The 144,179-nt window shown below is 47.6% G+C and overlaps 1 protein-coding gene and 1 long non-coding RNA gene across 5 annotated transcripts; both read left to right on the forward strand.

The window, feature by feature from the left end:
• The first annotated feature begins 18,305 nt into the window (after positions 1–18,305).
• Positions 18,306–22,500, forward strand: LOC139276933 (uncharacterized). Its single transcript, XR_011595996.1, has 3 exons — positions 18,306–18,374; positions 19,488–19,613; positions 20,955–22,500. It is a non-coding gene; the product is annotated as an uncharacterized lncRNA (long non-coding RNA).
• Positions 22,501–37,710: 15,210 nt separating this feature from the next.
• Positions 37,711–89,550, forward strand: LOC139277313 (transcriptional regulator QRICH1-like). 4 transcript variants are annotated; one of them, XM_070895610.1, is made up of 10 exons: positions 37,711–37,827; positions 56,450–56,756; positions 63,879–64,844; positions 71,914–72,085; positions 74,396–74,550; positions 75,962–76,076; positions 80,286–80,394; positions 80,824–80,975; positions 85,725–85,815; positions 87,644–89,550. In XM_070895610.1, the coding sequence occupies exons 2-10, from the start codon at positions 56,469–56,471 to the stop codon at positions 87,831–87,833; spliced, it is 2,238 nt and encodes a 745-aa protein (XP_070751711.1). In that variant the 5' UTR covers positions 37,711–37,827; positions 56,450–56,468; the 3' UTR covers positions 87,834–89,550. The 4 variants fall into 4 exon arrangements, with proteins under 4 accessions (XP_070751711.1, XP_070751713.1, XP_070751712.1 ...); XM_070895612.1 differs by having other exon boundaries at positions 85,731–85,815; XM_070895611.1 differs by lacking the exon at positions 37,711–37,827 and adding an exon at positions 38,097–38,176.
• The last annotated feature ends 54,629 nt before the right edge of the window (positions 89,551–144,179 follow it).

Genomic DNA, 144,179 nt, shown 5'->3' on the forward strand with positions numbered 1-144,179 from the left:
AGAGAGAGTGATAGATACATGCGAGAGAGAGTGAGTGAGTGATACCCGGGAGAGAGAGTGAGTGAGTGATACCCGGGAGAGAGAGTGAGTGAGTGATACCCGGGAAAGAGAGTGAGTGAGTGATACCTGGGAGAGAGAGTGAGTGAGTGATACCCGGGAGAAAGAGTGAGTGATACCCGGGAGTGAGAGAGTGAGTGATACCAGTGAGAGTGAGAGAGAGTGAGTGATACCCCGGAGAGTGAGAGTGAGAGGGAGTGAGTGATACCCGGGAGAGTGAGAGAGTGAGTTATACCCGGGAGAGAGAGAGAGTGAGTGAGTGATACTCGGGAGAGAAAGTGAGTGAGTGATACCCGGGAGAGAGAGTGAGTGAGTGATATCCGGGAAAGAGAGAGAGAGTGAGTGAGTGATACCCGGGAGAGAGAGTGAGTGAGTGATACCCGGGAGAGTGAGTGAGTGATACCCGGGAGAGAGAGTGAGTGAGTGATACCCGGGAGAGAGAGTGAGTGAGTGATACACGGGAGAGTGAGAGTGAGTGAGTGATATCCGGGAGAGAGAGTGAGTGAGTGATACCCGGGAGAGAGAGTGAGTGAGTGATACCCGGGAGAGAGAGTGAGTGTGTGATACCTGGGAGACAGAGTGAGTGAGTGATATACGGGAGAGTGAGAGTGAGTGAGTGATACCCGGGAGAGAGAGTGAGTGAGTGATACCCGGGAGAGAGAGTGAGTGAGTGATACCTGGGAGTGAGAGAGAGTGAGTGATAACCGGGAGTGAGAGAGAGTGATTGATACCCGGGAGAGTGAGAGAGAGTGAGTGATACCCGAGAGAGTGAGTGATACCCGAGAGAGTGAGTGATACCCGGGAGAGTGAGTGAGTGATACCCGGGAGAGTGAGTGAGTGATACCCGGGAGAGTGAGTGAGTGAGTGATACCCGGGAGAGAGTGAGAGAGAGGGTGAGTGATACCCGAGAGAGGGTGAGTGATACCCGGGAGAGAGAGTGAGTGAGTGATACCCGGGAGAGAGTGAGAGAGAGTGAGTGATACTCAGGAGAGAGAGAGAGTGAGTGATACCCAGGAGTGAGAGTGAGTGAGTGATACCCGGGAGAGAGCGAGAGAGAGTGATAGATACATGCGAGAGAGAGTGAGTGAGTGATACCCGGGAGAGAGAGAGAGTGAGTGAGTGATACCCGGGAGAGAGAGAGAGTGAGTTATACCCGGGAGAGAGAGAGAGAGAGTTATACCCGGGAGAGTGAGTGAGTGATACCCGGGAGAGAGAGTGAGTGAGTGATACCCGGGAGAGAGAGTGAGTGAGTGATACCCGGGAAAGAGAGTGAGTGAGTGATACCCGGGAGAGAGAGTGAGTGAGTGATACCCGGGAGAGTGAGTTAGTGAGTGAGTCATACCCGGGAGAGAGAGTGAGTGAGTGATACCCGGGAGAAAGAGTGAGTGATACCCGGGAGTGAGAGAGTGAGTGATACCAGTGAGAGTGAGAGAGAGTGAGTGATACCCCGGAGAGTGAGAGTGAGAGGGAGTGAGTGATACCCGGGAGAGAGAGTGAGTGAGTGATACACGGGAGAGTGAGAGTGAGAGTGAGTGAGTGATACCCGGGAGAGAGAGTGAGTGAGTGATACCCGGGAGAGAGAGTGAGTGAGTGATACCCAGGAGAGAGAGTGAGTGAGTGATACACGGGAGAGTGAGAGTGAGTGAGTGATACCCGGGAGAGAGAGTGAGTGAGTGATACACGGGAGAGTGAGAGTGAGTGAGTGATATCCGGGAGAGAGAGTGAGTGAGTGATACCCGGGAGAGAGAGTGAGTGAGTGATACCCGGGAGAGAGAGTGAGTGTGTGATACCTGGGAGACAGAGTGAGTGAGTGATATACGGGAGAGTGAGAGTGAGTGAGTGATACCCGGGAGAGAGAGTGAGTGAGTGATACCCGGGAGAGAGAGAGAGTGAGTGATACCTGGGAGTGAGAGAGAGTGAGTGATAACCGGGAGTGAGAGAGAGTGATTGATACCCGGGAGAGTGAGAGAGAGTGAGTGATACCCGAGAGAGTGAGTGATACCCGAGAGAGTGAGTGATACCCGGGAGAGTGAGTGAGTGATACCCGGGAGAGTGAGTGAGTGATACCCGGGAGAGTGAGTGAGTGAGTGATACCCGGGAGAGAGTGAGAGAGAGGGTGAGTGATACCCGAGAGAGGGTGAGTGATATCCGGGAGAGAGAGAGAGTGAGTGAGTGATACCCGGGAGAGAGTGAGAGAGAGTGAGTGATACCCAGGCGAGAGAGTGAGTGATACCCAGGAGTGAGAGTGAGTGAGTGATACCCGGGAGAGAGCGAGAGAGAGTGATAGATACATGCGAGAGAGAGTGAGTGAGTGATACCCGGGAGAGATAGAGAGTGAGTGAGTGATACCCGGGAGAGAGAGAGAGTGAGTTATACCCGGGAGAGAGAGAGAGAGAGTTATACCCGGGAGAGTGAGTGAGTGATACCCGGGAGAGAGAGTGAGTGAGTGATACCCGGGAGAGAGAGTGAGTGAGTGATACCCGGGAAAGAGAGTGAGTGAGTGATACCCGGGAGAGAGAGTGAGTGAGTGATACCCGGGAGAGAGAGTGAATGAGTGATACCCGGGAGTGAGAGAGTGAGTGATACCAGTGAGAGTGAGAATGAGGGTGAGTGATACCCGGGGGAGAGAGTGAGTGGGTGATACTTGGGAGAGAGAGTAAGTGTGTGATACCCGGGAGAGAGAGTAAGTGTGTGATACCCGGGAGAGAGAGTGAGTGAGTGATACACAGGAGAGTGAGAGTGAGTGAGTGATACCCGGGAGAGATAGTGAGTGAGTGATACCCGGGAGAGAGAGTGAGTGAGTGATACACGGGAGAGTGAGAGTGAGTGAGTGATATCCGGGAGAGAGAGTGAGTGAGTGATACCCGGGAGAGAGAGTGAGTGAGTGATACCCGGGAGAGAGAGTGAGTGTGTGATACCTGGGAGACAGAGTGAGTGAGTGATATACGGGAGAGTGAGAGTGAGTGAGTGATACCCGGGAGAGAGAGTGAGTGAGTGATACCCGGGAGAGAGAGTGAGTGAGTGATACCTGGGAGTGAGAGAGAGTGAGTGATAACCGGGAGTGAGAGAGAGTGATTGATACCCGGGAGAGTGAGAGAGAGTGAGTGATACCCGAGAGAGTGAGTGATACCCGAGAGAGTGAGTGATACCCGGGAGAGTGAGTGAGTGATACCCGGGAGAGTGAGTGAGTGATACCCGGGAGAGTGAGTGAGTGAGTGATACCCGGGAGAGAGTGAGAGAGAGGGTGAGTGATACCCGAGAGAGGGTGAGTGATACCCGGGAGAGAGAGAGAGTGAGTGAGTGATACGCGGGAGAGAGTGAGAGAGAGTGAGTGATACCCAGGCGAGAGAGTGAGTGATACCCAGGAGTGAGAGTGAGTGAGTGATACCCGGGAGAGAGCGAGAGAGAGTGATAGATACATGCGAGAGAGAGTGAGTGAGTGATACCCGGGAGAGAGAGAGAGTGAGTGAGTGATACCCGGGAGAGAGAGAGAGAGAGTTATACCCGGGAGAGTGAGTGAGTGATACCCGGGAGAGAGAGTGAGTGAGTGATACCCGGGAGAGAGAGTGAGTGAGTGATACCCGGGAAAGAGAGTGAGTGAGTGATACCCGGGAGAGAGAGTGAGTGAGTGATACCCGGGAGAAAGAGTGAGTGATACCCGGGAGTGAGAGAGTGAGTGATACCAGTGAGAGTGAGAGAGAGTGAGTGATACCCCGGAGAGTGAGAGTGAGAGGGAGTGAGTGATACCCGGGAGAGTGAGAGAGTGAGTTATACCCGGGAGAGAGAGAGAGTGAGTGAGTGATACTCGGGAGAGAAAGTGAGTGAGTGATACCCGGGAGAGAGAGTGAGTGAGTGATATCCGGGAAAGAGAGAGAGTGAGTGAGTGATACCCGGGAGAGAGAGTGAGTGAGTGATACCCGGGAGAGTGAGTGAGTGAGTGATACCCGGGAGAGAGAGTGAGTGAGTGATACCCGGGAGAAAGAGTGAGTGATACCCGGGAGTGAGAGAAAGTGAGTGATACCCGGGAGAGTGAGAGTGAGAGTGAGAGGGAGTGAGTGATACCCGGGAGAGTGAGAGAGAGTGAGTGATAACCGGAAGAGTGAGAGAGAGAGAGTGAGTGATACCCGGGAGAGAGTGAGAATGAGGGTGAGTGATACCCGGGAGAGAGAGTGAGTGGGTGATATCCGGGAGAGAGAGTAAGTGTGTGATACCCGGGAGAGAGAGTGAGTGAGTGATACACAGGAGAGTGAGAGTGAGTGAGTGATACACGGGAGAGTGAGAGTGAGAGAGTGATACCCGGGAGAGAGAGTGAGTGAGTGATACCCGGGAGAGAGAGTGAGTGAGTGATACCCGGGAGAGAGAGTGAGTGTGTGATACCTGGGAGAGAGAGTGAGTGAGTGATACACGGGAGAGTGTGAGTGAGTGATACCCGGGAGAGAGAGTGAGTGAGTGATACCCGGGAGAGAGAGTGAGTGAGTGATACCTGGGAGAGTGAGAGTGAAAGAGAGTGAGTGATACCCGAGAGAGTGAGTGAAAACCGGGAGATTGAGTGAGTGATACCCGGGAGAGAGTGAGAGAGTGATACCCGGGAGAGAGAGTGAGTGAGTGATACCCGGGAAAGAGAGTGAGTGAGTGATACCCGGGAGAGAGAGTGAGTGAGTGATACCCGGGAGAGTGAGTTAGTGAGTGAGTCATACCCGGGAGAGAGAGTGAGTGAGTGATACCCGGGAGAAAGAGTGAGTGATACCCGGGAGTGAGAGAGTGAGTGATACCAGTGAGAGTGAGAGAGAGTGAGTGATACCCCGGAGAGTGAGAGTGAGAGGGAGTGAGTGATACCCGGGAGAGTGAGAGAGTGAGTTATACCCGGGAGAGAGAGAGAGTGAGTGAGTGATACTCGGGAGAGAAAGTGAGTGAGTGATACCCGGGAGAGAGAGTGAGTGAGTGATATCCGGGAAAGAGAGAGAGTGAGTGAGTGATACCCGGGAGAGAGAGTGAGTGAGTGATACCCGGGAGAGTGAGTGAGTGAGTGATACCCGGGAGAGAGAGTGAGTGAGTGATACCCGGGAGAAAGAGTGAGTGATACCCGGGAGTGAGAGAAAGTGAGTGATACCCGGGAGAGTGAGAGTGAGAGTGAGAGGGAGTGAGTGATACCCGGGAGAGTGAGAGAGAGTGAGTGATAACCGGAAGAGTGAGAGAGAGAGAGTGAGTGATACCCGGGAGAGAGTGAGAATGAGGGTGAGTGATACCCGGGAGAGAGAGTGAGTGGGTGATATCCGGGAGAGAGAGTAAGTGTGTGATACCCGGGAGAGAGAGTGAGTGAGTGATACACAGGAGAGTGAGAGTGAGTGAGTGATACACGGGAGAGTGAGAGTGAGAGAGTGATACCCGGGAGAGAGAGTGAGTGAGTGATACCCGGGAGAGAGAGTGAGTGAGTGATACCCGGGAGAGAGAGTGAGTGTGTGATACCTGGGAGAGAGAGTGAGTGAGTGATACACGGGAGAGTGTGAGTGAGTGATACCCGGGAGAGAGAGTGAGTGAGTGATACCCGGGAGAGAGAGTGAGTGAGTGATACCTGGGAGAGTGAGAGTGAAAGAGAGTGAGTGATACCCGAGAGAGTGAGTGAAAACCGGGAGATTGAGTGAGTGATACCCGGGAGAGAGTGAGAGAGAGGGTGAGTGATACCCGAGAGAGGGTGAGTGATACCCGGGAGAGAGAGTGAGTGAGTGATACCCGGGAGAGAGTGAGAGAGAGTGAGTGATACCCAGGAGAGAGAGTGAGTGATACCCAGGAGAGAGAGTGAGTGATACCCGGGAGAGAGAGTGAGTGAGTGATACCCGGGAGAGAGAGTGAGTGAGTGATACCCGGGAGAGTGAGAGAGTGAGTTATACCCGGGAGAGAGAGAGAGTGAGTGTGTGATACTCGGGAGAGAAAGTGAGTGAGTGATACCCGGGAGAGAGAGTGAGTGAGTGATACCCGGGAGAGAGAGAGAGAGAGTGAGTGAGTGATACCCGGGAGAGAGAGTGAGTGAGTGATACCCGGGAGAAAGAGTGAGTGATACCCGGGAGTGAGAGAGAGTGAGTGATACCCGGGAGAGTGAGAGTGAGAGGGAGTGAGTGATACCCGGGAGAGTGAGAGAGAGTGAGTGATACCCGGGAGAGAGTGAGAATGAGGGTGAGTGATACCCGGGGGATAGAGTGAGTGGGTGATACTTGGGAGAGAGAGTAAGTGTGTGATACCCGGGAGAGAGATTGAGTGAGTGATACACAGGAGAGTGAGAGTGAGAGTGAGTGAGTGATACCCGGGAGAGAGAGTGAGTGAGTGATACCCGGGAGAGAGAGTGAGTGAGTGATACACGGGAGAGTGAGAGTGAGTGAGTGATACCCGGGAGAGAGAGTGAGTGAGTGATACCCGGGAGAGAGAGTGAGTGAGTGATACCCGGGAGAGAGAGTGAGTGAGTGATACCTGGGAGAGAGAGTGAGTGAGTGATACCTGGGAGTGAGAGAGAGTGAGTGATAACCGGGAGTGAGAGAGAGTGATTGATACCCGGGAGAGTGAGAGAGAGTGAGTGATACCCGGGAGAGTGAGAGTGAGAGAGAGTGAGTGATACCCGAGAGAGTGAGTGATACCCGGGAGAGTGAGTGAGTGATACCCGGGAGAGTGAGTGAGTGATACCCGGGTGAGTGAGTGAGTGATACCCGGGAGAGAGTGAGAGAGAGGGTGAGTGATACCCGAGAGAGGGTGAGTGATACCCGGGAGAGAGAGTGAGTGAGTGATACCCGGGAGAGAGTGAGAGAGAGTGAGTGATACCCAGGAGAGAGAGTGAGTGATACCCAGGAGTGAGAGTGAGTGAGTGATACCCGGGAGAGAGCGAGAGAGAGTGATAGATACCCGCGAGAGTGAGTGAGTGATACCCGGGAGAGAGAGAGAGAGAGTTATACCCGGGAGAGAGAGAGAGAGAGTTATACCCGGGAGAGAGAGAGAGTTATACCCGGGAGAGAGAGAGAGTTACACCCGGGAGAGAGAGAGAGAGTGAGTTATACCCGGGAGAGAGAGAGAGAGTGAGTGAGTGATACCCGGGAGAGAGAGTGAGTGAGTGATAACCGGGAGAGAGAGTGAGTGAGTGATACCCGGGAGAGAGAGTGAGTGAGTGATACCCGGGAGAGAGAGTGAGTGAGTGATACCCGGGAAAGAGAGTGAGTTAGTGATACCCGGGAGAGAGATTGAGTGAGTGATACCCGGGAGAGAGAGAGAGTGAGTGAGTGATACCCGGGAGAGAGAGTGAGTGAGTGATACCCGGGAGAGAGAGTGAGTGAGTGATACCCGGGAGAGTGAGTTAGTGAGTGAGTCATACCCGGGAGAGAGAGAGAGAGTGAGTGAGTGATACCCGGGAGAAAGAGTGAGTGATACCAGTGAGAGTGAGAGAGAGTGAGTGATACCCCGGAGAGTGAGAGTGAGAGGGAGTGAGTGATACCCGGGAGAGTGAGAGAGTGAGTTATACCCGGGAGAGAGAGAGAGAGTGAGTGAGTGATACTCGGGAGAGAAAGTGAGTGAGTGATACCCGGGAGAGAGAGTGAGTGAGTGATATCCGGGAAAGAGAGAGAGTGAGTGAGTGATACCCGGGAGAGTGAGTGAGTGAGTGATACCCGGGAGAGTGAGTGAGTGAGTGATACCCGGGAGAGAGAGTGAGTGTGTGATACCCGGGAGAAAGAGTGAGTGATACCCGGGAGAGTGAGAGTGAGAGGGAGTGAGTGATACCCGGGAGAGTGAGAGAGAGTGAGTGCTAACCGGGAGAGTGAGAGAGAGAGAGTGAGTGATACCCGGGAGAGAGTGAGAATGAGGGTGAGTGATACCCGGGGGAGAGAGTGAGTGAGTGATACCCGGGAGAGAGAGTGAGTGGGTGATACTTGGGAGAGAGAGTAAGTGTGTGATACCCGGGAGAGAGAGAGAGTGAGTGATACACGGGAGAGTGAGAGTGAGAGTGAGTGAGTGATACCCGGGAGAGAGAGTGAGTGAGTGATACCCGGGAGAGAGAGTGAGTGAGTGATACCCAGGAGAGAGAGTGAGTGAGTGATACACGGGAGAGTGAGAGTGAGTGAGTGATACCCGGGAGAGAGAGTGAGTGAGTGATACCCGGGAGAGAGAGTGAGTGAGTGATACCCGGGAGAGAGAGTGAGTGATTGATACCCGGGAGAGAGAGTGAGTGAGTGATACCTGGGAGAGTGAGAGTGAGAGAGAGTGAGTGATACCCGAGAGAGTGAGTGATATCCGGGAGAGTGAGTGAGTGATACCCGGGAGAGAGTGAGAGAGAGGGTGAGTGATACCCGAGAGAGGGTGAGTGATACCCGGGAGAGAGAGTGAGTGAGTGATACCCGGGAGAGAGTGAGAGAGAGTGAGTGATACCCAGGAGAGAGAGTGAGTGATACCCAGGAGAGAGAGTGAGTGATACCCAGGAGAGAGAGTGAGTGAGTGATACCCGGGAGAGAGAGTGAGTGAGTGATACCCGGGAGAGAGCGAGAGAGAGTGATACCCGGGAGAGAGAGTGAGTGAGTGATACCTGGGAGAGAGAGTGAGTGAGTGATACCCGGGAGAGAGAGTGAGTGAGTGATACCCGGGAAAGAGAGTGAGTGAGTGATACCCGGGAGAGAGAGTGAGTGAGTGATACCCGGGAGAGAGAGTGAGTGAGTGATACCCGGGAAAGAGAGTGAGTGAGTGATACCCGGGAGAGAGAGTGAGTGAGTGATACCCGGGAGAGAGAGTGAGTGAGTGATACCCGGGAGAGAGAGTGTGTGAGTGATACCCGGGAGAGAGAGTGAGTGAGTGATACCCGGGAGAAAGAGTGAGTGATACCCAGGAGTGAGAGAGTGAGTGATACCCGTGAGAGTGAGAGGGAGTGAGTGATACCCGGGAGAGTGAGAGAGAGTGAGTGATACCAGTGAGAGTGAGTGATACCCCGGAGAGTGAGAGAGAGTGAGTGATACCCGGGAGAGAGAGTGATTGTGTGATACCCGGGAGAGAGAGTGAGTGAGTGATACCCGGGGGAGAGAGAGAGAGAGAGAGTGTGAGTGATACCCGGGAGAGTGAGAGAGAGAGTGAGTGATACCCGGGAGAGAGTGAGAGAGAGGGTGAGTGATACCCGGGAGAGAGTGAGAGAGAGGGTGAGTGAGTGATACCCGGGAGAGCGTGAGTGCGTGATATCCGGGAGAGAGAGTGAGTGAGTGATACCCGGGAAAGAGAGTGAGTGAGTGATACCCGGGAGAGAGAGTGAGTGAGTGATACCCGGGAGAGAGAGTGAGTGAGTGATACCCGGGAAAGAGAGTGAGTGAGTGATACCCGGGAAAGAGAGTGAGTGAGTGATACCCGGGAGAGAGAGTGAGTGAGTGATACCCGGGAGAGTGAGTTAGTGAGTGAGTCATACCCGGGAGAGAGAGTGTGAGTGATTCAAACCCGGGAGAAAGAGTGAGTGATACCCGGGAGTGAGAGAGTGAGTGATACCAGTGAGAGTGAGAGAGAGTGAGTGATACCCGTGAGAGTGAGAGGGAGTGAGTGATACCCGGGAGAGTGAGAGAGTGAGTTATACCCGGGAGAGAGAGAGAGTGAGTGAGTGATACTCGGGAGAGAAAGTGAGTGAGTGATACCCGGGAGAGAGAGTGAGTGAGTGATATCCGGGAAAGAGAGAGAGTGAGTGAGTGATACCCGGGAGAGAGAGTGAGTGAGTGATACCCGGGAGAGTGAGTGAGTGAGTGATAACCGGGAGAGAGAGTGAGTGAGTGATACCCGGGAGAAAGAGTGAGTGATACCCGGGAGTGAGAGAGAGTGAGTGATACCCGGGAGAGTGAGAGGGAGTGAGTGATACCCGGGAGAGTGAGAGAGAGTGAGTGATAACCGAGAGAGAGTGAGAATGAGGGTGAGTGATACCCGGGGGAGAGAGTGAGTGAGTGATACCCGGGAGAGAGAGTGAGTGGGTGATACTTGGGAGAGAGAGTAAGTGTGTGATACCGGGAGAGAGAGTGAGTGAGTGATGCACAGGAGAGTGAGAGTGAGAGTGAGTGAGTGATACCCGGGAGAGAGAGTGAATGAGTGATACCCGGGAGAGAGAGTGAGTGAGTGATACCCGGGAGAGAGAGAGTGAGTGAGTGATACACGGGAGAGTGAGAGTGAGTGAGTGATACCCGGGAGAGAGAGTGAGTGAGTGATACCTGGGAGAGAGAGTGAGTGAGTGATACCCGGGAGAGAGAGTGAGTGTGTGATACCTGGGAGACAGAGTGAGTGAGTGATACCCGGGAGAGAGAGTGAGTGAGTGATACCCGGGAGAGAGAGTGAGTGAGTGATACCCGGGAGAGAGAGTGAGTGAGTGATACCTGGGAGAGTGAGAGTGAGAGAGAGTGAGTGATACCCGAGAGAGTGAGTGATATCCGGGAGAGTGAGTGAGTGATACCCGGGAGAGAGTGAGAGAGAGGGTGAGTGATACCCGAGAGAGGGTGAGTGATACCCGGGAGAGAGAGTGAGTGAGTGATACCCGGGAGAGAGTGAGAGAGAGTGAGTGATACCCAGGAGTGAGAGTGAGTGAGTGATACCCAGGAGTGAGAGTGAGTGAGTGATACCCGGGAGAGAGCGAGAGAGAATGATAGATACCCGGGAGAGAAAGTGAGTGAGTGATACCTGGGAGAGAGAGTGAGTGAGTGATACCCGGGAGAGAGAGTAAGTGAGTGATACCCGGGAAAGAGAGTGAGTGAGTGATACCCGGGAGAGTGAGTGAGTGAGTGAGTCATACCTGGGAGAGAGAGTGAGTGAGTGATACCCGGGAGAGAGAGTGAGTGAGTGATACCCGGGAGAGAGAGTGAGTGAGTGATACCCGGGAGAGAGAGAGAGTTATACCCGGGAGAGAGAGAGAGAGAGTTATACGAGAGAGAGAGAGAGAGTTATACCCGGGAGAGAGAGAGAGTTATACCCGGGAGAGAGAGAGAGTTATACCCGGGAGAGAGAGAGAGAGAGTGACTGATACCCGGGAGAGAAAGTGAGTGAGTGATACCTGGGAGAGAGAGTGAGTGAGTGATACCCGGGAGAGAGAGTGAGTGAGTGATACCCGGGAGCGAGAGTGAGTGAGTGATACCCGGGAGAGAGAGTGAGTGAGTGATACCCGGGAGAGTGAGTGAGTGAGTGATACCCGGGAGAGAGAGTGAGTGAGTGATACCCGGGAGTGAGAGAGAGTGAGTGAGTGATACCCGGGAGTGAGAGAGAGTGAGTGAGTGATACCCGGGAGAGAGAGTGAGTGAGTGATACCCGGGAGAGTGAGAGAGTGAGTGATACCCCGGAGAGTGAGAGTGAGAGGGAGTGAGTGATACCCGGGAGAATGAGAGAGTGAGTTATACCCGGGAGAGAGAGAGAGTGAGTGAGTGATACTCGGGAGAGAAAGTGAGTGAGTGATATCCGGGAAAGAGAGAGAGTGAGTGAGTGATACCCGGGAGAGAGAGTGAGTGAGTGATACCCGGGAGAGTGAGTGAGTGAGTGATACCCGGGAGAGAGAGTGAGTGAGTGATACCCGGGAGAAAGAGTGAGTGATACCCGGGAGTGAGAGAGAGTGAGTGATACCCGGGAGAGTGAGAGGGAGTGAGTGATACCCGGGAGAGTGAGAGAGAGTGAGTGATAACTGGGAGAGTGAGAGAGAGAGAGTGAGTGATACCCGGGAGAGAGAGTGATTGGTTGATACTTGGGTGAGAGAGTAAGTGTGTGATACCCGGGAGAGAGAGTGAGTGAGTGATGCACAGGAGAGTGAGAGTGAGAGTGAGTGAGTGATACCCGGGAGAGAGAGTGAGTGAGTGATACCCGGGAGAGAGAGAGAGTGAGTGAGTGATACCCGGGAGAGAGAGAGTGAGTGAGTGATACACGGGAGAGTGAGAGTGAGTGAGTGATACCCGGGAGAGAGAGTGAGTGAGTGATACCTGGGAGAGAGAGTGAGTGAGTGATACCCGGGAGAGAGAGTGAGTGTGTGATACCTGGGAGACAGAGTGAGTGAGTGATACACGGGAGAGTGTGAGTGAGTGATACCCGGGAGAGAGAGTGAGTGAGTGATACCCGGGAGAGAGAGTGAGTGAGTGAAACCTGGGAGAGTGAGAGTGAGAGAGAGTGAGTGATACCCGAGAGAGTGAGTGATATCCGGGAGAGTGAGTGAGTGATACCCGGGAGAGAGTGAGAGAGAGGGTGAGTGATACCCGAGAGAGGGTGAGTGATACCCGGGAGAGAGAGTGAGTGAGTGATACCCGGGAGAGAGTGAGAGAGAGTGAGTGATACCCAGGAGAGAGAGTGAGTGATACCCAGGAGAGAGAGTGAGTGATACCCAGGAGTGAGAGTGAGTGAGTGATACCCGGGAGGGAGCGAGAGAGAATGATAGATACCCGGGAGAGAAAGTGAGTGAGTGATACCTGGGAGAGAGAGTGAGTGAGTGATACCCGGGAGAGAGAGTGAGTGAGTGATACCCGGGAAAGAGAGTGAGTGAGTGATACCCGGGAGAGTGAGTGAGTGAGTGATACCTGGGAGAGAGAGTGAGTGAGTGATACCCGGGAGAGAGAGTGAGTGAGTGATACCCGGGAGAGAGAGAGAGTTATACCCGGGAGAGAGAGAGAGTTATACCCGGGAGAGAGAGAGAGAGAGTTATACCCGGGAGAGAGAGAGAGTTATACCTGGGAGAGAGAGAGAGAGAGAGAGAGAGTGAGTTATACCCGGGAGAGAGAGAGAGTGAGTGACTGATACCCGGGAGAGAAAGTGAGTGAGTGATACCTGGGAGAGAGAGTGAGTGAGTGATACCCGGGAGAGAGAGTGAGTGAGTGATACCCGGGAGAGAGAGTGAGTGAGTGATACCCGGGAGAGAGAGTGAGTGAGTGATACCCGGGAGAGAGAGTGAGTGAGTGATACCCGGGAGAGTGAGTGAGTGAGTGATACCCGGGAGAGAGAGTGAGTGAGTGATACCCGGGAGTGAGAGAGAGTGAGTGAGTGATACCCGGGAGTGAGAGAGAGTGAGTGAGTGATACCCGGGAGAGAGAGTGAGTGAGTGATACCCGGGAGAGTGAGTGAGTGAGTGATACCCGGGAGAGAGAGTGAGTGAGTGAGTGATACCCGGGAGAAAGAGTGAGTGATACCCGGGAGTGAGAGAGAGTGAGTGATACCCGGGAGAGTGAGAGAGAGAGTGAGTGATACCCGGGAGATAGTGAGAATGAGGGTGAGTGATACCCGGGGGAGAGAGTGAGTGAGTGATACCCGGGAGAGAGAGTGAGTGAGTGATACCCGGGAGAGAGAGTGAGTGAGTGATACCCGGGAGAGAGAGTGAGTGAGTGATACCCGGGAGAGAGAGTGAGTGAGTGATACCCGGGAGAGAGAGTGAGTGAGTGATACCCGGGAGAGAGAGTGAGTGAGTGATACCCGGGAGAGAGAGTGCGTGAGTGATACACGGGAGAGTGAGAGTGAGTGAGTGATACCCGGGAGAGAGAGTGAGTGAGTGATATCCGGGAGAGAGAGTGAGTGAGTGATACCCGGGAGAGAGAGTGAGTGAGTGATACCCGGGAGAGAGAGTGAGTGAGTGATACCCGGGAGAGAGAGTGAGTGTGTGATACCCGGGAGACAGAGTGAGTGAGTGATACACGGGAGAGTGAGAGTGAGTGAGTGATACACGGGAGAGTGAGAGTGAGTGAGTGATACCCGGGAGAGAGAGTGAGTGAGTGATACCCGGGAGAGAGAGTGAGTGAGTGATACCTGGGATTGAGAGAGAGTGAGTGATAACCGGGAGTGAGAGAGAGTGAGTGATACCCGGGAGAGTGAGAGTGAGAGAGAGTGAGTGATACCCGAGAGAGTGAGAGTGAGAGAGAGTGAGTGATACCCGAGAGAGTGAGTGATACCCGAGAGAGTGAGTGATATCCGGGAGAGTGAGTGAGTGATACCCGGGAGGGTGAGTGAGTGATACCCGGGCGAGAGTGAGAGAGAGGGTGAGTGATACCCGAGAGAGGGTGAGTGATACCTGAGAGAGGGTGAGTGATACCCAGGAGAGAGAGTGAGTGAGTGATACCCGGGAGAGAGCGAGAGAGAGTGATAGATACCCGCGTGAGAGAGTGAGTGAGTTATACCCGGGAGAGAGAGAGAGTGAGTTATACCCGGGAGAGAGAGAGAGAGAGTTCTACCCGGGAGAGAGAGAGAGTTATACCCGGGAGAGAGAGAGAGTTATACCCGGGAGAGAGAGAGAGAGAGTGAGTTATACCCGGGAGAGAGAGAGAGTGAGTGAGTGATACCCGGGAGAGAGAGTGAGTGAGTGATACCCGGGAGAGAGAGTGAGTGAGTGATACCCGGGAGAGAGAGTGAGTGAGTGATACCCGGGAGAGAGAGTGAGTGAGTGATACCCGGGAGAGAGAGTGAGTGAGTGAGTGATACCCGGGAGAGAGAGTGAGTGAGTGATACCCGGGAGAGAGAGTGAGTGAGTGATACCCGGGAGAGAGAGTGAGTGAGTGATACCCGGGAGAGAGAGTGAGTGAGTGATACCCGGGAGAGAGAGTGAGTGAGTGATACCCGGGAGAGAGAGTGAGTGAGTGATACCCGGGAGAGAGAGTGAGTGAGTGATACCCGGGAGAGAGAGTGAGTGAGTGATACCCGGGAGAGAGAGTGAGTGAGTGATACCCGGGAGAGAGAGTGAGTGAGTGATACCCGGGAGAGAGAGTGAGTGAGTGATACCTGGGAGTGAGAGAGAGTGAGTGATAACCGGGAGTGAGAGAGAGTGAGTGATACCCAGGAGAGTGAGAGTGAGAGAGAGTGAGTGATACCCGTGAGAGTGAGAGAGAGTGAGTGATACCCGAGAGAGTGAGTGATATCCGGGAGAGTGAGTGAGTGATACCCGGGAGAGTGAGTGAGTGAGTGATACCCGGGAGAGAGTGAGAGAGAGTGTGAGTGATACCCAGGAGAGAGAATGAGTGATACCCAGGAGTGAGTGAGTGATACCCGGGAGAGAGCGAGAGAGAGTGAGTGAGTGATACCCGGGAGAGAGAGAGAGAGAGTGAGTTATACCCGGGAGAGAGAGAGAGTGAGTTATACCCGGGAGAGAGGGAGAGAGAGTTATACCCGGGAGAGAAAGAGTGAGTTATACCCGGGAGAGAGAGAGCGAGAGTGAGTGAGTGATACCCGGGAGAGAGAGTGAGTGAGTGATACCCGGGAGAGAGAGTGAGTGAGTGATACCCGGGAGAGAGAGTGAGTGAGTGAGTGATACCCGGGAGAGAGAGTGAGTGAGTGATACCCGGGAGAGAGAGTGAGTGAGTGATACCCGGGAGAGAGAGTGAGTGAGTGATACCCGGGAGAGAGAGTGAGTGAGTGATACCCGGGAGAGAGAGTGAGTGAGTGATACCCGGGAGTGAGAGTGAGTGAGTGATACCCGGGAGAGAGTGAGTGATACCCGGGAGAGTGAGTGAGTGAGTGATACCCGGGAGTGAGTTAGTGATAGAGGAGAGAGAGTGAGTGAGTGATACCCGGGAGTGAGTGAGTGGGTGATAACCGGGAGAGAGTGAGTGAGTGATATCCGGGAGAGAGAGTGAGTAATACCCGGGAGAGTGAGTGAGTGATAGAGGAGCGAGAGAGAGTGAGTGATACCCGGGAGTGAGTGAGTGAATGATACCCGGGAGTGAGTGAGTGAATGATACCCAGGGATACCCAGGAGAGAGTGAGTGAGTGTTACCCGGGAGAGAGTGAGTGAGTGTTACCCGGGAGAGAGTGAGTGAGTGATACCCGGGAGAGAGTGAGTGAGTGATACCTGGGAGTGAGTGAGTGATACCCAGGAGAGAGTGAGTGAGTGATACCCGGGAGTGAGTGATACCCGGGAGAGTGAGTGAGTGATACCCGGGAGTGAGTGAGTGATAGAGGAGAGAGAGAGTGAATGATACCTGGGAGTGAGTGAGTGAGTGAATGATACCCGGGAGTGAGTGAGTGAGTGTTACCCGGGAGAGAGTGAGTGAGTGATACCCGGGAGTGAGTGAGTGGTACCCGGGAGTGAGTGAGTGGTACCTGGGAGAGAGTGAGTGAGTGTTACCCGGGAGAGAGTGAGTGAGTGATACCCGGGAGTGAGTGAGTGGTACCCGGGAGAGAGTGAGTGAGTGTTATCCGGGAGAGAGTGAGTGAGTGAGTGTTACCCGGGAGAGTGTGAGTGAGTGAGTGTTACCCGGGAGAGAGTGAGTGAGTGTTACCCGGGAGAGAGTGAGTGAGTGTTACCCGGGAGAGAGTGAGTGAGTGATACCTGGGAGAGAGTGAGTGAGTGATACCCGGGAGTGAGTGAGTGATAGAGGAGAGAGAGAGTGAATGATACCTGGGAGTGAGTGAGTGAGTGAATGATACCCGGGAGTGAGTGAGTGAGTGTTACCCGGGAGAGAGTGAGTGAGTGATACCCGGGAGTGAGTGAGTGGTACCCGGGAGTGAGTGAGTGGTACCTGGGAGAGAGTGAGTGAGTGTTACCCGGGAGAGAGTGAGTGAGTGATACCCGGGAGTGAGTGAGTGGTACCCGGGAGAGAGTGAGTGAGTGTTATCCGGGAGAGAGTGAGTGAGTGAGTGTTACCCGGGAGAGTGTGAGTGAGTGAGTGTTACCCGGGAGAGAGTGAGTGAGTGTTACCCGGGAGAGAGTGAGTGAGTGTTACCCGGGAGAGAGTGAGTGAGTGATACCTGGGAGAGAGTGAGTGAGTGATACCCGGGAGAGAGTGAGTGAGTGATACTCGGGAGAGAGTGAGTGAGTGATACCCGGGAGAGAGTGAGTGAGTGATACCCGGGAGAGAGTGAGTGAGTGATACCCGGGAGAGAGTGAGTGAGTGATACCCGGGAGAGAGTGAGTGAGTGATACCCGGGAGAGAGTGAGTGAGTGATACCCGGGAGAGAGTGAGTGAGTGATACCCGGGAGAGAGTGAGTGAGTGATAGAGGAGAGAGAGAGAGTGAGTGATATCCGGGAGAGAGAATGAGTTATACCTGGAGAGAGAGAGAGAGAGAGTGTGAGTGATACCCGGGGGAGAGAGAGAGAGTGAGTTATACCTGGGAGGGAGAGAGAGAGAGAGAGTTATACCCGGGAGGTAGAGAGAGAGAGAGATATACCGGGAGAGAGAAAGAGAGAGAGAGAGAGTGTTATACCCGGGAGAGTGAATGAGTGAGTTATACCCGGGAGAGAGAGAGAGAGAGTGAGTTATACCTGGTGGTGGGGAGTGGGTGGAGGCGGGAGGGGGGGGAAGAGAGAGAGAAAGAGAAAGAGTGTGAGTTATACCTGGTGGTGGGGAGGAGGGGGAGGCGGGAGGGGGGGAAGAGAGAGAGAAAGAGAAAGAGTGTGAGTTATACCTGGTGGTGGGGAGGAGGGGGAGGCGGGAGGGGGGGAAGAGAGAGAGAAAGAGAAAGAGTGTGAGTTATACCTGGTGGTAGGGAGGAGGGGGAGGCGGGAGGGGGGGAAGAGAGAGAGAAAGAGAAAGAGTGTGAGTTATACCTGGGAAAATTCTAATTCACCACCAGCATCCACATCCACAGCCTTTGGGGAGAGAGTTCCAGATTTCCACTGCCCTTTGTGTGAAAAATTACTTCCTGACATCACCCCTGAACGGCCTGGCTCTAATTTTAAAATTGTGCCCCCTTCCAAGTTGCGTGTAAGCAGCGAGGCCACGTGGAGCTGTGAGCGTCCCGCCCAGCCAGCTCACTGGGTAACCGTGCATCCACACCCGAAACACATTAACGGGAACATTGCCCCCGGTTTGCGGATTCCTCCACCAGAGGAGATAGTTTCGACCTACCCTCCCTCAACCTTCTCAACTTGAGAATACAAACCAACTTGATGCAACCCGTCCTCGTAATTTAACCCTTTTTGCTCCAATGTCGGTATGAAAAACATGATCTCTTTTGCACTGTCGACTGTTGATTCAATGTTTTTAAAAGAAAAGCTCTGCACTGCAGCCCTCCAAGGCCTTCCTGAGGTGCGGTGCTCGGAACTGAACAAGGTTACTCTGGGGGGGGGGGGGTCTGACCACCTGAAGCATCACTTCCTGCGCTTTGTATTCCAGCATGCGCCCCCTTTTCACCCACCCATCCCCCCCACCCTCCGGGAGATAAAGCCCAACTCACAAATCTTCGCTCCTCCACAATTTCTAGTTTCCCACCAACAATTTCTCGTGTCAGGGCGAGGAGGGGGTAGCCTTTATTTCGAAGAGAGGGAGGGGCTGTTGCATGGAGTTGAAATCTTGATCCTAATGTTTGTACTTTTTTTTCCAGCTTCCTCCATAAATGTCCTGAGGACCCCAACGAGGTTCCTGGAGGGTTCCTGACCGATATTAACCCAGTGAGTATTGTACGGCTGAACCGTGGCCATGGAGGCAGTTCTATTAAACCAGGGAGCGGTTCAGACAGGATGCAGAGCAGGGCCCAGGGGCCAAGCAGCGTTTCTCCCCGGCACAGGGTTGTGGAACATACTCCCGGCGATGGGAGCTGTGTGGAGGTCAGTTGTCACTGGATGCAGATGCAGAACTGGATCGAGCTGTGGTGCAGAGGCCCGAGGGTTCGAGAGGCCTTACCAGCACCACTGGACTGTTGCTGGGAGATACAGGGATATACTTGCAGTGGCAGCAGTTCAGAGAAGGTTCACTAGGTGGATTCCTGAGATGAAGAAAGGTTGAGCAGGTTGGGCCTATACTCATTGGAGTTTAAAAGAATGAGAAGTGATCTTATTGAAACATATAAGATTCTGAGGGGGCTTGACAGGGTCGATGCTGAGAGGATGTTTCCCTCTGTGGGGAAATCTAGAACTAGGGGGCATAGCTTCATAATAATGGGCCGCGCATTTAAAACTGAGATGAGAAATTTCTTCCCTCAGAGGGTCTTGAATCTTTGGAATTCTCTGCCCCAGAGAGCTGTGGAGGCTGGGTCATTGAATATATTTAAGGTGGAGATAGACAGATTTTTGAATGATAGGGGAGTCAAGGATTATGGGGAGAGGGCAGGGAAGTGGAGTTGAGTCCATGATCAGATCAGCCATGATAGAAACATAGAAAATAGGAGCAGTAGTAGGCCATTCTTATTGAATGGCAGAGCAGGCTCGAACTGCCCCTCCGACAGTGCAGCGCTCCCTCAGTACTGCCCCTCCGACAGTGCAGCACTCCATCAGTACTGCCCCTCCGACAGTGCAGCACTCCCTCAGTACTGCCCCTCCAACAGTGCAGCGCTCCCTCAGTACTGCTCTTCCGACAGTGCAGCGCTCCCTCAGCACTGCCCTTCCGACAGTGCAGCATTCCCTCAATATTGACTCTGGGAGTGACAGCCCAGATTATGGGCTTAAGTTCTGGAGTGAGACTTGAGCCCACAACCTTCTGAATCAAAGGCTAAAGTGATACCCACTGAGCCACACTGACACTGTGGGGATGAATATTAAGTGAAGGTCATTTATCTCTCTCCCTAGAACTCGCTGCAAGTAATTGGAGACGCGATGCTGGATGTGTCCGTACAAAACGTCAAGCCGTTTGACAAGTTCCAGTTTGAGCGTGTCGGTTATTTCTCCGTGGATCCGGACAGCACTGGTCAGAAGGTGGGTGCAGAGTTATCGCGTACCATCTTCGTACCATCAATCCACTGCTCACTGCGAGAGTTTAAGCTGATGTCACAGTGCGTGGTGCCAGGGAGCTGCCCAGTGAAGCTGGTGCTGTTATAGTGCCCCCTCGCTCACACACCCTCCCCGCCCCTCCCCTCGGTGCCCTCACACCCTCCCCTCCCCTCGGTGCCCTCACACCCTCCCCTCGGTGCCCTCACACCCTCCCCTCCCCTCTGTGCCCCCACACCCTCCCCTCTGTGCCCCCAACCCTCCTCTCCCCTCAGTGCCCCCTCGCTCGCTCACACTCCCCTCCCCTCGGTGCCCTCACACCCTCCCCTCCCCTCGGTGACCCATCACCCGCTCACATCCATCCCCTCGGTGTCCTCCTCGCCCACACACCCTCCCCTCGGTGCCCTCACACCCTCCCCTCCCCTCGGTGCCCCCCTCGCCTGCTCACAGTCCCCTCCCCTCAATGCCCTCCTCGCCCACACACTCTCCCCTCAGTGCCCTCACACCCTCCCCTCCCCTCAGTGCCCCCTCGCCCGCTCACACTCTCCTCCCCTTGATACTCTCCTCGCCCGCACACCGTCCCCTCGGAGTGAGAGACCAGTGCTCTCCTCGCCTGCACACCCTCCCCTCAGTGCCCTCACACACTCCCCTCCCCTCAGTTCCCCACCTCTCCCTCACACACTCCCCTCGGAGTGAGACGGGGGATGCCTGTTGGAGGCACACTAGGCTTCCCTTTCCTGGTGATTTCATTACCAGTTTAACGTTGACCCCTGTGTGACCTCCCCACAAGCACTGTCTCACCTCCCCGTGAAGGGTTCTGTTAGCCAAGATGCCAGGAATCAGCACACCAACCTGCAGCAACTTCACTGAGTCTGTTTCCTTTCATTCATTCTGGGGGTGTAGGCGTCACTGGCGAAGCCGGCATTTATTGCCCATCCCTAATTGTCCTCGAGAACGTGGTGGTGAACCGCCTTCTTGAACCGCTGCAGTCCGTGTGGTGAAGGTGCTCCCACAGTGCTGTTAGGAAGGAAATTCCAGGATCGTGATCCAGCGACGATGAAGGAACGGCGATATATTTCCGTCAGGATGGTGTGTGACTTGGAGGTGATGGTGTTCCCATGCGCCTGCTGCCCTTGTCCTTCTAGGTGGTAGAGACTGCGGGTTTGGGAGGTGCTGCCAAAGAAGCCTTGGCGAGTTGCTGCAGTGCATCTTGGTGGCTGTTTAAACCAGTGTTCACATTGTTGCTTATCCAGCCTCTGCTGAATTGTACGAATTAATTACTGCCTTGAGTTGCCTCCTGTGAATGTTTCTTCCATTCTTCCCCTGCAGTTGGTGTTTAACAGGACTGTGATGCTGAAAGAAGATCCCGAGAAGATCTGAAGCACGGCAGGTCTACGTGGCTCCACGCTCAGAACTCCAGCCAAATGCTTAAACCTTTGATTTTTACCGAAAGATGCCGCATTTCCCTGACTTTCCTGGTGAAAGGAGTAAGAACAATCGCTCGGCTCCTGCTCGCTGCCCTGCGGACAATCGCACAGTAAATAAGTTCAATAATCTCAGCTCGGTAGTTAGGTTGAAGCAGTGACAGCGCCCTGCTCTCTTGAAAATATCCTACACTGTAATACTCGAGTAATCTGCCCTCCCTGATATCCGTAAATCCAGCCAGTGTAACTGGCTGTGATCCAGATTTGAACCCACAACAGACAACAAACCACAGCAAAATGGAGCAGCTTACATCGACTGGTTGTATCGTGATCAGATTTTATACGAGCTTTAAAGTGTTGAGAAGTAAAAAAGAGTTTTGAAAATACACAGCGGGCCAGTGAGCCCCGAGGGAGAGGGATGCCCGGTTCATGGTTTGGGCTGAGTGTGTGGAGCATTTTCTGATCTTTAGTTGAGCCAATCTGGGATCTCATGAACTGATTCACTCTGCAGTCAGGCAGCTGTAACTGAAAGCAGTCAGTGTGTCTGCCGGGATGCAGTGGAGGTGCCATGCTCCGTGGAACTTTCTCTTGTTACCTCTGGCCTTTGAGATGATGCAGAGCCTTAAAGGGACGGGCGGGGAGGGGCAATATTCGATCAGGCCGGTGACCACAGAGATGGGCCGATGGACACCTCGGGGACTTGCCTACAGGTCGCACGCACTTCTCTCCATCCCCACCTCCATTCGCTGTGAGCTGGGGGAGCGATACTGTGGGTGTCCCAGCAATGCTCCACTTGAATTTTAAACAAAATGACTGATTCTCTTGCAAACAAAATGCGAATGAAGCCAATAAGGGAGACATTAAAAGTCAGTATTTGAAGCACTGTGTATTGCAATGCTAGAAAGATGCCTCGTCTATTTCATACGTTCACCAACAGCTGGTGGATTTGTCGAGTCTTGGACCACAGATCCGCCTCGGTTTCGACAGTGCGACTAATTCACGGACACCCCACGGCCACTTCACCTTTCCATTTCACTGGCGACAGCCCCCTCCACCACCCCCCCCCCCACCCCCCTGAGAATAACCACAAACCGCCTTAAAGAAAACTTGCTTTCACTGCTTTCTCCAAGTGCAAACAAGTGTTTGTTCCCATGATCCCCGAATAATCAGACTCCGCCTTCCCGCTCACTCCTCCCCCTCCCTCCCTCTCTCTTCTCCCCTCCCTCTCTCTCCTCCCCCTTTCTACCCCTCCTTTCCTCTCCACCTTCCTTCCTCCTCGCATCCCTCCCTCCTCGCATCCCTCCCTCCCTCGCTTTCCTCCCTTCCCTCCCTCCCTCCTCCCTTCCCTCCCTCCTCCCTTCCCTCCCTCCCTCCTCCCTTCCCTCCCTCCTCGCTTCCCTTCCCTCCCTCCCTCCTCGCTTCCCTCCCTCCTCCCTTCCCTCCCTCCCTCCTCCCTTCCCTCCCTCCTCGCTTCCCTTCCCTCCCTCCCTCCTCGCTTCCCTTCCCTCCCTCCCTCCTCGCTTCCCTCCCTCCCTCCTCGCTTCCCTCCCTCCCTCCTCGCTTCCCTCCCTCCCTCCTCGCTTCCCTCCCTCCCTCCTCGCTTCCCTCCCTCCCTCCTCGCTTCCCTCCCTCCCTCCTCGCTTCCCTCCCTCCCTCCTCGCTTCCCTCCCTCCCTCCTCGCTTCCCTCCCTCCCTCCTCGCTTCCCTCCCTCCCTCCCTCCTCGCTTCCCTCCCTCCCTCCCTCCTCGCTTCCCTCCCTCCCTCCCTCCTCGCTTCCCTCCCTCCCTCCCTCCTCGCTTCCCTCCCTCCCTCCCTCCTCGCTTCCCTCCCTCCATCCCTCCTCGCTTCCCTCCCTCCCTCCCTCCTCGCTTCCCTCCCTCCCTCCCTCCTCGCTTCCCTCCCTCCCTCCCTCCTCGCTTCCCTCCCTCCATCCCTCCTCGCTTCCCTCCCTCCCTCCCTCCTCGCTTCCCTCCCTCCCTCCCTCCTTGCTTCCCTCCCTCCCTCCCTCCTCGCTTCCCTCCCTCCCTCCCTCCTCACTTCCCTCCCTCCCTCCCTCCTCGCTTCCCTCCCTCCCTCCCTCCCTCCTCGCTTCCCTCCCTCCCTCCCTCCCTCCTCGCTTCCCTTCCTCCCTCCCTCCTCGCTTCCCTCCCTCGCTTCCCTCCTCGCTTCCCTCCCTCCCTCCCTCCTCGCTTCCCTCCCTCCCTCCCTCCTCGCTTCCCTCCCTCCCTCCTCGCTTCTCTCCCTCCCTCCCTCCTCGCTTCCCTCCCTCCCTCCCTCCTCGCTTCCCTTCCTCCCTCCCTCCTCGCTTCCCTCCCTCCCTCCCTCCTCGCTTCCCTCCCTCCCTCCCTCCTCGCTTCCCTCCTCGCTTCCCTCCCTCCCTCCCTCCTCGCTTCCCTCCCTCCCTCCCTCCTCGCTTCCCTCCCTCCCTCCTCGCTTCCCTCCCTCCCTCCTCGCTTCCCTCCCTCCCTCCTCGCTTCCCTCCCTCCCTCCTCGCTTCCCTCCCTCCCTCCTCGCTTCCCTCCCTCCCTCCTCGCTTCCCTCCCTCCCTCCTCGCTTCCCTCCCTCCCTCCTCGCTTCCCTCCCTCCCTCCTCGCTTCCCTCCCTCCCTCCCTCCTCGCTTCCCTCCCTCCCTCCCTCCTCGCTTCCCTCCCTCCCTCCCTCCTCGCTTCCCTCCCTCCCTCCCTCCTCGCTTCCCTCCCTCCCTCCCTCCTCGCTTCCCTCCCTCCCTCCCTCCTCGCTTCCCTCCCTCCCTCCCTCCTCGCTTCCCTCCCTCCTCGCTTCCCTCCCTCCTCGCTTCCTCCCTCCTCGCTTCCCTCCCTCCTCGCTTCCCTCCCTCCCTCCTCGCTTCCCTCCCTCCCTCCTCGCTTCCCTCCCTCCCTCCTCGCTTCCCTCCCTCCCTCCTCGCTTCCCTCCCTCCTCGCTTCCCTCCCTCCCTCCTCGCTTCCCTCCCTCCCTCCTCGCTTCCCTCCCTCCCTCCTCGCTTCCCTCCCTCCCTCCTCGCTTCCCTCCCTCCCTCCTCGCTTCCCTCCCTCCCTCCTCGCTTCCCTCCCTCCGCCTCCCTCGCTTCCCTCCCTCCGCCTCCCTCGCTTCCCTCCCTCCCTCTCTCTCGCTTCCTCCCTCTCCCTCCCCTCCCCTCCCTCCCTCTCCCTCCCCTCCCTCCCTCTCCCTCTCCCTCCCCTCCCTCCCTCTCCCTCCCCTCCCTCCCTCTCCCTCCCCTCCCTCCCTCTCCCTCCCCTCCCTCCCTCTCCCTCCCCTCCCTCCCTCTCCCTCCCCTCCCTCCCTCTCCCTCCCCTCCCTCCCTCTCCCTCCCCTCCCTCTCCCTCCCCTCCCTCCCTCTCCCTCCCCTCCCTCGCTTCCCTCCCTCCCTCCCTCCCTCCCTCCCTCCCTCCCTTCGCTCTGTCTTTCCCCCTCCCCCTCTCTCCCTCCCTCCCTCCACCCCTCGCCATTAATGCCACTGTTCAACTCCAAATTATCAGAGCGACAGGAAGTTTAATGTCAGGCTTTGTAACGGGTTTGCTGAAATAAAAAGTAATTTTTGGAGCTCTGTCTTTGCCACGGTGTCAATTTTCTCTTCTTAGGCAGTCCCTCGGAGTCGAGGATGACTTGCTTCCACACTAATATGAGTTCTCAGGTAGAGACCAATGCGGGGGACCTACAGCCTCTGTCACAGGTGGGGCAGACGGTGGTTGGAGGGATTGGTGGGTGGGGTGCCTGGGTTGTCGTACGCTCCTTCTACTGTCGATGCTTGGCTTCTGCTTGCTCTCGGCGAAGCGACTCGAGGTGTTTGCCGTCTTCCCAAATGCTTCTCCACTTAGGGCTGTCTTGGGCCAGGGATTCCCAGGTGTCTCTGGGGATATTGCACTTTTTCAAGGAGGTTTTGAGGGTGTCCTTGAACCGTTTCCTCTGCTCACCTGCGGCTCGTTGCCGTGATGGAGCTCCAAGTAGAGTGCTTGTTTTGGGAGTCTAGTATCGGGCATGTGGACGATGTGGCCCGTCCATCGGAGCTGATCGAGCGTGGTTAATGCCTCGATGCTGGGGATGTTGGCCTGAGCGGAGACACTGACGTTGGTGTGCCTATCCTGCCGATGGATTTGCAGGATCTTGCGGAGGCAGCATGGATGGTACTTCTCCAGTGCTTTGAGGTGCCTTCTGTACATAGTCCATGTCTCTGAAGCATATAGGAGGGCAGGTATCACCACTGTTCTGTAGACCATGAGCTGGTGCCGGGTTTGAGGTCCTGATCTTCAAACACTGTCTTCCTCAGGAGACCAGAAGGCTGCACTGGCGCACTGAAGGTGGTGTTGGACTTGATCATCGACGTCTGCCCTTGTTGACAGTAGGCTCCTGAGGTATGGAAAATGGTCCACGTTGTCCAAGGCCTCATCATGGATCTTGATAATCGGGGGGGCAGTACTGTGTGGTGAGGACAGGTTGATAGAGGACCTTTGTCTTACGGATAAGAACATAAGAAATAGGAGCCATTTGGCCCCTCGAGCCTGCTCCGCCATTCAATAAGATCATGGCTGATCTGATCATGGACTCAGCTCCACTTTCTATAAGTATATAAAAAGGAAAAGAGTGGCTAAAGTAAATGTTGGTCCCTTAGAGGACGAGACCAGGGAATTAGTAATATGGAACGTGGAGATGGCAGAAATTCTGAACAAATATTTTGTATCAGTCTTTACGGTAGAGGACACTAACAATATCTCAACAGTGGATAGTCAAGAGGCTATGGGGGGGAGGAACTTAACACAATCAGTAAGATAATGGGACTAAAGGCAGATAAATCCCCTGGATCTGCTGGCTTGCATCCAAGGGTCTTGAGAAGTAGTGGCAAGGATCATGGATGCAGTGTTTATAATTTACCAACATTCCCTGGATTCTGGGGAGGTCCCAGCAGATTGAAAAACCGCAAATGTAACCCCAAAGAAGGAGGCAGACAAAAAGCAGGAAACTATAGACCAGTTAGCCTAACATCTGTGGTTGGGAAAATATTGGAGTCTATTATTAAAGAAGCAGTAACAGGACATTTGGAAAAACATAATTCAGTCAGGCAGAGTCAGCATGGTTTTATGAAAGGGAAGTCATGTTTGATAAATTTGCTGGAGTTCTTTGAGGATGTAACGAACAGGGTGGATAAAGGGGAACTAGTGGATGTGGTGTATTTGGACTTCCAGAAGGCATTTGACAAGGTCCCATATGAAAGGTTACTGCATAAGATAAAGGTTCACGGAGTTGGGGGTAGTATATTGACATGGATAGAGGATTGGCTAACTAACAGAAAACAGAGAGTCGGGATAAATGGTTAATTCTCGGGTTGGCAATCAGTAACTAGTGGGGTGCCGCAGGGATCAGTGCTGGGACCCCAACTATATACAATCTATATTAATGACTTGGAAGAAGGGACAGAGTGTAATATAGCCAAGTTTGTTGACGATACAAAGATGGGAGGAAAAGCAATGTGTGAGGAGGACACACAAAATCTGCAAAAGGACATAGACAGGCGAAGTGAGTGGGCAAAAATTTGGCAGATGGAGTATAATGTTGGAAAATGTGAGGTTATGCACTTTGGCAGAAAAAAAAATCAAAGAGCAAGTTATTATTTAAATGGAGAAAAATTGCAAAGTGCTGCAGTACAGCGGGACTTGGAGGTACTTGTACATGAAACACAAAAGGTTAGAATGCAGGTACAGCAAGTGATCAGGAAGGCTAATGGAATTCTGGCCTTTATTGCAAAGGTGATGGCGTATAAAAGCAAGGAAGTCTTGCTACAGTTATACAGGATATTGGTGAGGCCACATCTGGAATACTGCATGCAGTTTTGGTTTCCATATTTAAGAAAGGATATACTTGCTTTGGAGGCAATTCAGAGAAGGTTCACTAGGTTGATTCCGGGGATGAGGAAAGGTTGGGTCTCTACTCATTGAAATTCAGAAGAATCACGTATAAGATTGTGAGGGGGGCTTGACAAGGTGCATGCAGAGAGAATGATTCCACTGATGGGGGAGACTAGAACTAGGGGGCATAATCTTAGAATAAGGGGCCGCCCATTTAAAACTGAGATGAGGAGGAATTTCTTCTCTGAGAGTTGTAAATCTGTGGAATTCACTGCCTCAGAATGCTGTGAAAGCTGGGACATTGAATGGATTTAAGACAGAGATAGACAGTTTCTTAACTGATAAGACGTTATGGGGAGCAGGCAGGGAAGTGGACCTGAGTCCATGATTGGATCAGCCATGATCTTATTAAATGGCTCAAGTGGCCGTATGGCCTACTCCTGCTCCTTTTTCTTATATTCCCTGCCCGCTTCCCATAATCCTTTACTCCCTTATTGCTCAAAGAGCTGTCTATCTCCGCCTTAAATATATTCAATGACCCAGCCTCCACAGCTCTCTGGGGCAGAAAATTCCATAGATTTACCACCCTCTGAGAGAAGAAATTTCTCATCTCAGTTTTAAATGGGCGGCCCCTTATTCTACGACTATGTCCCTTAGTTTTAGTTTCCCCGAGGAGTGGAAATATCCCCTCTGCATCCACCTTGTCGAGCCCCCTCATTATCTTATAATTTCAATAAGATCACCCCTCATTCTTCTGAACTCCAATATGTATTGACCCAACCTACTCAACCTATCCTCATAAGTCAACCCCCTTATTTCCGGAATCAACCGAATGAACCTTCTCTGAGCAGCCTCCAATGCAAGGATATCCTTCCTTAAATACAGAGACCAAAACTGTAAGCAGTACTCCAGGTGTGGCCTCACCAATACCCTGTACAGTTGTAACAGGACACCTCTGCTTTTATACTCCATCCCCCTTGCAATAAAGGCCAACATTCCATTTGCCTTCCTGATTACTTGCTGTACCTGCATACTAACCTTTTGTGTTTCATGCACAAGGATCCCTAGGTGTCTCTGTACTGCAGCACTTTGCAATTTTTCTCTATTTAAATTATAATTTGCTTTTCTATTTTTTCTGCCAAAGTGGATAACCTCACATTTTCCCACGTTATCATCCATCTGCCAAATTTTTGCCCACTCACTTAGCCTGTCTTATGTCCCTTTGCAGATTTTTTGTGTCCTCACAATTTGCTTTCCCACCCATCTTTGTATCATCAGCAAACTTGGCTACATTACACTCGGTCCCTTCATCCAAGTCATTAATATAGATTGTAAACAGTTAAGGACCCAGCATCGATCCCTGCGGCACCCCACTAGTCACTTTTTGCCAACCGGAAAATGACCCATTTATCTTGACTCTCTGTTTTCTGTTAGTTAGCCAATCCTCTATCCATGTTAATATATTACCCCAACCCCTCTATTAGGTCACCCCTCAGCCTTCCTTTTTCAAGAGTAAAGAGACCCAGCCTGTACATCCTTTCCTGATAGAAATGCAAGGGGAAACCTGTTATCATCTTTGTAAATATTCTCTGCACCCTCTCCTGTGCCTCTATATCCTTTCTATAATATGGTGACCAGAACTGTACGCAGTGCTTCAAGTGTGGTCTAACCAAGGTTTGATACAGGTTTAGCATAACTTCCCTACTTTTCAATTCTATACCTCTCGAAATAAACCCTAGTGCTTGGTTTGCTTTTTATGTCCTTACTAACCTGTGTTGCAACTTTTAGAAATTTGTGTATTTATATTCTGAGATCCCTGTGTTCCTCTACCCCACCTAGACTCACACCCTCCAAGTAACCTCCCTATTCTTCCTACCAAAATGTAATATCTCACATTTATCTGTGTTGAACTTCATTTGTCAATTATATATGCCCATTCTGCAAGTTTATTAATGTCTTCCTGTAATTTGTTGCAGTCCTCCTCAGTATTGACTATTCCCCCAATTTGGTGTCATCCTCAAATTTAGAAATTGTGTTTTTGATTCCAAAGTCTAAATCGTTAATATAAATTGTGAAGAGTGGTCCCAGCACTGATCCTTGTGGAACATCACTACCCAACTTCTGCCATCTTTTACCCCTACTCTCTGCTTTTTGTCTTGAAGCCAGCTAGCGATCCATTCTGCGACTTGTCCCCTGACTCCGCAGTCTCTGAGCTTGTTCATGTCTATTATGGGGTACCTTAGTGTAGGCCTTTGAAAATCTAGATAAATTACATCTACTGCATTACCATTGTCTACTCTCTCTGTTACCTCTTCACAAAATTTAATGAGGTTGGTCAAGCACGACTTTCCCTTTTGAAATTCATGAAATAATATTCATTATATTTTTGGTTTCTAGATGTTCTTCTATTTTCTCCTTTAGTAGGGATTCCATTATTTTTCCTACCACCGATGTTAAGCTGACTGGTCTATAATTCCCTGGATATGTTCTATCCCCCTTCTTAAATATAGGTATTACGTTAGCTATCCACCATTTTATAATGAGATTTACCACAAGAGGTTGACATAGGACCTTCCAATACATTTTGAAATGGAATGCACAGCCCCTGTACTTTTAAAGATCTTATTTCACTACGTGGATTTCTGCAGAACCTGGTTTACTTTGAGAACAGAAAATGCTGGAAATCCACAGCGAGCCCATCAGCGTCTGAGAGGAAAGTTGCCGACTCTGTGAAAATGCCACAGCCACGAAGTCTGCCCCGGGCCGGATGCGCACCAGCTGACCCACTGGCTGTGTACTTTCAGCATTCACTGCTTTGCTTTGATATTTTTGGCAGCACAGCGCCAGTCTACAGTGGCACCATTAGCACTACCGGCACAGTAGCCCAATGTGGAGCAGGGCAGCACGGCACGGCTCAACGTATGTCCAGCATTGTACTACAGTGGCGCTATCGTAAATATCTGCCATTTTATAATGAGACTTACCACAAGAGATTGGTGTAGAACCCTACTAAAGGAGAAAATAGAACATCTAGAAACCAAAAATATAATAATGAATAGTTTTCAGCATAGATTTCAAAAGGGAAAGTCTTGCTTGACCAACCTCATTGAATTTTTTGAAAAAGTAACCAAGAGAACAGAGTGTCCACAATGCCTGGTCTGCCCTCAAGGCCTCCATAGTTAGCAACTGTGAAGAGACGTTTGGTTACTCCACCAGGAAACACCAAGACTGGTTCGATAAGAATGACCAGGAGATCCAGGAGCTAATAAGCCACAAATGCAAGGCATTCTTGAACTGGAAACAGCAACACAACTCGAGAGCAAGAAAGCAGCTCTATAGATGACTGAAGGCCGAGGTCCAACATAAAACTCGTGACATAGAAACATAGAAAATAGATGTAGGAGTAGGCCATTCGGCCCTTCGAACCTGCACCACCATTCAATATGATCATGGCTGATCATGCATTTCAGTACCCCATTCCTGCTTTCTCTCCATACCCCTTGATCCCTTTAGACGTGAGGGCCACATCTAACTCCCTTTTGAATATATCTAATGAACTGGCCCCAACAACTTTCTGTGGTGAGAATTCCACATGCTCACAACTCTGAGTGAAGAAGTTTCTCCTCATCTTGGTCCTAAATGGCTTATCCCTTATCCTTAGACTGTGACCCCTGGTTCTGGACTTCCCCAACATTGGGAACATTCTTCCTGCATCTAACCTGTCCAACCCATCAGAATTTTATATGTTTCTATGAGATGCCCCCTCATTTTTCTTAATTCCATTGAATACAAGCCTAGTCGATTCAGTCTTTCCTCATATGTCAGTCCTGTCAACCCGGGAATCAGTCTGGTGAACCTTCGCTGCACTCCCTCAATAGCAAGAATGTCTTTCCTCAGATTAGGAGACAAAAACTGTAACAATATTCAAGGTGTAGCCTTACCAAGCCCTGTACAACTGTGGTAAGACCTCCCTGCTCCTATACTCGAATCCTCTCGCTATGAAGGCCAACATGCCATTTGCTGCCTTCACCGCCTGCTGTACCTGCATGCCAATTTTCAATGACTGATGTACCATGACACCCAGGTCTCGTTGCACATCCCCTTTTCCTAATCTGTCTCCATTCAGATAATATTCTGCCTTCCTGTTTTTGCCACCAAAGTGGATAACCTCACATTTATCTGCATTTGCCCACTCGCCTAACCTGGCCAAGTCACCCTGTAGCCTCTTAGCATCCTCCTCACAGCGCACACTGCCACCCAGCTTAGTGTCATCTGCAAACTTGGAGATATTACATTCAATTCCTTCGTCTAAATCATTAATGTATATTGTAAATAGCTGGGGTCCCAGCACTAAACCTTGCGGTACCCCACTAATCACTGCCTGCCAATTCCTGAAAAGGGCCTGTTTATTCCTACTCTTTGCTTCCTGTCTGCCAACCAGTTCTCTGTCCACATCAGTACATTACCCCCAATATCATGCTTTAATTTTGCACACCAATCTCTTGTGTGGAACCTTGTCAAAAGCCTTTTGAAAGTCCAAATACACCACATCCACTGGTTCTCCCTTGACAATTCTACTAGTGTACATCCTCAAAAAAATTCTAGAAGATTTGTCAAGCATGATTTCCCTTTCATAAATCCATGCTGACTTGGACCGATCCTGTCACTGCTTTCCAAATGCGCTGTTATTTAATCTTTAATAATTGATTCCAACATTTTCCCCACTACTGATGTCTGGCTAACTGGTTAATCCTCAAGAGAATTACTTCCCTCATTACTTTTCGCTTAAATAGTCTAAGAGGAATGCAAAGGCGATTGGTGGAAATTATTGGAGGAGAGGGCTACAAGCTGGCATCATGTATATTTCCAATGGAAAGTTGCATTTTACAACCAGCTCCTGAACCTGCCTTACACAGGCCCGCACTTAGGGTCCAATGTGGAATGGAATTTGGGTTCATAAAGCTCTACTAAACTAAATGTATGGGGAGATAGACTCACACTACGTTTGATCTACAGGAAGCACTGCACCAACTCAACAAGATTATTTCCACAGCACCTCCCTCTCCCACAGGGGAGCTTCTCCTCTCCACTGACAACATCCTCCCTCAGCCAACATCACTGAAGAACAGATGAGCCTGTTCTATATCTCATTGCTGTTTGAAGATTTTGCTGTGTTCGATTGACCAATGCCCCTGTCACCAGGCTCAATATCCGTCACTGACACACCGTGGTCGCAGTGTCTCCAATCTACAGAATGCACTGCAGCAACTCACCAAGATTACATCAACAGCACCTCCCAAACCCACAACCTCTACCATCGAGAGTAGCAATGTGGGAACATCATGATCTCCAAATCATACGCTCTGCTGACGGTCGTATATCGCTGTTCATTGCTGGGTCACTCTGCTGGAATTCCCTCCCGAATACCAACATGGGAATACTTTCACCACACAGGACTGCAGCGGTTCAAGAAGGCTCACCACCTTCTCAGGGCAATTAGGGATGGACAATAAATGCCGACCTTGCCAGCAACCTTACATCACGAGAATGAATGAATCAAACCCTAGCCCATATGATGCGTTTTTCAGCACTGCTTTGCAGTGTTGTGATTACATTTTGTCTATACAGCAAGTCTGCCTTTGATAAATGGCACTGAGGGTCACAACAGCTGTGAACAGCGAATCAAAGTGAGATTGAGCATTACCACCGGCAGCTGAAAGCAAGATAGAAATATTTGGATCTCTGCAATGCAACCCCACCCCAAATAGCCAAAGGGAAGAGGCAGATCGATCTTCAGTCACATGGACTGGGAAGATCCCAAATGGAACTCTGATAGACGTGTGGGTACTGATGAGGTGGGATTGGTCTATCGCAGCACCCGAGAGATACTGAAATGAAGGTGCTCTGATTCAACTATCTAAACAAAATTAACTCAGGTTTCAGCTCCTGACTGATACCCATTGATGCCCCTCCCCCCACCTGAGAGAAAGTGGGTGGTGGGGGGGGGGGGGGGGGGGAGTGATGCATTACAGGCTGCAATCAAAATGCCTGGAAACACTCGCCATGCCCCAAGGCAAGGAGGGAGGAACATTATCAGTTAGAATATGATTGCTCAGCCATGCATAATGGCACCACAATGTTACTGAACAGTTTCCTGGGTTTATCAAGTGTAGACCTATAGGCTGTGAAAGTTTTCCCATTATCTTGCTTCACACTCCTCGCCCAAAACTTCCCACTATTCCAGGATAGCCCATCCCCCATCTCTGAGGTCAAGGAGAACCCCAGAATCCTTTTTTCTATGGCCAATCGTCTCTTCAAATACTCTCCCCTGCTCTCTCTCTCCACCTCACCTCAAACATCGTGCAAGGAGCTCTTGGACACCTTTGACACCAAGATCCAAGACTTGCAACTGCCTGTCCTGCAGCCTCCCCTCTTCGCCCCAGTATCCCACCCGCTGTCGCCCTGAACCCCCATTTCTACATTTTCACTTCCATGTCCAATCTCCTTATCTATGAGATCCAGACAAGATTCTGTTCCCTCACTCACAACTGACCACCCAACTTCCCTCCGTGGCCCAATGGTTTTCTCTCCTCAGCACCAACAGTCTCCCCTTCAAAACTCAGTGCCTATCTCTCCCATAACTTGGTGTGAAACTCTCCAGTCCAGCTGCCGCCCTAAACCAAAGTCACAAACAATATCCTTCGTGGCTTCCTTATTCAACACCTCTCCTTTGTCATAAGCTTTGTGGGTACTGGCCCCACACAGTTACATTCCTGCCTCTCCAAATATAGATAGTACACCTCTAACAATGGCTTCTCTTCCCTCATCATAGGCAGTCCCTCGAATCGAGGATGACTTGCTTCCACGTCAAGAAGTTCACAGGTGTTTCTATGAAGGACCTAAAATTCCAGGTCCTGAACTCAATCTTGAAGGGAGGAAGATGCCTGTGCGTGGATTTTTTTAACGTGTGGTGGCCGTTGCACACCAGCCACCACATGGGCTTGACAGAGCTAGGCTTTAGTCCAGTGGCAAGGGTTATCTAAGATGACTGGAGACCAGCTCTGCTGCAAGGACCTAGCGCACACACATATCGCAGTGTGGGCTAGCCTGTGCTGCCCCTACCCTCACATTGTCACTTCCAAATTCCTCCAAAAATCTGATTTGCCCACCCCACCTCTTTCTCATCTGCACCTGCCATGCTGACACCTTCTGCAGACATGGTGCCAGCTTCCACATATGTGCCAATGATATCCAGCTCTACCTCTCTACCATCTCTCTTGATTGGCTCTGTGCTGTCACACCACTTGTCCAAGACCCAGTCTGGCTGAGTAACAACCTCTTGCCAAACATAGAGAAGACAGAAGTCCCGCCTTCAGCCCTTGACATGAAAACACCTTCATTACCACTGATTCCATCCTCCTCCCTGGCAACTGCCCCAGGATCAACAGTTCACAGCTCTGGTGCCTTGTTCAACCAAGTTCAGGTTTCAACCCCCAATTTTTCCATCGCAAAATTCCGAAACACTCTCCCCTGTGGATGTTGGGTCAATTAATAGATTTTTGTGAGGTAAGCGTATCAAGCGATATGGATCAAATGCGGGAAAATGGATCTGAGGCACAGATCAGCCATAATCTAATGAAATGGTGGAATAGGCTCGAGGGGCTGAATGGCCTCCTCAGCCAGAACTGCCAAACACATCCTGCCTGACACCAAGTTCGGCTCACCCATCACTCTCATTCCCCAATGCATCATTTTAAAAACCTTATCCTCTTTAAATCCGGAGGGTGGGGTTTGGTTGGTTGTGAGGCCTCATGTAGTGAACATCTCACCTATACACACGTAGCTCAGTGTGGTTATTTGGGTGAGGTGCAGAAGGGACAATACCCGTATTAAGCGGGAGGGGGAAAGAGCCATCTGACAAGAAACAAAACTCCACTTCCAATGGACTCCTCCTCTGTGCAGCTGTTTTTTTAAACAGTTGCTAATTCAAACTCTTCTTCCCACATAAAGTTATTTTGGTTAATTATAATTCTTTGTTTAAAAAAAAAATAATTTCTACAGCGCCTTTCAGAACTTCAGGATGTCCCAAAGTGCTTTACAGCCAATGAAGACTACAAGTGTGGTCACTGTTGTAATGTAGGAAACGAGGCAGCCAATTTGCGCAAAGCAAGCTCCCACAACAGCAATGAGATAATGACCAGATCATCAGTTTTAGTGATGTTGATTGAGGGATAAATATTGGCCCCAGGACACTGGGAAGACCTCCCCTGCACTTCTTCGAAATAGTGCCATGGAATCCTCCAAGTCCACCTGAGAGGGCAGACAGGGCCTCGATTTAACACCTCTTCCAAAATACAGCACCTCTGATAGTGCAGCGCTCCCTCAGTACTGCCCCTCCGACAGTGCAGCGCTCCCTCATTACTGCCCCTCTGATAGTGCAGATCCCTCATTACTGCCCCTCCGACAATGCAGCGCTCCCTCAGCATTGCACTGGAGTGTTGGACTGGAATGTTGTGTTCAAGTCTCTGGAGTGGAACTGGAAGCCACAACCTACTGAGCCACGGATGACACAAATGTAGCACAGCAGGGTTGCATGTACAGTAGACACCTCAAGTCGCTGGAGAAATACCACCAACGATGTCTCCGCAAGATCCTACAAATCCCCTGGGAGGACAGACGCTCCAACGTTACCGTCCTCAACCAGGCCAACATCCCCAGCATTGAAGCACTGACCATACTTGATCAGCTCCACTGGGCAGGTCACATAGTTCTCATGCCTGAAGCATGCAGAAATCAAGCGCAAACAGCGGAAAGAGCATGCAGCAAACCAGTCCCACCCAGCCTTTCCCTCAACGACTATCTGTCCCACCTGTGACAAGGACTGTGGTTCTCGTATTGGACTGTTCAGCCACATAAGGACTCATTTTTAGAGTGAAAGCAAGTCTTCCTCGATTCCGAGGGACTTCCTATGATGATGATTGGGTGAGTCTTCAGACTTAAAACGTTTCACCGCAGTGCAAGTACTAATTATGAGCATGCCCAACCCTCGAGGGGCTGAATGGCCTCCCCCTGTTGCTGTGCAACAGGCTCGAGGGGATGAATGGCCTCCTGTTCCTAACGCAACAGCCTCGAGGGGCTGAATGACCTCCTTCTGTTCCTGTGTATCATAGAATGGTTACAGCACAGAAGATGGCCATTTGGCCGTTCGAGCCCGTGCCAACCCTCAGCTGGTCCCACTCCCCTGGCCCTTCCCCGTAGCCCTGCAAATTGTTTTCCTTCAGGTACTTATCCAACTTCCTTTTGAAAGTTAAGATTGAGTCTGCCTTCACCACATTTTCAGGCAATGCATTCCAGACCCCAACCACTTGTAAGAAAAAACTTTTTTACGCAACATCACCTTTGGTTCTTCTGCCAATCACCTTAAATCTGTGTCCTCTGGTTCTCGACCCTTCCGCCAATAGGAACAGTTTCTATCTACTCTGACCAGACCCTTCATGATTTTGAACACCTCTATCAAATCTCCTCTCAATCTTCTCTGCTCCAAGGAGAACAACCCCAACTTCTCCAGTCTATCCACGTAACTAAAGTCCCTCATCCCTGGAATCATTCTCGTAAATCTTTTCTGCGCCCTCTCTAAGGCCTACACATCCTTCCTATAATGCGGTGCCCAGAATTGGACACAATACTCCAATTGGGGCCGAACCAGTGTTTTATACAGGTTCAGCACAATTTCCATACTTCTGTATGCTATACCTCTATTTATGAAGCTTAGGATCCCGCAAGCTTTTTTAACTGCTTGCTCAACCTGCCCTGCCTACTTCAACAATTGGTGCACATATACCCCTGTTCATGCACCCCCTTTAGCATTATACCCTTCAGTTTATATTGCCTCTCCTCATTCTTTCTACCAAAATATATCACTTCACACTTTAAACTTTTCTGCATTAAATTTCATCTGCCACGTGTCCGCCCATTTCACCAGCCTGTCTATGTCTTTCTGAAGTCTATCACTCTCCTCCTCACTGTTCACTATATTTCCAAGTTTTGCGTCATCAACAAATTTTGAAATTGTGCCTTGTACACCCACGTCCAAGTCATTAATTATATCAAGAAAAGCAGTGGTCCTAGAATCGACCCCTGGGGAACACCACTGTATACATTCTTCCAGTCCAAAAAATAACAGTTCACCACTACTCTGTTTCCTGTCACTTAGACAATTTCATATCCATGCTACTGTCCCTTTTAATCTATGGGCTTCAACTTTGCTGGCAAGCCTATTATGTGGCACTTTGTCGAACGCCTTTTGGAAATCCATGTACACTAAGTCAACCACATTGCCCTCATCAACCCTCTCTGTTACCTCGTCAAAAAAGTAAGTTGGTAAAACATGATTTGCCTTTAACAAATCCGTACTGGCTTTCCTTAATTAATCCACCCCAACCAAGTGACTGTTAATTGTGTAATAGGCATGAGGGGCTGAATGGCAGCCTCCTGTTCCTGTGTAATAGGCTCGAGGGGCTGAATGGCCTCCTCCTGTTCCTCTATTGAGCAGCAGCAGCCCCTTTAAGAGGCGCCAGGCTGGCGCTGAGGCCTCGCGATATAGCAGATGAGCGTCGCGGATTGGTTGGTATGGGAGGGCGGCGCCGATTGGCTGGTGCGGGAGAGTTGCGCCGATTGGTTGGTGCGGGAGGGCGGCGCCGATTGGTTGGTGCGGGAGGGCGGCGCCGATTGGTTGGTGCGGGATGGTTGCGCCGATTGGTTGGTTAGGGAGGACGGCGCTGATTGGTTGGTGCGGTAGGGCGGCGCCGATTGGTTGCGGTGGGAGGGCGGCGCCGATTGGTTGCGGCGGGCTGGCTGTAAGATGGCGCTCTGTGAGATTTAGGAGGAGAGTGAGCAGCGGACAAAGGCCGGGCGGAGCGCGGGGCCCATCAGGGGACTGAGGTAGGCGGCGGGCGGGGAGCCATGCCGTGAAGCGGGGGCAGACGGCGCTCCGACAGCCGGCTCCTCCCCCCTCGGGCCTAGCGTTTACCCGGGTGGCGGGCGGAACGGCGGGAGCTGGGCCCGGGCCGGGGGGCGTGTGTGTGTGTGTGCGCGCCGCGGGGGGAGGGAGGAGAAGCAGAGGGACTGCGTGCGCGCCCTCCGAGAGGCGTGCGGACATCGCGTGCGCGGCCCCGGGGCGGCGCGCTGACGCCAGGTTGCGGCGGGCGATCGGACGGGATCGCGCGGCTCGGCCACACCGGGGAGCGGGGCCTGGCGGGCGGCAGAGCCAGGGGAGTGGGACCGGGGCAAGGTGAGTGTGACCCGGGGCCCCGCCGGCCTGGGGGAGCGGCCTCTCCCCACCCGGGGCTCCGGGCCCAGGCCGCGGCGCCGAGTGACGGCTGTCCCCGCCCGGGAGCTGCGGGGTGAGAGCCGCCTCACCGGGCTGGGTCTCCTGGCAGTAGCCCCGCCGCGTTCCACAACCTTCATTTCTATAGCGCCTTCACTGCAGTGACTCGGCCCAAGGCGCTGTATTATGCGATAAAGCATTTGATACCGAGCCGCATAAGGAGAAATTAGTACAGGTGACCAGAGGTGGGTTTTATGGAGCGTTTTGAAGGAGGTTCAGGCAGGGAGTTCCAGAGCTTGGGGCACAGGAGGGTAAATCAGACAAAAATTGACACCGATCAACGTTAGGGGTATTGGGACAAATAACTCAAAGCTTGGTCACAGAGCTGTTTTTTTAATCAACACAACCTTGCATTTATATAGCGCCTTTATCATAGTAAAATGTCACCAGCCGCTTCACAGGAGCGTTACGAACATTTACCACATGGTGATATTGTGACAGGCAGGCTGGGCCAGATGGCTGTCTCCTGTGTTCTATCATTCTAGAACAGGTGACCTAAAGCCTGGTCAAACAGGTAGGTTTTGACAAGGAGAACGAGGTGGAGAGGTTTAGGGAGGCAATTCCAGAGCTTGGGGCCCAGGCAACAGAAGGCACTGCCGCCAATAGTGAGCGGTGACAATTGGGGATGGGCAAGAGGTCAGAATTGGAGGAGCGCAGAGATCTCGGAGGATTGTAAACAATGTGCCTTTTCTTTAAAAAAAAATTTGGCTGAGCGGCCCATTCAAATTCTTGCTCGTGCAGTTTAAAGGGAGCATTGGTTGTAGGGGTGAAGGAGATTAGAGATTGCAAGGCCATGGACGGATTTACATTTGAGTTATTTCTCATGTTCTGAGTCATTTGGGTTGAATATATCAATGTGGAAACTACAATATAATGTGGCTTCTATGCTCCATTAGTGCAGAAACCAGTGAGAAAGAGGAGAGGTTTGTTGATCCCATTGATGCCCACTCATCTGAACATCTCATTCCTCTGAACGCAGTATCCCACACACTTCCTTCACCTGCATACTTACCGTATCGTTCATCACACCACCTCATGCTTTTCTGATCTTTTTAGGTGGAACTCCTTAGCTTTCAGTCAATATTCGAGTTTAAAATCTACAGAATTATAAAACTCGATTGATAGAATTTTTTTTTCTTGAAGTAACTGAACGGATAAATAGAGAATGCAATCTTTAAATGATTATCGATTTTCAGAAGTCATTCAATAAGGTCTCTTGGGGCTTGAGAAAAAAAATCAGCCAAAGAGGAAATATAACCGCATAGCTCGAAAGTTGGTTGATGGACAGGATTGGTGCTGGTGATTAAAGCTGAGATGAACACTGATGTGGACTGGTTGAGCCGAATCTCCTGCTTGCGTGTTGTAATTTTGATGTAATTCTATGGAAAGGGTTGATGTGGTGAGTCAGTGCTGGAGTCATTATTGATTCCAGTTTATAAGTAGATAGTTCTGACATGGCTAGGGAACACAATCTCCAAATTTGCTGACTACAAAACTGCAGGTTTGGCAAACAGTGAGAACTGTAAAAGTAATAGGTGGCAGATGCAATTAAATGTGGAGTTTCGGGAGAGAAAAAAATAATGGGAGTATACACTGAAGGAGATCTAGGGGTTCAAATACATAATTCCGTTAAAATGTAGCATGAATGGTCTACTCCTTGTGTTCCTATAAAGCTATAAAAAAGTCACTAGAATTTTGGGTTTTATAAATCGGGGACGTAGACTACAATAGTAGAAGTAGTAATGATGAGGCTATGGGCCCTCACAACATCCCGGCTGTCGTGCTGAAGACTTGTGCTCCAGAACTAGCCGCGCTTCTAGCCAAGCTGTTCCAGTACAGCTGCAACACTAGTATCTACCCGACAATGTGGAAAACTGTCCAGGTATGTCCTGTCCACAAAAAGCAGGACAAATCCAATCCGGCCAATTACCGCCCATCAGCAAAGTGATGGAAGGTGTTGTTGACGATGCTATCAAGTGGTATTTACTTACCAATAACCTGCTCACTGATGCTCAGTTTGGGTGCTGCCAGAACCGCTCGTCTCCAGACCTCATTACAGCCTTGGTCCAAACATGGGCAAAAGAGCTGAATTACAGAGGTCAGATGAGAGTGACTGCCCGTGACATCGAGGCATTGTTCGACTGAGTTTGGCATCAAGGAGCCCTAGTAAAATTGAAGTCAATGGGAATCAGGGAAAAACTCTCCACTGGCTGGAGTCATACCTAGCACAAAAGAAGATGGTTGTGGTTTTTGGAGGCCAATCATCTCGGCCCCAGGACATCGCTGCAGGAGTTTCTCAGGACAGTGTCCTAGGCCAACCATTTTCAGCTGCATCATCAGTGACCTTCCCTCCATAAGGTCAGAAATTGGGTTGTTCGCTGATGATTGCAGTGTTCAGTTCCACTCGCAACTTCTCAAAAAAATGAGGCAGTCCATGCCCGCATGCAGCAACACCTGGACGACATTCAGGCTTGGGCTAAGTGGCAAGTAACATTTGTGCCACACAAGTGCCAGGCAATGACCATCTCCCTATGATATTCAACGGCATTACCATTGCTGAATCCCTCACCATCAACATCCTGGGGGTGGGGGGTCCCGCCATTGATCAGAAATTAACTGGACCAGCCACATACATACTGTGGCAGCCAGAGCAAGTCAAAGGCTAGGTATTCTGCAGTGAGTGTTTCACTTGACTCCCCAAAGCCTTTCCACCATCTACAAGGCACAAGTCGGGTGAGATGGAATACTCTCTACTTGCCTGGATGAATGCAGCTCCAACAACACTCAAGCAGCTCGACATCATCCAGGACAGAGCACCCCATCCATCACCTTAAACATTCACTCCCTACATCACTGGCGCACCGTGGCTGCAGTATGTGCCATCTACAAGATGCACTGCAGCAACTCATCGAGGCTCCAAGTAGAAATAGCAGGGTAGCTAAGATGCATACGGGGCTTGAGGAGTGGTGCAGGAGGAGGGGATTCAAATTTCTGGGACATTGGAACCGGTTCTAGGGGAGGTGGGACCAGTACAAACCGGACGGTCTGCACCTGGGCAAGACCAGAACCAATGTCCTAAGGGAAGTGTTTGCTAGTGCTATTGGGGAGGGGTTAAACTAATATGGCAGGGGGATGGGAACCTATCCAGGGGCAGAAGCAAAAGATAGAAGAAAAGTAAAAGTGGAGGGCAGAGAAACCCGAGGCAAAAATCAAAAAAGGCCACATTACAGCAAAATTCTAAAGGGGCAAAGTGTGTTTAAAAAGACAAGCCTGAAGGCTCTGTGCCTCATTGCGAGGAGTATTCGTAATAAGGTGGACGAATTAACTGCACAGGCAGCAATTAACGAATATGACATAATTGAGATTATGGAGACATGGCTCCAGGATGACTAAGGGACTTAACATTCAGGAAGGATAGACAGAAAGGAAAAGGAGGTGGGGTAGCGTTGCTAGTTAAAGAGGAAATTAACGCAATAGTAAGGAAGGACATTAGCTTGAATGATGTGGAATCTGTATGGGTAGCGCTGCGGAATACCACAGGGCAGAAAACGCTAGTGGGAGTTGTGTACAGACCACCAAACAGTAGTAGTGAGGTTGGGGATAGCATCAAACAAGAAATAAGAGATATGTGCAATAAAGGTACAGCAGTTATCATGGGTGACTTTAATCTACATATAGATTGGGCTAACCAAACTGGTAGCAATACGGTGGAGGAGAATTTCCTGGAGTGTATTAGGGATGGTTTTCTAGATCAATATGTCGAGGAACCAACTAGAGGGCTGGCCATCCTAGACTGGGTGATGTGTAATGAGAAAGGACTAATTAACAGTCTTGTTGTGCAAGGCCCCTTGGGGAAGAGTGACCATAATATGGTAGCATTCTTTATTGAGATGGAGAGTGACACAGTTAATTCAGAGACTAGGGTCCTGGACTTGAGGAAAGGTAACTTCGATGGTATGAGACGTGAATTGGCTAGAATAGACTGGTGAATGATACTTAAAGGGTTGACGGTAGATAGGCAATGGCAGACACTTAAATATCACCTGGATGAACTTCAAAAATTGTACATCCCTGTCTGGAGTAGTAATAAAAAAGGGAAGATGGCTCAACTGTGGCTAAGAAAGGAAATTAGGGATTATGTTAAATCCAAGGAAGAGGCATATAAATTGGCCAGAAAAAGGAGCAAACCTGAGGACTGGGAGAAATTTAGAATCCAGCAGAGGAGGACAAAATGTTTTAATTAGGAGAGGGGAAAATAGAGTATGAGAGTAAGCTTGCTGGGAACATAGAAACTGACTGCAAAAACTTCTATAGATATGTGAAGAGAGAGATTAGTGAAGACAAATGGCAGACCAATTGAACACATATTTTGGTTCTGTCTTCACGAAGGAAGACACGAATAATCTTCCAGAAATACTACGGACCGAGGATCTAGCGAGAAGGAGGAACTGAAGGAAATCCTTATTAGTCAGTGAATTGTGTTAGGGAAATTGATGGGATTGAAGGCCGATAAATCCCTATAGCCTGATAGTCTCCATCCCAGAGTACTTAAGGACGTGGCCTTAGAAATAGTGGATGCATTGGTGATCATTTTCCAACAGTATCGACTCTGGATCAGTTCATATGGACTGGAGGGTAGCTAATGTAACAACACTTTTTTTAAAAAAGGAGGGAGAGAGAAAATGGGGAATTATAGACCGGTTAGCCTGCCATCGGTAGTGGGGAAAATGTTGGTATCAATTATTAAAGATGAAACAGCAGCGCATTTGGAAAGCAATGACAGGATCGGTCCAAGTCAGCATGGATTTATGAAAGGGAAATCATGCTTGACAAATCTTCTGGAATTTTTTGAGGATGTAACTAGTAGAATGGACAAGGGAGAACCAGTGGATGTGGTGTATTTGGACTTTCAGAAAGCTTTTGACAAGGTCCCACACAAGAGATTGGTGTGCAAAATTAAAGCAAGTGGTATTGGGGGTAATGTATTGACATGGATAGAGGCCTGGTTGTCAGACAGGAAGCAGAGAGTTGGATAAACAGGTCCTTTTCAGAATGGCTGGCAGTGACTAGTGAGGTGCCTCAGGGCTCCGTGCTGGGACCCCAGCTATTTACAATACACATCAATGATTTAGATGAAGGAATTGAGTGTAATATCTCCAAGTTTGCAGATGACACTAAGCTGGGTGGCGGTGTGAGCTGTAAGGAGGATGCTAAAAGGCTGCAGGGTGACTTGGACAGGTTAGGTGAGTGGGCAAATGCATGGAAGATGCAGTATAATGATAAATGTGAGGTTGTCCACTTTGGTGGCAAAAACATGAAGGCAGAATATTATCTGAATGGTGGCAGATTAGGAAAAGGCGAGGTGCAACGAGACCTGGATGTTATGGTACATCAGTCATTGAAGGTTGGCATGCAGATACAGCAGGTGGTGAAGATGGCAAATGGTATGTTGGCCTTCATAGCTAGGGGATTTGAGTATAGGCACAAGGAGGTCTTACTGCAGTTGTACAGGGCCTTGGTGAGGCCTCACCTAGAATATTGTGTTCAGGTTTGGTCTCCTAATCTGAGGAAGGATGTTCTTGCTATTGAGGGAGTGCAGCGAAGGTTCACCAGACTGATTCCCGGGATGGGAGGACTGACATATGAGGAGAGACTGGATCGACTAGGCCTGTATTCACTGGAGTTTAGAAGGATGAGAGGGGATATCATAGAAACATATAAAATTCTGAATGGACTGGACAGGTTAGATGTGGGAAGAATGTTCCAGATATTGGGGAAGTCCTGAACCAGGGGACACAGTCTAAGGATAAGGGGTAGGCCATTTAGGACTGAGAGGAGGAGAAACTTCTTCACTGAGTTGTTAACCTGTGGAATTCCCTTCTGCAGAGTTTTGTTGATGCCAGTTCATTGGATATATTCAAGAGGGAGTTAGATATGGCCCTTACAGCTAAAGGGATCAAGGGGTATGGAGAGAAAGCAGGAAAGGGGTACTGAGGTGAATGATCAGCCATGATCTTATTGAATGGTGGTACAGGCTCGAAGGGCTGAATGGCCTACTCCTGCACCTATTTTCTATGTTTCTAAGTCACACACCACCTTTGACTTGAAAATATATTGCCATTCCTTCATGGTTGCTGGGTCAAAATGCTGGAACTTTTGGGAGTACCTTCGCCACATAGATTGCAACGGTTTGCTATTGAGGGAGTGCAGCGAAGATTCACCAGACTGATTCCCGGGATGGCGGGACTGACCTATCAAGAAAGACTGGATCAACTGGGCTTGTATTCACTGGAGTTCAGAAGAATGAGAGGGGACCTCATAGAAACGTTTAAAATTCTGACGGGTTTAGACAGGTTAGATGCAGGAAGAATGTTCCCAATGTTGGGGAAGTCCAGAACCAGGGGTCACAGTCTGAGGATAAGGGGTAAGCCATTTAGGACCGAGATGAGGAGAAACTTCTTCACCCAGAGAGTGGTGAACCTGTGGAATTCTCTACCACAGAAAGTAGTTGAGGCCAATTCACTAAATATATTCAAAAGGGAGTTAGATGAAGTCCTTACTACTTGGGGGATCAAGGGTTATGGCGAGAAAGCAGGAAGGGGGTACTGAAGTTTCATGTTCAGCCATGAACTCATTGAATGGCAGTGCAGGCTAGAAGGGCTGAATGGCCTGCTCCTGCACCTATTTTCTATGTTTCTAAGGCGGATCACCGCCGCCACCTCGAGCAATTGGGGCTGGGCAATAAATGTCGGCCTTGCCAACGACAGCCACATCCCAGAAGGAGCTCGCTAAGCCTTTCGAAGATGTTTCTACTTCTGGGGAGTCCACTAGGGACATTAAATATATGGTAGTCACTAATAAATCCAATAGGGAACTCAGGAGAATCTTCTTTACTCAGCGGTGAGAATGTGGAACTCACTACCACAGGGAGTGGTTGAGGTGAAAAGCAGAGATGCATTTAAGGGGAAGCGAGACATGTACATGAGGCAGAAAGGAATCGAAGGATATGTTGACAGGGTGAGATGATGTCGATAGAATGAGAAGAGGTTGGTGTGGAGCATAAAGACCGGCATAGACCAGTTGGGCCGAATGGTTTGTTTCTGTGCTGTAGATTCTGTGTAATTAATGTAGAAAATGCCCCACGGCATTTCTCCGAAGTGTAATCAGGCAAAAATCGACATTGAGCCAAAGAAGACATTAGGAAGGGAGACGGAGCTTGGTCAGAGGTGCATTATAAGGAGGGTCTTAATCAAGGGGCGGAAGCTGGAGAGGCTTGGGGAAGGAATTTCAGAGCTTGGGGTCGGGCTAGCTGAAGGCACGGCCGCCATTAGTGGGGACAAACAGCCAGAGTTATATAGAATCTTGCAGCACAGGAGGTTGCCATTCCACCCATCGTGTCACTTTGAAAGAGCTATTCACTCCCTGTTCTTGGAGGGTTGTGGTGCTCAAGAAGGTTGGAGATCGGAAGGAGGGAGGGCATGAAGGGTTTTAAACAATGGGTGAGAATTTTAAATTGGAGGTGTTGGAGGACTGAGTCAGTGTCGGTCAGCAAGCACAGGAGTGATGGGTGAGTGGAACTTTCTTTTTATTCATTTATGGGATGTGGTTACCGCTGGCAAGGCGGGCATTTATTGCCCATCCCTAATTGCTCATGAGAAGGTGGTGGTGAGCTGCCACCTTGAACCGCTGCAGTCCATGTGGTGAAGGTATCCCACAGTGCTGTTAGGTAGGGAGTTCCAGGATTTTGACCCAGCAATTAAGGAACAGAGGTACATTTCCAAGTCAGGATGCTGAGAGACTTGGAGGGGAACTTCCATTTGATGGTATTCATATGCGCTTGCTGCCTTTGTCCTAGGTGGCAGAGGTCGTCGGTTTGAGAGGTGCTGTCGAAGAAGCCTTGGTGAGTTGCTACAGTGCATCTTGTAGATGGTACACAGTACAGCCACGGTGCGCCGGTGGTGGAGGGAGTGAATGTTTAAGGTGGTAGATGAGGTGCCAAACAAGTGGGCTGTTTTGTCCTGGGTCGTGTCGAGCTTCTTGTGTTGTTGGAGCTGCACTCATCCAGGAAAGTGGAGAGTATTCCATCGCATTCCTGATTTATGCCTTGTAGATGGTGGAAAGACTTTGGTGAGTCACTCGCTACAGAATACCCAGCCTCTGACCTGCTCTTTTAGCCGCCAATGTTCCCTTCGATGGTGATCCCCAGTTGATGGTGAGGGATTCGGCGATGGTAATGCCATTGAATGTCAAGGGGGCAGTGGTTAGACTCTCGCTCGTTGGAGATAATTATTGCCTGGCACTTGCGGGCGCGAATGTTACTTGCCTCTTAACAGCCCAAACCTAAATGTTGTCCAGGTCTTGCTGCATGCGGGCACGGACTGCTTCATTATCTGAGGAATTGCGAATGGCACTGAACGCTGCAGTCATCAACGAACATCCCCACTTATGAGGGAGGGTCATTGATGAAACAGCTGAAGATGGTTGGGCCGAGAACACTGCCCTGAGGAACTCCTGCAGCGATGTCCTGGGGCTGAGATGATTGATCAACAAAAACCACAACCATCTTCATTTGTGGTAGGTATGACTCCAGCCAGTGGAGCGTTTTCCTCCTGATTCCCATTGACTTCAGTTTTACTCGGGCTCCTTGATGCCACACTGTCAAATGCTGCCTTGATGTCAAGGGAAATCACTCTTGCCTCACCTCCTGGAATTCAGCTCTTTTGTCCATATTTAGACCAAGGCTGCAATGAGGTCTGGAGCCAAGTGGTCCTGGCGGAACAGAAACTGGGTATCGGTGAGCAGGTTATTGGTGAGTAAGTGCCACTTGATAGCACTGTTGACAACACCTTCCATCACTTTGCTGATGATTGAGAGTAGACTGATGGGGCGGTAATTGGCCGGGATTGGATTTGTCCTGCTTTTTGTAGACCGGACATACCTGGGCAGTTTTCCACATTGTCTGCTAGATGCCAGTGTTGTAGCTGTACTGGAACAGCTTGGCTAGAGGTGCAGCTAGTTCTGGAGCACATGTCTTCAGCACGACAGCTGGGATATTGTCAGGGCCCATAGCCTTTGCTGTATCCAGTGCGCTCAGCCGTTTCTTGATATCAAATGGAGTGAATCGAATTGGCTGAAGACTGGTTTCTGTGATGGTGGGAACCTCAGGAGGAGGCCGATATGGATCATCGACTTGACACTTCTGGCTGAAGATGGTTTCAAACACTTCAGCCTTGTCTCTTGCCCTCATGTTCATGGAGCCTCCTCCTGCTGTTAGTTGTTTAATTGTCCACCACCATTCATGACTGCATGTGGCAGGACTGCAGAGTTTTAATCTGATCAGTTGATTTTGGAATCGCTTAGCCCTGTGTATAACATGCTACATCTGCTGTTTAGCATGCATGTAGTCCTGTGTTGCAGCTTCCCCAGGTTGGCACCACATTTTTAGTTACGCCTGGTGCTACTCTTGGCATGCTCTCCACTCCTCATTGATCCAGGGTTGTTCCCCTAGTTTGATAGTAATGGCAGAGTGGGGAATACGCCACTCCATGAGGTTACAGATTGTGGTGGAATACAATTCTGCTGCTGATAGCCCACAGTGCCTCATGGATGCCCAGTTTTGAGCTGCTAGATCTGTTCTAAATCTATCCCATTTAGCGTGGTGCTATGCCACACAACACGATGGAGGTTATCCTCGTTGTGAAGACGGTCACACCTATCAGTGCTGTCATGGACATGTGCATCTGCAACAGGTAGATTGGTGATTTCGAGTAGGTTTTTCCCCTCATGTTGGTTGTCTCGCTACCTACTGCAACCCCAGTCTGGCAACTATGTCCTTCAGGACAGGGTCAGTACTGGTGCTACCGAGCCACTTTTGGTGATTGACATTGAAGTCCCCCACCCAGAGTGCATTCTGTGCCCTTGCTACCCTCCGTGCTTCTTCCAAGTGGTATTCAGCATGGTGGAGTGCTGATTCATCAGCCAAGGGAGCGCGCGGTAGGTGATTCTATGGGTATGACTGGTCAAACAGCCCAACAATCTGTGGAACAACTCTCCCAATTTTGGCACAAGTCCCCAGATGTTCATGAGGATTGGGATAAGTGTCCCTTTGTCGTGTCGAATCTGATGCCAAGGTCGATGCCGGGTGGTCCGTGCGGTTTTATTCTTGGTCTCCTTTTTGTCATAGTGATTTTGTACAACTGGGTGGGTAGCTAGGCCATTTCAGAAGGCAGTTGAGAGTCAACCACTTTGCTGTGGATCTGGAATTACACACGGGTCAGACTGGGTAAGGACAGCAGATTTCCTTCCCTAAAGGACATTAGTGATCCAGATTGGTTTTTACAACAATCTGGTAGTTACATGTTCACCATTACTGATGCTAGCTTTTTATTCCAAGATGCAGGGTAGTATATGTGAGCAGGGTGATGGAGTTGGGGCAGCAGGGTGGTGGGTGAGGAGGGTGTGATCGCAGTTTTGAAGCCTTTTACAATGTCTGCTGGCATGGGTACTACTTGACTGAAGTGGCCTCAGTTGTATCAAACTGCTCACCTTCGCCACAGGGATTTCAGTGATTCAAGGAACGGATCCATCACAGCGCAAGGAGGGATAGGCAATAAATGCTGGCCTTGCAGGTGATGCCAACATCCTGAGAGAGAATAAAAGTTGTGAGTACAAGTTTTAGGTGTGAATGCAGAGGGCTATTAAGTAGAGGATGCAGGTTTGAACCAGTTTTCTGCATCTTTGGATGGGTGTCTTTTTCTAATTTTTCTATCTCCCATAAAAATGTTGAATGTTGCTGGGGAGTGCGACGTTGAATGTTGCCGGGGAATGTCGTGTGAGAGAGTGCAGGATGATCAGCAATAAGGATATCTGAGCTGAGTGTGCACGCATTAACTCTCGGGTCACTGGTTAGGAAATCTTGATTATTTTTTTCATTCCTCCCATTCCCCAGTGCCGAGGCCAGTTGCAAGGCCCATACTGCTGCCCAGTTGCAATCAACCAAGCTGAGACTGGAAATGGAGCACGGAATGTTTTTGGGTACTTGCATTATGAAAGGGACCAATTGACGCATCAGCAGTACATTGATGAAGCTGTTACAGGATAAATTGTATGTTGGGATCTCCAGAGATGACACATTACACTTCAGACAGAAATGCTAACAATGTTTTGCCAAAGAGCTGTTGCAAATGATAAATTATATGATTATTGCTGACTGATCTGGCATCGGTGATCATGTGAATCTTTGCTGAGATTCCAAGAAAATATTTGGCCCACTCACCGGCAATAAGAAGGGGCAAGTTTTAAACTGAACCAGCAATTTATGGAGTTATTTTAATCAAGAAATTATGCTCTTATAGATGTCTTCAATGTTTACACTATGAAGGTGAAAAGTAATGGTGATGGGAAAGGGGACTATGCCACGATAGTTGATCCCGGATACTGTTTCATTATGTGCTGTATTGCGCCACGGAATCCAGGAGCGATTGGTCAGGATTGGCCACCACACAGTCAATGCGCTGGAGGCGACGGGTCCCCGATGCCCGCGTGCCGGGGGCGACCGATGCCCATGGTCAGCGCGCTGGGGGCAACCGGTCCCCGCAAGGAATTAATGGCTTCAGGAGACTTGGGGGGGGGGGGGGTGCAGGGGTGATTCTTAGAACTGTTGATTTGCAGCTACTGAACAAGTCCAATTCTGTAAGTAAATAGGGTTCCTGGATTTGTATAGGTATTTCGGGACTGTGCTCAACAATTCTCTCCACTTCTGAAAACTGAAAACCAGTGTCTTCAGTTAAGAGTAAACTATTGTTGGTATCTGAAGACTATGGGGACTACAGTGGGATGAGGACAGAATTGGCTAAAGTAGACTGGAAACAAGGACTAAACGGTGGCACAATTGAGGAACAGTGGAGGACTTTTAAGGAGCTCTTTCATAATGCGCAACAAAAATATATTCCAGTGAAAAAGAAGGGTGGCAAGAGAAGAGATAACCAGCTGTGGATAACCAAGGAAATAAAGGAAAGTATCACATCAAAGACCAATGTGTATAAGGTGGCCAAGGTTAGTGGGAAACTAGAGGATTGGGAAGATTTTAAGCAACAGCAAAGAATGACTAAAAAAGCAATAAAGAAAGGGAAGATAGATTACGAAGGTAAACTTGCGCAAAACATAAAAACAGATAGTAAAAGCTGTTACAGATATATAAAACGGAAAAGAGTGACTAAAGTAAATGTTAGTCCCTTAGAAGATGAAAAGGGGGATTTAATAATGGGAAATGTGGAAATGGCTGAGACCTTAAACAATTATTTTGCTTCCGTCTTCACAGTGGAAGACACAAAAACCATGCCAAAAATTGCTGGTCATAGGAATGTGGGAAGGGAGGACCTTGAGATGATCACTATCACTAGGGAGGTAGTGCTGGACAGACTAATGGGATTGAAGGTAGACAAGTCCCCTGGTCCTGATGAAATGCATCCCAGGGTATTAAAAGAGATGGCGGAAGTTATAGCAGATGCATTTGTTATAATCTACCAAAATTCTCTGGACTCTGGGGAGGTACCAGCGGATTGGAGAGCAGCTAATGTAACGCCTCTGTTTAAAAAAAGGGGGCAGGCAAAAGGCAGGTAACTATAGGCCGGTTAGTTTAACATCTGTAATGGGGAAAATGCTTGAAACTATCATTAAGGAAGAAGTAGCGGGACATCTGGATAGGAATAGTGCAATCAAGCAGACGCAGCATGGATTCATGAAAGGGAAATCATGTTTAACTAACTTACTGGAATTCTTTGAGGATATAACGAGCATGGTGGATAGAGGTATACCGATGGATGTGGTGTATTTAGATTTCCAAAAGGCATTCGATAAGGTGCCACACAAAAGGTTACTGCAGGAGATAAAGGTACGCGGAGTCAGAGGAAATGTATTAGCATGGATAGAGAATTGGCTGGCAAACAGAAAGCAGAGAGTCGGGATAAATGGGTCCTTTTCCGGTTGGAAATCAGTGGTTAGTGGTGTGCCACAGGGATCAGTGCTGGGACCACAACTGTTTACAATATACATAGATGACCTAGAGGAGGGGACAGAGTGTAGTGCAACAAAATTTGCAGATGACACAAAGATTAGTGGGAAAACGGGTTGTGTAGAGGACTCAGAGGCTACAAGGAGATTTGGATAGGTTAAGCGAATGGGCTAAGGTTTGGCAGATGGAATACAATGTCGGAAAGTGTGAGGTCATCCACCTTGGGGGAATAAACAGTAAAAGGGAATATTATTTGAATGGGGAGAAATTACAACATGCTGTGGTGCAGAGGGACCTGGGGGTCCTTGTGCATGAACTCTTTTTGGGGGTCCTTGTGCATGAAACTCTTTTGGAGTCCTTGTGCATGAATCCCAAAAAAGGTTAGTTTGCAGGTGCAGCAGGTAATCAGGAAGGCAAATGGAATGTTGGCCTTCATTGCGAGAGGGATGGAGTACAAAAGCAGGGAGGTGTTGCTGCAACTGTATAAGGTATTGGTAAGACCGCACCTGGAGTACTGCGTGCAGTTTTGGTCACCTTACTTAAGGAAGGATATACTAGCTTTGGAAGGGGTACAGAGACGATTCACTAGGCTGATTCCAGAAATGAGGGGGTTACCTTATGATGATAGATTGAGTAGACTGGGTCTTTACTCCTTGGAGTTCAGAAGGATGAGGAGTGATCTTATAGAAACATTTAAAATCATGAAAGGGATAGACAAGATAGAGGCAGAGAGGTTGTTTCCATTGGTGGGGGAGACTAGAACTAGGGGGCACAGCCTCAAAATACGGAGGAGCCAATTTAAAACCGAGTTGAGAAAGAATTTCTTCTCCCAGAGGGTTGTGAATCTGTGGAATTTTCTGCCCAAGGAAGCAGTTGAGGCTGGCTCATTGAATGTTTTCAAGTCAAAGATAGATAGATTTTTAAGCAATAAGGGAATTAAGGGTTACGGGGAAAGGGTGGGTAAGTGGAGCTGAGTCCACGACCAGATCAGCCATGATCTTATTGAATGGCGGAGCAGGCTCGAAGGGCTAGATGGTCTACTCCTGTTCCTTATTCTTATGTTCTTATGAAGGTGCCAACTCTCTTGTATTTAAAAAAAAAAAAATTGTAAACTTAATCCTTAAGAACTTAAGGATTCTTGCTCTTCAGTGACCTCTTCCCTTCTGTGCTGTGTACCCAAAGCCAGTACGGGTTTTGTTTGGCTGTGATGTCCTATATGTGTGAGTAGCCTGCCAGCACTCGCTCAATAAATACCCACTTAGGCAAGATACTGGAGAGCCTGTGGAATTTACCCCACCAAGAGTCAGCACCTTCAGGGAGGAATGAATAATATCAATCGATAATACATTGTGCATAACTCTATACAATGTGTACTGGCACATTACACTGGAGCCAGGTGTTTTAGTTGCAGCTGACTGACAAAGTTTTCATGTTCCTTCCTCTCCACCCTCCCCTCCACAGGATTCCTCTCACTGGCCAAATTGTTACTTGGAAGCTTGCAGTGCAAGTATCAGTGTCTGGGTGACTCGCTTTCATTTAACATCCTGATTTGATCCCTGTCATTTTGGCCACAGCGTTGAGTTTGGCTATAATCATAAGCTGAGATTTGATTTATTTTTGAATCCATTGTTGGTAACTGAGCCGCTGGTGAGTTGCTTGATACTGTGTTGAGTCTGTGAGACGCTGCTCCAACCAAGTACTGCAATTCCACATGAACCTAAAGAACTGTAATGATGTTGGAAACTCGGTGAGCATGCTCATTACGGAGTTGTCAGACCATCAATCGGCTGAGGGCGAAAGTTAAAATATTACAGCTTTAAATCTTCCCGTCATTGTGGAAGCTAATGTTGTGCTGCCAATTATGTGTACAAAATAGATGGATTGTGATTAGCTAACTGTATTGTATGGTGTCCTGAGCCATACAAAGTAGATGGTTCCCTCAAACTGAGCACCAGTGGGATGCTTGGATTGACATTGGTGCGGGAGGAGCGAATCAGCCTGGGTTTTCACTCCTGATTACCCTGTGTTCTGCTGGAAACTGGACATAAGGCGAGGACAGATTCGTGATATTCCAGTCAAATAGCTGGTCAGGGCCTGCCTTCTCGACTCGCATCAAGATGTCTATCTTGGCAGAATTCAGGAGTGGTCATTAAATCCCAGTGCAATTTGGTACCTTCAGTAAAGGGGGGTGGACTGTCTGTGCTGGCACACGGTATCTGACACATGTACATGAGCTAATTATTGTGGCTGAGGAGCAGGTCCCACTGGGAGGCAGATGTGCGATCAAAGCCATTCTGCTTGGTACCCATACTGGGCAATGATCTCTCAGAAATACAATATTATTCCTGTAGCTAACAATTGCTTGTTCCCATCAAATGCTGCACACTATTGAATTTTTAATGACATCTTTCTCCCTTCCCCTTGGTTGACTTCTTGCTGGGGAATAGTTTCAAATGTACATGGTACTTTGTGAGCTCAGACTTCTTGCTGGTAGGCACTTCATTTTGTGTCGTCATCCCCCCCCCCCCCTGATTTTTTTGCTAGCTCCTCACCAGTAAAATGTTGAACACCTTTACTTGACTTTTTGGGGAGAGCTTAACCCATCGTCTGGGGCAACTTGTGTTGTATTTACAATAACCGGATGTGGTTTTCAGGTTCTCCCTGCTGCGACGTGCAACATACTCTATATTTTCCTCTGGCTTTTATTTTTTTTCCTTGTTTTATGGCTCTGTCCTCACTGTCTTATCGGGGAGCAACAGGAAATGATATCTGATGTGGCGATAATGGCTCCGAATCACAGACCATGTTACAGTAACACTTGTATTAACCTGGTCATCCACCTTCGCTCGGCATTTGATGCATTGTAAGCATTTTTTAAAACTTAAATCAATCTAGCAGGATGCGTGGCAGATAAAATGCTCACTGCGATACGTAGAATTTAAGAGGAAACAGGAGAGTACACCTGTTGCCCCTTGGAGCTCATAGCAGAGAGCAATGAAATGGGCCTGTTTCATTCCCCGTGTCCCAGCTGTGTCTGCCGGGCTGCTGGAAGCGCTGATGTGTGAAGCAGTTATTGTTGCTCACTTGTTTTGGATTGCTTGCATCGTGACAAGCAGACATGTGTTCGCCCCACAACACATCTCTGCTGTTTGAAAAGCTGCTTTTGCAATATCTGACGGGTCGCAGGTGAATTATTTTTTGTTGAAAATTGGGAATCCTAGACACTTGATCCTTCCATCTTTTTGATAGGAAGAATAAGGAGTCCACATACTCCTTGGAAAATAAGTGTCTAAATGGGATAGAGGGATCTAGAGGTAGAGATTTACAAATCACAAAGTGGTGGTGCAGGTTAGTATATTAATCAAACCAAGCATGGGGTTCATTTCTAGAGGTATGCAGAATTAAAAAGCAAAGAAGTTATATTACACTTGTATAGAATCTTGGTTAGACCACACTTGAAGTGGTGTGCACTTTCTGGTCTCCATATTATATTGAGGATAAAGAGGCACTAGAGATGGTGCAAAAAGAATGATACTCAGAATTGAGCAGGAAAGACTGAACAGGCTGGGGCTCTTTTCTCTAGAAAAACAAAGACTGAGGGGGTGACCTGATAGAAATCTTTAAAATGATGAAAGAGTTTGATGGGGTAGATGTAGAGATGTTTCCATTGAAATAGTGTGACACCGTGTAATGCAACATAGTTATAAGGAGAAGTCCAATTTAAGAATAATATGCTACATGTGCAAAATTGAAGTACTTATGGCTATTTTATCAGACTAGTTAGTGTAGGGGTGCAATACTAAATTTCAATGGGCTCACATTTAGACTCTCCTCCCTAATGTGGCACCTGGAGCTTGAAAGCACAGGACCCCAGCAGCTAATGCACATCTCCAAATCACACCCATCTACTTTCCACAGTACTCCTAAAGTGATGTGCATCTGAAGAAACCTTCCCTGGTTTCAGCAAAGTATTTGTGATTCCTTTGGTCAAGATGATATTCCCAGGTGTCTGGATGCAAACAGATTGTGATGATAGCACTGAGGATCTTTATGATGCTCTCTGGCTCTGGCTTTTGCGCTCGCTCTCGCTCTCTGTCCTGTGTGGCTGAACCTGTCCAGAAAATGTCGATCACCCACAACCCCTCCAATATGTTGCCAGATTCCAAGTGCTGGAGAAACACTGATGCATGATTGGACCTGTTGATTTTACAGAATCCTAAAACCTTGAACATCCCTCTTCCAATATTTGAAAGCCACTGCAGACTAATGGCCCCCATTATACGATCAGTCTTAGTGCCTCTTCCAAAGAGGTGCTGCACAAATTCACTGGGGCGTTCCAGGAATTAAGGTTACAGTTAAGGAGAGAGAGATTGAAGTTGGAGCTCTTTTCATTAAAGGTGAGAAGATTAAGGGGTGACCGAACGGAGCTCTCAAAGTAGTGATGGATTATCAACAAAAGGGCACAAATTTAAGACAATCAAAGAATTAAAGGGGAAAATGAGAGAAAATGTCTTCTTTCCAGGGAGGGTGTGATTGCATTTCTGTCATGGGTTAAAGCAGAGTTCATAAACTCCTTTTTAAAAGGAATTGGATATGGAGTGTGAGCAGGACAGTGGATTAGATAAGGTAGCCTGTGGAGAGCCATATCGACTCCGCTTTGACCAAATGGCCTGTTTCTGTGCTGTAACATTCTGATTCTCTGCCTTGCCAACTAAGAAATCCCACCCACTATTTGGAACAAAAAGACATTAATTTATCTGCAAGAGCTAGGGGTGACTTGCTCATTAGCCAGGTGTCCTGGAGGGAGGCACTCTGTTATATGTGGGAGGAGTTCACCAAGCATTGGTCCTGCTGGGAACTGGGTAAGCGTAGTACCAAGGGAAAATCAGACTGACACCCCAAGGTTTCAGTGTATGCAAGTTCTAATCGTACTGATCAATTTTTATTCTGTTTAGTTCCTTTTTAATTGAGGTTCTGCTTTTGAGATGAAATGGTGTTTGTTGGAGGAAAAGCCATGAGCATGTTAACCTGGGCCTATTTTGTGCCCATCTTGCTTGCCATTCTGAGTAGCGAGGTGCTGGAAGCGGATCATCTTCCTGCTTCCTGGCGGAGGTATGGTGTTGAAAAAATAAAAGTATCCTTAATTTTTTTAAACCTTTGTCTAGGAATCCAGGAAAACTAACCATGAATAACTCGTTGGATAACACTATGTCATTTGAGGAGTACATTCGATTGAAAGCACGCACTATTCCCCAACACCGAATGAAGGAGTTCCTGGAGTCACTGGCTGCAAAAGGACCTGAAGCCCTGCAGGAGTTCCAGCAGACCACCATGACTGTGTACCAGCAGGGTGGCAACTGCATCTACACAGACAGCACCGAGGTGGCTGGCTCCCTACTGGAGCTTGCTTGTCCTGTAACCTCGAATGTACAACAGCAGGAGCACCAGATCCAGCAGGCACAGCAAATCCAGGTACGGCCTCAATGTGCATCATCTAAATGGCACGCTGACAACTAACTCAACATCCTTGAGTGGCATGTCCAGAATTTTATGTCCAAGTTAAATTTGAGTGAATTTAAAAACTAGTAGCTCTAAAATGGCTGCTGACGGCCAGACTCTGGCCGTGCGAGTGCGCAAGAACGTGTGTATTAAAATAGGCAGCTGAGAAATGGTAATGTCGCCAAGCAACAGCATGTAGACGAGGAAGGGGGTCCAAGGATAGATGTGGTTGGGCGGCGGGGGGTGGGGGGGGAAGAATTGCCAGAGGTAACAGTGTGGAAAAGGGAATAGAAACCATTGCTGGAGATTCTCTGCCTATGATTGGATGGGTAAGAGTGGAACCAAGTGAGGGCATCCCACTGAACTGGACCATGGAGAGGCCGTGGAGGATGGTGTGGCAAATCATATCCAAGGCTGCAGAAAGGTCGAGGAGGAATAGTCAAGGAGAGTGTCATTTGTGACTTTGGTTAGTACTTTGGTTCAGTGCTATGCGGAGACCTGATGTGGAGAGATTCAAACATGAAGTTGCGTGAAAGGTGGATGTGGATTTGGGAGAAGACAACGCGTTCGCTCAAGAACTTGGGAGAGGAAATGGAGGTTAGATTTGGGGAGATAGTTTGCAAGGGCATAAGGTTATTGAAAAGGGGGTCGATGGCAGTTTTGAAAGCGAGAGGGACAGTACCCGAGCAGTGGGAACCATTTACAATATTGGGTAGTGGGAGGACCAGGAAGGATGTTGGGTCGTCAGCAGTTTAGTGGGAATGAGGTCCAGGAAGCAGGAGGTGGACACTATCTGCTTAGAGTAGTAATGAGGGGAGAAACTGGAGGAAGATGCAGGTTTAAGGCCAGGGCAGGGGGAACCTCCGGGCAGATGGTCTCCATCTAAGTGACAGCGGTGTCTGTGAGCTTCTCGCTTGGAGGCAAGGGTGGAGGGGTTTAAGAGATAGAGGTCAATGGATTATCCTGTTATGTGCGGTTTTGACAGAAAAAAGTGTGGCCTGATGGTACTTGTGATCCAGCCGGATCTGGTGGTGAATGGCTAAACCATTTATGTAACAGATAGGCTCAAGTCTGCGCCTCTTGGACTTGAGTGACCAATGATGGGGGGCTGTAGCAGGGTGAACGACTGACACAGGAGAGAGTAAAGATTTTACTGGGGGGAAAGCCATCAAAGGTGGGCGTGAGGAAGTGGTTGAGTAGGTCGCTAGCTTCAGAGGTATTCTGGTGAAATGAAGGATCCTAGGTTAGGCAGTCTGCTATCACTGGCACTAACTCATTCTTACAAATCATTTAAATGTTAGTCCTTCCTTCATAGCAGTTTTGATTATAGTCCCAGCCATGGAAGTAATGAGTTTGCACTTCAGCCTCCCTACCTTGTACTGCCACATTTTTGTGCAACACACCCATTGTTTCGACTTGAATACATTTCACTAACTATTGACATGTTGCCTGTCATCATGCTTCTAAAGTGATGGCTTCCAGCCTGTTTTGTGAGATATATAAGCGGCCAACTAATTTCTGGCTCAACACCAACTTCCTGCTCACTGACGAATGTTTAGAAAATGGTCCTGGTCAAGTAGATTAGGCATTCATTTTAGGCCTTGCTGAAGAGGTCGAAAAGGGAGATTTTCTCTCTGATTTTAGGAACTAAAGAGCTTGCACTCACGCCGCCTTTCATTTCATGTCCTCAGTACGTCTATTTTATAGCCAATAACTTCCTCTTAAAACCAGCCACAGTAATGTAGGTAAATTATACTCAACAAGGCCTCCCAAGTAAATAAATGATCAGATAATCTGCTTTTGGTGTTGGTTGAACAATGAATATTGACCAGGGCAAAAGGTGCCGAGAGATCTCTTGCATCTGCCTGAGAATTACTGATGGCCGTGCTTCTCAACATCTTGGCTGAAAGACAGCACTTTGGACAATGCAGCACTCCAAGATTGTGCTAAATTGTCAGCCTTGATTATATCAAGTCATATTGCGGATTAAATCCACAATCTTTTTTGACTTGGGTGATCTTGCTGGCATCTGAACCAAGCTGACCCGTTCCGTTTGATGAAACCAGATAGCGACTGGTGTGGGAATTATACTGTCTAAAACTCCCGGTGTTTGGGCTGAGAAATTGTGACATATCCGGAATTGATGGCATTGTTTGTAAATCGGAATTATTCTTTGTAAATCTCTCAATTACGTGTTAACAAAGGCTAATGGTGTATCTATTTGGTTACGGTTTCAAAAAATGTTTTATATAATTAAGAATTCACAGTATAGTTTTAACAAAAATAACCAATTTAATTTTGACGTGCTTTAAAGTTCTGAAATATTTCAGAATGCAAAAGGAGAGGATCTTTGACGTGTTCTCGCCAATTGGGACAAATGTGAGTGAAAAATGTTTTGTTTCTGGGGAAATGATTGCAAGTTGTTGGCAGATTTACTTTTTACATTTCTCGAATCCCAGTGGGTAGCCTGTCTCAGTCGGCCCTTATTGTCAGATATACAACTGCTGTTGCATAATCACCTGTGGGTCTGCTCCACACTTGCTCACTGTGCCAGGAGTAATGGTTCTCAATTTTACACACAATGGGCCCAAGTTTCCACACACACCTAGAACGGCGCAGTCCCGACCTGGACGCCCGTTTTTCGCGCCACAAAAATCCTCCGTATTCTCTACCTACCTGCAGGTCCTCTGGCTCTCGGCGCAGCCAGCACGAGCTATGGGGGGGCGGAGCCAGGTCCCTGCGCTGAAAACAGTGCCAGGACCTCTGCACATGCGCGCTACAGTGGGCACGCAAGTGCAGTAGCTCCAGGCGCCGAACTGTGTGGGAGGGGCCCGAAGCACGCAGCACCTAGCCCTGGCCCAATGGCCTCACTGGGGCTGCGTGAATAAGGCTCCTCCCATGGCCAGCTCCTGCCCTCCCCCGACCAGACCCAACACCCGCTCCCCGCTGCCTCCGGACCAGACCCGACACCCGCTCCCCGCCCCCCCCCCCCCCACTGCCTCTGGACCAGACCCGACACCCACTCTTCCCCCCCTCCCCCACCCCTGCCTCCGGACCAGACCCGACACCCGCTATTTACAATCTATATTAACGACTTGGAAGAAGGGACAGAGTGTAATATAGCCAAGTTTGCTGATAATGCAAAGATGGGAGGAAAAGCAATGTGTGAGGAGGACACACAAAATATGCAAAAGGACATATACAGGCTAAGTGAGTGGGCAAAAATTTGGCTGATTGAGTATAGTGTTGGAAAGTGTGAGGTCATGCACTTCGGCAGAAAAAAATCAAAGAGCAAGTTATTATTTGAATGGAGAAAGATTGCAAAGTGCCACAGTACAGCGGGACCTGGGGGTACTTGTGCATGAAACACAAAAGGATAGTATGCAGGTACAGCAAGTGATCAGGAAGGCCAATGGTATCTTGGCCTTTATTGCAAAGGGGATGGAGTATAAAAGCAGGGAAGCCTTGCTACAGCTATATAAGGTATTGGTGAGGCCACACCTGGAATACTGCGTGCAGTTTTGGTTTCCATATTTACGAAAGGATATACTTGCTTTGGAGGCAGTTCAGAGAAGGTTCACTAGTTTGATTCCTGGGATGAGGGGGGTTGACTTATCAGGAAAGGTTGAGTAAGTTGGGCCTCTACTCATTGGAATTCAGAAGAATGAGAGGTGATCTTATTGAAACGTATAAGATTATGAGGGGGCTTGACAAGGTGGATGCAGAGGGTGTTTCCACTGATGGGGGAGACTAGAACTAGAGGGCATGATCTTAGAATAAGGGGCCGCCCATTTAAAACAGATGAGAACTTTCTTCTAAGAGTTTTAAATCTGTGAAATTCGCTGCCTCAGAGAGCTGTGGAAGCTTGGATATTGAATAAATTTAAGACAGAAATAGAAAGTTTCTTAAACAATAAGGGAAGTGTGCGGGGAAGTGGAGCTGAGTCCATTATCAGATCAGCCATGATCTTATTGAATGGCAGAGCAAGCTCGAGGGGCCAGGTAGCCTACTCCTATTCCCTTATTTCTTATGTTCTTATGACATCTAACCTAGATAAATGTAGTGTCTTACATGTTGGTAGGACCAACACAGGATATACTTACAGGGACTGATACTGAAAGCGGCCGAATGAGAAACTGGTCCAAGTGTTGTGCCCAGATCACTGAAGGTTCACGGCCAATGCAAAGAAGCTGTAGCTAAAGCTAATAGCAATGGATTGTATTAATAGAACCCTTCAGTACAAATCAAAGGACACCATTCTGTCATTATACAGATTGCTGGTTAGACTGCATCTGGACCACTGCACCTAGTTTTGGTGTCCTTGTGTGCTGTGTGATATAGTGGCCTTGGGGAAAGGTTCAGAGGAGAGCTAAGAGAATAATTCCTAGCTTAAAAGAGCCTTCGTTACTCCAGTTTAGAAGCTGGGTCGATTTACTTTAGAGCAGCGTAGACTTAGACGCGACCTTATAGAGGCTTATAAAATAAGGGGCTAGTTGGCGTGCCTATTGATAAATTATTCCAGTTTGATAGATTGGGGAGGACTGAGGGGCATGCATTTAAACTATATTAAAGTAGAAATAGACTCCCAGAGAGTAGTGATCCTCTGACAAGCCTTCAGGGGCTGGGGCAGAGATCGCAGCATATGGAAGGCAAGTGGTAACACTCTGACCGTGTGATCTCCCGGACTGGTTTCAATCGTCTGAGGGGGCCGGAGAGGAATTTTCCAGAGTATTTTTAGAACAGGTGGACATGACATTGGATCATGAGATTAGTAATGAAATAACTGCATTTAAAATAAAAAGGATATATATTCAATAAACTAATCAAACTCAAAGAAGAAAAAAAAACCTGGTCCGGATGGATTACATCCGCATACTTTAAAATAATCTAGGGAAGAGAAAGCAGAGGTATTACTACACACATTTAATTAGACAAAGATGTAGTGCCAGAGGACTGACGGATAGCTAACACAATATCTATATTTAAGAAGGGGGATAGAACATGTCCAGGGAATTATAGACTAGTCAGCTTAACATTGGTGGTGGGAAGAATAATGGTATCCCTAAAGGAGAAAGGAGAAAATAGAACAACAGGAAACCAAAAATATAATAAATAGCATGGATTTCAAAAGGGAAAGTCTTGCTTGACCAACATGGATTTTTTGAAGAGTTAACAAAGTAGACAATGGTAATACAGTACATGTAATTTATCTAGATTTTCAAAAGGCCTTTGATAATCGACTAATGGACAAGGTCAGAGAATGCAGAGTCAGGGGACAAGTAGCGGAATGGATAGCTAGCTGGCTTCAAGACAGAAAGCAGAGAGTGAGGGTAAAGGGTAGCTGTTCATAGTGGCAGAAGGTGGGTAGTGGTGTTCCACAAGGATCAGTGCTGGGAACACTTGTTCACAATTTATATTAACGGTTTAGACTTTGGAATCAAAAATATCTAAATTTGTGGATGATACCAAATTGGGGGAGATAGTTAATACTGAGGAGAACTGCAATAAATTACAGGAGGACATTAATAAACTTGCAGAATGGGCATATAATTGGCAAATGAAGTTCAACACAGATAAATGTGACTTATATTTTGGTAGTAAGAATAGGGAGGTCGCTTATTAATTGGAGGGTGTGAGTCTAGGTGGGGTAGAGGAACAAAAGGACACAAGTCACAAAGTAGTGACACAGGTTAACCAGGCCATTAAAAAAAAAAAAATAGGCACGAGTTTATTTCTGGAAGTATAGAATTAAAAAGTAGGGAAGTTATGCTAGTCTTGTATTGAACCTTGGTTAGACCACACTTAGTACTGCGTACAGTTCTGGTCGCCATATTATAAAAAGGATATAGAGGCACTGGGAGAGGTTGCGGAGAAGATTGACAAGAAATGTGAGGGTTTACATATCAGGAAAGGATGAACAGGCTGGGTCTCTTCTCTTCAAAAAAAAAAAGCTGAGGGGTGCCCGAATGGAGGTCTTTAAAATTATGAAAGGTTTTGATAGAGTGGATACAGAGAGAATGTTTCCACTTGTGGGGAAAGCTTAACTAGAGGCCATCAGTATACGATAGTCACCAAGAAATCCAATAGGGAATTCAGAAGAAACTTCTTTAACCAGAGAGTGGTGAGAATGTGGAACTCACTATCCCAGGGAGTGGTTGAGGCAAAAGGGAAGAGAGGGTTATGCTGATAGATTTAGAAGAGGAAAGACAGGAGGAGGCTCGAGTGGAGCATAAACACCGGCATGGACTGGTTGGGCTGAATGGCCTGTTTTCTGTGCTGTATATCCTATGTAATTTGTTTCTGTTACTGACCTGTTCTCTTTGAGCCTCCTAGGAGATGTGGTGGAGTCTGAAGTGTTTAATTATGATGCTCCAACCATTGCGAGGGTGGAGCAGCTCGTCCTTTCCTGCCCGTCAGCTTCTGATGTTTGTGTGCTGAACGTGCACTTCAGTGGGCACGGGGAGGATAGGACTGGGCTTGGCTCCCATTTCTCTCTTCACAGATGGGCTGCCAACATTCAGTATAGCCTCACACCTGTCGAATGTTCTCTCGGCCAAGCTGGTGGAGGCCTGTGGATCGGTAGCCCAACATCGGCAACTTTAGACAATTGGCAGGAAGGAGAATGAAGCAACACATTTTATGAAGTGTCTTTTTCTGAGTAACTTCCTTTGTGCATCTGACAATCTTTCCCTCCTGCTGGACAATTGAAGCAATCGGTGTCGAGCATGATTGAATGTATCTCCTGCCTAGTTAGTTCAACTTGGCTGTGTGTATTAATTAGGAGATTGGTTAGGATTATATTTTCCTTTCTTGTAATCTTTCCTGCAATGTGTTAAACGAGTCTAATTATACAAAATTAAGTGGGGAAAATTACCCAAAAGAGCTAATCATTCAGCAAAAGCTTTCAAGATCACCCAAGGTCATTGTAGATTTCAGGTTTAAGTCAAGTTTTACTGTGCATTAACTTAAACTCCTGCCTCTCCTCCATCACCCCAATCCATGTTTTTAAATGGCTACAGAAATATGGCTAGGAAGTTAAAAGGATAACATTCTGAATCCTTTTTCCTAATGCCTGTGCTTTTCTTGTTTGCCCAGGTCCAGGTTCAGGTGCAGCCATCACCGCAGCATGTGTCCGTGCAGCAGCTGTCTCCCCAGCTTCATCCCTCATCCGATCAGATTCAGGTTCAGGTGCAGTCACAGCCGGTCTCAGCTCAGCAGCAACAGTCTTCACAGCAGCTTCAGACCATGCATAGTCCGACCACAGCTCAGCAGCTGCAGGCCACTCAGATCTCCGTGCAACACATTCAGCCTTCCCAGCAAATGCAAACATCCGAGATCTCGGATGAACACATTCAGCACCAGCAGATCCAAGCGCAGCTGGTCTCTGGCCAAACTCAGCAGATTCAGATTCAGACAGTGGGCACCCTCTCTCCTACTCAACAGCAAGGGTCCCCTCGTGACGGGGACCGGCGGTCCAGTACGTCAAATGTACTCCAGCCAGTCAAGAAACGCAAGGTGGACATGCCAATCACTGTTTCGTACACCATTACTGGGCAGCCTGTCGCCACCGTGCTGGCTATTCCACAGGGGCAGCAGCAAGGGTATGTGTCTCTGAGACCTGAACTTTTGACAGTGGACAGTGCGCACCTCTACACAACAGCAGCTGGTACAATCACCAGCCCTAGTGGGGAGACCTGGACCATCCCTGTGTATTCCACACAACCTCGCACTGATATGCAGCAGCAGACTGCCACGCATGTCGCCATCCCTCAGGAGGCCTACAATGTGGTGCATGTCAGCGGCTCGCCCACCACTGTCGCGGCTGTGAAGTTGGAGGACGATAAGGATAAGTTGGTGATCTCCGGATCTGTGATGAAGAACTCTCACGAGGAGGTGGTTCATGCGTTGGCCAATACCATCTTTCCAGCGCAGTTCATGAATGGGAACATCCATATTCCAGTGGCAGTACAAGCAGTCGGAGGCTCGTACCAGACACAAGCACAGTCGGTGCAGCTGTGGGATCCACAACCGCAGCATCACCAGGTGCAGCAGCAGCTACAGGTGAGGAAGAAAGCAGTGTCACTAAACGTTGGGGAAAGTACAGAGCGGTTGTAATCTGCTTGCATTCTGCTATCTGTGTGCTCCCCGATTCCACCCTGCTCTGTGCTGAGTTAGCTGGGGGAGGAGCTGCTATTAATGCCTCCTGGATTAAGGAGGGGAGGGGGGGGAGAATAAAATCAACTTGATTTCCAGCTGATCACTGACATGTGGCTCCCAGTTTAAAGTGTGGCTGTTGGACAAGGAAACGATCAGCTGTGACCCTGCCCTGAGTCCAGCCCCCTGGCAGTAATGACTTGCTCGTAGTTAAACATTGGCCACTTCGCTGTGATGCTTGATGCTACCTGACATTGACAAACTGGTGAAATGGGAAGACACACGGTAATTACATTTAATGCAGAGATGTGTGAAGTGATTCATTTTGATAGGAAGAATGAGGAGATGCAATATAAACTAATTGGTATAATAAAGTGGGTGCTGGAATCGAGAGAGCTGGGGTTTTACGTACACAAATCATTTGAAGGTGGCAGAACAAGTTGAGAAGGTTTTTATTTTTAAAAAGCATGAGAGATCTTTGGCTTTATAAATAGAGACATAGGGTACAAAAGCAAGGAGGTTTATGGTAAAGCTTTATAAATCACTGGTTAGGCTTCAGAGTACTGTGTCCAGTTCAAGGCCTTGGAGAGGCTGCAGAGAAGATTTACTAGAATGGTACCCAGGGATGAGGGACTAGAGAAACTGGGATTGTTCTCCTTAAAAGGTTAATGGGAGATTTGGTAGAGGTGTTCAAAATCGTGAACGGGTTTGATAGAGTAAATAAAGAGAAACTATTTCCAGTGACAGGAGGGTCTGTAACCAGAGGACACCGATTGAAGGTGATTGCCAACAACCCCAGGGGAGGATGAGGAGCATGTTTTACGCAGCGAGTTGTGATCGGGAACACACTGCCTGAAAGGGTAACTTTCAAAAGGGAATTGGATAAATCCTTGAAAAGGAGCAACGTGCAGGGCTGAGAGGAAAGAGCAGGGGAAGTGAGACGAATTGGATAGCGAGCCTTCACAGGCACGATGGGCTGAATGACGACCTTCTGTGCTGCAAGATTTCTGTGACTTTGATAATGAAATTATCCACCTGTGTATAAAGATCTGATTTATAGACCATTGTCTTCTCTTGTACTTGTCATTTTGCTAAAGATCCATAATCTTGTATCTGATTTACTGAAGTTCCTGTGGTTTGTGCTGCTTCCAATCTTCTCTCTCGTACTTCCTGACCTCCATGTATGTCATTCCTAATCCTCTCTCCTGCCTGAAGCTCCCATCGCTGGCTCCTACTCTTAACACCTTCTCCATGAACCTCAAAACGTTGGAACTTCATCTCTCTCGGTCTTCCCTCCCTCCTCCAATCGACAGGCCTTTAAACGCAAACCGTGTCCACCTAATCCTTTCCTCTTGGTTTACTCCATCTGCTCTAATGTATCTGTGTACAATACGTGCTGTGTGTGTACAATACGTGCTGTGTCAGTTGTTGTATCACTTGCTGAGAGCCTTTCAAATGAATAGGAAATGGCCCGGATGCACGTTTATATCGTGTGTTTTTTAAACTTTAGCTGCTTTTTCAGATTACTGTTATGTGTAAGGACTTGATTACATTTCTTCTTTCTTTTTGATCTGTTGGCGATGATTAGTTGGTTGCAATGGGCAGTCATTCATTAAGTACTAAAACCCACTGGTTATCATTGGCTGCCATGTGACCATATAAAACACACACCTAAAGTATAGTCCATACCAGTATATGATTTAACATAGAAACATACAAAATAGGTGCAGGAGTAGGCCATTCAATAACATCATGGCTGATCATTCCCTCAGTACCCCTTTCCTGCTTTCTCTCCATACCCCTTGATCCCTTTAGCCGTAAGGGCCATATCTAACTCCCTCTTGAACATATCCAACAACTCTCTGCGGTAGGGAATTCCACAGGTTAACAATTCCGAGTGAAGAAGTTTCTCCTCCTCTCAGTCCTAAATGGCCTACCCCTTATCCTAAGACTGTGTCCCCTGGTTCTGGACTTCCCCAACATCGAAAACATTCTTCCTGCATCTAACCTGTCCAGTCCCATCAGAAACTTAGATGTTTCTATGAGATCCTCTCTCATCCTTCTAAACTTCAGTGTATAAAGGCCCAGTTGATCCAGTCTCTCCTTATATGTCAGTCCAGCCATCCCGGGAATCAGTCTGGTGAACCTTCATTTCACTCCCTCAATAGCAAGAACGTCCTTTCTCAGATTAGGAGACCAAAACTGAACATAATATTCCAGGTGAGGCCTCACCAAGGCCCTGTACAGCTGCAGTAAGACCTCCCTGCTTCTATACTCAAATCCCCTAGCTATGAAGGCCAACATACCATTTGCCGCCTTCACCGCCTGCTGTACCTGCATGCCAACTTTCAGTGACTGATGTAGCATGACACCCAGGTCTCGTCACACCTCCCCTTTTCCTAATCTGCCACCAATCAGATAATATTCTGCCTTCGTGTTTTTGTCACCAAAGTGGATAACCTCACATTTATCCACATTATACTGCATCTTCCATGCATTTGCCCACTCACCTAACCTGTCCAAGTCACCCTGCAGCCTCTTAGCGTCATCCTCACAGCTCACACCGCCACCCAGTTTAGTGTCATCTGAAAACTTGGAGATATTACACTCAATTCCTTCATCTAAATCATTAATGTATATTGTGAATAGCTGGGGTCCCAGCACTGAGTCCTGCAGCACCCCACTAGTCACTGCCTGCCATTCTGAAAAGGACCCGTTTATCCCGACTCTCTGCTTCCTGTCTGCCAACCAGTTCTCTATCCATGTCAGCACATTACCCCCAATACTGTGTACTTTAATTTTGCACACCAATCTCTTGTGTGGGACCTTGTCAAAAGCCTTTTGAAAGTCCAAAATACACCACATCCACTGGTTTTCTCTTGTCCACTCTACTAGTTACATCCTCAAAAATTTCCAGATGATTTGTCAAGCATGATTTCCCTTTCATAAATCCATGCTGACTTGGACCGATCCTGTCACTGCTTTCCAAATGCGCTGCTATTTCATCTTTAATAATTGATTCCAATATTTTCCCCACTACTGATGTCAGGCTAAACCGGTCTATAATTCCCTGTTTTCTTTCTCCATCCTTTTTTTAAAAAGTAGTGTTACATTAGCTACCCTCTAGTCCCTAGGGACTGATCCAGAGTCGATAGACTGTTGGAAAATGATCACCAATGCATCCACTATTTCTATGGCCACTTCCTTAAGTACTCTGGGATGCAGACTATCAGGCCCTGGGGATTTATCGGCCTTCAATTCCATCAATTTCCCTAACACACTTTCCCGCCTAATAAGGCTATCCTTCAGTTTCTCCTTCTCACTAGACCCTCGGTCCCCTAGTACTTCCGGAAGGCAGAACCAAAGTATTTGTTCAACTGGTCTGCCATTTCTTTGTTCTCCATTATAAATTCACCTGAATCTGACTGCAAGGGACCCACGTTTGTCTTCACTAATCTTTTCCTCTTCACATATCTATAGAAGCTTTTGCAGTCAGTTTTTATGTTCCCAGCAAGCTTCCTCTCATCCTCTATTTTCTCCCTCCTAATTAAACCCTTTGTCCTCTGCTGAATTCTAAATTTCTCTGTCCTCAGGTTTGCTGCTTTTTCTGGCCAATTTTTATGCCTCTTCCTTGGATTTAACGTTATCCTTAATTTTCCTTGTTAGCCATGGTCAAGCTACCTTCTCCGTTTTATTTTTACTCTAGACAGGGATGTACAATTGTTGAAGTTCATCCATGTGATCTTTAAATGTTTGCCATTGCCTCTCCACCGTCAACCCTTTAAGTATCAATTGCCAGTCTATTCTAGCCCATTCACGCATCATACCATCGAAGTTACCTTTCCTTAAGTTCAGGACCCTAGTCTCTAAATTAACTGTGTCACTCTCCATCTTAATAAAGAATTCTACCATATTATGGTCGCTCTTCCCCAAGGGGCCTTGCACAACAAGATTGCTAATTAGTCCTTTCTCATTACACATCACCCAGTCTAGGATGGCCAGCCCTCTAGTTGGTTCCTCGACATATTGGTCTAGAAAACCATCCCTATTACATTCCAGGAAATCCTCCCCCACTGTATTGCTACCAGAGTGGTTAGCCCAATCTATTGTAGATTAAAGTCGCCCATGATAACTGCTGTACCTTTATTGCACGCGTCCCTAATTTCTTGTTTGATGTTGTCCCCGACCTTACTACTACTGTTTGGTGGTCTGTACACAATACCCACTAGCGTTTTCTGCCCTTTGGTATTCGGCAGCTCCACCCATACAGATTACACATCATCCAAGTTAATGTCCTTCCTTACTATTGCGTTAATTTCCTCTTTAACCAGCAACGCTACCCCACCTCCTTTTCCTTTCTGTCTTTCTTTGCTGAATGTTAAATACCCCTGGATGTTGAGTTCCCAGCTTTGGTCACACTGGCGCCATGTCTCCATGATGCCAATTATATCATATTCATTAATTGCTGCCTGTGCAGTTAATTCATCCACCTTATTACGAATGCTTCTCTCATTGAGGCACAGAGCCTTCAGGCTTGTCTTTTTAACACACTTTGCCTTTTTGGAATTTTGCTGTAATGTGGCCCTTTTTGATTTTTGCCTTGGGTTTCTCTGCCCTCCACTTTTACTTTTGCTTTCTTTCTATCTTTTGCTTCTACTTCCCTCTGTCTCCCTGCATAGGTTCCGATCCCCCTGCCATATTAGTTTAACTCCTCCCCAACAGCACTAGCAAACACTCCCCCTAGAACATTGGTTCCGGTCCTGCCCAGGTGCAGACCATCCGGTTTGTACTGGTCCCACCTCCCCCAGAACCGGTTCCAATGTCCCAGGAATTCGAATCCCTCCCTTCTGCACTACTCCTCAAGCCACGTATTCATCTGAGCTATCCTGCGATTCCTACTCTGACTAGCACGTGGCACTGGTAGCAATCCTGAGATTACTACCTTTTGAGGTCCTACTTTTTAATTTAACTCCTAGCTCCCTAAATTCATCTTGTAGAACCTCATCCCATTTTTTAACTATCATTGGTACCTATATGCACCTCGACAACTGGCTGTTCACCCTCCCGCTCCAAAATGTCCTGCAACTGCTCCGAGACATCCTTGACCCTTGCACCAGGGAGGCAACATACCATCCTGGAGTCTCAATTGCGGCCCAGAATCGTCTTATCTATTCCCCTTACAATAGAATCCCCTACCGTGATAGCTCTCCCACTCTTTTTCCTGCCCTCCTTTGCAGCAGAGCCACCCACGGTGCTGTGGACTTGACAGTGATTGTGTTGCCCTCCTGGGCTTGCACCCTGTTCTGGACCTGAAACGGGTGCTGTCCTGTGATCAGTCCAGTATTCATTCTCATTCTCACTACCTGCAGGAAGCTCCAATGGAAATGCTTTCATTCAGATTTCACTGCACATGAAACATTGACCTTGCACAGTGCATTGTTCCGGTGGTTGCAGAGCTTGAGGTTCCTAAACAGCCTGCATTCAAATCTGACCTGACTGACCTTCAATCCTGCCGAGCCAGTGATGGCCCACAGAAATATCCTGCATTCCCCAATTCTGACATTGGTAGCAATGGTCCATCCAAAGCCTACAGCTGGAGGTGCAATCCTGGTCACTGCAGACAGTAGTTGTGAACATTGTATGTAATGGCTACCCAGTCATTTTGGGGCAAATTCCTGACTTTTTCAAGTCAAATGCAAACCGTCTTTAGGCATCACTACTCGTTGTCTAATACACAGCAGCTTTGCAGAGAGTGCTCTGATGTTAAGCGTACTATTAGCACAGAGGTAATGGCGTTGAATGCACCACTTGTACATGACTCTTCTGCACCATTTGCTTCTCCAAAGTCAAGCCTAAAGCAGGCGAGGCTTTCCGATATAATCGCGAGAAGTAATCGGATCTCCGCTCATTAGTTAATCTATCATCGCCTCCGTACCTCGACACAATCTATGTGGATTTGGCTATTCATAACACACTTTCCTCCATTTTATTGATAGATTATGTTGGATCACATTCTGGCTGTTCAAACCAAATAGGGACCGTTTTAAATTTCTGAACAAGTGGTTTGCTGATGTTTAAATGAATGCGAGTGGAATCGAGGTAAATCATGGGGATCCTGTGAACATATGAGCGAATGGTTTACTGGGTTTTGAGCATCAAGTAAGGTGTCCAGACACACACACACACACACACTCCCGCTGACTGGATTGTGGAAATATAATTAAGCTTGCATGTATGTTGTATATAATCTAAATGTATGAGGTATTCATAGGTTTGTGGCTCTTGTATTTGAAAAGTAATATTGAGTAAAACTGTGGGCTTTAAACCAGGGTGCTGAAAAAATGCACTCAAATCCTGGTGACTGACAGCAATCGAGAAGTGGCGTTGGATCCGTGAGCATGGGAAAGCAGTATGGGGGGGACCAATTCCAACAGACCGAGTTACTGACTAACTTTGTAAAATCAAAGGCTATTTATATTCAGAAACCCTTCCATAGAATTATTAGCACATTTTTCATTTGCTTCATGTCTTTGTTAGTGTATTTTTTCGTATCTCTAATTGTAAATATTATTGGCAGTCTGTACAAGTTTATAATGTCTGCCAATCTGAAGTGAGTGTAAGACATAGCATGGAACTAGTTAATTCAAAAAACAGATTATTAAGCTGTTAACTCCAGGATCTCAGCTCTGCAAGGGCAGGTTACATCAACAAGATGTTTATGGACAGCGTTGAGAGAAAATGCTTCTAGAAAACACAACATTGTAAAGGAGCAAAGTTACAATAGAAGTGAAGCTAAGATGTGTGGGTCTCACTGGGCCTAATCCATTCTGTGCTGACAGGGTAAAGTGACATGAAATGCAGAATGTGTATTTGGTTAGTAGCCTCTGCTGTTTCTATGGTTATTGTTCAGACTGTACGTGTTTCCTGAATCTACACATTGTATTGGTCCTGAAAGATTTTCCTTTCTTGTCACTAGGCGCAGACAGTGCAGGTGGCTGAAGTTGAACCTCCACCCCCGCCAGCTCCAGAAATGTTTTTGCGAAACACCTTGAAACCAGAGGAAGGCCTTGGTGTCTGGAAAAGTTGGGCCGAGACCAAGAATGCAGAGTTTGAGAAGGACTCTGAGAACAGGCCAGCTCCCATTGGTAGTAAGTACTATCACAGCTGAAATAACCTGCCAAAGAATATTGATCTACAGATAAATGCAGCAATGTTTTAGGCTGGAGGAGAGTGATCTCAAACATCTGGAATTGAAAACCTCCCAAGTGGGAAACTGTTGAAACAGTGGACTGGGCTGGGCTGCAATCGTGCCGTGCACTTGAGCGTGCTGTGGCGCGGTAGATCGCTACCAAGGGTCTTGCCCATCTCTATCAGTCAAATGGTTGCTAAGAGATACGCAAGAACATTCTTGCAACAATTCTTTCTTCCCCCATCCCCATGGTTTAGCAGTGTGGTTGAGCAGACGAGGGGTTGAGTTTGAACACTGATGTATGCACCATATATAGGTTTTGTTTTTACCTTGCTGTAAGGCTGTCTGCCATCGAGATTCGACTGGTGAAATGTTGGGTTTATTCACTGGGCTAACTCATGTGGTGTATATTCTATTAAAGCAATGATGGTTTTACATCAGAGCCGAATACCTTGATGGCATTTCTCAAAGTAGGGATAAACCAAATATTGGGTGCACTGGTGGGCGTTTATTTGGTTGTCTGTTTCCAAAACTGTATGCAGTGCTATGATTGAAGGTATTTCCTCGGAGCTCATAATCAAGTGGGAAAATGATTTATAAACGTCTTCAAAAATAGCATTAATATTGAGTGTATAGGGCGGGCAGGCCTCCAAGTTCTCCAGAAGTGTATGCCAGTGCAATCCTAGGTTAATTTGACCTTTTTTTAATCCGAGTGGGGCAGAAGGAAAAAGTGACTCATGCCAGGCTCTTCTATTGAGCCCTCTGGTTTGTCCTTTTCCCCACCATTTCATCTACTCCGAATAACAAGTGTATTGGTGTTTGTTCAGGAGTACACGGGTCACACTTCTGAACTACAAGGCTGATAACAGAATTTTGCACGCACAAATTTGCTGCAGACCCAGCGTATACAGGCATGGCTCGCACGCACACCATTGTCCCTCCTCAACACCCTGGTCCATTCCGCAGTCACCCCCTCCCCTTCCCATGGCATCTTCCCATGCAAGTGCAGGAGATGCAACACCTGCCCTTTTGCCTCCTCCCTTCCCACTATCCAGGGCCCCAAATACTCCTCCCAGGTGACAGTGATTTACTTGTACTACTTTCAATTTAGTATACTGTATTCGCTGCTCACGATGTTGTCTCCTCTACATTGGGAAGATCAAGTGTAGATTGGGTGACCGCTTTGCGGAGCACCTCCGTTCAGTCTGCAAGTGTGACCCCGAGCTTCCGGTCGCCTGTCATTTTAATTCTCCACTCCATTGCCACTGTGACCTCTGTTCTCGGTCTCCTACACTGTTCCAACGAAGGTCAATGTAAGCTCGAGGAACAGCACCTCCTCTTTCATTTAGGCACTTTACAGCCTTCTGGACTCAACATAGAGTTCAACAATTTCAGAGCATAACCGCTGCCCATCTTTGGCTCCCTTTCTCCCCCCTCAGAGCCTGTTTCTTTCGTTCTATTTTTCTCCTTGTCCCTAATGGCAGTTGGTCATAATCCCACCATTCACAACCGATCTTGACTAATCTTTTTCTAACTCCTCGCATTACCATTTGAATTTGGCCCCATCGTCCCTTTTGTCTCTCTGATCTCTCCTGTCTTCCACCCTGTCACAGACCTTCCCTTTTGTTCTTCCCCTTCCCCTTTCGGTGCTTGTTAAGAATCTGTTCTTTCCGAACACACTCCAGTTCTGACAAAGGGCCATCGACCTGAAACATTAACTCTGCTTTCTCTCTGCAGATGCTGCCTGACCCGCTGAGATTTCCAGCATTTTCTGTTTTTCTTCCAGCATCCGCAGTATTTTGTTTTTGCACCATTGTTTCTTATGGTTTGTTACCTCAATTAGAATCAATCGAGATTAAAGGAAACCAAACAGAAAATGCGACCAACACAGGTGCAGCAGTGTCAGTAGAGAGAGGGTTAGTGTGCAGGTGGAGACCCTTTGGGCCATTTTTTGTTTGTGGCCAATGTTTTGGGGAGAGACCTTCCTGCCAAAATGTTAACCAGTCTTCCTTTCTCTCTTTAGATGGTGACAGATTTGTGTGTTTGCAATATGTTCCACTTTTACTCCAGGCAGAGCCAGTGTTTGGTAATGTGTGAAATTGGAACTTAGAACAAATTATTTTTTGGATGTTAATTTGTGTACATACCCTGCCCATCATTCCTAGTTGTTTCTGACCTGTAATTTCAGAAATCTTGCACAATGACTTTATAGAAGATGTAGCTATTAAAACAAACCCGCTGGGTAATTGTGTTTTCTTCCCCCTCTAAGGACGTCAGCCGTTGCGCTTCCAGGAGGACCTTCTCTCATCAGCGGTGGCAGAACTGAATTACGGACTGTGTCTAATGCTAAAAGAAGCTCGCAATCCGGAGGGTGAGGCCTACGATCCGGACATGCTGTACTATATATGTCTCTGCATACAGAAGGTACAGCCAGCTGACCAATGTGTGAATATACTCAACGGCAATCGCTGCAGTCCTGCATTTTCAAACTAACCTTGCCATTTTGGCATTCAATATGGTGAAGAATATTTGAAGAATTGATTGTCAAAATAGGGGGGGTGTGAACGGGAAAGGTACCCTTGGCAGAAGCTGCTTTAACCTGTAAAATTTGGAGTGAGTGCTCCTTTTTCTTTGCAGTGCCTGAGGCTTGGTAGTGGCTTGGCATTGGGCAGACATGTGCAGGGTACTGCTTTATACAATGCCGCCCCTTCTAATGGGTTCCAGTGGCAGTTTTCACATAACTGGTTCCCTTTGTATAAATAAAGAAAACTGCAAATGTTGAAAATCAAAATATAACAAATTGTTGGATATGCACATCTATGAAGAGGAAAAAGATGGGTTAACATAATATTGAAGAAAGTCTTGCACCCAATACATTAACCTTTCTTTTCTCTTATTTCCAGTGATTTTGGTCTTGAACTCCTTCATAAATCCGTTTTCTCTGACACAATAGAGACTCTGCATTATGTTATCGAGCACTAAAAACATTGTGAGCCATGCTTCTGCAGGGTTATTCCAGATGGCCGCACTGCCCACTACCAAAGCTAAATGGCTTTTTCTGTCTTGTCTGTCATCTGGGGTCTGGCCACTGGAGCTAGCAGAAGTGTACAGTAGAAATGGGGCACAGTTCCATAGAACCTACAGCACAGAAACAGACCATTCAGCCCAACCGATATGTACTGGTGTTTATGCTCCACAAGCTTCACCTCGCCCTAGCAACATATTCTATTCTTTTCTCCCTCATGTACTTATCTAGCTTCCCGGCACAGGGACAATAGGCCGAATGGCCGCCTTCTGTGCTGTATAATTCTATGATTCTAAATGCATCTATGCTATTCACCACAACCACTCAGTAGTAGCAAGTTCCACTCTCTGGGTAAAGAAGTTTTTCAGAATTTCCTATTGGATTGACTAGTGACTATCTTATATTTATGACCTAGTTTTGGAAATTCCCACAAGCGGAAACATCTTTACGTCTACCCTATCGAACCCCTTATTATTTTAAATAATTTCACAAATTGCTATCAGCAGGATTGATTTCTTTATGGAACTACTTCCAATAGACTTGTGAACGGGACCAATGGAACCTAACCATCGCAGAAGAAGTGACAGAGTAGAATGTATTTCATGAACTACTTCCCCTCCATCAGTTTAGCCAGCTCCATGTATCTGCAGCACAGTACAGGGTTTGCATCGGCTGGGTTCAGTATGACCATAACCCCCACACACACCCCGATTGCACAAGTGTTAAAAGTTGGATTTATTTGTTTGTTTTACAGAAAGATTGTGAAACTGGAAACTTTCTCATTCAACATTTTTATTTTTTGTTTTTCAGTACCTATTTGAAAATGGCAGAGTAGATGATATATTTTCAGATATCTACTATACAAAGTTCACTGAGAGGTTACAGGAGGTATTAAAGGATTGGCAACCTCAGATCAGCACCCTGGGTAAGTGAATTTTCGAGTTTATGTATTCCTCGATCAGGTCTCGCATGAGGTGGGGATGGGTGTTTTTTAAGCAATGTTTTATTTTTTTTTTAAATGTCCTTAATGCTAAAGCGATGACCCCAAAAGACATGTCCAAGTGTTTATAAGAACATAAACAGGAGCAGGCCACCTGGCCCCTCGAGCCTCCTCTGCCATTTCATAAGATCATGGCTGATCTGATCATAGACTCAGCTCCCCTTCCCTGCCCGCTCCCCATAACCCTTCATTCCCTTATCGCTCAAAAATCTGTCTATCTCTGCCTTAAATATATTCAATGATACAGCTCTCTGGGGCAGAGAATTCCACAGATTTACAACCCTCAGAGGAAATTTCTTCTCATCTCAGTTTTAAATGAGCGGCCCCTTATTCTGAGACTATGTCCCTAGTTTTAGTTTCCCCTAAGAGTGGAAATACCCTCTCTGCATTCACCTTGTCCAGCCCCCTCAGTATCTTTTAAGTTTCAATAAAATCACCTCTCATTCTTCTGAACTCCAATGAGTATAGACTCAACCTATCCTCATAAGCCAACCCCCTCATTTCCAGAATCAATCTAGTGAACCTTCTCTGAACAGCCTCCAATGCAAGTATATCCCTCCTCAAATACAGAGACCAAAACTGTATGCAGTACTCCAGGTGTGGCCTGGACTTCTCTGCTTTTATACGCTCTTCCCCCTTGCAATAAAGGCCAACATTCCATTTGCCTTCCTGATTACATAGAAACATAGAAAATAGGTGCAGGAGTAGGCCATTCGGCCCTTCGAGCCTGCACCACCATTCAATAAGATCATGGCTGATTATTCACCTCGGTACCCCTTTCCTGCTTTCTCTCCATACCCCTTGATCCCTTTAGCCGTAAGGGCCATATCTAACTCCCTCTTGAATATATCCAATGAACTGGCATCAACAACTCTCTCTGCAGTAGGGAATTCCACAGGTTAATAATTCTCTGAGTGAAGAAGTTTCTCCTCATTCCAGTCCTAAATGGCTTACCCCTTATCCTTAGACTGTGTCCCCTGGTCCTGGACTTCCCCAACAGCGGGAACATTCTTCCTGCATCTAACCTCTCCAGTCCCCTCAAAAATTTATATGTTTCTATGAGATCCCCTCTCATCTGTCTAAACTCCAGTGAATAAAGGCCCAGTCGATCCAGTCTCTCCTCATATGTCAGTCCAGCCATCCCGGGAATCAGTCTGGTGAACCTTCGCTGCACTCCCTCAATAGCAAGAACGTCCTTCCTCAGATTAGGAGACCAAAACTGAACATAATATTCGAGGTGAGGCCTACATACTAACTTTGTTTCTTGTTGTCCCTCTGTACTGAAGCACTTTGCAATTGTTCTCCATTTAAATTATAATTTGCTTTTCTATTCTTCCTATCAAAGTGGATAACCTCACATTTTTCCCACATTATACTCCATCTGCCAAATTTTTGCCCACTTAGCCTGTCCTTCTCGCAATTTGCTTTCGCACCCATCTTTGTATCATCGGCAAACTTGGCTACATTACATTCAGTCCCTTCATCCAAGTCATTAATATGGGCTTTGCCAGGTTTTCTTATGCTATCAAACATGATAACCGGGCACTTAGAAAATCATCATGTGATTGGACAGAGTCAACACGAATTTATAAAATCGAACCATGTTTGACATCTGTTATTTTTGAGGATGTAACTAGCAGGGTAGATGAGGGGGAACCAGTGGATGTAATGTATTTGGATTTTCAAAAAGCATTCGATAAGGTGCCTCAAAGAGGCTATTACACAAAATTAGGGCTCATGGGATTGGGGGTGATATGCTAGCATGGATTGAGGATTGGTTAACGGACAAAAGAGAGTCAGAATAAACGGGTCATTTTCGGATTGGCAGGCTGTAACTAGTGGGTACCGCAAGGATCAATGCTGGGGCCTCAGCTATTTTCAATCTATATTGAGTTCGATGAGGGAACTGAGTGCAATGTATCCAAGTTTGCTGACGACACAAAGCTAGGTGGGAAAGAATGCTATGAGGAGGATGCAAAGGGATCTAGATAGGTTAAGTGAATGGGAAAGAACATGGCAGATGGAATATAATGTGAAGTTCTCCATTTTGGTAGAAAAAATAGAAATGCAAGAATATTTTTTAAATGTTGAGAGATTGGGAAATGTTAGTATTCAGAGGGACCTGGGTGTCCTGGTACGCAACTCTCAGACAGTACACATGCAGGTGCAGCAAGCAGCATCATCAGCCTAGGAAGTCCCTCAGAGGATGACTTGGTTCCACTCTAAAAGTGAGTTCTCAGGTGACTGAGGAGTCCAATGCGGGACCTACAGTTGTCACAGGTGGAACAGACAGTGGTTGAAGGAAAGGGTGGGTGGGGAGCCTGGGTTGACACTGCTGTTTACGCTTGGTTATGCTTGTTCTCGGTGATGGGACTCGAAGTGCTCAGCGCCCTCCTGGATTCTCTTCCTCCGCTTTGGGCGGTTGAAGGCCAGGGATTCCCAGGGTGTCAATCGGTATGTTGCAGTTTATCAAGGAGGCTTTGAGGGTGTCCTTGAAGCATTTCCTTTGCCCACCTGGGGCTCGTTTGCTGTGTCGAAGCTCCGTATAGAGTGCTTGCTTTGGGAGTCTCATGTTGGGCATGCAGACAACGTGGCCCGCTCAACAGAACTGATCACATGTGGTCAATGCTTCGATGATGGGGATGTTGACCTGAGCGAGAACACAGACGTTGGTGCGTCTATCCTGCCAATGCAGGAGCTTGCAGAGGCAGCATTGGTGGTGGTACTCCAGCGTTTTGAGGTGTCTGCTGTGTATGGTCCAGGTCTCTAAGCCATATAGGAGGGCAGATATCAGTACTACCCTGTAGACCATAAACTCGGTGCCGGGTTTGCAGTCCTGGTCTTCAAACACTCTCTTCCTCAGGCGATCGAAGGCTGCACTGGCACACTGGAGGCGATGTTGGACTTGGTCGACATTCTCTGCTCTTGCTGATAGTTGACTCCCAAGGTGTGGGAAATGGTCCACCTTGTCACAATTAGGATAGTAAATAGTATATTGGCTTTTATTACAAAAGGATTGGAGTATAAGAGTAAAGAAATCTTGCTACAATTATATAGGACCTTGGTGAGACCACACCTGGAGTATTGTGTACAGTTTTGGCCTCCTTACCTAAGGAAGGACATACTTGCCATAGAGGAAGTGCAATGAAAGTTCATCGGACTGATTCCGCGATGGGGGGGATTGTCCTATTAGGACAGATTGAGTAGACAAGGCCTATGTTCCGTAAAGTTTAAAAGATGAGAAGTGATCTCATTGAAACATAGAAAATTCTTAAGGGGCTTGACTGGATAGATGCAGGGATGATGATTCTCCTGGCTGGAGAGTTTAGAATCAGGGGTCACAGTCTCAGGATAAGGGGTCGGACATTTAGGACTGAGATGGGGAGAAATTTTGTCACTCAGAGGGTGGTGAATCTTTGAGCCTCCACAGCCCTTTGGGGTAGAGAATTGCAGTCATTGAGTTTATTCAAGACCGAGATCGATAGACTTTTGGATATTGAGGGAATCAAGGGATATGGAGAGAGTGCAGGAAAGTGGAGTTGAGGTAGAAGATCAGCAGTGATTTTATTAAACGGCAGAGCAGGCTCAAAGGACCAAATGGCCTACTCCTGCTCCTAATTCTTATGTTCTTATCACCCAAATACACTGCAGTTTAAATTTCTGCACTGCAGATTGGGGAATTATTGATATTTGTAGTGCGATTATCTCTTGGAACTTCTACCCAAGGCATTCTGAATGTGCATGCAGGCTATAGTAAGTATTCTATTATGTTTACATTCACCATTTTGGCCTTTTTTAAAAAAGGATTGGATTATATATTTGTAGTGTAACTCCAATAGCTGCATTCTCATTAAAACACATTTGGTTTCAACACATTTGGTTTCAACACCTGCTTGGCACCTTTGTTGACTGGTTTGGTGCTCTACATGAGGTGCAGTGAATAATTCAGCCTCTGGGCTGAGAGCTGGCTGAACTGGTTGTGAGAAAATCTTAATCCAACACCTGAGGTGGGCACAGGTATTAACACCCTAGCTGGGAGTTCAGCACTCTTACCAATTAGACGTACAGCGCCACTCGCAAAATAGTTAATGTCAAGTTGTGTGAAAGTAAGTGTAGCACTGTATTGTTCAATAGGTTACATGATCCCCAGCCACATCACCGAGGAGATGCTGTGGGAATGCAAACAGCTTGGTGCTCACTCGCCTTCCACCCTCCTGACAACTCTCATGTTCTTCAACACTAAGTGAGTGCCCCTTTAACTTAAACCTGAAACGCTTCATTATGATCTATTTGCTCATTTCTGTACTTTGAACTTTAAGCAATTTCAACCGAACAGAAGGAGCATAGCTGTGGATTCAAGAAATGTAAAAATGCCTCTTCTGTGCCGTAACATGCTTTTGGCTTCAGAGGGTGTGTGGGCTGTGCTAGCTGAAAGTGCTGCTCTTTAATCTCGTCTGGGATAGATGGACAATGTCTGTTCCTGCACCTCTCGGCAGAATGCTGAATTTTGTCTAGGGCTTTGAAGACATGGCCAGGTGTGCTTGAGTGCTGGTCAACTTTGACTGAAAATAATGAGATTTTTGGGAAGTCCTTGCATGACTGGTGTAGGGGGTGGGCGCAGAGGTGGCCTGGAAGCTTTTACAGCTCTGTGATCATGGTTCTTTCAATGCAGGTACTTCCTGTTGAAGTGTGTGGAACAGCACATGAAACTGGCATTCTCAAAAGTAGTTCGACAAACAAAGAAAAATCCAGTGAACCCCAAGGACAAAAGCACAAGTATTCGCTACCTGAAGGCATTGGGTTTGCACCAAACGGGGCAAAAAGGTCAGTGTCTGTGGAGTTTAAACCGTTGCTACACACCGGGTTCTGACTTGAGATGGAAGCAGCTACTAAGTGGATTGAAGAAAAAATATGAACTTTGTGGGTATTTTTACATATTGTTAGACAAAGGAATACTGGAGATCTGATGGGGTTTTTTTTAAACCCAGCAAATGCTGAATATACAACTGGTCAGTCAGCACCTGAACAAGACAGGCGGCCATTTCACGTGAACACCTTCTTGGGAAACATTAACCTGGTCTTTTTCAGTTGTGCACATCGAGCATTCTGTTTTATTTATGTTTTTTAGAATGAAGGAATAATACAGCACAGAAGGAGCCCATTTGGCCCATTGAGTCTGTGCTGACTCTTTCGAAGAGCAATCCAGTTAGTCCTCTTCCCCATATCCCTACAATTTTTTTCCTCACAGGTATTTATCCAGTTCCCTTTTAAAAGCTACTATTGAATCTGCCTCCACCAACCCATCAGGCAATGCATTCCCGATCATAACCACTAGTTGTATTAAAAAGTTTTTCCTCATCGCCTCTGTGTCCTCTCGTTATCGACCCTGCATCCATTGGAAACCCTTCATGATTTTAAACACCTATCAAATCTTCTCTTTGCCTTTTCTACTCCCAAGGTGAACAACCCCAGCTTCTCCAGTCTATCCACATAATTCCTCATCCCAGGAAGCATTTTAGTAAATCTCCTTGCCCTCTCCAAAGCCTGCACATCCTTTCTAAAGTGCAGTGCCCAGAATTGGCCATAATACTCCAGCTGGGGCCGAACTAGTGTTTTATTTAGGTTTAGCATAACTTCTTGGCTTTTATAATCTATGCCTCTATTTATATAGCCCAGGATCCCATATGCTTTATTCATTGCTTTGATAACCTGTCCGGCCACCTTCAAAGATTTGAGCGCGAGCACCCCCAGGTCTCTGTTCATGCCTACGATCTCAATGCCTTTGACATTTACTACAGATGCACTAATCATTTGCTGCCACGACTCTGAAGCTGTAAAGAAAGTACTATGAGCTAACAAGAACATAAGAAATAGGAGCAGGAGTAGGCCATTTGGCCTCTTGAGCCTGTTCTGCCATTCAATAAGATCATGGCTGATTTGATCATGGACTCAGTTCCACTTCCCTGCCTGCACCCCATAACCCTTCGCTCAAAGATCTGTCTATCTCTGCCTTAAATATATTCAATGACCCAGCCTCCACAGCTCTCTGGGGCAGAGAATTCCACAGATTTACAAACCTCAGAGTAGAAATTCCTCCTCATCTCAGTTTTAAATGGGCGGCCCCTTATTCTGAGACTATGCCCCTAGTTTTAGTTTCGCCTACGAGTGAAAATATCCTCTCTGCATCCACCTTGTCGAGCACCCTCGGTATCTTATATGTTTCGATAAGATCACCTCTCATTCTTCTGAACTCCAATGTGTATAGGATCAACCTATCCTCATAGGTCAACCGGAATCAACCTAGTGAACCTTCTCTGAACAGCCTCCAATGCAAGTATATCCCTCCTCAAATACGGAGACCAAAACTGTACACAGTTGTAACAGGACCCCTCTGCTTTTATACTCTATACCCCTTGCAATAAAGGCCAACATTCCATTTGCCTTCCTGATTACTTGCTGTACCTGCATACTAACTTTTGTGTTTCATGCACAAGGACCCCCAGGTCCCTCTGTACTGCAGCACTTGCAATTTTTCTCCATTTAAATTATAATTTGCTTTTCTATTATTTCTGCCAAAGTGGATAACCTCACATTTTCCCACATTATACTCCATCTGCCAAATTTTTGCCCACTCACTTAGCCTGTCTATATCCCTTTGCAGATTTTTTGTGTCCTCCTCACAATTTGCTTTCCCCCACCCATCTTTGTACCATCAGCAAACTTGGCTACATTACACTCTGTCCCTTCATCCAAGTCATTAATATAGATTGTAAATAGTTGAGGACCCAGCTTCCTGGGAAGATTTGTCTGGTAATGTTCAAGGTTAATGGATCCTATTTTATTCAGAGTGCTACAGATCTGGGTCATGCTGTGACCAATCCATGTTGGAGAAGAAATGCCATTGATGCATTTTTCAGAGAATCATAGAAACTTACAGCACAGGAGGAGGACATTTGGCCCATTGTGCCTGTGCTGGCTCTCTGAAAGAGCAGTCGTGCTTAGTCCCACACCCCTGCTTTTTGTCGGTAACCCTGTAAGTTCATCAAGTACCTGTCCAACTCCCTATGGAAAAAATTATTTATGGAATCGCATCCACCACTTTTGTAGAGCGTTCCTGGTCTCGACAACTGAGTGAAAATCTTTCTTCTCATCTCCCTTCCAGAGCTTTTCCAATGATTTTGAATCTGACCTCTGGTTATTGACCCACTCACCAACAGGAATAGTTTCCTCTATTTACTCTATCGAAACCTCTCATCATCTTTAAAACCTCTATTAGGTCACCTCCTAACCTTTGTCCCAAGGAGAACAGTCCTAACTTTTCCAACCTTTCAACTGTAGTCCCTTATTCCAGGTAACATTCTGATAAACCTCCTCTGTACCCTTTCTTAAGGCCTTTACATCTTTCCTGAAGTGTGTTTTTCTGTGCTTTCTCTCCTTGCATCACAGATACAGGGCTGGAAATACTAGCACTGTTCAAAGTATTTAATGCACTGCACCTGAAGGAAAGCAACTGAACTGAGCATTTCCAATTCTGTCTGAATAAATATTACATTAAAATAATGTGAAATATTTCTGCTGGCCCAGTAAATGCCATTTTACAGTGCGAAGTTTAATCATATGTTGCAGGTTGAAGATTAGGCCTTGAATATTCTAAGAATCTGCATCAACCCACTCGGTAAAAGACATTTCAATTTAGTACTGAGGCCTCCAAGTGTAAAAATATTTATGAAAGCTTCTTTCCAGAGCAGCTCCATGCAAGCATTGGTTTGGCACGGCAACTTATGTTGGTTCAGGCACACAAGCTGGCTGAATAAATAAGTTTCTACACCTGAAGCGCAAGTACTGAAGGGAGAATGAGCCCGAGAGCCAGTTTTGGTTGAATTGAAGTTCAGAGAATGTGAGACCATCAGTAGAGCATCTGAATAGTCAAGTCTAGAGGTCACAAAGGCGTGGATGAGAGTTTGCAGCAGATGTGCTGAGGCAGGTGACGTTGGAGGTAGAAATGGGTGGTTTCCGTGATGGATTTATAAATACACCGCCTGAAAGGGAGCAGATTCAGTAGTAACTTTCAAAAGGGAATTGGATAAATACTTGAAAATAAAAATGTGCAGGGGAATGGGCCTAATTGCATTTCAAAGAGCCAGCATAGGCACGATAAGCTGAATTGCCTCGTTCTGTGCTGTACCCATCACCCCTGTGCTCGCTGATCTACATTGGCTCCTGATCTGACAACACCTTGATTTAAAAATTCTCATTCTAATTTTCAAATTGCTCCATGGCCTCGCCCCTCCCCATCTCTGTAACCTCCTCCAGCCCCATACCTGCCCCGCGCACACACACCCCCCCCCCCCCCCCCCCCCCCCGAGATCCTGCGCTGCTCCAAATCTGGTCTCTTGAGCATCCCTGATTTTAATCGCTCCACCATTGGCAGCCATGCCGTCGGCTGCTTGGGAGCTACATTCTGGAATTCACTCCCTAAACCTCTTCACTGCTCCACCAATGTTCCTTATAATTTTTGGGGGGTGCATGACTCCTTTAACGGACTGCGTGAACCGAAATCAGAATTCCACATGTACAGTTTTTCATATTGCCAAGCGGTCTGCATGTGGCCTCCAGACAGCTGCGCAGCTTAACGGGAACCTTGCTCTCTAACCCTCCCTCTCCACCTACTTCTGACCACCTGTCCTAATACCTCCTTATGTGGTTCAGTGTCATAATTTGTTCATGCTCCTGTGAAGCGCCTTTGGATATTTTACTATGTTAAAGGCGCTATATAAATGCAAGTTGTATGATTCTATAAAAGGACATTACATTGGAATCAGAAGAGGAGGGGCGCCAAGGATAGATCTTGGGAGGACCTAGGAGGGAATGGTGCAGGGTCAAGAAGAGAAGCCATTGCTGGAGATGCTCCTGCTTCGATCTGCCATTTAAGAATGGAATCGAGCGAGGGCAGTCACTCCAAGATGGACAACGGAGCAAAGTTTCCAACTCGAATACAAGCCAAATTTCTGCAACCATCCCTTTAAGCCCCTGAATCATTCTCGTGATTCTGTGCTGTATCCCTTCCACGGTCAGTATATCCTTCCTGAGGTTACAGTGCCCAGAAATGAAATAGTCTGACCAAGGTTCTGTACAACCGAAGTATCACTTTCTCACTTTTGAATTCTAACCTCCTCGAGGTGAATGCCAACATTCCATGAGCCTTTTTGATTGCTTTCTGTATCTGGGCACTCAAATCTCTGCTCCTCCACAGTTCCTAGTTTCTCACAATGAAGAAACATCCAAAGTGGATGACCTCACACTTCCCCATATTGAACTCCCTCTGCCACATTTTTCCCATTCAGTCTGTCTTTCTCCCTTTGTAACTTGCTCCCTTCCACACAACTTGTTATGCCTCCTGGTTCCATCTGCAAACGTGAATAAGCAGCTTTGCTAGGAAACCTGAATGGAGAATCTGTGTTTCCCTTTCTTCCCCCCGCCCCCCCCTGCCCTCCAAAAACCCATCTTGCTTGGTTGACATGTGATGGTGTATTGTTAATTAATAGCCTGAAATCTCATTTTGACTTGTTTCAGTTACAGATGATATGTATGCGGAGCAGTCTGAGAACCCAGAGAACCCACTGCGCTGCCCCATCAAACTCTACGACTTCTACCTCTTTAAATGGTGAGAATATTTGCCTGTCTCATGTTAGCTTTTCAGACTATGGCTGTACATAAAGGAGAAGCTGCTACAACCCAGTACTTATTTCCTCTTGTTTTGTGATTTTTAACTGGGTCAAATTTATTAATTATTTCTCCTGCTTTGCTTCTGGCTTTTAGCGCCAGATATATTCCTTGTTCAGCATCACCAGCCATTCCCATAAGCGAACTTCATATCCCTTATGAATCAGAGTGCTCCTTTACCTGTCTGATATCTGGGTAACTGGTAGACCCAGGGATCAAACCAAGAACTCTTGCCACTGTACTGCAGTTTACTGCAATATGTCATGTCCTGTCACGTGGCCACCACGACTTCGCAAGGCACATTCTGACTGGCTCAGGCGATGAACCAACAGGCAAATTTATTTCATACTAAGTACAAACATTCACTTACATTAATACAAACGTTTGCCCTCAATGGGGAAAAACATTCACTTCTTGCGTGCGAATCCCCAATGTAAAGGATCTTTATGGTCGTTCATACCTCGTGGCTAAATGCTACCAACTAACCTCTGAATATCTTTGTATCTCTGCTCGCATCAGACTTCATGCTAACTGGGAGAAAGTCGGCCACAGACCATTTGCATAGAACGTACAGCACAGAAACAGGCCATTCAGCCCAACTAGTCTGTGCTGCTGTTTATATTCCACACCACCCATTACATCTGCCTCATCTCAGCCTTTTCAGCAGATCTTACTATTCCCTTTTCTCTCACGTACTCATCTAGTTTCCTTTAGAATGCATCTATGCTATTTACCTCAAACACTTTCTGTGGTAGCACGTTCCACATTCGAACCTATCTCCGAGATTTCTCCTTATTTCCCTATTGGATTTATTTATAACTATCTTGTATTTATGGCCCCCAGTTTTGGATCCTCCCACCGGTTTCCCCACAGTTCACATAGACACCGTGTGAAAGGTTCATGTCCCACTGTTGTACTGTGCAGATACCTCGGTGGCGATGCTGCGGCTAAACCCCTATTTTATTTGCCAGTTGTATTTCCGAGTCTAGTTTACTTCTTTCTGTAGAGAGCCCCTCATCCTTACACCAGAGTGACAAATGGCTGATGTCAGCCCTGTAATATTGCTGAGGGTGACCGGCAATATTCCCCCTCATTTTTTTTTAATGTGCAGTCCCTTTAATTGGTTCACGCATGCACGGTTTCTTCTGTGTAAAAGCCGGTGAGTGGTCTGCACGTGACCTCCAGACCACTGCCCAGCCTCGCGGGAAGGTTGGTGACCAGGAACCCCCCACCCTCACCGGCTGCCTGACACTAGTCCCCTGCCGATTGTGATATGGTCTGCTCTTGGCAAACTGAGCGAGATACCTCGCATTGTTGGAGGGGAAAACAATGTACAGGTTGGACCTCCCTTATCCGGGACCACCCTTTGTCCGGCATGATTCCGGAGGCACATGCGCAGAACGCGACCAACCTCCACCCCGACTTTGGGGCCGTGGCCCGCCGACACTTCGGGCCTGCCTGGGGCGCCAACCTCCTCCCTTCCCCCCCCCCCACCCCCCGACCTCGGGCCGCTGACCTCCCCTCATTCGATAAAATCCCTTATTGGCACAGGCCAGGCCCTGAGGGTGCCGGATAAGGAGGTTCAACCTGTACATCTCTTCCTGCCGCTAGTCATTCATGGCTCTTCTGCTAAACACACATCATTACAGCTATTGCAAATATATGGGAAAACTGTTCCTGCATTTGTGAGGAAAGTTCTCATGTGTTGAGAAGAGATGAGGGAAGAGTTCTGTGTTTCCCGCAATAACCTGCAATCATAACTTGTTTAGTCCCCAGAGTGTGAAGGGCAGGAACGACACTTTTTACCTGACGCCGGAGCCAGTGGTGGCACCCAACAGCCCGATCTGGTACTCCACCCAGCCAATCAGCAGGGAGCACATGGAACAGATGTTGACTCGGATTCTGGCTGTGCGAGAGATCCAGGAAGCGTTTGCCATAGCTGCTCCAAACCTGCACTAGACCCTGGCCAGAAACGGAGTGGAAAGGAATGCACCTTGTGCACTGCGAGCAATGCAGGAATCGTTCAGCCATGTTTCAGTGCAGCTTCAACAGAGTCTTCGGAGGAGGAGTTATCGGATGTCTATCCGTGGATAATCTAGTATAATCGGGTTTCGCTACCAGATACAAGGAGTCTGGCAACCACTTCTGTCAAGTGGGCGATTTGTTTTTTATTTTCTGTTTTGAACCTGTAGCAGCATTTTGTGGGTGCAGAAACTTCTGCTGACATTTGGAAACCCTTGTCATGAACTCCAGCACAAGGACTGCCGAAACCCTCAGGGTGAACTCATCATGTGATTGGTGTGAGACAGACTGGTGCAGTAATCTTTCTGCCAATTGCTCGCTTAAACTGGGCCTCCACTGAAGAGAATTTGACAAAGGGAGAATGGAAAGCTGATGAAGGTTTATATAATTAAAAAGTTTTTCAGTACTTAAAAAAAAAAAATGATGTTTTTAGACAGTGACTAGAACTGAAGATTTTCACACATCTGGCCTTGTGCAGAGGCCTTAACTCCAGGCAAAGTGCACAGAGAAATGATTGTAATATACTCCTACCATTATAAAGAGACCTTTCTGTTTCTCTATTCCTGTTCTAATAGTCTGTACAACACAGCAGCTCTTTCAGCCTAGGATTATGCAAGGCGTTTTCATTGTGGCAAACTGAAGTCTGTGTGCTTCAGGAAGAGGGGGGCATCTTGCACATGCTCACTTCCTGTGTCCAGCGCTCGTTCCTTGGGTAGGCTGCTGGTATACGTATGTTAATCGTTAAAGCTCTTAAAGTGAAATGACGTCACCCACCAGGTCAAATCATTTCCATTCGTTGTTTCCTATCATCAATTCCAGTCCAAGTGTGGTTGCTTCTCTCCATTACTGCCACGGTTAGGCTGTAGCATTGTTGAAGTCTGAGGATGGTGCAACATTAGGACTTAGTGATTTGGCATTAATGAGAGTACTGTATTTATTGTGATACTGAAAATATCAGTCCTAGTGTAAAGATACAGTAACTTTATTTTGGGAGAAAATTCTGATTTTATACTTTTTTTTGCTAGAAAGGAGATTTGTAATTACTATATTTGCGATATTTGGAGTGTCACATGATCCAAAATTTGCAGTGTTTCCCAATTCTATACAGGGTTATAAAGTTAAATTACAATTCATACCTGCTAATACTGTGAAACTGATCTTGAACATCACCCCCAATGTAAGAAGCAAACTGTGCTAATGTTCTGTAACGGTTTGAATTAACCCCAGGCATGGCTGCTCTAGTTTTGGGATCCAAGTGTTTTGGAGATGCAGAATGCTCTGCGATCTGTCTTTCAGTTTGTGTTCGGAAAAATACGCTTTAGGGCCGACTGCTTTGGTACAGAGCTTAAAACCTGTTTCTCTTAGTTGTGTTTTGTTCTTGCTATGACTGCATGCTTAGATTCAGCAGGATGCAAGTTCCGTTTACAGTCATACAAGGGAACTGTTTGTTGAAATTCTTGCTTTTTTAGATTTGGTCATCTGCAGTAATGAAGACTGCCCAGCAGTACCTGCTATCGGTTAGTTTGGGTACGTGCATTAGATTGGGTGTTCTGGGAGGTTAGAGACGGCCCGGATGATTCACCCTCGATCTGGCAATCGGGGTGTCTTCCGATTCCTATTTAGCAGCTACATTGCTGGAGTGCTGGATGGTGATGGGCGGGGCAGGGAGTCGGGGGTGTCTGTGCGCAGCAGGGAGGCCGGGGGGTGGGGGCAGCTCTGCACCAGTAGCGATGGAGCTGTGAGCTCTGCACCAGTAGCGATGGAGCTGTGAGCTCTGCACCAGTAGCGATGGAGCTGTGAGCCGCAGCCTGTTCGGACTCAGTTCCATTACAGCTGTGTTTCTTTGACCCTCTTTGCCCGCCCTCCTCCACTCACTGAATTGGTGCTGTCCATTCACAAGTGTCACTGTCATTAACATTTGTGAAGGTGAGTCTCATCTTTAGATCAAACACAAGATTCAGAAAATGCTGCTTTCAGCTTTAAAGCGAAAAAATGATGGTTGTGCATATTGGATTCTGGAGGGTGACCGAAAACCTGCTCAAACTGTTTTTAACTTGGTTATTTGATGATGGAGCTGTTCCTGTAAATACGTTCCCTGAGCAATCGTCCCCGATGGGAACAAGGCATGGCTGCTTCTATCTGACTCCATCTTCTGTACAAATGTTTTACATTGCAGGATATTTCCTGTTCTGAATTTATTCAGCGTTGTATAGAAAGTATAGCCGTTGAGATTGTCATGTGTGCGATATTAAAGGGGTTAAGTTAAAGTTAGTAACATCAGTTGTTCTGAAATTGGACTTGGGACCCAGGGAAATGAGGCCAATCTGCTCTCCTGCCCCAGTTACTAATTGTTGACCGATATCCATTCGCAGTTTGCTGATCAATTTGTTCATTGCAGCTTCACATGGTATCAAGATCCAGCAAACTACCTCTCCGCAGGAGCTGGCCAGAAAATTAAAGGAATGAATCCCATTCACTTGCAAGAGGAGCGCAGACACACGCTCGCATCCTGTCATTTAACATTTCCTAGGTTCTTGTCTAGTTAAAATACTCATGGTCCAAGGGAACTTCCTAACTTTACCTAAAATTGCTTTTCTTTTCGGTTTTTTAGTTATTCCTGTTGCATTCAGTAAGAGCCAGGCAGCTTCTCCGGGATTTCAGCATTTAACTACTCCAGCCCACTCCAATCTATTGATAGAACTGCTTCCTCAAAACCACAAATAACTGACCGTTAGCTTAAATATTTACAACTCTCCATCTTTTATTCCAATGCTTGGAGGCCGAGCTGGATTTATAAATTCATGTTAATTTACCGAGCTGCCATTACCTGGGAGCATTTCCTCCACATTCCTTTATTAGACTGTGTTCTACACAGCTGCAGTGCATTCCTGAGCAGACCATATTACCATGGTAGAAGGATGAATGTCTCCTCCCTCTGCCACACTGCCATGAAGAAACAGGAGACCATTCAGTCCCTTGATTCCACCGTTTAGTTAGATCATAGCTGATCTGTACCTCAACTCCATTTCCCCACCTTGGTTCCATAACCCTTAATAACCTTGCCCAACAAACTTGTCTATCAATCTCCGTTTTGAATTTTTCAATTGAACATCAGCCTCAGCAGCTTTTTGCAGGGAAGAGAGTTGCAGATTCCCACTGCCCTTTGTGTGAAGTGCTTCCTGGCAACACCCCTGAATGGCCTGGCTCTAATGTTAAGATTGTGTCCCCTTGTTCTGGACTCTCCTACCAGAGGAAATAATTTCTGTCCTATCAACTCCTTTAATTATCTTAAACACCTCAATTAGATCATCCCTTAATCTTCTATACTCGAGGAAATACAAGCTCAGTCTGCAACCGCTCTTCATTATTTAACCCTTTTAGCCGTGGTTTAATTCTGGTGAATCTGCGCCTCTTCCCTTCCACAATATATCCTTCCCGTGGTGCAGTGCCAAGAACTGAACGCAGTGCTCTGGTGGGGGGGGGGGGGAGTTTTATAAGACTAGCATAACCGCCACCCCACTGTTTGGGTTAGTTTAGATTCCAGTTAAAGCAGTAATAAAATCCCAAACTGAGTAAATGATTCAAGCACCGAGGCAGTGTCAGAGGGCTGAGTAGGGAGTAGCACATCTTGTGTTGAAGAAATAATAGCGTGTGCCACGACCCTGCTCTAGGACTGACCGAGGACACTGAGCCACAAGGGTGCTCACCTCCATCACCCTACAGTTCCCAATCTCATCCTCTGGGTGGAAAAAGTTGCAAAAACAATGTGTTAAATTTTCTTTTTAAACCCCTTGGATCACAATTGTTTTAAGTTTTTGAAAGGCCTCACATCACTCCAGCTTTCTTTTGATACACAAGTATTATTGGCTGGGAGAATGTTTGGTGTTTCTATCTTTAATCTGTGGGGTTTTTGTTGCTGGTCAGAGACCGTCTAAAAGGAGTACACGACCCCACCCAGGCATGTGGGCAACCTGCTCCCAATCCTCCGCTGGTGCCACCCCACTACAGCACTAGGAGAATGCGCCAGCAGGAAGCCTCTGTCTCCCAGCATGCTGATCTCCATGAATCACCTTCAGTCTATAAAGTCTTGTGACCTGATTAATTTCTGCAATTATGTCATAAATCTATCCACCCAAAATGGCTACTCCCAGCATTGCTCCGAGCGGCATTTTTATATCATATTAGAGAGTCAAATGATGGACACCCATGAGCAGGCTGGTATCTCCCCATAACCATTAGCTTCTCGGAACAATCCAATTCCCCTTTCAAAGTGCACCCTTCCTCCAGGCTTTCCCAGGCCCCCGATCGGGAATCGTGCCCCCACCCTGCAGCTTGGAATGATGTACTTGGGGAGGGTTTCGACACACAAGTGGGTCCTATGTTATTTTTTTTTAATTAAAAGGGAAGAGTTAAATCTTGTACAATGTTATTTTGCTTATTTTACTCTTGTGATACAGTTTCAAGTATTTTAAATAAAATTAAATAAGATTAAATGTTTTTTTTAAAGCAATCCATTTGTAGAAAGTTATATATGTACATTTAGGATTTCTCCCCTCCCCCAAAAATGGATTCCTGACCGTGTTGCTTCATTTAAACTTTGTGCTCAGCACTGTTTTTTGGCTCAAGTTCATGTAACTAACCTGCCTCCTTTAGTTGGAACTATCATTTTCTCTGCTTTCTCCCCCACTCGATCAACATTGTAAATATCCCACGGCTAAGGTCACTAAACCATACAATCCAATTCTTCAACAGTTTCCCATGGATTCAGTGGACATGCTGCCACTAATTCATAAATTAGTTCACAATCTTCCTGTGTTTCTTGCTGAATATTTTTGCATTTCAGGATATCTTTGGGAGAAGAGAACATATCCCACTGGTGCAGCTAATGTCCGTTGTCTTGCCTATCGGAGTAAACTCTAATATATGGCCCCTGCTTTATACCAACACAAGACTTTATTAGCATCTCATTCCCCTCCCCCCAAACTGGACGAACGTGGCCTTTCTATTTTCCACACCAGCCCACCCTCCGTTGCGTCTCTGAGTGAGCTGGCTGGTTTACATTGTTTCCCGCTGTGGACTTGAATTGACTGAACTGTCTCCAGTGGCCAGTGGGTTAAGAGTGAGTTGCAGCCAATCCTGAGATGGATCTGAAGCTGGATCTCAGCACTGAAAGGGCAGTTATTCCCACTGATATAATCAACCCCCTGTTGAGACTGGTGCAAGTTAGTGAGTACAACAGGAATAGAGCTGTGGTGTGCCAGCAGATGGCACTGGAGTGTTTAATAACCATCGCTGTCTTACTGCAACAGTACGTGGTGGATGCTGGGCATCTCACTCCAATGCATAGCGATCCTTCCAGGCCTTTGATTTTTTTTTTTTGTTAGAAGCTTAAGGACATAAGAAATAGGAGCAGGAGTCGGCCATTTGACCTCGAGCCTGCTCCGCCATTCACTAAGATCATGGCTGATCTATCTCTACTCCACTTTCCTGCACTATCCCCATATCTTTTGATTCCTTTTAATGTGCAATCGATCTCAGTCTTGAATGTACTCAACGACAGAGCCTCCACAGTCCTCTGGGCAGAGAATTCCAGAGATTCACCACCTGAGTGAAGAAATTTCTCCTCATCTCAGTCCTAAATGGCCAACCCCTTATTTTGTGACTGTGACCCCTGGTTCTCGACTCCCTAACCAGAGGAAACATCCTCCCTGCATCTACCCTGTTGAACCCTTTAAGAATTTTGTATGTTTCAGTTTTAAAGCAGGTAATATCTGCCCTTGTCCACATTTTCACAAAGCAATGCAGTTCTTCAGAAAGTAAAGGGTGCATTCACGCACCATCATCAGCATTGTGGCAATAGCGCAGCTAGTCTGTGAACTGCCAATTGAATTGACCAGCAGTGGTTGAAAGGACCATCACCCGGAGCAGGTCACAGACTGCCGTGTGAACAGCTGCAATGTGGGGCCCCAAAGGAAAGAGTGGAGCAGGCCTGGGGACGGAACTGTATCGAGAAAGAACTTGCATTTATATTGCACCTTTCACAGCCTTGGGAATTCCTGAAGTGCTTTACAGCCAATTAATTAAGTACGTTTTTTATTTGACATGTAGTTACTGTTGCAGGCAAACGTGGCAGCCAATTTGCGCACAACAAGGTCCCACAAACAGCAATAAATAACAAGATAATTTGTTTTAGTGATGTATGTTGAGAGATCAATATTGGCCAGGAAACTGGAGAGAACTCTTCTCTTATTGTATCACGGGATCTTTTATGTTCATCCGAGAGGACAGCCAGGACCTTGGTTTATTATTAAGGATTACATCAATGTAGGGATCAGTGGAGATCCAGCAAGCTGGGAGAACTATAAAAGTAACACAGGAAGTAAGGAGGTGCAAAAAGGGAACATGAAAAACAAAAATGTGGCCCTCTGGGGTAGAAAATTCCAGAGATTCGCCACCCTCTGAGTGCTCTGTCGTTGAGCATATTCAAGACTGAGCAAAAGCTTTAATAAATATATGAAAAGAATGGCAAAGAGGGATGCTGATCTATTCAGCTGCAGGCAAGACTATATATGGATAGTATGGAAAAGGCAGATTTATTAAATGAGTTTGTATCTGTTTTCCCAGTAGAGGAAGAAGACAAAATGCCAGTGGTACAAGGGAACCTAAAGATATGTCCAAGAAGGAACTTTGTGCATTTAATATAAGTAAGAACATGGTAATGGAGAAAATAATGGCATTTTAAGGTAAATAAATCTCCAGGACCCAATGGTTTCCACCCCAGGGTATTAAAAGAAACCAGAGGAAATTGCAGATGTGTTCGTCATATTTTTCCAATGCTCTACATTCTGCAGTTGTGCCTTTAGATTGTAAAATTGCGAATATCACTAAAGAGGGAGGGAGAAACCAGGAAATGACTGACCCGTCTGTTTACCATCAGTTGTAGGGAAGTTACTGATGAAATTTATCATCAGAGACTCAGCACTTGGACAAGTAAAAGCTGATCAGAGTCAGAATGGATTTGTGACTGATAGGCTATGTCTGACTAATTGATTTTTTTTTGGATGGACTTTCAGAAGAGATTATCAAAAATTAATGCACACTGAATTGTAGATAACCTTGTGACAAGGGTTGGTGATTGGTTGAGAGGTAAGATTACATCGACTCTACTGCACAGATTTGGCCCAACTGGTCTATGCTGGTGTTTATAGGCTACACGCGCCTCCTCGCAATCTAATGACCTCTTCCCACCCTGACCCCTTTTTGCCTTATTCCTAGGCTCCCCTTAAATGCATCAATGCTATCTGCCTCAACCACTCCCTATGACAGCTAGTTCCACATTCTCGCCACTCTGCAAAGAAATTGCTCCTAAATTATTTTTGATTTATTAGTAACTAACATTTATGCCATAAAAACAGAAAATGCTGGAAATCTCAACATGTCAAGCAGCTTCTGTTTTGTCAGAACCCTTGCATTTATGGCCCCTTGTTCTGGACTTGCCCGCAACTGGAAACAGTTTCTCCACATCCACCTTATCAAACTCTTTCACAATTTTTAAAGATCTCGATCAGGTCGCCTCTTAGTCTTTTTTCCAGAGAATGAGCCCCAGCCTGCTCAATCTTTCCTGACAATTCTGGTAACATGCTAATTTTCTACACTTTTTCCAGTGCTTCAATATCCTTTTTGTAATATGGAGACCAGACTGCACACAGTACTCCAAGGTGGTCTAACCCAGGTTCTAGATAAAGTTAACAGTGCCTCCCTGCTTTTGTATTCTGTTCCTCTAGAAATGCACCCCAGTATCTTGTTTGTAATCTTTGATCACCGCAAATTGTGTTGCTACTTTGTGGTTCCCAGATCTCTTTGCACCTCTACCGCATTTACTTCCTTGCCATCTAAGGAATAAATGTCAGCTGTGGCTCTGGATAGCATACTCATCTGAGTCAGAAGGTTGTGGGTTCAAGCCCCACTCTAGGGACTTGAGCACATAAATCTAGGCTGACACTCCCAATGCAGTGCTGAGGGAGCGTTGCACTGTCGGAGGGGCAGTGCTGAGGGAGTGCTGCACTGTCTGAGGTGCCTTCTTTCAAATGAGACGATAAACCGAAGCCCCGTTTGCCCCCTCAGGTGGACGTAAAAGATCCTATGGCACTATTTCGAAGAAGAGCAGGGGAGTTATCCCTGGTGTCCTAGCCAATATTTACCCCTCATTCAACATAAAAGCAGATTATTTGATCATTATCACATTGCTGTTTGTGGGAGCTTGCTGTGTGCAAATTGGCTGCCACGTTTCCTACATTGCAACAGTGAATGCACTTCAAAAGTACTTCATTGGCTGTAAAGTGGCGATGTGGCCGAGTGTGGTCAGTGCTTCGATGCTGGGGATGTTGGCCTGAGCGAGAACACTGACGTTGGTGCGTCTATCCTCCCAGTGGATTTGCAGGATCTTGCGGAGGCAGCGCTGGTGGTACTTCTCCAGTGCTTTGAGGTGTCTGCTGTATATAGTCCGTGTCTCTGAGCCATATAGAAGGGCGGGTATCACTACTGCTTGGTGCCAGATTTGAGGTCCTAGTCTTCAAACACTCTCTTCCTCAGGTGACCGAAGGCTGCGCTGGCACACTGGAGGTGTATATATGTATACATATGGTGGAAAACAGTGGTCCCAGCATGGATCCCTGCAGGACACCAGTTCCCACTTTCTGCTAATCTGAGAAATTCCCGTCAACACTCTCCTGTGTTCTGTTTTATAGCCATCTTTTCCATCCCTGACCCCACATACCCTGACCTTTGTCAGGAGCGTCTAATGTGGCACCTTATCGAAAGCTTTCTGAAAGTCCATGTATACCACATCCTGTGCATTGCCCTTATCTACTTTGTTACTACTTCAAAAAATTCAATAAGGTTGGTTAGAAATCCATGCTAACTTTTTAAATTTATATTCTCCGTCTCTAGAAACATAGAAAATAGGTGCAGGGGTAGGCCATTCGGCCCTTCTAGCCTGCACCGCCATTCAATGAGTTCATGGCTGAACATTCAACTTCAGTACCCCATTCCTGCTTTCTCGCCATACCCCTTGATCCCCCTAGTAGTAAGGACCTCATCTAACTCCTTTTTGAATATATTTAGTGAATTGGCCTCAACAACTTTCTGTGGTAGAGAATTCCACAGGTTCACCACTCTGGGTGAAAAAGTTCCTCCGCATCTCGGTCCTAAATGGCTTACCCCTTATCCTTAGACTGTGTCCTCTGGTTCTGGACTTCCCCAACATTGGGAACATTCTTCCTGCATCTAACCTGTCTAACCCTGTCAGAATTTTAAATGTTTCTATGAGGTCCCCTCTCATTCTTCTGAATTCCAGTGAATACAAGCCCAGTTGATCCAGTCTTTCTTGATAGGTCAGTCCCGCCATCCCGGGAATCAGTCTGGTGAACCTTCGCTGCACTCCCTCAATAGCAAGAATGTCCTTCCTCAGGTTAGGAGACCAAAACTGTACACAATACTCCAGGTGTGGCCTCACCAATGCCCTGTACAACTGTAGCAACACCTCCCTGCCCCTGTACTCAAATCCCCTTGCTATGAAGGCCAACATGCCATTTGCTTTCTTAACCGCCTGCTGCACCTGCATGCCAACCTTCAATGACTGATGTACCACGACACCCAGGTCTATTTGTACCTCCCCTTTTCCTAATCTGTCACCATTCAGATAATAGTCTGTCTCTCTGTTTTTACCACCAAAGTGGATAACCTCACATTTATCCACATTATACTTCATCTGCCATGCATTTGCCCACTCACCTAACCTATCCAAGTCGCTCTGCAGCCTCACAGCATCCTCCTCGCAGCTCACACTGCCACCCAACTAGATGTGTTATCTGATCCTTGGGGAAAGATTCTAGTATCTTTCCTACCACTGATGTTCAGCTAACTGGTCTATAGTTCCCTGGGTTAGTTCTATCTCCCTTTTGAACACAGGAATCACTATTCCTTTTGCTATTGAATGTTTATATATAGATTTTAGACCCTCATCTCTTTCCTAGTTTATTTGCATATCAGTAAATGTCCGTAAGTTTGTCTATTGTCTACTGTCTTTCTGTCTTAACTGTTGTAGAATCACAGAAATTTACAGCATGGAAGGAGGCCATTTGTCCCATTGTGTCTGTGCCAGTTGGAAAAGAGCTACCCAGCTTCATCCCACTTTTCTAGCTCTTGGTCTGTAGCCCTGTAGGTTTTGGCACTTCAAGTGTCTCCACTAACAATATACCAACAGTGGATAGTCAAGGGGCTATAGGGGGGGTGGGGGAGAAACTTAACCCAATCACAATCACTAAGGAGATGGTACTCAGTAAGATAATGGGACTAAAGGCAGATAAATCCCCTGGACCTGATGGCTTGCATCCTAGGGTCTTAAGAGAAGTAGCGGCAGGGATAGTGGATGCATTGGTTGTAATTTACCAAAATTCCATTCTGGGGAGGTCCCAGCAGATTGGAAAACTGCAAATGTAACGCCCCTATTTTTTTTTAAAAAGGATGCAGACAAAAAGCAAGAAGCTGTAGACCAGTTAGCCTAACATCTGTGGTTGGGAAAATGTTGGAGTCATTATTAAAGAAGCCGTAGCAGGACATTTGGAAAAGCAAAATTTGGTCAGGCAGAGTCAGCATGAATTTATGAAAGGGGAAGTCATGTTTGACAAATTTGCTGGAATTCTTTGAAGATGTAATGAACAAGGTGGATAAAGGGGAATCAGTGGATGTGTATTTGGACTGTCAGAAGGCATTTGACAAGGTGCCACATAAAAGTTTACTGCACAAGATAAAAGTTCATGGGGTTGGGGGTAATATATTAGCCTGGATAGAGGATTGGCTAACTAACAGAAAACAGAGAGTCGGGATAAATGGTTCTCGGGTTGGCATTTAGTAGTTAGTGGGGTGCCGCAAGGATCAGTGCTGGGACCCCAACTATTTACAATCTATATTAACGACTTGGAAGAAGGGACCGAGTGTAACGTATCCAAGTTTTCTGACACTACAAAGATGGGAGGAAAAGCAATGTGTGAGGAGGACACACAAAATCTGCAAAAGGACATAGACAGGCTAAGTGAGTGGACAAAAATTTGGCAAATGGAATATAATGTTGGAAAGTGTGAGGTCATGCACTTTGGCAGAAAAAAAATCAAAGAGCAAGTTATTTAAATGGAGAAAGATTGCAAAGTGCTGCAGTACAGCGGCACCTGGGGGTACTTGTGCATGAAACACATGAAAGGATAGTATGCAGGTAAGGCAAGTGATCAGCAAGGCCGATGGAATCTTGACCTTTATTGCAAAGAGGATGGAGTATAAAAGCAGGGAAGTCTTGCTACAGTTATACAGGGTATTGATGAGGCCACACCTGGAATACTGCGTGCAGTTTTGGTTTCCATATTTACGAAAGGATATAATTGCTTTGGAGGCAGTTCAGAGAAGGTGCACTAGGTTGATTCTGGAGATATGAGGGTTGACTTATGAGGAAAGGTTGAGTAGGTTGGGCCTCTACTCATTGGAATTCAGAAGAATGAGAGGTGATTTTATTGAAACGTATAAGATTATGAGGGGGCTTGAGAAGGTGGATGCAGAGAGAATGTTTCCACTGATGGGGGAGACTAGAACTAGAGGGCATATCCTTAGAATAAGGGGCTGCCCATTTAAAACTAAGATGAGAAATTTCTTCTGAGGGTTGTGAATCTGTGGAATTCGCTGCCTTAGAGAGCTGTGGAAGCTGGAACATTGAATAAATTTAAGACAGTTTCTTAAACAATAAGGGTATAAAGGGTTATGGGGAGCAGGCAGGGAAGTGGAGCTGAGTCCATGATCGGATCAGCCATGATCATATTAAATGGCGGAGCAGGCTCAAGGAGCCGTATGCCCTCCTGCTATTTCTTATGTTAAGTACTTTTTAAATGTGGTGAGGGTTTCTGCCTCTTACCACCTTTTCAGGCAGTGAGTTCCAGACTCCCACCACCCTCTCTTAACATGAGTTTTTAGGTGACTATACGGTCCATACGAGAACCACAGTCTCTGTCACGGGGAGACAGATAATCGTTGAGGGAAGGGGCGGGCGGGACTGGTTTGCTGCACGCTCTTTCCACTGCCTGCGCTTGATTTCTGTACGCTCTCGGCGACGAGACTCGAGGAGCGCAGCGTCCTCCTGGATGCACTTCCTCCACTTAGGATGGTTTTTGGCTAGGGTCTCCCAGGTGTCAGTGGGGATGCTGCACTTTATCAGGGACACTTTGAGGGTGTCCTTTTAATGCTTCGGCTGCCCACCTTTGGTTCGTTTGCCATGAAGGAGTTCCGAGTAGAGCACTTGCTTTGGGAGTCTCTTGTCTGACATGCGAACTTTGTGGCCTGCCCAGCGGAGCTGATCAAGTGTGGTCAGTGCTTCGATGCTGGGGATGTTGGCCTGGTCGAGGACGCTAACGTTGGTGCGTTTGTGCTCCCAGGGGATTTGTCGGATCTTGTGGAGACACCGTGGTGGCATTTCTCCAACGACTTGAAGTGTCCACTGTTCTTGGTCCATGTCTCTGAGCCACACAGGAGGGCAGGTATTACTACGGCCCTGTAGACCATATGCTTGGTGGCAGTTTTGAGGGCCTGGTCTTCAAACACTCTCTTCCTCAGGCGACCGAAGGCTGCACTGGTACACTGGAGGCGGTATGGATCTTGTCATCAATGCCTGCTCTTGTTGAAAGCAAGCTCCCGAGATATGGGAAGTGGTCCACTTTGTCCAGGGCTGCGCCATGGATCTTGATGACTGGGGGACAGTGCTGTGCGGTGAGGACAGGCTGGTGGAGGACCTTTGTCTTACTGATGTTTAGCATAAGGCCCATGCTTTCATCGCCTTAGTAAATACATCGACTATGTCCTGGAGTTCAGCCTCTGTGCGCAGACATACGGTCAATTTTTGTATCATCTGCAAACTTCTTAATCATGCCCCCTACATTGAAGTCTAGATCATTGATGTATAGCACAAAAAGCAAGGGACCTCGGACTGAGTCCGAATTCTTGTACTTTTCCTCTTAACTTCTTCCACTATTATCATTTCCTGTTTGCTGGCCTATTCACTGAAAACTGAAGCAAAGTATCTATTCAGTATCAGCCATTTCAGTAGTGTAGAATCATTCAGCACAGAAGGAGGCCATTCGACCCATCGTGCCTGTGCCAGCTCTGTGAAAGAGTGATCCAATTAGTCCCACTCCCCCCTGCTCTTTCCCCACAGCCTGGCAATTTTATTCTTTTCAAGTATTTACCCAATTCCCTTTTGAAAGTTACTATTCAATCTGCTCCCACCGCCCTTTCAGGCAGCGCATTCCAGATCACAAAAACTCGCTGCGTAAAACTAATTATCATCTCCCCAATGGTCCTTTTGATTGAGTTTGTCTTGCTCATCCATTAATTACTCTCTCCCTATCTTAATTTTGTTGTGCTGCTTATTTAATTAGAATACTATAGGGAGCTCCTTTTCTGTGCAACTTGATCCTTGGCCATTCCCTGCCATCCTTTGTCCTTTCTCCCCTTAATCTCCACTCTTCCACTGTTTATCTTCCCCTGCCTCTAATAGTGGGTGCATTTTGGCTCTAACTACATGTTAACTGCTAGTTTAAAGTTACCTGGACCAATTGCTCAGTGTCCATCGCCGCTCTTTGTTCTCAGCAGTTAGCATTGGATCCTTTCTAAAAGTCTTGGGCCTCCCTGGATGTCAAGTCCATGCTTCTCCACCGCACTATACTATACGACTCAGCTGCTCTGTCTCTGATCACTGCTCAGTCCTTGTGGAGACGAAGTCATGTCTTCACACTGAGGACACCCTCCATCATGTTGTGTGACACTACCATCGTGCTAAATGGTATAGATTCAGATCAGATCTAGCAGCTCAAAACTGAACATCCATGAGGCGCTGTGGGCCACCAGCAGCAGCAGAATTGTATTCCACCACAATCCCTACCCTCGTGGCCCGGCATATCCCTCACTCTACCATTACCATCAAGCCAGGGGACCAGCTCCAGTTTAATGAAGAGTGTAGAAGAGCATGCCAGGAGCAGTGCCAGGCGTACCTAAAAATGAGGTGCCAACCTGGGGAAGCTGCAACACAGGACTACATGCATGCTTCAACAGAGCTGGTACTGGCTAGACAGGCCAAATAATTGTCTTCTGTGCTGTAACCACCCTATGATTCTATGCTAAACAACGGAAGCAGAGACAGAGCTAAACGATCCCACCACCAACGGATCAGATCAAAGCTCTGCAGTCCTGCCATATCCAGTCGTGAATGGTGATGGATCATTAAATAACTAATGGGGGCTCTATGAACATCCCCATCCACAATGATGGCAGAGCCCAGCACACAAGTGCAAGAGACAAGGCTGAAGTGTTTGCAACCATCTTCAGCCAGAAGAGCCGAGTGGATGATCCATATCAGCCTCCTCCTGAGGTCTCCACATTCACAAAAGCCAGTCTTCAGCCAATTCAATTCACTCCATATGATTTCAAGAAATGGCTGAGCGCACTGGATACTGCAAAGGCTATGGGTCCTGACAACATCCCGGCCGTTGTGCTCCAGAGCTAGCCGCGCCTCTAGCCATGCTGTTCCAGTACAGCTACAACACTGGCATCTACCCGACAATGTGGAAAACTCCCCAGGTATGTCCTGGCCACAAAAACCAGGACAAATCTAATCCGGCCAATTACTGCCCCATCAGTCTGTTCTCAGCAAAGTAATCGAAGATGTAGTCAACAGTGCTATCAAGCGGCACTTACTCACCAATAACCGAGTCACCGATGCCCAGTTTTGGTTTCGCCAGGACCACTTGGCTCCAGACCTCATTACAGCTTTGAACCAACCATGGACAAAAGAGCTGAATTCCAGAGGTGAGGTGAGAGTGACTGCCCTTGACATCAAGGCAGCATTTGACCGAGTGTTGCATCAAGAGCCCTAGTAAAACTGAAGTCAATGGGAATCGGGAAAAACTCTCCACTGGCTGGAGTCATACCTATCACAGAGGAAGGTGGTTGTTGGAGGCCAATCATCTCAGCCACAGGACATAGCTGCAGGAGTTCCTCATGCAGTGTCCTGGGCCCAACCATCTTCAGCTGCTTCATCAATGACCTTCCCTCCATCATAAGGCCAGAAGTGGGGATGTTTACTGATTATTGCAGTGTTCAGTGCCATTCACAACTCCTCAGATAATGAAGCAGTCCATGCCCGCCTGCAGCAAGATCTGGACAAATCCAGGCTTGGGCTGATAAGTGCCAAGTAACATTCGCGCCACACAAGTGCCAGGCAGTGACTATCTCCAACAAACAAGAGTCTTAACCACTGCCCTTTGACATTCAATGACATTACCATCATCGAATCTCCGCCCTCCCCCCCTGCCCCGCCCCCTTAAAAATCCTGGGGTCACCATTGACCAGAAACTTAACTGGACCAGCCATATAAATACTGTGGCTGGGTATTCTGTGGCGAGTGTCTCGCCTCCTGACTCCCCAAAGCCTTTCCATTATTTACAAGGCACAAGTGTTGCAGGGAAGAGTGACCATAATATTTTAGAATTTTATATTGAGTTTGAAAGTGACCTAGTTCAATCCGAAACTAGGATCTTAAATCTAAACAAAGCAAATTACGTAGGTATGAGGGGCGAGTTAGCTAAGGTAGATTGGGAAACTACATTAAAAGATATGATGGTAGATGAGCAATGGCTAGTATTTAAAGAATTTATATTTAATTTACAACAAATATACATTCCTTTTAAGGCACAAAAACTCCACAGGAGAAGTGGTCCAACCATGGCTAACAAGGGAAGTTAAGGATAGTATTGGATCAAAGGAAGAGGCTTATAATGTTGCCAAAAAGTGTAGTAAGCCTGAGGATTGGGAGGATTTTAGAATTTAGCAAAGAAGGACCAAAAAATTGATGAAGGGGCAAATATATGAGAGCAAACTAGCGAGAGACATAAAAACAGACAGTAAAAGCGTCTATAGGTATGTAAAAAGGAAAAGATTAGCAAAAGTAAATGTGGGTCCCTTACAGTCTGATACAGGAGAGATTCTAATAGGGAATAAGGAAATGGCAAAGAAATTAAACAAATACTTTGTGTCTGTCTTCATGGAAGAAGACGCAAAAAACTTGCCGGAAATAGTGGAGAACCAAGGGTCAAGCGAGAATGAGGAACTGAAAGAAATTAGTATTAAAAAAAAATAGTACTGGAATAATTAATGGGACTGAAAGCTGATAAATCCTCTGGACCCGATGACCTACATCCTAGGGTTTTGAAAGAGGTGGCTATAGAAATAGTGGATGCATTGGTTGTCATCTTCCAAAATTCCACAGATTCTAGAACAATTCCCACGAATTGGAAGGTAGCAAATGAAACCCCACTATTTAAGAAAGGAGGGAGAGAGAAACCGAGGAACTACAGACCAGTTAGCCTGACATCAGTTGTAGGAAAAATGCTAGAATCTATTATTAAGGACGTAATAACAGGCACTTAGAAAATAATAATAGGATTGGGCAGAGTCAACATGGATTTATGAAAGGGAAATCATGTTTGACAAATCTGTTCAGTTTTTTTTGAGGTTGTAACTAGCAGAATAGGTAAAGGGGAACCAGTGGATGTGGTGTATTTGGATTTTCAGAAGACATTCGATAAGGTGCCACACAAGAGGTTATTAAACAACATTAGGGCTCATGGAATTGGGGGTAATATACTAGCATGGATTGAGGATTGGTTAAAGGACAGAATACAGAGAGTAGGAATAAATGGGTCATTTTCAGGTTGGCAGGCTGTAACTAGTGGGGTACCTCAAGGATCAGTGCTTGGGCCCCAGCTATTCACAATCTATATCAATGATTTGCATGAGGGGACCAAATGTAATACATCCAAGTTTGCTGATGATACAAAGCCCGGTGGGAATGTAAGTTGTGAGGAGGATGCAAAGAGGCTTCAAGGGGATATAGACAGACTAAGTGAGTGGACAAGAACATGGCAAATGGAATATAATGTGGAGAAATATGAAATTATCCACTTTGGTAGGAAACATAGAAAAGCAGAGTATTTTTTAAATGGTGAGAGATTGGGAAATGTTGGTGTTCAGAGGGACCTGGGTGTCCTTGTACACAAATCACTGAAAGTTAACATGCAGGTACAGCAAGCAATTAAGAAAGAAAATAGTATGTTGGCCTTTATTACAAGAGGATTTGAGTATAAGAATAAAGACGTCTTACTGCAATTATATCCTCATCATAGGCAGTCCCTTGGAATCGGGGCAGACTTGCTTCCACTCTTAAAATGAGTTCTTAGGTGGCTGAACAGTCCAATACGGGCCCTGGTGAGACCGCACCTGGAGTATTGTGTACAGTTTTGGTCTCCTTACCTAAGGAAGGATATACTTGCCATAGAGGGAGCGCAACAAAGGTTCACCAGACTGATTCCTGGAATGGGGAGATTGTCCTATGAGGAGAGATTGAGTAGACCAGGCCTATATTCTCTAGGGTTTCGAAGAATGAGAGGTGATCTCATTGAAACATACAAAATTCTTGCAGGGCTTGACAGGGTAGCTGCAGGGAGGATGTTTCCTCTGGCTGGGGAGTCTAGAACCAGGAGTCACAGTCTCAGAATAAGGGGTCAACCATTTAGGACTGAGACGAGGAGAAACTTCTTCACTCAGAGGGTGGTGAATCTTTGGAATTCTCTGCCCCAGAGGGCTGTGGAGGCTCAGTTGTTGAGTATATTCAAGACAGAGATCGATAGATTTTTGGATATTAAGGGAATCGAGGGATATGGGGACAGTGCAGGAAAGTGGAATTGAAGTAGATCACCAGCCATGATCTTATTGAATGGCGGAGCAGGCTCAAGGGGCCAAATGGACGATTCCTTTTTGTTATGTTCTTATGAAACCAGGTGGGGGCAGTCCCACCCAGCTTGACAACGGAGGAATGGCGTTGGAGGAGGATGGAGTGGTCAACCGTGCCAAAGGCTCCAAACAGGTCGAGAAGGACGAGGAGGGGCAGTTTCCCATGGTCACAGTCACAAAGAATGCCATTTGTAACTTCGATAAGAGCTGTTTTAGTATTGTGACAGGGGCAAAAACCTGATTGGTGTGGCTCTCCGCCTCTCTCTCCTCTTTTAAGACGCTCCTTAAAACCAGCCACTTTTACCAAGATTTTGGTCACCTGTCCTAATATGTGGCTCGGTGTCAAATTCTGTTTGATAATCACTCCTGTGAAGCGCCTTGGGATGGTTTAATAGGTTAAAGGCGCTATATAAATGCAAGTTGTTGCTGTTTACCATTTCTTTTTATAGTCATTCATATTTTCATTTTATATTTTTAACCTCTTTCCAAAGCTCATCGTATTTCCCTTTCGTCATCCTCTGTTTATGGACTTTGCGTTTGCCTTTTTCTTGAGATTTAATTTTACCCTCACCTCGTTATTGCTGTCTCACTCTTGGCTGGCCAGTTTGTTCATTTTTAGTGGAATCCATTTCTCCTGATCTTCCCCTTAAATATTACCCACTGTTCTACATTAGCCTTTATCTGAAGTGGGATGGAATGCATGTGAGGAAGTGATGCTTCAGCTGTACAGAGCCTTGGTCAGTCGCACCTGCAGTAACTGGGCTCAGTCCTGGGCCCCACCCCTCAGGGAGGATATATTGAGAGAAACTATTTCCTCTGGTGGGGGGAGTCCAGAACAAGGGGGCAGAACCTTAAAATTAGAGCCAGGCCGTTCAAGGCTGATGTCAGGAAGCACTTCTTCACACAAAGGGCGGTGGAAATCTTCAACTCTCTCCTCTAGAAAGCTGTGAATGCTGCCGCTCAATTGGAGCTCTCGCGGCTGAGCTCCATGGATTTTTGTTGGGTCTGGGTATCGAGGGATATGGAGCAAAGGTGGGTTATTGGAATTAAGGTACAGATCAGCCCTGATCTGCTAGAATGGTTGGAGGGGCTGAATGGCCGCCTCCTGTTCCTCTGTTCTGTCACCTGGGTGAAATCCCTGGCTCAGAAGGGATTGAAATTATTCAATGTTTGTTATACACAAATGGCTGAAGGTAGCAGGGCAAGTTGAGGCATAAGCGCACAAAAGCAAGCAAGTTATGCAAATTGGCAAAAGAGCTACAGGGAAAGTGAGGAGAATATTTTTACGCAGCGAATTGTTGTGATCTGGAACGCGCTGCCTGAAAGGGCAGTGGGAGCAGATTCAATAGTAACTTTCAAAAGGGAATTGGATAAATACTTGAAAAGGAGAAATTTGCAGGGCTGTGGGGAAAGAGCAGGGGGAGTGGGATTAATTGGAGAGCTGTTTGATAGAGCTGGCTCAGGCATGATGGGCCGAATGGCGGCCTCCTGTGCTGTATCATTCGATGCAATTTTCTTCCCGTTTTTGAAGATGTTTGGGTGTAAAACGGGCAGTAGCCAACCTGCTGCCAATGGAGGAGAGGATCAGTCGGAGTGTAAAACAGGCAGCCGATTCACGCTTGGTCATATTGCTCTACCGAGACCAACTGCCACCCGCTGACTCTGACTGAGACAGCTGCCCTTCACTGCCTTGCCCCACTGGGCATCCAAGTGTGAGCTTTGTGAGTGATGACTATTCAACTACGGGAGACAGCATGGCCTATCCTGTTCCCGTCATTACTCAACAATATTCTCCCCCCATCATGGACGTCTGAGACCCCAGAGGCTGAGAATTTCCCACTTTCCTCCAAGTCTTTCTCTCCAATTTTTGAATGCTTTTTCTGAATGGCTCAATCCCAATAGTTAGGTAACAAAGCAGACAGGCCCATCTTGCAGCAGTGTAGTCCCCTTGAGCCCTTTCTCCAGGTCACTGGTTGCTCGGTAACGCAGGTTAAATGATTGAATGTGGAGTTTAGTTTTCTGCGTGTTTACAATTCGACGGCAGCTTTCAGAAGTAGACTGGCTCCCTTATCGACTGAAACTGCGCCATTATTCACCGTGCTGTACGGGACAGCCTGACCGGCTTTAAACATGGATCCCTAATCGTGGTATAACCCCCGTGACATGTCAGTCGCATTCTCCTGACCATTGTGAAGGTTGATGAGCTCAGGCCAAACCCCAGGGGCAGGTCTACACACTGCAGGTGTGTCTGGAGTGTGCAGACACGCATTGAAGGTCATGGAGCAGAGGTCAGGGGTCATCGGTGGTGCATCATTCAAGGCCGATATGCGTTGTGACAAGGCCATTGGCAAGGCAAACAGGGCTTTTGAACTAAGCCAGAGGTTAGCGGGTTTTAGATTAATGCAGGCAGCTGCTGGAACTAGTAACGGTGGTGGAAGCAGAATCCAGAAACGCTTTTAAAAGGCCAATGGATAAATATTTAGAAAAATAAAAATGTGACTGGTTATAGAGAGAGGACGAGGAATGGGCAGAAAGTTGATTGCTCGTTCAGAGAGCCAGGACAGGCGTGTAGGGACCAAGTGCCTTCTGTGACCTGACACCTTGATCCTACTGCTGGGGCAGTAGAATATAAAACAGCGGCTATACAAACAGCCGAACGTGCTCGCTACCCTGGACTGGTACAGAGGAAATCAACCAATTGTAGGGCTTTTATTGGAATCTCCTCCAAAAATAGGGCCTATTTTCATTCGTAAACACCTCTACACACTCGGGGCCCAAGTTTCGGATGTCCTCCCAGAACGGCACACTCCGAGACGCCCGCCTATTTTTTTAGAATAAAAAAAGCACCTAAAACTTACCTCGTGATTCTCCGAGTCCAGCAGGCCTGTTTCACAGTCAATGCAGCACAGCACAAGCAGCTGGGGGCAGAGCTACAGCCCTGGGCCAAAAAGAGTGCCGGCAGCTGCGTGCGTGCGCAGTAGCTCCTGGCCCTCCCAGCGGGTCCTGTCTCCGGGCAACCCTATCTCTGGCCGAAGGGACATCGTGCTGTTCGCTGGCCCTATCCCAGGCTGAGTGGTCTGCCTGCCTCACCGTCCCTCGCCTCGCCTCGTCGCCACTGCCCTTACCTCAGCGGCGGAGCCCGCCCGAACTCCTCCCCGGTGGCGGGCCTCGCCCGAACTGCAGCTCTTCGGTGGCGGGCCCCGCCCGAGCACCTCCTCAGTGGCGGGGCCCGCCCGAGCACCTCTTCGGCAGGCTGTTGGAGGGCTCCCGGTGCTGCAGTAGGTGAGTAGAAACTTAATTTTTTATTTATTCATTTTTAAAAAAAATTATTTTTTTATTGATTGATTTATTGACTTATTTATTTATCATTTATTATTGATGATGGCTCTTTATTGGTAAAAGTGAAATGTTTAATGCTTTGTAAAATCCTCTAACTTCCCTCTAAATTGCCTTCCTCTCCCCACCCCCCCACATCTCTCGCTATCTGCGCCTAATTTATAAAGTGAAGGCAAGGTTTTTCTGAGTGTACAAAAATCGACACTTACTCCGTTCTAAGTTACTTTGGAGTAACTTTTTGCTGCCTAAACTTGCAAAACAGGCGTAAGTGGCTGGTAACGCCCCCTTTTGGGGAAAAAAAACCTCTACTATAATGAAACTATTCTAACTAACTAGAACTGGAGCAAACTAAATGCCGAGAATTGCGATTTCTAAGATACTCCATACTAAACTAGTTGCTCCAAAAAAATAGGAGCAACTCTAGCCGAAACTTGGGCCCAAAGGGTGGTAGAAGTTTGGAACTCTCTTCCGCAAAAGGCAATTGATGCTGGGTCAGTTGTTAATTTTAAATTGGAGATTGATAGATTTCTGTTAACCAGAAGTATTAAGGGATATGGGCCAAAGGTTGGGTATATGGGGTTAGGTCACAGATCAGCCATGATCTCATTGATGGCGGAACAGGCTCGAGGGGCTGAATCTTGTTCCTATTAGAGAATCAGGACTTAGAGGAGTTATGATCATGGTTCTTAAAATGATTCCATTCTGACACCAACACCTCTCTCGCGTCTTTAATTTAGAAAAACATCCCAAGCTGCTTCAGAGGCGTAGCTGGATGCCGAGCCACAAAAGGAGACATTAGGATCACTGATCAACAGCCCGAGATTTTGCTGTCCTCCCCATTGTCTGTTCACATAATAGCATGGGAAGGTACTGAGACAACAACTTGCATTTATATAACACCTTTAACATCGTAAAATGTTGCTTCACAAGTGCATTTTTCAAACTGAGCCACATAGAGATATTAGGACAAGTGACAAAAACCTGGTCAAAGAGGTAGGTTTTATGGAGGGTCTTAAAGGATAGGAGAGAGGCGGAGAGGTTTAGGGAGGGTGGGAGGGAATTCCAGAGCTTAGGTCCCAGGCAACTGAAGGCACGGCCGCCAAGGGTGGAGCGATTATAATCAGAGATGCTCAAGAGGCCAGAATTGGAGGAGTGAAGACATCTCTGAGAGCTGGAGGAGATTACAAAGATTGGGAGGGGTGAGGCTATGGAGGGATTTGGAAACAAGGATGAGAATTTTAAAATTGAGGGGTTGCCGGACTGGGAGCCAATGTAGGTCAGCGAGCACAGGGGGTGATGGGTGAGTGGGACTTGGTGCGAGTTTCGACACAGGCTGCTGAGTTTTGGATCACCTCAAGTTTACGTAGGGTAGAATGTAGGAGGCCAGCCAGGAGTGAGTTGGAATAGTCAAATCTAGAGGTAACAAAGGCATGGATGAGGGTTTCAGCAGCAGATGAGCTGAGGCACAGGCGGATTAGAACAATGGAACTGGAATCTGTCCGTGAGGGGACAAGGTACCTCTTCCATAGCCTTGTCCCTCTGTCAGTAAACTCTTCCCAACTACGGTCTGGTGCCGGTATTGGCTCTTGCTAAATGTCAGTGGGGCGAAATAGAGTTTGGAAAACAGAAAAGGTTAAAGAATTTTAAGGCAACGCATCAGCTATTCTTGATAGCCAGACAAAGTTTTGAGAATGTCTTAACGTTTATAGATGGATAAGATGTGCCATTTTTCCAATAGCTCCAGGGGATCTTTTACATCCACTCGGGAGGGTAGAATGGCCTCGGTTTAACACCTCACTTGAGGATGATGGCCCACCAACTGTGCAGTGCTCCTTCAGTGCTACACTGGATTATCAACCTGGAATATGTGCTCAAATTAATTGGTTAGACCACACTTGGAGTACTGTGAACAGTTCTGGTCGCCATATCATAAAAAGGATATAGAAGCACTGGAGGAGAGGAGATGCAAAAAAGATTTACAAGGCTGATACCAGAAATGCGAGGGTATGCATATCAGGAAAGGATGAACAGGCTGGGGCTCTTTCCTTTATATAAAAAAAAAAAGAAAGCTGAGGGGTGACCTCATAGAGGTCTTTAAAATTATGAAAGGTTTTGACAGGGTGGATACAGAGAGAGTGTTTCCACTTGTGGGGAAGAGCATAACTGGAGGCCATCAGTATAAGATAGTCACCAAGAAATCCAATAGGGAATTCTGAAGAAACTTCTTTCCCTAGGGAGTGCTGAGAATGTGGAACTTGCTATCACAGGGAGTGGTTGAAGCGAATATTATAGATACATTTAAGGGGCGGCTAGACAAAGGGAATAGAAGGTTATGCTGATAGATTTAGATGAGGAAAGACGGGAGGATGCTCGAATGGAGTTAAACGCTGGCATGGACTGGTTCAGCCGAATGGCCTGTTTCTGTGCTGTGTATCCAATGTATGTAATCGCTCCACTATTGGCGGCCGTGTCTTCAGCTGCCTGGGCCCTAAGCTCTGGAATTCCTTCCCTAACCCACAGGCCAGTCAGCTGAACCTCCGTGGTGGGAAAACTTTTAGAAATGATAATCCAGGACAAAATTAACATTTAGTTGTAAAAGTATGGATTAATTAAGGGAAGTCAGCATTGATTTGGTGAAGGCAAATCGTGGTTAGCCAACTTGATCAAGTTTTTTGATGAGGTAACCGAGAGGGTTGATGAGGGCAATGCGGTCGACATGGTGTACATGGATTTCCAAAAGGCGCTTGATAAAGTGCCACATAATAGGTTTGCCAGCAAAGCTAAAGCCCATAGAATAAAAGGGACAGTGGCAGCATGGGTACGAAATTGTCTCAGTGACAGGAAACAGAGAGTAGTGGTGAACGTGAACGGTTGTTTTTCGGACTGGAGGAAGGTATACAGTGGTGTTCCCCAGGGGTTGGTACTAGGACCACAGCTTTTCTTGATATATAGTAATGACTTGGATGTGGGTGTACAGGGCACAATTTCAAAATTTGAAGATGACACAAAACTTGGAAGTATAGTGAACAGTGAGGAGGATAGTGATAGACTTCAAGAGGACAGAGACAGGCTGGTGGAATGGGTGGACACGTGGCAGATGAAATTTAATGCAGAAAAGTGCGAAGTGATGAATTTCAGTAGAAAGGAGAGGAAATATAAACTAAAGGGTACAATCCTAAAGGGACTGCACGAACAGAGAGACCTGGGGGTATATGTGCACAGATCGTTGAAGGTGGCAGGGCAAGTTGAAAAAGCTGTTAAAAAGGTTTACGGGATCCTGGGCTTCATAAATTGTGTATTGTATAGAACACAAAAGCAAGGAAGTTATGATGAACCTTTATAAAACACTGGTTCGGCCTCAACTGGTGTATTGTGTCCAATTCTGGGCACCACACTTTAGGAAGGACGTGAAGGACTTAGAGAGGGTGCAGAAAAGATTTATGAGAATGATTTCTGGGATGAGGGACTTCACTTGCATGGATAGACTGGTGAAGCTGGGGTTGTTCTCCTGAGAGCAGAGAAGGTTGAGAGGAGATTTCATAGAGGTGTTCAAAATCATGAGGGGTCGGGACATAGTAGATAGAGTGAAACTGTTCCCATTGGCGGAATGGTCGAGAACCAGAGGATACAGATTTAAGGTGATTGGCAAAAGAACCAAAGGCGACATTAGGGAAAATCTTTTTACGCAGCAAGTGGTTAGGATCTGGAATGCCTGCCTGAAAGGGAGACAGATTCAATCACGACTTTCAAAAGGAAATTGGATAAGTACCTGAAGGAAAGAAAATTGCAGAGCTACGAGGAAAGGGCGGGGAGTGAGATTGACTGAAGTGCTCTTGCAGAGAGCCGGCACGAGCTCAACAGGCCGAATGGCCTTCTTCCGTGATGTAACCATTTGGGGGGCACTTAGAAAATAATAATAGGATTGGGCAGAGTCAACATGGATTTATGAAAGGGAAATCATGTTTGACAAATCTGTTCAGTTTTTTTTGAGGTTGTAACTAGCAGAATAGATAAGGGGGAACCACTGTGTTATGTCCTTAGATGCTCTAGTAATGACTTCACGAGGCAATGTGTTGTACTTGAACTGTAGTGACCTTAGTCCTTTATTAGTTAACTCCAGAGTGAGGATCACACTTGGTGGCCTGCCTTTTATACTAGGCCAGACACACCTGTACAGGTAACCTACAAGTCTCCCACTGTAGTGCCCTCTGATGGCACACCTTGTGATAGTACCAACAGTAGCCATGTAGGATACATGACATCACTCCCCCCTGAACCTTTAGTGCAAATTGCCTCTGCATTGACTGTGCTCTGGGCTTTGCTCTCTGTGGGCTCTATCTGGTTGACCCTTGGCAGGTCGTTTCAATCTTGGGTGAGTGGTTGGTGCAGTAGTGTGCTGGTGGTTGCTGTTTGTGTGTGTCCCTGACCACTCCATTCTCCCCCTCGCCCCCGCCCCCCACATATGGATTATGCCGGAGGCTCATTGCATTCATATACATTCAAATTCAGGAAAACAGGCTTGCATTACATTTGTGGTTCCGTTGTGAGACAAGTACATTAGACTGGTGAGATGCCTTATTGATGCAGTGATCGGTGCGTAAGGACAAGCTAGTGCCAGAGCTGCTGGATTGTGTCCCTGCAGTCTGGTGGCGGCGCAGTGCCCAGTGCTGGCAGTGGGAACCCTGTTGGCTCGAGTTGCCTGCTCTTGGGGCTGTTGCCGTGTCCCTAGTGTCGGGCCGGTTCACAGATGCCTGTGACCTCCCTGTCCTTTCTTTGCACCCTGGGTCGTTGCTGCTCCCTGAGGAACTGTCGCCTAGCAGTGCACAGGGAACTGCTGACTCACTGGCCTGGGCGTTGTTTGGTTTGGGATCCTGGCTGGTCCCGGCCCCCTTTGGGCGAACTGTGGTGGGTGACCCTTCGTTTATGGGTATGGCCTTGGTGGTGATGGGGTCTGGAGACTGCACCTTAGCACAGTCTGCTCCTTCAGGCTCGTGGCAGTTGGTGCCATCGGGTGCCTGAGAGGTGGAGCCGATCAGAGACAGGGTATCAATACCGGTGCCATTGCCCTGCTCGGGTCGCTTGCTCTGCAGCTCGTGTGTGTTGGCTGCTTGTGACCAACTCCATGGTGCATGACCCAGGATGCAGGCTACAGCCTTGGGTAGCTCGCTGGACTTGTGTGCTCCGGATGGATGTCTGCCCACTGCATTGGCTGCATGCAGTTGAAATTCTGCATCGCACAACTTTTCATTACTTATGAAGGACACTCTGGGTCAGATCGCGATCGCACGACTTTTCCTCGCTGGTTGCATGTACACAATTCAGATCATCAATTACATATTTTACATAATCGCGCGACTTTTTCTTGCTCATTGCATGTACACAACTCTGATCATCAGTTACACATTTTACATGATCAATTACACATTTTGTCTCTGACTTACAATTACTATTACATTGCTTGAGTGTGTGGAACTGTCCCTTTTAATTGTAGTGGGTTGCAGGCCTCCTTTAAGAGAATCTTACTTGCTGTACCCCAATCCTCTTCTCCATTTGGTGCCACATGTTGCTCCATCAGCGCCTCACCTCGTGGTCTGGCCGTGGCCAACTTTTTCTTCAGCGCCTCAGCTTGTGGTTTGGGCGCCATCTTTCCTCCATCCACGATGTCGACTGCGGTGATCCTCTTCTCCCCGGGTTCTGCCACTGACGCTGGGAAGTCGCCTCTGGATCTGATTTTCTTCCTCCGGAGTCCCGCCACTGGAGGCTGGATGATCTCCGCGCAGTTGTGCTGAGCGGTCTGTGCCTCGGGTGCTGTGCTGGTCTGCTCTCCGCTGCCGGGTTCACCCTCAGGTGAGGGCTTGCTTTGCCTCTGAGCGCGGAGGACGTCGATCGCTGGAGGGGTGAAGTCTTCCCACTTCCAATGGATCTTCTCCATCCACCTTCTGCCGAGCAGCGTTGGTCCATCACCTGCAATAATCCACAGAGGTAACTCGTGCACCACGCCATCATGGAGTACCTTTACATTCACACTACCAACGACTGGAAGAGAAACTGTTCCCGTTGGCGGAAGGGTCGAGAACCAGAGGACACAGATTTAAAGTGATTGGCAAAAGAACCAAAGGCGACATTAGAAAAAACCTTTTTACGCAGCGAGTGGTTAGGATCTGGAATGCACTACCTGAAAGGGTGGTGGTGGCAGATTTAATCATGGCTTTCAAAAGGGAATTGGATAAGTACCTGAAGGAAAGAAAATTGCAGAGCTACGAGGAAAGGGCGGGGGAGTGGGACTGGCTGAAGTGCTGTTGCAGAGAGCCGGCACGGGCTTGACGGGCTGAATGGTCGTCTTCCGTGTTGTAACCATTTGGGGGCACTTAGAAAATAATAATAGGATTGGGCAGAGTCAACACAGATTTATGAAAGGGAAATCATGTTTTGACAAATCTGTTAAGAGTTTTTTGAGGTTGTAACTAGCAGAATAGATAAGGGGGAGCCAGTGGATGTGGTGTATTTGAATTTTAAGAAGGCATTCGATAAGGTGCCACACAAGAAATTATTGAACAAAATTAGGGCTCATGGGATTGGGGGGGTAATATATCAGCATGGATTGAGAATTGGCTAACGGACAGAAAACAAGAGAGTAGGAATAAACTGGTAATTTTCGGGTTGACAGGCTGTAACTAGTGGGGTGCTGCAAGAATCTGTGCTTGGGCCCAGCTATTCACAATCTATATCAATAATTTGGATGAGGGAACCAAATGTAATATTTTCAAGTTTGCGATGATACAAAGCTAGGTGGGAATGTAAATTGTGAGGAGGATGCAAAGAGGCATCAAGGGGATATAGACAGGCTAAGTGAATGGGCAAGAACATGGCAAATGGAATTATGGGCTCAATTTTCCCCAGTGATTTGCGCCGCTTTTTTTGGCATAAATTAAAAAATTTTAAGTTCCCCAACGAATGTGCATCAGTGTAACTCAGTTACGATTTTTTAAGGTTTTTTTTGGCGTCATTGGGTGCATAACCTGACGTCTGCGCCAGTTTTTGTCAATAATGGAAGTATGCTCAAAAAAGATTTCTCCAAGGTCAACGTATGTGACCACTCCCGAAAAACCTTCTGGTGAGTTAAGAAAAACCAGCGTGCATTGAAAAATCGGTGCAGAAAGACACCATTGTTTTTCAGCAAAGTTTTGGAGGGAGTCAAGAAGACTTAAATATGCATAATAAAGATTTTTTTTTAAACCTTATAACACAGTAAATGGAAGTTTGTTGGAATTCTGTAAGTTTTCATATTTTTTTTTAACTCACGCCACCATCGAACGTCTGCAAACAGGGCTGGAGGGTCGAAGCTTCTGCCGGCAGAATTGGTCCCGCGCCCAGACAGGGGCTCAGGGCTCGGCTGCGGGGGGAGGGAGGTGGGGGGGCTATAAAAGGCGATCGGAAGGTGTAATGTATGTATGCCTGGGTTTACCTGCCACCAGGGAGAGCGACCGTCAGAGGTCATTGGGCCACAGACACACACGTGCAGTCCTTGTATATAAAGAAAGCCTCCATGTTTAATCCTCACTTTGAGACCTAATAAAGTAGAGTCAGGTTGCACCTGATTGAGTTCACAGTACTAAGCCTATTGAGTTATTGCATACGCAACATTTGGCGACGAGGCACAATACGAGCTTTCACGCACAATATAAAATGACCACTGAAGGAATCCTGGAGCAATTCGTGGAGGGAGAAGACTGGGAGGATTTTACAGATCGCTTCGCCCAGTACTTCGTGGCCAAGAAGATGGATGAAGACGCTGAAGCAGTTAGGCGCAGGACGGTTTTCCTCACTGTTTGTGGTCCAAAAATCTATGGTCTCATAAAGAATCTGCTCTCACCTGCACATCCAATGCAAAAGACTGATGAGGAATTGTGTGCTCTGATTCGGGACCATCCCAAACCTAAAGACGGCAGCATTATCTCGTGATATCACTTTTACAAGCATGTTCGTTCTGAGGGCCAGGACGTGGCGGAATTTGTTGCTGACCTGAGACTTCTCGCTGAGCCGTGTAAGTTTGGAACCATGTTGGAAGACATGCTGCGCGACGTCTTTTTAATAGGTATAAACCACAAGGTGATCTTGCGGAAGGTGTTGGCTGCGGAGACGCTGGATCTGAGCAGGGCCATCATGATCGCCCAGGCTTGCCTGACCATGGTCGATAGTACAAAGCAGATATCCACGCAGAGTTGGAACTCCAAGGCAAGTACTGTGCATCTGATTGTGACGTCGGTTGGCAGAGTTGCACCTGGCAGGGCCTACCCAACTGTTTGCGAAACCTGTAGCTGCTCGAAGTCCGCCATTGGGCAGGAATGCGATTTCACCCTGTTGGCATTGTGGGGGCAATCATCGGCCTCATCAGTGCCGTTTCAGACAGTATATTTGTAGAGGCTGTGCAAAAATGGGACACCTTCAGCGGATGTGTCCGCAGCTCAGAAAACGTGCTGCGACACACCACGTGGATGATGATGACGGATCTGGCAATGCAACCCGAGATACCCGAGGAGGAAGTGTATAGTGTACATTCGTTCCTGACAAAGAGCCAACCGATAATGATTGAAATAAAATTGAATGGCGTGCTGGTATCTATGGAATTAGACGCGGGTGCAAGTCAGTCAATTATCTGAGTGGTGACATTAGGAAAAGGGGAGATGCAACGAAACCTGGGTGTCATGGTACATCAGTCATTGAAAGTTGGCATGCAGATACAGCAGGCGGTGAAGAAGGCAAATGGTATGTTGGCCTTCATAGCTAGGGGATTTGAGTATAGGAGCAGGGAGGTCTTACTGCAGTTGTACAGGACTTTGGTGAGGCCTCACCTGAAATATTGTGTTTAGTTTTGGTCGTCTCTTCTGAGGAAGGACATTCCTGCTATTGAGGGAGTGCAACGAAGGTTCACCAGACTGATTCCCGCGGATGGCAGGACTGACATATGAGGAGAGACTGGATTGACTGGGCCTGCATTCACTGGAGTTTAGAAGCATGAGAGAGGATCTCATAAAAACATATAAAATTCTGATGGGACTGGACAGGTTAGATGCAGGAAGAATGTTCCCGATGTTGGGAAAGTCCAGAACCAAGGGACATAGTCTAAGGATAAGGGATAAGCCATTGAGGACTGAGATGATGAGAAACTTCTTCACTCAGAGTTGTTAACCTGTGGAATTCTCTACTGCAGAGAGTTGTTGATGCCAGTTTGTTGGATATATTCAAGAGGGAGTTAGATATGGCCCTTACAGCTAAAGGGATCAAGCGGTATGGAGAGAAAGCAGGAAAAGGGTACTGAGGTGAATGATCAGCCATGATCTTATTGAATGGTGGTGCAGGCTCGAAGGGCCAAATGGCCTACTCCTGCACCTATTTTCTATGTTTCTATGTAAAACGCTGTATCCTTACTGGTGATTGGTCGGCCATTCCCAGGAAAGTGTGTGATGAGACCAAACCTTACAACCATCACAAAGACGAACTATCCATTCAATCTAATTTTTTGCTATGGGGTAATTGTGTTGTTATGCCCAAGAAAGGCTGAGAGAGATTTGAATGGGAATTACACAGTACCTATCCTGGTATTGGGATGATGAAGGCCATTGCCAGGTCTCATGTTTGGTGGCCTGGCATTGACTCTGATTTGGGGTCATGTGTGCTTCAGTGCAACACTTGCATGCAGTTAAGCAATGCACCAGTGGAATCTCCGCTAAGTCTGTGGTCGTGGCCATCCAAACCATGGTCGAGGATCCACATCGACTATGCGGGTCCTTTCCTGGGCGAAATGTTTTTGGTGATGGTGGATGCGTATTCCAAATGGATAGAATGTGTAATCCTGTCATCCAGCACATCCACAGCCACCATTGAGAGCCTTCGTGCAATGTTCGCCACTCATGGTCTGCCCGACATCGTTGTGAGCGACAACGGATCGTGCTTCATGAGTTTGGAGTTTCAAGAGTGTTATGTCTGTAATACTCTTATCAATGGCTCCATGAGGTCTGGTATTGTACTTGAGCTGTTGTGACCTTAGTCCCATTTATTGTAACTCTCGAGTGAGGCACAAGCATGGTGGGCAGCCTTTTATACTGGGCCCTGCACATCTATACAGGTGACCCTCAGATCTCGCTCCCACTGCAGTGCCCTCTGGTGGCACACCTTATGTGACTATACAGTTAGTATACATGGTCTACATCACTTCCCCCCCCCCCCCCCCCAAAGTCTTAATGCAAATTGACTCATACATTGACATTGACCTGGGCTTTGCTCTTCCTGGTTGACCATTGGAGGGTTGTTTCTAGCTTGGGTGGGTTGGCAGTGAGATTTGTTGCCATTGGAGGTCCGAGTGGTTTCTGGTTGTGAGTCCATGACTACTCCATTCTCCCCCTCACACAGAGATCAGGCTAATGGCCCGTTACATGTAAGTTGCATTCAAGTTCATCACATGGGTTTTATATTTACATCTTGGTACATTTGTTGGGTGGTTTACAGTTATGTTTCTTTTTGTGTGGTACATTTACATGATCAGTACAAGTACACAAGGACAGTCTAGTTCCAGCACGGCCCGATGAGATCCGGGTTGTCTGGTGGCGGCGCAGCGCCCCATGCTAGTGGGTCTGTGGGCGAGGTGAGCTCATTTTGCTCGAGTTGCCGGAGCTCAGGGCTCTTTCCGTTATTCCTAGTGTCGGGCAGGCCCAAAGACAGCTGATGTATCTGTGACCTCCCTTTGCACAGTATCGCTGCTGCTCCCTGGGAAGCGGTCTGAGTGAGTGAGCATTTCGTCTAAGCGACGGTGGTGCTGCCTCGTCTTGTCTAGCAGTTCGCAGGGGACTGCTGACTCGCTTTCCTTGAGGGCACCGTTGTGAGCACTCTCTAGTTTGGGATCCTGGCTGGTCCAAGTCCCGTTCGGAGCAGCTGTTGCGGGTGACCCTTCGCTCTTAGGCATTGCCGTGGTGGCGAGTGGGTTTGTGGGCTGCGCCTTTTCCACCCGGGTGGTGGCCGACGGTAGCTGACTGCGAGCATAGGCGCAGTTTACTGTTTCTGGCCCGTGGCGGTTCATGCCATCAGGTGCCTGCAATGTTAAACCGAGCTGAGGCAGGGTATCGCTACCGGTGTCTCTGCTCTCCGGGGATCGTTTACTCTGCGGCTTGTCTACTTCTGTCAGCTGTGGGGACACTTTATGATACATCGTTCTGGTCCCTGGGATGCAGGCTACAGCATTGGGTAGCTCGCTAGACCTGTATACGACTGTTAGGTGTTCGCCCGCTACATTGGCAGATTGCAATTTGCTCCCGACATCGCTCAGCAACATTTTGCTCGAAACAGCTGGACTTTTACATTGGTTACCAATTTCAAGCAGTTCATTCAAAAATGGCTGTTAGTGTACATGGTCTACATCCATGACAAAGAGTTTATGAGACTCAATGGTATCAAGCACGTAAGCTCAGCACCATTCAAACTTGCATCCAATGGTCAAGCGGAGTGAGCCAACCAAACCATCAAGCAGAGTCTGGAACGCGTAACTCAGTTCTTTGCAGACTCGCTTGTCACGCATACTGCTTAGTTACAGGACGAGACCCCACGCGCTTAATGGGGTCTCCCCTGCTGAACTGTTGATGAAGTGAGGTCTCAAGACCAGGCTCTCGCTTGTTCACCCTGAACTTAACAATCATGTCGAAAACAGACATCAACATCAGCAGTGGTATCATGATCGTGCGGCCGTGTCATAATCCTGTGTATGTGCTAAATTATGGTCAAGGCCCCAAGTGGGTCACTGGCACTGTTACGGCCAATGAGGGTAACAGGGTGCTTATTGTCAGGCTCACTAATGGGCAAACATGCAGGAGGCACATTGATCAGATGAAATTGCGGCACACAGACAGCTTGAAGAAGACACCATCAATGACCAACCGATTCATATTCAGCCATCAGAAGACCCTGCTGTTGTCAATTAATCTGGACCTTCGATCCCCAACATGGACACTGCCACTCCCATTAGATCGGCTACCCAGCCTCAAGTAATGAATGACTCTGAGAGCTCACCCAGATCCGGAATTGAACTGAGACGATCAACTAGGGAGCGGAACGCCCCAGACCATCTCAATTTGTAATTAGGATTGATATCAAGATCGTGGGGGGGAATGATGTAATGTATGTATTGCCTGGATTTACCTGCCACCAGGGGGAGTGACCGTCGGAGGTCAATGGGCCACAGACATACACGTGCAGCTCTTGTATATAAAGAAAGCCTCCATGTTTAATCCTCACTTTGAAAGATAATAAAGTAGTCAGGTCGCACCTGATTGAGTTCACGGTACTCAGCCTAGTGAGTTATTGCATACGCAACAGAAGGCATCAAAAATCTGCACTGTAAAGTCCTGTCCCCTCAGTACAGATTCACACGAGGCATGTAGTGAAGTCAAGGTCACTCTGGACCTGCACCTTTATTTCACAGCTCTGGAATGCTGCACTTGCGTGAGACCTGTCCTTGTATACCTGTCTCTTGGAAGTGCATCCTTGGTGGTAAGGTATGCTGGTGGTTACAGGTCATATCTTATTACAGTCATGTATGGCATGTTAGGATACAGTTATATATAATAATGTAAGATACATGACATCACCCTCCCCCAAGTTGGCTTTATAGGTTCAGTCTCTCAGGTGATCTACGCTCTCGCGTGGAGCGTCTGAATTGTGGTTCAGTTGTTTGCCTTGGTGTCTGTTTTTCTTTGGGTGTGGTTGCTGGTATCTCGCCTGGGATGTCTGTTTCAATTGGTGTGATTGTTGTTGACTCGCCTGGGCTGTCTGTTGGGATTACCCTTTCCTCAGGTTGTTCCCTCTGTCTGTCCACCAGGTGTGGTGCGAGTTCCACATTGTAGTCTGCCTCTGGTTCCGCAGTGTTGTTGGTAAATCTGCTTTTGACTTGGTCTACATGCCTCCGGCAGGTTTTGCCATTGTCCATTTGTACAACTAGTTTCCTTCCTTGCCCGTTACTGTCCCTGCAAGCCATTTGGGACCCCTGCCATGGTTTAGTACAAACACTTTGTCCCCTATCTCATTCCATCTCCCCCTCGAATTTCTGTCATGGTACTCAGTCAGCTTACGACGCTTTGCCTCAACGATTTCGTGCATGTCTGGGAGGATTAATGAGAGCCTTGTCTTTAAAGTCCTTTTTATCAATAGTTGCGCGGGGGGGGATCCCAGTCAATGAGTGCGGACGAGATCTGTATGCCAGCAGCAATCGCGACAGGCGACCCTGCAGCGTGGGACCTTGGATTTTAAGCATGCCTTGTTTAATGATTTGCACTGCTCTCTCCGCCTGGCCATTGGAGGCCGGCTTGAATGGTGCCGTCTTGACGTCATTTATGCCATGGTCAATTATAAAATCTTGGAATTCTGCGCTAGTGAAGCACGGACCATTGTCACTGACCAATATGTCAGGGATTCCGTGCGTTGCAAACATGGTTGCGAGGCTCTCCACAGTGGTGGAGGTTGTGCTCGAGTTTAAAATGGTGCATTCGATCCACATTGAAAATGTATCTACAACTGCGAGGAACATTTTGCCCATGAATGGGCCCGCACAGTCTACGTGCACCCGCGACCGCAGTTTGGTAGGCCAGGGGCTCAGCGAAGTCTCCATGGGGGCATTGCTGAGTTGGGCACAAATGGTGCACCTTCGGACGCAGAGCTCCAAGTTCGCGTCAATACCAGGCCACCAGACGTGGGATCTGGCTATGGCCTTCATGAGAATGATCCCCGGGTGCTCGCGGTGGAGCTCCCGGACAAATGCCTCACTGCCTCGCAGGGGCATGACTACTCAGCTGCCCCATATCAGGCAGTCTGCTTGTAGTGATAGCTCATGCATGCACCTGTGAAAGGGTTTTAATTCCTCGGGGTAGACATCGCGAGCCTCTGCCCAGTCACCGGTTAGGACACATCTTTTTACTAAGGATAACGTGGGGTCGATGGCCGTCCAGGCTCTGATTTGGCGAGCCTTCATGGGCGAACCTGTGGACTCAAAGGCATTGATTGCCATGACTATCTCACAGTCGTATTCGTCAGACCCTTCCGTGGTCGCCAGGGGTAGCCTGCTGAGCGTGCCGGCACAGTTGTCTGTGCCTGGTCTGTGCCTTATGGTATAGTCGTAAGACGCCAGCATGAGTGCCCACCATTGAATTCGCACCGAGGCGTTGGCGTTTATTGCCTTGCTCTCGGGTAGGAGGGACGTGAGGGGCTTGTGGTCGGTTTCTAACGCGAACTTGGCCCCGAAAAGGTATTGGTGCATCTTTTTGACACCGTACACGCACGCGAGCGCCTCCTTCTCTACCATTCCATACCCGCGCTCCGCCCGCGAAAGTGACCTGGAGACATAAGCTATGGGTTGTAATTTGCCCGCACTATTGACCCCATAGGCTGACGCATCGCATGTGAGAACTAGCTTTTTACCTGGATCAAAGAAAGTCAAAACACTGTTGGAACACAGAAGGTTGCGTGCCTTATTGAAGGCGCATTCCTGGGCGTCTCCCCAAAACCAATCGCACCCCTTCCTGAGTAGCACGTGGAGAGACTCCAGCATGGTGCTTAAGTTCTGCATAAAGTTCCCAAAGTAATTGAGTAGCCCGAGAAAGGCGCGCAGTTCTGAGACATTCCGGGGCCTGGGTGCCAGGCGAATTGTTTCTGTTTTGGACTCTATTGGGCAGATTCCATCAGCGGCAATCCTTCTGCCCAAAAATTTAACCTCGGGTGCGAGAAATAGGCACTTGGATTTCTTGACTCGTAGGCCTACCCGATCCAACCGCTTTAGTACTTCCTCCAAATTACGGAGATGGGAGTCGGTGTCCCTGCCCCTGATAAGTATGTCGTCTTGAAATACAACCGTCCCTGGGATGGACTTGAGCAGACTCTCCATGTTGCGCTGGAATATGGCAGTTGCCGACCTGATGCCGAATGGGCATCGATTGTACATGAAAAGGCCTCGATGTGTGTTGATGGTGGTGAGTAGCTTGGATTCCTCGGTCAATTCTTGCGTCATATACGCAGATGTGAGGTCTAGTTTTGAGAAAAGTTTACCTCCAGCCAATGTGGCAAATAAGTCCTCCGCTCTGGGCAGCGGGTACTGGTCCTGTAGGGAGACTCTGTTTATGGTAGATTTGTAGTCCCCACAGATTCGTATGGATCCATCAGGCTTCATGACTGGGACGATGGGACTTGCCCAGTCGCTCAATTCCACAGGTGATATAATGCCTTCCCGTAGAAGCCTGTCTAGTTCGTGTTCAATCTTTTCCCTCATCACATAGGGTACAGCTCTGGCCTTGTGATGGACCGGTCTAGCATCCTGTGTGATGTAGATTTTGACTTTGGCCCCTTTGAAAGTGCCCACACCTGGCTGAAAGAGATGTTCAAATTGCTTTATAACTGTTGAGCAGGAGGTCCGTTCCTCTAATGACATGGCATGGACATCATCCCATTTCCAGTTTAGTTTTGCCAATCAGCTTCTCCCCAGCAGTGCTGGGGGGTCTCCGGGGACAATCCACAGGGGAAGTCGGTTCACTGTCCCTTTGTGTGTGACAGAGAGCATGGCGCTGCCGAGGACTGGTATGATTTCTTTGGTATAGGTCCTTAGTTTGGTGTCGACCCTTGTGAGTTTTGGTCTGTCTCTTTTATGCGGCCACAGTTGTTCAAATTGTTGAGCGCCCATGAGAGATTGACTCGCTCCCATATCCAGCTCCATGTTGACAGGTATCCTGTTGAGTAGGACCCTCATCATTATAAGAGGCGTCCTATTGTAGGAGCAGCAGCCATTGATCGTGTTGACCCGCTGTACATCGGTGTCCCGGGTACTGTCCCCACCGTCTTCTGGTCCGCTTTTCGACCCATCCGATTCGTATACCAGCTCAGCTGCCGTTTTTTTGCACATGCGGGCCAAATGCCCTGTATATTCACAGATCCTGCAAACAGCCTGCTGAAATCGACATCCCCTTGACGAGTGCCCACCCCCACACCTCCAGCACAGACTGCTTGCAAAGAATGAGCTGCGTCTGGCTGATCTCTCTTGAGCTTCTCTCAGTTTGTAGTTGATTGCTCGCATTGTGGGTTGATGAGGTGTGAACGGCCGTTCCTGTGGCCCTTGATGGCTTCTGGCGCAACTGCCTGCTGTCGAGAGCCTTTTCTCCCGGTTTTGTCTGTGTGTGGGGGTAGCAGCTTGTTTAATGCTGTGAACTTCTTGTTCCGATATTTCGTTAGTTGTCGTACCTGCATTGTAAATCAACCTCGTTTCTTCTTCCCCTGCCAAGAATGTCTGCAACCAGTGCTGCTGCCTCTAAGGTCAGGTTCTTGGTCTCTATGAGCTTTCGGAATATGCCTGCGTGGCCTATTCCTTCAATGAAAAAGTCTCTCAGCATTTCTCTCCTCAGTTCATCGGAGAACTCGCATAAACTAGCCATCCTAAGTTCCGCCACGAAGTCGGGTATGCTCTGGCCCACATAGCGTCTGTAGTTGTAGAACCTGTGTCTGGCCATGTGTAGGCTGCTCGCTGGCTTCAGGTGGTCTCTTACCAGTGTGCTCAATTCTTCAAACGACTTGCTTGCTGGTTCCTCAGGTGCCAGCAGATCCTTCATTAAAGCGTATGTTTTCGAGCCACAGCTGGTCAAGAGATGGGCTCTTCTCTTGTCTGCTTTGTCGCCTCCTAACTAGTCTTTGGTTAAAAAGCTTTGCTGGAGCCTTTCTATAAAGTCCTCCCAATTGTCTCCAGCATTGTACTTTTCATCTGATCCGTTGTTCGCCATTCTGTGGATTCTGTAATCCTATCCTCGTCGCCACTGTAAAGTCCTGTCCCCTCAGTTCAGATTCACATGAGGCATGTAGTGAAGTCAAGGTCACTCTGGACCTGCACCTTTATTTCACCGCTCTGGAATGCTGCACTTGCCTGAGACCTGTCCTTATATACCTGTCTCTTGCAAGTGCGCACCCCTGGTGGTAAGGTATGCTGGTGGTTACAGGTCATATCTTATTACAGTCATGTATAGCATGTTAGGATACAGTTATATATAATAATGTAAGATACATGACATGCACTACACATCAAATCAAGCCCGGGTGGGTGGGAGGGCTGTGGAAGGCATAAGGAAGGCATCACAAGACTGCACAATGCATCAAATGTAGCCCGAGGGATGGTTCCCGATCACTGCACCTGCTCAGACCTGGGTGTCATCCATACAGACCTGTGGGGAGAGAGAACAAAGAACCTTGTCCTGGTTGCCTGCCATTTTGAGCTTCTTACAAAGGTAAAATTTAAGCATGGGGGCAATACTGACAAGGCCATACCTTGTGTGAGCCTTCTGCATTATGGTGCTGTGGAGGAGACAATTGATTCGACATCATCGCATGTGGAACCTCAGAGCCTGTAGGGTGCTAGGCAGGAGGCCTTACCCACCTCGACTATATCGAGACAGGTATTCGTACCTGCACCTGAGTGATGCAGACTGTGTCAGAAGGCAGCAAAGAAGTTGGAACTGAGATCTGTGAGTTGGTAAAAGCAGACCTGCAACCTAGAAGCATCAGGAGGACTGCTTTGTCAGTTGAAGTGAAGGTTGCAGCTGCACTTTCATTCTATGCATCCCGATCATTCCAAGCTACAACTGGGGATGTGTGCGCCATTTCTCAACATGCAACACATATCTGTATTCAGCAGGTGACAGCTGCACTATATGCCCAGAGGAATGACTACGTAGTTTCCCATGACCGCCCAGGCAATGCATGACAGGGCTGCAGGCTTCTCCAGGATTTCCGGCTTCCCAAAGGTACAGGGCTGCATTGATTGTACCCACGTCACCTTGCGAGCACCTTTGGAGAATTCCGAGATGTACAGGAACAGAAAAGGCTTCCACTCCATTAATGTATAACTCGTGTGCGATGACAAGCATCGCATCATGTCAGTTGATGCAAGATACCCTGTGAGCACCCATCATACGTTCATCCTACACGAGAGTGCTATATCTGTCATGTATGTAGACCATGTATATTAACTGTATAGTCACATAAAGGTGTGCCACCAGAGGGCACTGCGGTGGGAGACCTGAGGTTCACCTGCATAGGTGTGCAGGGCCCAGTATAAAATGCTGCCCACCATGCTTGTGCCTCACTCTTGAGCTGTTGTAACCTCAGTCCCATTTATTGTAACTCAAGTACAATACTAGACCTCGTGGAGTCATTCATAAGAGTATTAAAGACATAATATCTGCCATGTTTCATCAGCAGCCAGAAGGGCAGAGGCTACTGGGAGATAAAAGGTACGGCCTCGCCACCTGGCTTATGACGCCCTATGTGCAACGGAAGCTGACCGGGAATACAATATAGCGCACATTGCGACATGCAGCATAATAAAGTGGACCATTGGCACCTTGAAATGGACCATTCCGGAGGCCACTTGCTATACTCCCTTGAGATTGTCGGTCAGTTCACTGTTATGTGCTGCATAACTTAGCCATCATGAGGCAGCAGCAGATGGTAGTAGAAGACCCACCTGCGGTGAGAGTAGCTGATGATGATGATGAGCAAGATCCAGATGACGAGAAGGAGGAGGAGGACGAGAACGAGGAAGCCATGCACGCTGGTGTGCCCCTTTAACGATTGCTCGAGCCTTGCATTAGCAGCTCATCTGTGAACGCTTTGCGGTCTGAAGGCTCAGCGGCAACTATTCCACATGGACCATGTTTACTGTTTGGACCTATTCCGTAATGTTGTATTGTGTTAATGGAACAAATGATGGAAATAATTCTTGTTTACTTGAAAAGTTGTGTTAATAAACAAATAAATAATGGAAATGATTCAGTTATAATTTAAAATATATTTTATTCAAAAGTTTAACAAATATTTGTTTGTACTTAACTTAACTTTAATAAACATATTCTTGTTTCAAACTTTAAAGTTTTCACTTAAGATCACTTACAAACTTTTAAACTTGTAAATTTACATAACTTACAACAAACTTTTAATGTGAGAACAGTTACAACAGTAACAACAATAATAATAACAACAGAAACAGCAAAGAAGGGCTGCACCCATCTCTCCTCCACCTTATTCTAAGACCGCCCACTGTGTTTGGTCTTGTTGACTCCACCCCTGCCCACAGGCGGTGGCGAAGCGTTTCTCGGGTTGGTACCAAGCTTATTCTTTTGAACATCTTGGGTAATGCGCACTTTTTGATGAAGGTGGGCAGGCGGTAATGTGGAAGGCCCAGCTTGGGTCTCTTTAGAGGCTGGTCTGAGGATTGGAGTGAGAGTGGGAGTGGCAGTTGAGTCTGTCAATGGGCGCGGGGTCTGGGCGTGTTCCCTTACTACAGCAGCTAACTCCAACATTCCCTCACTCGTGCCCTGACAGTGTGTCACTACCTGCAACACTCCCTCCCTCATGTTCGCCGCCAGTGTCTCCGCTATCTGTGACGTGCCCTCCCTCATGTTCACCAATAGTGTCTCAACTACCTGTAACATTCCTTCCCTCATGTTCACAGAGTGAACTACCTGTGACATTCCCTCCCTCATGTGCACCGACATGGTTTCAGCTCCCTCTTGTTCCCGGACAGCGTTGTTACTTCTCCCGACAGTCCCGTTACCTCATCACCCACCCCACTGATGGTGTTCAGGAGTGGTCGCGTAAGGTCAATGCTTTCCGCACTCATTGCCACCATCTGAACCTGTTAGATCCTGCACCTCAGGAGAGCGCGGTCGAGCTCTCCTTCCCCTCCTCACCCTGGGTGTGGCTCACACCCCACCACTGGGACCCGCAGCCTCGGACAGTGGGGGCACTGGGTGTGCCTTGCTGCACCCCACTGGAATCCCCAGCCTTCATAGAGCAGTTAAGAATCAACATGTGGACTCAATAAGCAATAATAACGCCTCGGTTAATCCCATTAGCTACTTGAGGTCTTTTTGTAGAGGCAAAGGGTATGGGTGAAGTATAAGTAGCACTTTGCATCTGCCCTCACTAGAGAAGAAGCTGCTGCCAATGTCACAGTGAAGGAGGAGGCAGCAGTGATATTATGGCGAAACCGTACAGATCCAGACCACAGGTCATGGGTGATGTGGCAGCTTCCATTGCAGCACAGGCAGAAGCAACATCTTGGTACTGTAATGGAGTCATTTCTTGCTCGCATGGAAGCTCAGACTCCTCCCATGCAGTCTCAGCTGCATGCCACGTAAGCTCTGACTGTTGCCATCGCCACTGGGTCCATCACGGTCCACCGGGGATCTCACGGTGTCGTAGCAGCCCAGCAATCTGCGCTCCAGCAGATTGGTGGGGATGTGGAGGTGCTGCCCTGGGTAGTGGCTGTGGGTCAGTGGAGCAGAAATCTGCTGTCCTCTCTTAGGATGACAGCATTCCTGATCCCACCACTGCCACTCCACCATTGCACTTGTCGTTGCCTGTCAACCAGCCAGCATAGATTGCTGACGCCCAGCCGGAGGTGGTGCAGTCTACAGCCGGGCTTTCCAAGCCCAGACCTGGTCGAGGGCATTCTACAAGGCCATCTATAGACTCTGGCCCTGACACTCAGCTCCCTTCTACTAGCTAATCATGCAGCCACAGGGGACACACTATAGGGGAGTATTAGAATAGGTCAAAGAAAGAGAGGATATAAGGAAATGGACAAGGGTGATGAATAAATACACATTTATCCATTTTATTGTTGTTTTGTAAATGGTGATTGAATGTTTAATGTTTGCTGTTGTCTCTCATTTCAGTCTTGGGGCTTTGGTATGGAAGGGCAAATTGTTGTGGTGATGGGGATGCCCAGAGGAACTGGGAAGTAGGATGGAAATCAGTGGAAACGAGCTCCGATAAGACTTTCGTAGACCACCCTCGCAGGATCGCGATGGAGTCACTGCTTCCTCCGTCGCGGCTGTTGCTGGTCCTGCTGGTCCTCCTCCTCATTCTCCTGCCGGTCCTCCTGCTCCTCCTCCTCCTCGTCTTCCTCCTGTTCCTCCTCCTCATTCTCCTGCCGGTCCTCCTGCTCCTCCTCCTCGTCCTCCTCCTGCTCCTCCTCCTCGTTCTCCTGCTGGTCCTCCTCCTCGCCCTCCTCCTCATCCTCCTGCCGGTCCTCCTCCTCGTCCTCCTGCTGGTCCTCCTCCTCATCATCCTCCTCATCCTGCTGGTCCTCCTCCTCGTCCTCCTGCTGGTGGTCCTCCTCATCCTCCTCCTCGTCCTACTGGTCCTCCTGCTCCTCCTCGTCATCCTCCTTGTCCTCCTGCTGGTCCTCCTACTGGTGGAGCTATGCCTGGTGGCAATGGCTGTGTCCTCATGATGGCCACATTGTGCAACATGCAGCAGACAACGATGAATAGGGACACCCGCTCAGCCGAGTACTGGAGGACTCCTCCCGAGTGGTCAAGGCAGTGGAACCATTGCTTGAGCACTCCGATGGTCTGCTCAATGATGTTCCTGGTGGCGGCATGTCTCTCATTGTACGAGTACTGGGCAGGAGTGTTGGGATGACGGAGGGAAGTCATGAGCCAGGTGGAGAGCAGATAGCCCTTGTCTCCGAGCAGCCAGTAGCGAGCTTGATGTGGTGGCTGGAAGAGAGCTGGCACACCGGTCTGGCGCAGGATGAAGGCATCATGGCTGCTGCCAGGAGAGCGGGCATTGTCAGTGAGGATCTGCGTGTGTGGTCGCATACAAACTGCACATTCAGTGCACATTGGGAAAAAAAACTTTGAACGACAATTTAACTTAAGCTGGTGTGGAAAAACTGAGAAAAACAAGAAAGTTTGTTTAATAAAAGATTAAGCTTCAATCTAAGATTTAACACAAAAGCAAAATACTGCGGATGCTGGAACCTGAAATAAAAACAGAAAATGCTGGAAATTTCAGTGGGTCAGGCAGCATCTGTGGAGAGAAAAACAGAGTTAACGTTTCAGGTCAATCAGAACTGGCGAATGTTCGAAAAGAACAGATTCTTAAGGAGCACTGATAGGGGGAGAGGAGTAAAGAACAAACGGGAAGGTCTGTGATAGGGTGGAAGGCAGGAGAGATTCGAGAGATAAAAGGCTAAAATTTAACCTTGGATTCATGGTTGCTGTGCTGAAATTTCAACAGCAGTTTGGTTTGATTTGTTTAAATGTCGAAAACTAATTTTTCTCCAGTTATATTCAGTATTTTTAGTCATTTGAAAAGGCATCTGAAGAAAGAACAAAGAGAAATATGATGTAATTTACTGGGTTTTTGTAATTTAAAAATGCTGTCTTCCCTGATAATGTTTTATTTAAAGTTAATAATGATGGCATAGCATGAGATCCAGCGGTTTTAAGAACTTATCTGTGGACCTCGGCAGACATCAAAATGGCATGGTGACAATATCGTAGTTCTAAAGAATTTTAAAATGTGTTTTTAACTGAGACCAATTGGGAATGTTTGATCTATGTTTTCTATCGGCTCATGAACGAGATATGAAAGGTAATTAGTGGGATGCGTAAAATGGAGAGAGGAAGTGATTGAGGGTGTAAGATTTAAACAGAAAAATCACACTGCTAAATGGAATATTCCCAACTTTCTAGTGAAAGTCAGGAATGTGCAGTTGAGAATAGTAAATTGATAGCTTTCTCTTGGAGACATTTGTGTCCCTGCCTGTAATGAACTTTAAAACAAAAAATAATTTGAGAGCCTAGCCACTACCCAAGACATCGGGACCATGCAGAGGGAGATGAGCAAAAATCTCCAGGCAACTACAATCTTTCAATAAGGTCACCTGAAAGCCCGAGAATGGCTTGGATCAGATGACATGATATTGAGTGTGCAGATGTGATTTGTTACATATGAAGTAATTACCATCTGGAAATGCATGGTGAATTCGCACTGAAGAATTGGTCTCAGACATGCTCAGTTACTTGACAACAGCAAGACATGTAATGGTTAATGTGGCTTAGGAAAGCACTGACGCATACTCCATCGAGAAACTATCAAATTATGAAACAATCAGGATAGAGTTAAACACGCCTGTTAGAGGGATTGAAGTTGAAGTGGAGAGTTACATAGAATGTGGATTGGGACAATAGGGAAAAATAAATTTAGCAAGATTTATCCATAAGATGGATATGACCAAAAAAGATCTGGAGAATATTTTAAGTCCATTACTTGTTAATTAGAGGTTAAACTGTAGTGGCGCTTAAAATGATTGTAAGATTGAATTTAACTGTGACTGTGATTATTGTGTTTTGTAGATAACAGAGCATGGGAAAAGCCAGTACGGATCCAGTATGAGGTGGTTTTGGTGGTGCCTCCTTGTCACTACTACCACAACTACCATGCACTACGGGTCTAACAGGACCTGTCCCATTTATAACCCCAGTTTTTGCTTCACACCACATCCACCCACAACCATCAACCAACACGTTTTACCCAATATCAAAACTTATGCTCAAATGAAACCGACAGTAAATTAGATACTTAAGTGTGAGCTGCACAATTATGTGGCACAATTGGGTACAACATTCGCCTGTTGTCTGAGGGCTTCAGTGAGCTTGTGATGCAACTGAACTCCTCCCGAAAGCATGTCTATGTTTTGGAGCAAGTCCACTCGAGATTATCTCCTTGTTTAATTATTTAAAATAAAACGAAGGGATATACTAAATAAACTAATGAAACTCAAAGAGGATAAAACCTCTGGTCCAGATTCATTACATCCATGCATTTTAAAAGAATCTAGGGAAGAAATACCAGAGGCATTATTACACATATTTAGTGATTCGTTAGAAAAATGTGTAGTGCCAGAGGACTGGCAGATAACTTAAGAAGAGAGATAGAACATATCCAGGGCACTATAGGTTAGTAAGCTTAACATCGGTGGTAGGAAAAATAATGGAATCCCTACTAAAGGAGAAAATAGAAAAACATCTAGAAATGAAAAATATAATAATAGTCGGCATGGATTTCAAACGGGAAAGTCTTGCTTAACCAACCTCATTGAATTTTTTGAAGAGGTAACAGAAAGAGTAGAGAAGGGTAATGCAGTACACGTAATTTATCTAGATTTCAAAAGGCCTTTGATAAGGTTCCCCTAATAGACTGGTGAACAGGTCAGAGACTGCAGACTCAGGGGACAAGTAGCAGAATGGATAGCTAGCTGGCTTCAAGACAGAAAGCAGAGAGTAGGGGTAAAGGGTAGCTATTCACAGTGGCAGAAGGTGGATAGTGGTGTTCCACAAGGATCAGTGCTGGGACCACTGTTCACAATTTATATTAATGGTTTAGACTTTGGAATCAAAAACACAATTTCTAAATTTTCAGATGACACCAAATTGGGGGATAGTCAATACTGAGGAGTACTGCAACAAATTACAAGGGGATATTAATAAACTTGCAGAATGGGCATATAATTGACAAATGAAATTCAACACAGATAAATGTGAGGTATTACATATTACAAAATAGGAAGGTCACATATTACTAGTAAAGTACGAATCTAAATGGGGTAGAAGAGCAAAGGGATGTCAGAGTACAAATACACAAATCACAAAGTATCGGCACAGGTTATAACAAGGCCATAAAAAAGCAAACCAAGCACCAGGGTTTGTTTCTAGAGGGATAGAATTGAAAAGCAGGGAAGTTATGCTAAACTTGTATTGTACCTTGGTTAGACCACACTTGGTCTGTGTACAGTTCTGTTTGCCATATTATAAAAAGGATTAGAGGCACTGGAGAGGGTGCAGAGAAGATTTACAAGGATGGTATCAGAAATGTGAGGGTACACCTATTAGGAAAGGATGAACAGGCTGGGTCTCTTTTCTCTTTAAAAAAAGAAGGCTGATGGGTGACCTAATAGAGGTCTTTAAAATCATGAAAGGTTTTTATTGTGTTCCTAACACAGTTGAGACTGCACACACGGAGATTAAAGTAACAGTGACCTCAGTCTTTATTAAGACACTCCAGAGTGAGGAACAGGCCTTAGGGGCCGACTTATGCTGGGATCCCTTGGGACTTCAGGGGATGCGCTCCCTGGTGGCGGAACATGGGAGCGCATGCTTTACAGCTACACAACATCACTCACCCCCCGCCCCCCCAAAGTCAAAGTGAAAACTATTTACAAGGTGAGGCGGTTGGGAGCCTTTCTTTCCCTGTTGGACCGCCTCGGTACAAATGTCTGTCCTGGTGTGCTGGCTGTGCCCTCACTGGGCTGGTGTGTTGTTGGTCCTGCAGGGCTGCTAGGTGAGCCTGGCCTTGCTGGGCTGTTGGGCGTGATGGGTTCAATTTCCTGGTCCGGGGTGGTGTCGTGGGCTCGAAAAAGGAGGTGTCTGCTGTGGGTTGTTCAGGGAAGTCTGAACCACAGCCCCGTTTGGTCCAGGTGCTTTCTGCAAATTTGTCCATTGTCTAGTTTGACTACAAACACCCTACTCCCTTCTTTAGCTATCACCGTGCCCGCGATCCACTTGGGACCATGTCCATAGTTTAGCACATACACAGGGTCATTCAGATCAATTTCCCGTGACACAGTGGCGCGACCATCGTTTACATTTTGCTACTGCCGCCTGCTCTCTACCTGATCATGCAGGTTGGGGTGAATCAGTGAGAGTCTGGTTTTAAGTGTCCTTTTCATGAGTAGCTCAGCCGGGGGCACCCCGTGAGCGAGTGAGGTCTCGTGTGGTAGCTGAGCAGTACTCGGGACAGGCAGGTTTGGAGTGAGCCTTCTGTCACTTGTTTAAGGCTCTGTTTGATTGTTTGTACTGCCCGATCTGCTTGTCCATTGGAGGCTGGTTTAAACAGGGCTGAGGTGACGTGTTTGATCTTATTGTGGATCATGAATTCTTTAAATTCGGCACTGGTGAAACATGGCCCGTTGTCACTGACCAGTATGTCAGGCAGGCCGTGGGTGGCAAACATGGCCCTCAGGCTTTCAATGGTGGCGGTGGCGGTGCTCCCTGACATTATTTCACATTCAATTCACTTTGAAAAAGCATCCACCGCCACCAAGAACATTTTACTGAGAAACAGGCCCGCATAGTCGACATGGATCCTCAACCATGGTCTGGAGGGCCAGGACCACAAACTTAGTGGTGCCTCTCTGGGCGCATTGCTCAACTGAACACACACGCTGCATTGTCATACACAGGACTCTAAGTCAGAGTCGATACCGGGCCACCACACGTGGGATCTGGCTATCGCTTTCATCATTACTATACCCGGGTGTGTGCTGTGGAGATCCGAGATGAACGTCTCCCTGCCCTTTTTGGGTAGCACTACGTGGTTACCCCACAACAGGCAGTCTGCCTGAATGGACAGCTCGTCCTTTCGCCACTGGAACGGCTTGATTAGCTCTTGCATTTCAACGGGGATGCTGGCCCAGCTCCCATGCAATACACAGTTTTTTACTAGGTACAGCAGAGGATCTTGGCTGGTCCAAGTCCTAATCTGGCGGGTCGTGACAGGTGGATTTATCATTTTCAAACGCTTCCATGACCATCAACAAGTCTGCGGGCTGCGCCACCATCAACAAGTTTGCAGGCTGCGCCATGGTGGGCAATGGTAGCCGACTGAGAGCATCCATACAGTTCTCGGTGCCTGGCCTGTGGCGGATGGTATAGTTATACGCTGATAGCGCGAGTGCCCACCTTTGTATGCGGGCTGAGGCATTAGTATTTATCCCCTTGTTTTCAGCGAATAGGGATATGAGGAGCTTGTGATCGGTTTCCAGCTCAAATTTGAGGTCAAACAGGTATTGATGCATTTTCTTAACCCCGAACACACACGCTAATGCCTCTTTCTCAATCAAGCTGTAGGCCCTCTCGGCCTTAGACAAGCTCCTGGAGGCATAGGCGACAGGTTGCAACTTCCCCGCAACGTTAGCTTGTTGTAATACACACCCGACTCCGTACGATGACGCATCACATGCTAGCACAAGTCTTTTACACGGGTTATACAATACAAGCAGCTTGTTGGAGCATAGAACGTTTCTGGCTTTCTCAAAAGCAATTACTTGTTTTTTTCCCCATACCCAGTTCTCACCTTTACGCAATAACACATGTAGGGGCTCTAAGAGGGTGCTTAACCCAGGTAGGAAGTTACCAAAATAGTGGAGGAGTCCCAGGAACGACCGCAGCTCCGTGACGTTCTGTGGCCTGGGCGCGTTCCTGATAGCCTCTGTCTTGGCTTCTGTGGGCCGAATGCCGTCCGCCGCGATCTTTCTCCCCAAAAACTCCACTTCTGTTGCCATGAAGACGCATTGCGATCTCTTCAGCCGCAGCCCTACGCGATCCAGTCGCTGGAGGATCTCCTCCAGGTTTTGTAGGTGCTCAACGGTGTCCCGTCCTATGACCACTATGTTGTCCTGAAAAACCACCATGCGTGGTACCAACTTGAGTTGGCTCTCCATGTTTCTCTGGAAGATCGCTGCAGCCGACTGAATTCCAAACGGGCATCTGTTGTAGATGAACAGTCCCTTGTGCGTGTTGATGCAGGTGAGGCCCTTCGAAGACTCCTCCAGCTCCTGTGTCATGTAGGCCGAAGTCAGGTCAAGCTTGGTGAAAGTCTTGCCTCCTGCCAGCGTCGCAAATAGGTCGTCTGCCTTAGGTAGCGGGTATTGGTTCTGCAGCGAGAATCGATTAATAGTTACTTTATAATCGCCGCAAATCCTGATTGTGCCATCACTTTTGAGTACTGGAACAATCGGGCTGGTCCTCTCACTGAATTCCACTGGGGAGATGATGCCCTCGCGTTGCAGCCTGTCCAGCTCGATTTCCACTCTCTCCCTCGTCATGTGAGGTACTGCTCGCGCCTTATGGTGAATGGGTCGTGCCTCTGGGACCAAGTGGATTTGCACCTTCGCCCCAGAAAAGTTTCCAATGCCTGGCTCAAAAAGGGAAGGAAATTTGTTAAGAACCTGGGTACATGAGGCCTCGTCGACATGTGATAGCGCTCTGATGTCATCCCAGTTCCAGCGGATTTTGCTCAGCCAGCTCCTTCCAAGTAGTGTGGGGCCATCGCCCGGGACAATCCAGAGTGGTAGTTCATGCACCGTGCCCTCGAAGGTGACCTTGACCATGACGCTGCCCAGGACAGTGATGAGCTCTTTGGTGTATGTTCTCAGTTTCGTGTGGATGGGACTCAGGGCTGGTCTGAGTGCCTTGTTGCACCACAGCCTCTCAGACATATTTTTACTCATGATGGATTGGCTAGCGCCAGTGTGCAGTTCCATGGCTACGGGTAAGCCATTCAATTTTACATTTAGCATTATAGGTGGACATTTCGTCAAAAATGTGTGCACCCCATGTACTTCAGCATCTGTCTCCTCTCTCTGAGGCTTGAAATTGCTTTGATCCACCATGGACCAATCTTCCTCTGCCACGTGGTGGTTAGCAGGTTTTGCAGAGCTTGTAGCTCGTCTGCAAGCTTGTTGGAGGTGCCCCATTGTTCCACAGCTCTTGCAAACATACCCTTTGAAGCGGCATGAATAGGCTGAATGGAAGCCGCCACAACGCCAACAAGGTGTGAATTGCCTTGCATTCATCCTTTCTTGCGGCCTCTTGAGTCATCTAGGTCACCTGAGGCTTGCTGGCAGTTGCAGACTCGTGGTTTCTGCCCTGTATATTTCTGCTCGCAAACACAGTTCCAGTTAATTTATGAACATTGCTAGCACTTGTGTGCTGAGAGATTTGTTTGGTGTTATCACTGGTGGACATAAATGCCTGTGTTATCGCAATGGCCTTAGAAACATAGAAAATAGGTGCAGGAGTAGGCCATTCTGTCCTTCCAGCCTGCACCGCCATTCAATGAGTTCATGGCTGAACATGCAACTTCAGTACCCCATTCCTGCTTTCTTGCCATACCCCTTGATCCCCCTAGTAGTAAGGACTTCATCCAACTCCTTTTTGAATATATTTAGTGAATTGGCCTCAACAACTTTCTGTGGTAGAGAATTCCACAGGTTCACCACTCTCTGGGTGAAGAAGTTTCTCCTCATTTCCGTCCTAAATGGCTTACCCCTTATCCTTAGACTGTGACCCCTGGTTCTGGACTTCCCCAACATTGGGAACATTCTTCCTGCATCTAACCTGTCTGAACCCATCAGAATTTTAAACGTTTCTATGAGGTCCCCTCTCATTCTTCTGAACTCCAGTGAATACAAGCCCAGTTGATCCAGTCTTTTTTGATAGGTCAGTCCCGCCATCCCGGGAATCAGTCTGGTGAACCTTCGCTGCACTCCCTCAATAGCAAGAATGTCCTTCCTCAGGTTAGGAGACCAAAACTGAACACAATACTCCAGGTGTGGCCTCACCAAGGCTCTGTACAACTGTAGCAACACCTCCCTGCCCCTGTACTCAAATCCCCTCGCTATGAAGGCCAACATGCCATTTGCTTTCTTAACCGCCTGCTGTACCATGACTGATGTACCATGACACCCAGGTCTCGTTGCACCTCCCCTTTTCCTAATCTGTCACCATTCAGATAATAGTCTGTCTCTCTGTTTTTACAACCAAAGTAGATAACCTCTCATTTATCCACATTATACTTCATCTGCCATGCATTTAACCAATCACCTAACCTATCCATGTCACTCTGCAGCCTCATAGCATCCTCCTCGCAGCTCACACTGCCACCCAACTTAGTGTCATCCACAAATTTGGAGATACTACATTTAATCCCCTCGTCTAAATCATTAATGTACAGTGTAAACAGCTGGGGCCCCAGCACAGAACCTTGCGGTACCCCACTAGTCACTGCCTGCCATTCTGAAAAGTACCCATTTACTCCTACTCTTTGCTTCCTGTCTGACAACCAGTTCTCAATCCATGTCAGCACACTACCCCCAATCCAATGTGCTTTAACTTTGCACATTAATCTCTTGTGTGGGACCTTGTCGAAAACCTTCTGAAAGTCCAAATATACCACATCATCTGGTTCTCCCTTGTCCACTCTACTGGAAACATCCTCAAAAAATTCCAGAAGATTTGTCAAGCATGATTTCCCTTTCACAAATCCATGCTGACTTGGACCTATCATGTCACCTCTTTCCAAATGCGCTGCTATGACATCCTTAATAATTGATTCCATAATTTTACCCACTACTGAGGTCAGGCTGACCAGTCTATAATTCCCTGTTTTCTCTCTCCCTCCTTTTTTAAAAAGTGGGGTTACATTGGCTACCTTCCACTCGATAGGAACTGATCCAGAGTCAATGGAATGTTGGAAAATGACTGTCAATGCATCCGCTATTTCCAAGGCCACCTCCTTAAGTACTCTGGGATGCAGTCCATCAGGCCCTGAGGATTTATCGGCCTTCAATCCCATCAATTTCCCCAACACAATTTCCCGACTAATAAGGATTTCCCTCAGTTCCTCCTCCTTACTAGACCCTCTGACCCCTTTTATATCCGGAAGGTTGTTTGTGTCCTCCTTAGTGAATACCGAACCAAAGTACTTGTTCAATTGGTCTGCCATTTCTTTGTTCCCCGTTATGACTTCCCCTGATTCTGACTGCAGGGGACCTACGTTTGTCTTTACTAACCTTTTTCTCTTTACATATCTATAGAAACTTTTGCAATCCGTCTTAATGTTCCCTGCAAGCTTCTTCTCGTACTCCATTTTCCCTGCCCTAATCAAACCCTTTGTCCTCCTCTGCTGAGTTCTAAATTTCTCCCAGTCCCCGGGTTCGCTGCTATTTCTGGCCAATTTGTATGCCACCTCCTTGGCTTTAATACTATCCCTGATTTCCATTGATAGCCACGGTTGAGCCACCTTCCCTTTTTTATTTTTACGCCAGACAGGAATGTACAATTGTTGTAGTTCATACATGCGGTCTCTAAATGTCTGCCATTGCCCATCCACAGTCAACCCCTTAAGTATCATTCGCCAATCTATCCTAGCCAATTCATGCCTCATACCTTCAAAGTTACCCTTCTTTAAGTTCTGGACCATGGTCTCTGAATTAATTGTTTCATTCTCCATCCTAATGCAGAATTCCACCATATTATGTCACTCTTCCCCAAGGGGCCTTGCACAACGAGATTGCTAATTAATCCTCTCTCATTACACAACACCCAGTCTAAGATGGCCTCCCCCCTAGTTGGTTCCTCGACATATTGGTCTAGAAAACCATCCCTTATGCACTCCAGGAAATCCTCCTCCACCGTATTGCTTCCAGTTTGGTTAGCCCAATCTATGTGCATATTAAAGTCACCCATTATAACTGCTGCACCTTTATTGCATGCACCCCTAATTTCCTGTTTGATGCCCTCCCCAACATCACGACTACTGTTTGGAGGTCTGTACACAACTCCCGCTAACGTTTTTTGCCCTTTTGTGTTCTGCAGCTCTACCCATATAGATTCCACATCATCCAAGCTAATGTCCTTCCTAACTATTGCCTTAATCTCCTCTTTAACCAGCAATGCTCCCCCACTTACTTTTCCTTTTGTTCTATCCTTCCTGAATGTTGAATACCCCTGGATGTTGAGTTCCCAGCCCTGATCATCCTGGAGCCACGTCTCCGTAATCCCAATCACATCATATTTGTTAACATCTATTTGCACAGTTAATTCAAGCACCTTATTATGGATACTCCTTGCATTAAGACACAAAGCCTTCAGGCTTGTTTTTTTAACACCCTTTGTCCTTTTAGAATTTTGCTGTAGTGGCCCTTTTTGTTCTTTGCCTTGGGTTTCTCTGCCCTCCACTTTTCCTCATCTCCTTTCTGTCTTTTGCTTTTGTCTCCTTTTTGTTTCCTTCTGTCTCCCTGCATTGGTTCCCATCCCCCTGCCATATTAGTTTAACTCCTCCCCAACAGCACTAGCAAACACTCCCCCTGGGACATTGGTTCCGGTCCTGCCCAGGTGCAGACCGTCCAGTTTGTACTGGTCCCACCTCCCCCAGAACCGGTTCCAATGCCCCAGGAGGGTCAGTGTCTCTACAGTCAAAAGTTTTCGTAGGATGGTCTCGTGGCCAATGCCCAGTACAAAAAAGTCTCTGAGCATCTGCTCCAGATAGCCATCAAACTCACATTATCCTGCAAGTTGCTTTAGCTCGGCGATGTAACTTGCCACTTCCTGACCTTCAGATCGCTGGCACGTGTAGAACCGCTACCTCGCCATCAGTATACTCTTCCTCGGGTTAAGATGCTTCCGAACCAGTGTACATAGCTCCTTATATGACTTATCTGTAGGTTTCACCGGAGCCAGAAGATTCTTCATGAGGCTGTAGGTCGGTGCCCCGCAGACCATGAGGAGGACCGCTCTCTTTGCAGCGCTTCCTTCTCCGTCCAGCTCGTTGGCTACAAAGTACTGGTCTAGCCATTCGACATAAGCTTCCAGTCCTCACCCTCCAAGAACTTCTCAGGATATCCACAGTTTGCTGCATCTTTGCGTTGGATTCGTATACTCGTCGCCAGTTATTGTGTTCCTAACACAGTTGAGACTGCACACAGGGAGGTTAAAGTAACAGTGACCTCAGTCTTTATTAAGACATTCCAGAGTGAGGAACAGGCCTTCGGGGCCGACTTATATACAGTGCTCCTAAGGGATGCTGGGATCCCTTGGGACTTCAGGGGATGCGCTCCCTGGTGGCAGAAACATGGGAGTGCATGCTTTACAGATACACAACAGTTTTGATATAGATACAAAGAGAATACTTCCATTTCCACTGTTTCAACTACACTAATATTAACTGTGATAGAATTAGTGTGAAAGGTATAGGGGATGCAGAATTCCTAAAATGCATTCAGGAGAACTTTTTTAGCCAGTATGTAGCAAGCCCAACAAGGGAGGGGGTGGTTCTGGACTTAGTTTTAGGGAACGAAGCTGGGCAGGTGGAAGGGGTATCAGTGGGAGAGTATTTTGGTGCTAGTGATCATAATTCAGTTAGATTTAGGGTAGATATGGAAAAGGACAAAGATAGGCCAGGAATAAAAGTTCTCAATTGGGGGAAAGCCAATTTTGCCAAGCTGACATGTGATTTAGCCAAAGTGGACGGGAAACAGCTACTGGAAGGTAAATTAGTGACAGAGCAGTGGGAGGTATTCATGGAGGAGATCCTGAGGGTTTGGAGCAAGTATGTTCCCTTAAAGAAAAAGGGTGGGACTAACAAATCTAGAGCCCCCTGGATGTCAGGGGCATACAAGGTAGAATAAAGAAAAAAAGGGAGGCTTATGACAGATACCGAGGGCTCAATACTGCAGAAATCCTAAAGGAGTATATAAAGTGCAGGGGTGAAATTAAAAAGGAAATTAGGAAAGCAAAGAGAGAGCATGGAAACATTTTGACAGGTTAAATCAAGGAAAACCCAAAGATGTTTTATAAATACATTAACAGCAAGTGGATAACTAAAGAAAGGGTAGGGCCTATTAGAGACCACGAGGGTAACCTGTGTGTGGAGACGGAAGACGTGGGTGTGGTTCTTAATGAATACTTTGCGTCTGTTTTCACAAAAGAGGGGCGATGCAGAAACTGCAATCAGAGAGGAGGAGTGTGAAATATTATATGAAATCTTCTCTTCTTAGGCGGTCCCTCGGTGTCGAGGATGACTTGTTTCCACACTAATATGAGTTCTCAAGTGATTGATGAGACCAATGCAGGATCTACAGTCTCCGTCACAGGTGGGGCAGAAGATGGTTGGAGGGACGGATGGGTGGGGTGCTTGGGTTGTCATGCGCTCCTTCCGCTGTTTGCGCTTGGCTTCCACGTGTTCCCGGCGGAGAGACTTGAGGCACCTTCCCGGATGCTTTTCCTCCACTTTGAGCGGTCTTGGGCCAGGGATTCGCAGTTGTTGGTGGGGATGTTGCACTTTTTCAAGGAGACTTTGAGGGTGTCCTTGAAGTGTTACCTCTGCCCTCGCTTGCCATGTCAGAGCTCTGAGTGGAGTGCTTGTTTTGGGAGTCCATCGGGGCTGATCGAGCGTGGTCAGTACTTCGATGCTGGGGATGCTGGCCTGAGCGAGAACACTGACGTTGGTGCGTCTATCCTGCCAATGGATTTGCAGGATCTTGCAGAGGCAGCGCTGGTGGTACTTATCCAGGAAATTCCAAAGAAACTTCTTTCCCCAGAGAGTGGTGAGAATATGGTATTCGCTACCACAGGGAGTGTTGATGCGAATAGTATAGATGTATTTAAAGGGCAGTTAGATAAGCATATGAAGGAGAAGGGAACAGAGGGTTATGCTGATAGATTTAGATGAGGAAAGATGGGAGGAGGCTCGAGTGGAACATAAACGTTGGCATGGACTGGTTGGGCCGAATGGCCTGTTTATGTGCCGTAAATCCTACGTGATCCTATGTAGATATTGAAATTGACAGCATAGGGAACGACTAATGCTGGTGGTATATTGGGCTTAATACATCAGCACATCACTTAGGTTCGTATTATTTCACATGCTCCAACTTGATCGTGTGTTTGATATATGTACCCCGTGTAGCAAGACTGTGATGCATAAGCTAATTGTGCACTCATGTCTATCACTAACCAGCAATAAAAAAAAATTGAGCACACTGAAAGAGAAGATGCAAAGCAACCTGGAGGAGACCCCAGGTGGGGTAAGATCAGGAAAGTTAGAAGAAACAGAGGTGACCACAGGCGGGGCAGAATTGGAACACCGGAACAGTGAATTGAATTTAAGGGGTCGGAGGTTGCTCCTCCCCCTCAAAGGAATAGACTGTAAGAAAGGGGGAAATCTTCATTTCTGAGTCTCCCTACTAACGCCCAAGTTAAGAAATCAGTAAATGGATTAGGGGACCATGAGTAGCTGATAATGCCAGCCAGCATCCCAGGGCATCCTGAGGGACTGCCTATGATGATGATGATGATGCACGGATGGTATCAGTGGGCCGATATCTTTGAACGAGCTTGATTAGTGAAAAGCCGAGTGTGAGGTCAATAAGAATATTTCCTTCTTATGGTGGGGAGATGTAAGAGATCGTCAATTGGAAGAAATGGTGAATTGTAAAGGACACAGAAGGATTCCAGTCATGTCAGATAAAGGTTTTCACAGAGAGCTCTCGTTTCCAAGGGCATAATGCAGAAACAGGCTTTTATAACAGGTCGAGCAAGGAGACTTGTGCTAAAAAAACTGTCCAAGAGGAAATAATCAGAG

The sequence above is a fragment of the Pristiophorus japonicus genome, chromosome 12, assembly GCF_044704955.1.
Source record: "Pristiophorus japonicus isolate sPriJap1 chromosome 12, sPriJap1.hap1, whole genome shotgun sequence".
NCBI classification, from domain to species: domain Eukaryota; kingdom Metazoa; phylum Chordata; class Chondrichthyes; family Pristiophoridae; genus Pristiophorus; species Pristiophorus japonicus.

Bases quoted from the DNA above. Each gene is read 5' to 3' on its own strand.
- LOC139277313 (XM_070895610.1), top strand. From the start codon at position 56,469: ATGAATAACTCGTTGGATAACACTATGTCATTTGAGGAGTACATTCGA. The intron at 56,757-63,878 runs GTACGGCCTCAA...TTGTTTGCCCAG, and splicing joins AGCAGGCACAGCAAATCCAG to GTCCAGGTTCAGGTGCAGCC. The intron at 64,845-71,913 runs GTGAGGAAGAAA...TCTTGTCACTAG, and splicing joins AGGTGCAGCAGCAGCTACAG to GCGCAGACAGTGCAGGTGGC.